The 119791-nt window shown below is 50.2% G+C and overlaps 2 protein-coding genes and 1 non-coding gene across 3 annotated transcripts; 1 reads left to right on the forward strand and 2 right to left on the reverse strand.

Moving 5' to 3' along the window:
- The first annotated feature begins 18931 nt into the window (after positions 1 to 18931).
- On the forward strand, positions 18932 to 26147 carry FBXO34 (F-box protein 34). Its single transcript, XM_060262773.1, is given in 3 exon segments — positions 18932 to 19154; positions 23378 to 23552; positions 23555 to 26147. Coding segments are annotated over 3 exon segments (2166 nt in total). The 5' UTR covers positions 18932 to 19077; the 3' UTR covers positions 25469 to 26147.
- A 23079-nt stretch (positions 26148 to 49226) lies between these two features.
- Positions 49227 to 96964, reverse strand: ATG14 (autophagy related 14). Its single transcript, XM_060261837.1, has 10 exons — positions 96715 to 96964; positions 77072 to 77134; positions 76261 to 76306; positions 73985 to 74066; positions 69527 to 69764; positions 62933 to 63162; positions 59345 to 59462; positions 57221 to 57311; positions 56488 to 56573; positions 49227 to 49561 (listed from the first exon to the last, which is right to left on the reverse strand). Exons 1-10 carry the CDS (start codon positions 96930 to 96932, stop codon positions 49255 to 49257), a joined length of 1479 nt encoding a protein of 492 aa, XP_060117820.1. The 5' UTR covers positions 96933 to 96964; the 3' UTR covers positions 49227 to 49254.
- Positions 68378 to 68444, reverse strand: TRNAR-UCG (transfer RNA arginine (anticodon UCG)). The gene has a single exon. It is a non-coding gene; the product is annotated as a tRNA-Arg (tRNA).
- Positions 96965 to 119791: the final 22827 nt, after the last annotated feature.

Here is a 119791-nt window from a genome sequence, read left to right on the forward strand (position 1 = left end):
CCTTGCGTTTGAGGGCAATATTGATTCCTGCCGTGGGCGTGGAATTCTAGCAGAAGCTCCTTTCCATATTAGGCCACACCTCCCCGATGTAGCCAATCCTCCAAGAGCTGACGAGGCTCTTTTTTGTAAGCTCCAAGAGGATTGGCTACATCGGGGAGGTGTGGCCTAATATGCAAAGGAGCTCCTTCTAGAATTCCTTACAGGGCTCTTCGTACAGGGTCTACTGGAAGCTCCAGGAGGATTGGCTACATCAGGGGTGTGTGGCCTAAATGCAAAGGAGGTCCTGCTAGAATTCCTTACAGGGCTCTCAGTACAGGGCCTACTGGAAGCTCCAGGAGGATTGGCTACATCAAGGGGTGTGTGGCCTAATATGCAAAGGAGGTCCTGCTAGAATTCCTTACAGGGCTCTCAGTACAGGGCCTACTGGAAGCTCCAGGAGGATTGGCTACATCAGTGGGGTGTGGCCTAATATGCAAAGGAGGTCCTGCTAGAATTCCTTACAGGGCTCTTCGTACAGGGCCTACTGGAAGCTCCAGGAGGATTGGCTACATCAGTGGGGTGTGGCCTAATATGCAAAGGAGGTCCTGCTAGAATTCCTTACAGGGCTCTTCGTACAGGGTCTACTGGAAGCTCCAGGGGGATTGGCTACATCAGGGGGGTGGGGCCTAATATGCAAAGGCGGTCCTGCTAGAATTCCTTACAGGGCTCTCAGTACAGGGCCTACTGGAAGCTCCAGGAGGATTGGCTACATCAGTGGGGTGTGGCCTAATATGTAAAGGAGGTCCTGCAAGAATTCCTTACAGGGCTCTTCGTACAGGGCCTACTGGAAGCTCCAGGAGGATTGGCTACATCAGGGGGTGGGGCCTAATATGCAAAGGCGGTCCTGCTAGACTTCCTTACAGGGCTCTCAGTACAGGGCCTACTGGAAGCTCCAGGAGGATTGGCTACATCAGGGGGGTGCGGCCTAATATGCAAAGGAGGTCCTGCTAGAATTCCTTACAGGGCTCTTCTTACAGGGCCTGCTGTAAGCTCCAGGAGGATTGGCTACATCAGGGGGGTGCGGCCTAATATGCAAAGGAGGTCCTGCTAGAATTCCTTACAGGGCTCTCAGTACAGGGCCTACTGTAAGCTCCAGGAGGATTGGCTACATCAGGGGGTGTGGCCTAATATGCAAAGGAGCTCCTGCTAGAATTCCACCCCGGTTTCCTGCAGTAATGAATCTACACCCAAGATTGGCTCAAAGAAGAACTTTTGTCATGTGCGTACTTTGGGGAGGCAAGGGAAGGTTTCTTATATTTTACCCTTGCATGTTTGTTTCCGTCATCTCTTTCTTCCGCACCTTTGTGGGTTTTAGGCTCTTGTCGATCTCACATCGCAAGCTTTGGCCGGTGAGATCTCATAAAGCGCGGTTGAGTCTGGTGTCATGCGCCATTTTTTGTTCCTGTCACTTACACCCTGCCTTTCTACAAAATAAATTAGCGCCTGGTGGCTTAGAGCAAATAAGAAATCATCCCTAAAACAGACTAATAAAAAACCGGGCCGCTTAAAGGCGACCGTTGGGTGATCTTGTAAGATTAATTAAAACCGCCGCAGCTGCAGAACAATAGATCTGTCAAAGAGCAGCCGTGAGAGAGATTTAATTCAGCAAAAGCTCATTAGCCTCCCACTGCCTTTGGAGACAGGTTCCTAAGCCCGATGTCTAGCCTTGTCAACATTTTTAATCCTAGGCGCTCGGGTACGAAGTTCTTCCCTCCCCTATTTTATTCGCACGACAGCCCTGTGAGGTAGGTTAGGCCGAAAGGGCCATTCGCCCGAGGCGCTCTCGGTGAGCTTCGCAAATGAGTAGAGATGGTGAGGGGCAAAGATGGTGAGGGGCCTGGAGACCAAGTCCTATGAGGAAACGTTGAAGGAGCTGGCATGTTTAGCCTGGAGAGGAGGCGGCTGAGAGGTGATAGGATCACCATCTTCAAGTACTTGAAGGGCTGTCACATAGTGGTATTGTGTTCAGTTTGGGCACCACGTTTTAAGAAGGATCTAGACAAGCTGGAACGGGTCCAGAGGAGGGCGACGAAGATGGTGAGGGGTCTGGAGACCAAGTCCTGTGAGGAAAGGTCGAAGGAGCTGGGATGTTTAGCCTGGAGAGGAGGCGGCTGAGAGGCGATATGATCACCATCTTCAAGTCCTATAGAGGATGGGGTGGAATTGTTTTCTGTGGCTCTGGAAGGTAGGACCAGAACCAGTGGGTTGAAATGAAATCAAAAGAGTTTCCAGCTCAACATGAGGAAGAACTTCCTGACCATTACAGCGATTCCTCAATAGAACAGGCTTCCTCGGGAGGTGGTGGGCTCTCCTTCCTTGGAGTTTTTCAACAGAGGCTAGAGGGCCCTCTGACAGCAATGAGGATCCTGTGAATTTAGGGGGAGGTGTTTGTGAATTTAGAGCAGTTCCTCAGTGGAACAGGCTTCCTCGGGAGGTGGTGGGCTCTCCTTCTTTGGAGGCTAGAGGGCCATCTGACAGCAATGAGAATCCTGTGAATTTAGGGGGAGGTGTTTTGGGTTTCCTTCATTGTGCAGGGAGTTGGACTAGATGACCCTGGAGGTCCCTTCCAACTCTCTGATTCCGTAAAGACGAGTGTGTTTGTGAGTGTGAATGAAGAGTCAAGCTTGTAGCCTCAGGAAGGGTATTCCAAAGTCTGGGAACAGAGCCCCACGTACCCACTAAAGTTGCCTCCGTGGCTGTGGAGGCAGCCTAAGATGTAAGATTTGCTATGGAATGTCAAGACAGTGTGCGAGTGCAATAAAAAAGGCCAACGCCATGCTGGGTATTATTAGGAAGGGAACTGAAAACAAATCAGCCAGTATCATAATGCCCCTGTATAAATCGATGGCGCGGTCTCATTTGGAATACTGTGTGCAATTCTGGTCGCCTCAGAAAAGATATTGGGAAAAGTGCAGAAAAGGGCACCTGGAATGATGAAAGCAGGGGGTGGGGAACCTCCGCCCCGAGGGCCATATGCGGCCCTTGAGGTCACTTGGTGTGGCCCTCGGGGATTGCTGGACCGAGCCAAGCCATGTAGGAGGCTCTCTGGGGCCTGGCCGGCCAGCGAGGATCGTGGGGCCCAGCCGCGCTGTGCAGCAGCCTCTCCAGAGACAGGCAGGGATCACAGGGCTCGGATGTACTGTGCGGCAGCCTCCCTGGGGCCTGGCTGGCCAGACGGAATTGCTGCAGGGCTGGGAAAGTTACTGCCACGGTTCAGTTTGCACTTGATTATCATAGAAGGTGTGGCCTAATATGCGAATGAGTATGTGGCCTAATATGCGAATATTAGGAGATGTGGTCTAATACGCTACTGAGTTCCTGCTGGGCTTTTTCTACAAAAAAGCCCAGGACCTATGCATTTGCCTAGGGCGGCGGGCCATGTGTCTGTGTTTGTGCCAGATTAAGCTCTCCCCACATGACTTCAAATAGAAAAACAGTTATTTGCATTAATTTGGCTGGCCCGAATCCTCCTCCCTCGGCGGAGCACGTTTTTTTAAGTGGGTAATTTTTTTGATGGCCCACGAATGATGTTCTAAATATCCCTATGTTCTCTTATATGTACTTTGGGTTGGAGGCAGTCCCTCAGGCGTGCTGATTCCTTTGGGCTTCAAAGGTCGTTGCTAGAATGTCTGAGTTGCACTGGGGAATAGATAGGCAGCATTGGGACCTTCTTTTGCCCCCTGTGTGACAACTGGGTTGAGTCCAATGAAGGGAGGCAAGCTTGCAAGAAATGGAGTATTTTTTTTTTAACAGCACCTTCCTTCAAGAGTTCCCCGAGCCCCTCTAATGGTTATCGAAAACATTTATTAGCTCCCTTTCTACCTTACAGGAACTCAGGGCGGCTTACTCTGTCAAATTCAGGCGTGTCGAATTCATTTGCTAATGGCCCTTTTGGCCTAACCCTACCCTCACAAGGCTGTTGTGAGAATAAAATAGGGGAAGGAAGAAATTTGTATGCTGAGCGCCCTGAATTAAATAAGGCCTTGCCGGCTTTGTCGGGCCAGGCCGTGTGTGCACCTATTTAAGATTCGGTAGCAGAGATATAAACTTTTTGAAGGGCGCAGACAAACATGGCTAAAGATTTAAAAGAAAACAACCCCCCCCCCCCCTTAAAATATGCTTAAAACATTAGCACTCGTTGGTCTTAAAGGTGCGGCTTTCTTTGTATTGCTTCCATGGGATCCAGGGAACTGGGCCAAGGAAGCTCTGGCTCTTTCCTTCCTTCCCCAAGGGACCAGGAGGGGAGCAGCCTCAACCAATGGAGAAAATAGAGGCTTTGGTCTGCAAGCTCCTGTGTGATTGAACTAGCCTGGCAAAGCAAGCTGAGATGCAGAAGGAAGCAAGAGAGAGGGAGAAGGAAGCAGGTGGCAGCCAGTTGCTCGGGGGGGCCTGAGAGGAGCTCTCTAGGAGCCTGATTTGGCCTCCAGGCTGCATGTTCGACACCCCTGTGTAAATAATAATAAAATTCATTTAAAACAGTAGTTAAAAACAATTGAAAACCACTGGTAGGCAGAAGAACTAGTCAAATGCCATCATGATTAAAACTGTCTTCAGCTGCCTCCTCAAGACTGACAGTGAGACGGCCAAGCACACTTCCTTGGGGAGGTTGTTCCACAACCATGGGGCTGCCACCGAAAAGGCCCCTCTCTCATGTACCCACCTTCCAGTCTTCTTTGGTTAATGGAACAGTCAAGGGGGATTCTCCCCGTGCTCTTAGTTTCTGGGCAGGAACATCTAGGGGAAGACAGTCCTTCAGATATCTCATAGCTACGTAGGACTTTAAAGGTTGGGCTCAACAGCTTGAATTGGGCTCAGGAGCAGATTCAAAGCCGGTGTAATTGTTGCAGTCATTGGGGTTATGGGCTTCTGGTAACTGGCCCTGACTGGCAGGCTAGCTGCAGCATTCTGCACTAGCTGCAGCTGCTGAACACTCTCCAGGTGTAGCCCCAAGTAGAGCAGATTGCAGTAGTCTAGTCTTGGTGTAACTAAGGCATGGATCAAAGCCATTGCTGAGGAGTCTGGGGCTCTCTAGATTTCTCATCTCCCTGCCACGTTTTGCTATGTTCATGGTCTCTGCAAAGGGACTGTTCAGGGAAAGGGAAATGCGGTGAAAATAACTTCCATTTGTCGATGTCTTTTGTCAAGACCAGGGGTGGCCAGCCTGTGGCTCAGGAGCCACATGTAGCTCTTGGAGAAGGCATTTGCCTCTTTAAATCACTTTGCCAAGCCAGCCAGCAGCTTGGAGAATGCATTTAAAGTTAAAGTTGCTTTCTTTCTACCTCCCCCTCCCTCCCTTTCTTTCTTTCTTTCTTTCTTTCTTTCTTTCTTTCTTTCTTTCTTTCTTTCTTTCTTTCTTTCTTTCTTTCTTTCTTTCTTTCTTTCTTTCTTTCTTTCTTTCTTTCTTTCTTTCTTTCTTTCTTTCCCTCTTTCCCTCTTTCCCTCTTTCCCTCTTTCCCTCTTTCCTCTTTCCCTCTTTCCCTCTTTCTCTCTTTCTCTCTTTCTCTCTCTCTCTTTCTCTCTCTCTCTCTTTCTCTCTCTCTCCCTCCCTCTCTCCCTTCCTTCCTTCCTTCCTTCCTTCCTTCCTTCCTTCCTTCCTTCCTTCCTTCCTTCCTTCCTTCCTTCCTTCCTTCCTTCCTTCCTCCCTCCCTCCCTCCCTCCCTCCCTCCCTCCCTCCTCTTCACCATCTGACGTTCATGTCTTGTGGCTCTCAAACATCCAGCATTTATTCTGTGTGGTTCTTACGTTAAGTAAGTTTGGCCTCCCCTGGTCTAGACCAATTTTAAAAGCAGCTGTAAGAATTTCAGCATCATTAAATGTTCCTTCCGGTTTTGTCCCCTAGATATCCTAGCTAGGCTCACTCTTGGCGAAACAGTTTGCAGTGTGGTTTTGAAGGTGTGTGTATTCTCCGTTCTTGATTTCCTGTTGAGGAATAATTGTCTCTGATCTCCACAGTGAAAAACAAGGACTTTTATTCTTTAAAACGCATATCCTTAGATTGAATAATTCTTTGTAATCTTTGTGGAGTGCCCTGTGGGTTTGAGAACGGACTCTTCTCACCAAACCGGGCTGGCCGACAGTCCAGCCTGCATTCTTTCGCTCCTCTGTAGGTTTTTCCAAGTTCTGCGGGGTGGGACCGGACTCCAGTGACTTCTCAGATTCTTGTCTGTGTGAGCTCGGGAGGGCTTGTAGCAGTAATGGTGATAAAACAACATCAGTCCCCAGCTTGATAGAATCACAGCTACAAAACAAGGCCAGGATAATTCGGAATGGGGAGAGAGAGGTGCCTTGGGCTCTCTGAAACACCCTTGGAGGATAAAAGCTTCAAAGTGTTGTCTGGATTCTCCTAGAACAGGGGTGGCCAAACTTATTTCATTTAAGAGCCACACAGAATAAACATGGGATGTTTGAGAGCCGCAAGACATGAACATCAGATGTTTGAGAGACATATGAACATATGAAGCTGCCTTCTACTGAATCAGACACTTGGTCCATCAACGCCAGTATTGTCTACTTGGACTGGCAGTGGCTCTCCAGGGTCTCAAGCTGAGGTTTTTTTCACACCTATTTGCCTGGACCCTTTTTTGGAGATGCCGGGGATTGAACCTGGGACCTTCTGCTTACCAAGCAGGTGCTCTACCACTGAGCCACTGTCCCTCCCCTGCTCTCCAGGGTCTCAAGCGGAGGTTTTTCACGCCTATTTGCCTGGACCCTTTTTAGTTGGAGATGCTGGGGATTGAACCTGGGACCTTCTGCTTACCAAGCAGGTGCTCTACCACTGAGCCACTGTCCCTCCCCTGCTCGCCAGAGTCTCAAGCGGAGGTTTTTCATGCTTATTTGCCTGGACCCTTTTTAGTTGGAGATGCCAGGGATTGAACCTGGGCCTTCTGCTTACCAAGCAGATGCTCTACCACTGAGCCACCATCTGGCAGCTTAAGACACAAGGGGTGGGGGGGGGGGGGGAGAAGAAGAAGATCTTGGATTTCTATCCCGCCCTATACTCTGAATCCCAGAGTCTCACAATCTCCTTTATCTCTCCCCCTCCCCACAACAGCCACCCTGTGAGGTGGGTGGGTCTGAGAGAGCTCTTGCAGCAGCGGCCCTTTCAAGGAAGACTCCTATGAGAGCTATGGCTAACCAAAGGCCATTCCAGCAGGTGGAGGAGTGGGGAATCAAACCCTCTTCTCCCAGATAAGAGTCTGCGCACTTAACTATGACACCAACCTGGCTCGGGAGGGAGGGAGGGAGGGAAGATAGCAACTTTAAATGCATTCTCCGAGCCACTGGCTGGCTTGGCTTGGAGAAGTGATTTCAAAGAGACAGATGCTTTCTCCCTGCTGGCCAATTAGGTGATTGGGGGTTCAAGAGCCACACAACATGTGTGAAAGAGCCACATGTGGCTTCTGAGCCAGTTTGGCCACCGCTGTCCTAGAATGTGGATAGGTGCACCATGCCGTAGATGGCCCAGGCTATAGCCCCATGTTGTCAGATGTGGAAACTAAGCAGGGTTGACACAGACAGTACGTGGATGGGACATTACCAAGGAAGCACAGAGGCAAGAAATAGAAGCATAGAGTTGGAAGGAACTTAACCACTACACCAAATGGGCTCTCTAAGCCACGTTAGGTCTCCGTTAGGGACCTAATTAGGGAGAACGGTGGGATGTAGAATCATGGAGTTGGAAGGGATCTCCAGGGTCAACTAGTCCAACCCCTGCACAATGCAGGAAACTCACAAATAACTATCCCTAAATTCACATAAGAACATAAGAGAAGCCATATTGGATCAGGCCAGTGGCCCCTCCAGTCCAACACTCTGTGTCACACTTAAGAACATAAGAGAAGCCATGTTGGATCAGGGCAATGGCCCCTCCAGTCCAACACTCTGTGTCACACATAAGAACATAAGAGAAGCCATGTTGGATTAGGCCAGTGGCCCATCAAGTCCAACACTCTGTGTCACATAAGGACATAAGAGAAGCCATGTTGGATCAGGCCAGTGGCCCATCCTGTCCAACACTCTGTGTCACATAAGAACATAAGAGAAGCCATGTTGGATCAGGCCAGTGGCCATCCAGTCCAACACTCTGTGTCACATAAGAACATAAGAGAAGCCATGTTGGATCAGGCCAACGGCCCATCCAGTCCAACACTCTGTGTCACATAAGAACATAAGAGAAGCCATGTTGGATCAGGCCAATGGCCCATCAGTCCATCACTCTGTGTCACATAAGAACATAAGAGAAGCCATTTTGGATCAGGCCAATGGCCCATCCAGTCCAACACTCTGTGTCACACAGTGGCCAAAATCCAGGAGCCATCAGGAGGTCCACCAGCGGTGCAAGACTCCAGAAGCCCTCCCACTGTTGTTCCCCCTCAGTGCCCTACTAAGTCTCCCTCTACCGCCGCGCTCTTTCTTTGCCCCCCAATTAAATAAAACTCAAGAGGTTCACGGGCTTAAGGGAACATTTGACTCAATGAACTAGTTTGCATCAGTACAGAGGCCTGCAGCTAATACTGCTAAGTAGCAATAAAATTTTTCCTGGCCTCTGTTTCTTTTTTCACCCGACAGTTTCTTTAATTAGTTTTCACTGGCGTTAATGTGCATTTACTGAAGAGAACTTAAAAAACGGCAGTAATAAAGGGTGATGAAACGAAGCGACCGACGAACAAATAAACAGCCGTTTGCGCTTGCTGCGTTTGAATTAAGCATTTGTAATTGCGATACGTTGGCTTCTCACCCTCCTCAGTAATTGTTCTGGAGATCAAATGGAGGAAGAGAGAGTCGCAGATGTTGCCCTGAGCATCTTGAAGGAAGGGCACGGTAAAGATAGAGCAGGGGTGGCCAACGGTAGCTCTCCAGATGTTTTTTGCCTACAACTCCCATCAGCCCCAGCCAGCATGGCCAATGGTTGGGGCTGATGGGAGTTGTAGGCAAAAAAACATCTGGAGAGCTACCGTTGGCCACCCCTGCTATAGAGCACTAAAAAAATAAACACCCTCTCTCCCTCCCTCTTCTCCCTCCCTCTCCCCTCTCCTCCTTCCTCCCTCTCTCTCCCTCCAACTCTCTCTCTCCCTCCCTCCCTCCCTCTCCCTCCCTCCAACCTCCCTCTCTCCCCCTCTCCTCCTTCCTTCCTCCCTCTCTCTCCCCTCCTCTCTCCCCCTCCCTCCCTCTCCCTCTCTCCCTCTCCCTCCCTCCAACTCTCTCCCCCCTCTCCTCCTTCCTCCCTCTCTCTCCCTCCCTTTCTCCCTCTCTCCCCCTCCCTCCCTCTCCCTCCCTCCAACTCTCCCCCTCCCTCTCTCCCCCCCTCTCCCCTCTCTCTCCCCCTCTTTTCCCTTAAATTCAGGTAGCCGGCTCCAAGTTGACTTGGCCTTTCATCCCTCTGAGGTCGGTCAAATGAGTCCCCAGCTTGCTGGGGGTGCGGAAGTGTACATGACTGGGGAAGGCAATGGCAAACCACCCCGTCAAAAGTCTGCCGTGAAAACATCGTGAAAGCAACGTCACCCCAGAGTCGGAAAACAACTGGTGCTTGCACAGGGGACCTTTTCTTTTCCTTAAATTCAGGTAGCCGGCTTGAGGTCGACTCAGGCCTTCCATCCTTCCGAGGTCGGTCAAATGAGTCCCCAGCTTGCTGGGGGTGCGGAAGTGTACATGACTGGGGAAGGCAATGGCAAACCACCCCGTAAAAAGTCTGCCGTGAAAATGTTGTGGAAGCAACGTCACCCCAAAGTCGGAAACGACTGGTGCTTCCACAGGGGACCTTTCCTTTTCCTTTCCTAAGTGTGCTGACGCTTACCTGGGAGAACCAGGTTTGATTCCCCGCTCCTCCACTTGCGCCTGCTGGAACGGCCAGCTCCCTTCCATGTGTTCTGATGCTGTGGCTCATAATTTGCTAATTAATTCCATAGCAGGAGATGGGTCTGAACATCACAGGGAGAGTAAAATGACGCCATGACTCACCTCTGTTTTCTCTGTGCTCCCCCCCCCCGCCCGCCCCATGATCATCTTGGCTGCAGCAGCTGGGATAAGCTTTCATTTCTTCGGTGCTTGTGCGGCTAGTTCGGCAGGCTTGATCTAGCAGCCGGCGGGGGGTAAAAAGGCAAGCCATTGCCCCTCCAGACTAGAGGCACATGGATTAGGCGAAAGAGAAGGCCCAGAATCACAAAACGATGTAAACGAGAGCGCGAAAGTCAGTTGAGCTGCCGATGCTCGCCTCACAAATCCCTTTGTAGTCACAAGTAAGAGAGGATGCTGGCCACTCCCTCATTTTGGTATGATGCCCATGAAGCTAATTGGCATCTTGTAATCCCCGGGCCAAAGGAGGCCCGTTTGAAATCTACCAGGGATCGGGCCTTCTCGGTAACGGCGCCTTGCTGGTGGAACCAGCTGCCGGAAGAGGTGAGGGCCCTGCGGGACCTTGGGCAGTTCCACAGGGCCTGCAAGACAGTCCTCTTCCGGCTGGCCTACAACTAACCGACACTGGGGATTTTGGATGGTGGTAGGGTGCATTCCGACAGACTGCTGGTTTTATGTGTTATGTTTTATTAGCTTTCTGTTTTAAACTGTTGCTAATTGATGTTTTAAAGCCAAACCTATGTTAGATTTTATATGCTGTAAGCCGCCCTGAGCCACTTCGGTGGGAAGGGCGGGATATAAATCGAAATATAAATAAATAAATAAATATCAGGCCAGACAGAAGAGCGGTTCATGCAGCAGAATCCATGGCTGCCGCCACTACGTTAGGTGGCTTCATAAATGAAATCAGCATATTTATTGGGAGGGAGGGGTGTTGTGCGAATCCCCGAGGCAGCGGAGGCAGCCAGTTTGGCGTTGTGGTTAAGTGCTTGGACGCTTATCTGGGGGAGCCGGGTTTGATGCCCCACTCCTGCACTTGCAGCTGCTGGAATGGCCTGGGGTCAGCCACAGCTCTGGCAGAGATGTCCTTGAAAGCGCAGCTTTTGGGAGAGTTCTCTCAGCCCCACCTACCCATTGTTGGGGAGGAAGGTAAAGGAGATTGTAAGCTGTTCTGAGACTCTGATTTGGAGAGAAGGGCGGGGTATAAATCTACAGTCGGATCCTGCTAGCAGTTCAGCATTAGGCTGGTTGCCCCATAGGCTCTGGAGCTGGCAGCCCGCTGGGACCCAAATCCTTGGCCTCAAATGCCTTTGATGTGTAGATGTGGTTTGCTAGAAACAGATGTTTAGATTGTAAGGATATTCTAGCATTGGAAAAAGTGCAGAAAAGGGCAACTAGAATGATTAAAGGTTTGGAACACTTTCCCTATGAAGAAAGGTTAAAACGCTTGGGGCTCTTTAGCTTGGAGAAATGTCGACTGCGGGATGACGTGAGAGAGGTTTACAAGATTATGCCTGGGATGGAGAAAGCAGAGAAGTCCTTTTCTCCCTTTCTCACAATACAAGAACTCGTGGGCATTCGATGAAATTGCTGAGCAGTCAGGTTAAAATGGATAAAAGGGAGTCCTTCTTCACCCAAAGGGTGATTAACATGTGGAATTCACTGCCACAGGAGGTGGCGGCGGCTACAAGAATAGCCAGCTTCAAGAGGGGATGGGATAAAAATATGGAGCGGAGGTCTATCAGTGGCTATTAGCCCCAGTGTGTATATATATATATATACATAAACACATACACACACCACACACACACACACACACATATATATAAAATTTGGCCACTGTGTGACACAGAGTGTTGGACTGGATGGGCCATTGGCCTGATCCAACATGGCTTCTCTTATGTTCTTATGTGTGACACAGAGTGTTGGACTGGGTGGGCCATTGGCCTGATCCAACATGGCTTCACTTATGTTCTTATGTGACACAGAGTGTTGGACTGGATGGGCCATTGGCCTGATCCAACATGGCTTCCCTTATGTTCTTATGTGACACAGAGTGTTGGACTGGATGGGCCACTGGCCTAATCCAACATGGCTTCGCTTATGTTCTTATGTGTGACACAGAGTGTTGGACTGGATGGGCCATTGGCCTGATCCAACATGGCTTCTCTTATGTTCTTATGTGTGACACAGAGTGTTGGACTGGATGGGCCATTGGCCTGATCCAACATGGCTTCACTTATGTTCTTATGTGACACAGAGTGTTGGACTGGATGGGCCATTGGCCTGATCCAACATGGCTTCCCTTATGTTCTTATGTGACACAGAGTGTTGGACTGGATGGGCCACTGGCCTAATCCAACATGGCTTCGCTTATGTTCTTATGTGACACAGAGTGTTGGACTGGATGGGCCACTGGCCTAATCCAACATGGCTTCTCTTATGTTCTTAAAATCTCTGCCTTCTGCAGCGCAGCGCCGCACTCTGCCACCCCCGGTGCAATCGTAGGAGCGACAAGGTTTGACCCTACCCGCTTTGACAGGGCCTGGGCTTCTTCTCAGTTCTTTGAAGAGCATGCTGGAGGAGGTTCGTTCCCCCGTCACTCCCGGTTCCAGAGGTGAGAGGTAGAAGCCCTGCTGCAGTCACCTTCCTTCCAATGCCGCTAATCTCATTTTTCCTCTTCTGCCACGAGAGCTAGAACCTCTAAAAGAGTTAATTAAAAGCTGGGGTTCCGTGCCCCAGGAGAGCGGAACGCATGCTGCCCTCCCTCTGCGCATTGCTGACCCAGCAGCTGCACTCATGTGCTTCAGCATATTATCGCTCCTCTAGAGACCATGGATCTGCATGCGTTTGCTGAAAGGCCGAGGGCTGCGAGGATGCTGTTGAAAAGCAGTGTTCAGAAGAAGAAGAGTTTGGCAGTGAAGCTGGAGAGCCTTTCCCTTTCTCTTGCTGTTGAGAGGGTGGAATTTGCTGCTTTGAAGAAGAAGAAGAAGAATTGCAGATTTATACCTCGCTGTTCTCTCTGAATCAGAGACTCAGAGCGGCTCACAATCTCCTTTCCCTTCTTCCCCCACAACAGACACCCTGTGAGGTGGGTGGGGCTGGAGAGGGCTCTCACAGCAGCTGCCCTTTCAAGGACAACCTCTGCCAGAGCTATGGCTGACCCAAGGCCATTCCAGCAGGTGCAAGGGGAGGAGTGGGGAATCAAACCCGGTTCTCCCAGGTAAGAGTCCGTTCACTTAACCACTACACCATACTATCTTTGCCCTTTGATGCCAGGGTTGCTTGCAATTGGGCCTCATTCTGGGCAGGAGCTCACAGGAGCAGCGTTCTGGAACCCCTAAATTTCATTGTGCTCTTTCTTTCTTAACCCCCCCCCCAAAAAATAATAATAATTGCTTCTGGGCTCCATTGTTCAATCCCCCTGTGAGAATTTTGCTGAACTCTAAGATCCAACATCCTTCCTGCTATTTTCCCCTACAAAAAATTGGGAAATAACCAAAACATATAAAGCAAGGCTGATGGAAATCTTCCTCATGCCTCTGTGGCCACCTAGGAGAAAGGAATTTGAAAAGTACGATGGGAGGAAGGTTTTATTCTAACTATGAGCCCACAGACCCGTACCCTGTATCAAAGCGCCATTCCTGCACCGTGGTGTTACAACATAGACAAATTGGCTTTTTTTCTTTTTTTTAAAAAAATATATGCATTTGTTTTTATAAAATACCAATATTTTTTAAATTTTTGTTTTTTGCTTTTTAACAAAATATAAACCCCTTATGTTCGAGGGATGGGGTGGGGGGAAAGTTAAGTGTACATAAGTATACCAAAATCGCCATTCAGCCTAATAGTACAAAAAAGAAAAAGGGTGTGTGTGTGTATATATATATATATATATATATATATATATATATATATATATATATATATGAGAGAGACCCCTTTTCTTTTTTGTACTATTAGGCTGAATGGTGCGCTCTATCTCTCCCTCCCCCCCCCCACAGAGGACTTTTTTTTTTTAAAATATAAGCAGGAACGCACAGGAACGCAGTTCTGGCTGGCTTGGTGCCAGGGGGCGTGGCCTATTATGCAAATGAGTTTCTGCTGGACTTTTTCTACAAAAAAGCCCCCTTTCTCTCTCTCTCCACACACACACACAGAGGACTTTTTTTTTTTTTAGCAGGAACGCACAGGAACACAGTTCTGGCTGGCTTGGTGTCAGGGCATGTGGCCTATTATGCAAATGAGTTCCTGCTGGGCTTTTTCTACAAAAGTTGTAACATAGAAGAAGCCATGTTGGATCAGGCCAATGGTCCATCCAATCCAACACTCTGTGTCACACAGTGGCCGAAAAAAATTATATATATAGCCACTGATGGACCTCTGCTCCATATTTTTATCTAACCCCCTCTTGAAGCTGGCTATGCTTGTAGCCGCCACCACCTCCTGTGGCAGTGAATTCCACATGTTAATCACCCTTTGGGTGAAGAAGGACTTCCTTTTATCCGTTTTAACCTTTCTGCTCAGCAATGTCATCAAATGCCCACGAGTTCTTGTCTTGTGAGAAAGGGAGAAAAGGACTTCTTTCTCTACTTTCTCCATCCCATGCATAATCTTGTAAACCTCTATCATGTCACCCCGCAGTCGACGTTTCTCCAAGCTAAAGAGCCCCAGGGTGGCTCTCCAGAGTCTTGTAAGCCCCCCCTTTCTCTCTCTCTCTCTCTGTATATATACACAGAGAGAGAGGGGGGGGGACTTTTTATATATCCCTCCATAAATATATCAGCAATAGCAAGTACGTGCATACTAAAGTCAGATAAGAATTACCCAGGGTAACAACTCTTTTACCCAGCCAAGAGGTGTCTTCTTGAATCTGAAAAAAGTAATAGGCAGTCCGTTGAACACATTGAAGCTGCCTTAGACTGAGTCAACCCTATAAGCTGCAGAGTCTTGTGAGCAAAAATTTTTACTTTGCGAGCTACTGGCATGGAAGTTGTGAGCTACTGCATAAATCTGCCGTGGGGCCATTTTTCCTGAGTGAAGACAAAAATGTGCGAGCCGGAGGCTAAAAAAAACCTGTGAGCTAGCTCACACCAACTCACCTTAGAGGGAACACTGGTGTAACCAATGTTCCCTATAAGCCGCAGAGTCTTGTGAGCAAAAATTTTTACTTTGCGAGCTACTGGCATGGAAGTTGTGAGCTACTCCATAAATCTGCCGTGGGGCCATTTTTCCTGAGCAAAGACAAAAACGTGCGAGCCGGAGGCTAAAAAAAACTGTGAGCTAGCTCACACCAGCTCACCTTAGAGGGAACACTGGTTGCCAGTTTGGTGTAGTGGTTAAGTGTGCGGACTCTTATCTGGGAGAACCAGGTTTGATTCCCCACTCCTCCACTTGCAGCTGCTGGAACGGCCTTGGGTCAGCCATAGCTCTGCCAGAGGTTGTCCTCGAAAGGGCAGCTGCTGGGAGAGCCCTCTCCAGCCCCACCCACCTCACAGGGTGTCCGTTGTGAGGGGAGAAGAGGAGATTGGAAGCCGCTCTGAGTCTCTGATTCAGGGAGAAGGGCGGGATATAAATCTGCAATTCTTCTTCTTCCTTGGATGCATTTATGAATGAAAAGGTGCACGAGAAATGATCCAGATTAACAAATGCAGCCACTCCCAAGGGACACGGTCATTTTTTTGCAGAACACTCGGCTGTCTTGTGGTTGTTACGTTCTGTGCCTCGCGCCTTACCGCTAGCAGGAATGTGCCGCTGTTTGTTGAGCAAAGCAGGAGGATAACACCCAATAACCATATGGAAAATGCTTGTATATTTGAGGGAAACAGATAAGTGGCGGATTCGTACGTGTTATCTTTGTGCAGCAGATGGGAGATCATATGTGGTATCTTAGAGCGGAAGTACACACCTATGGTTAGAATTTAAATTTTTCAAAAAAATAGCACTATCTTGCGGTCTGCATTCTTTGTTATCAGCAGCCCCCCCCCCCCCCCCCATGATAAACATTTTCAATCCCGGGCGGCTCACGCTCTCCATCCTGTTTTGCTGACAAGGAATGTATCGGCTATGGCGTTCCCGCTATTATAAGAGCCCCGTGGCGCAGAGTGCTAAAGCTGCAGTACTGCAGTCCTAAGCTCTGCTCACGACCTGAGTTCGATCCCTGGCAGAAGCTGGGTTTTCAGGTAGCCGGCTTGAGGTTGACTCAGCCTTCCATCCTTCCCAGGTCGGTAAAAGGAGCACCCAGCTCACTGGGGGGAAAGTGTAGAGGACTGGGGAAGGCAATGGCAAACCACCTCGTAAAAAGCCTGCCGTGAAATGAACATATGAACATATGAAGCTGCCTTATACTGAATCAGACCCTTGGTCCATCAAAGTCAGTATTGTCTTCTCAGACTGGCAGCGGCTCTCCAGGGTCTCAAGCTGAGGTTTTTCACACCTATTTGCCTGGACCCTTTTTGGGAGATGCCGGGGATTGAACCTGGGACCTTCTGCTTCCCAAGCAGATGCTCTACCACTGAGCCACCGTCCCTCCCCTTACGTTGTGAAAGCAACGTCACCCCAGAGTCGGAAATGACTGGTGCTTGCACAGGAGACTTTTCCTTTCCTTTCCTCCCGCTATTATGTGTGAAAATTAAAAGGAGCACCCAGCTTGCTGGGGGGAAACTGTAGATGACTGGGGAAGGCAATGACAAACCACCCCGTAAAAAGTCTGCCGTGAAAACGTTGTGAAAGCAACGTCACCCCAGTCGGAAACGACTGGTGCTTGCACAGGGGACTTTTCCTTTTCTCCCGCTATTATGCGTGAAAATTAGAGAAAGCTAGGACTTCTGGACTGACACAGATGTTGTCTGTATATTTTTTTGGCACTACTGGACTCAGAAAATTGCACATAACATACAAGATTGGCCCCCAGAAGAAAGATTTGAGATCCGAAATGGCTTGCTAAACGGACCGGTTCTCCGTTGGACCCTTTTTCATATATAACACTGGAATATAATATCGTGGCTTTGTGCCATATAAGGACAGTAGTAGCATTGTGGAAGTAATGAGGTTTTAACTTTCTGTATGACTGATATGTTTTGCATGGATGATAGATACCCTTTTTGTATTTTGATACTGTATACTCCTTACACAGTCAGAATTGTGCTTTGGCACGGAGAGTTCTATCTTTGTTGTGGCCCCATCCGACCATGAGCAGGTGACTCAGACGTAGTTGTGTGTTTCAGGAAAGAGCTGTTTGTCTTTGCGGCATTGATGGCTCGCGCTAGAACGTGGCTGCTATGCGCTTTGAACATATGAAGATATGAAGCTGCCTTCTACTGAATCAGACCCTCGGTCCATCAAAGTCAGTCTTGTCTTCTCAGACTGGCAGCGGCTCTCCAGGGTCTCAAGCTGAGGATTTTCACACCTATTTGCCTGGACCCTTTTTTGGAGATGCCAGGGATTGAACCTGGGACCTTCTGCTTCCCAAGCAGATGCTCTGCCACTGAGCTGCAGCCCCACTAAATAATTCTCCAGGGTCTCAGGCTGAGGTCTTTCCCATCACCTCCTTCCTGGTTCTTTTCAACTGGAGATGCCAGGGATTGAACCTGGGACCTTCTGCTTCCCAAGCAGATGCTCTGCCACTGAGCTACAGCCCCACTAAATAATTCTCCAGGGTCTCAGGCTGAGGTCTTTCCCATCACCTCCTTCCTGGTTCTTTTCAACTGGAGATGCCGGGGATTGAACCTGGGACCTTCTGCTTCCCAAGCAGATGCTCTACCACTGAGCCACCATCCCTCCCCTGGAAAGTCAGCTTTTATTAGCCTTCCCCATCAGCTGCAAATTGCGTTGTGGCTAGGAAGGCATCGATCCGTTGTCAGACAAGATGAGTTTTTATGAATACCGGCGTGGCCCTTGAACTCCCGTTTCCGGCAATTCCTCCCCCCCCCCCCCGCCAGGAGAGGCCCTTGAAAAAGCCAACAATTGTGGTGAGAGAGCAGAAGCGGCCTTCTTCCTGAAATTGCATCCTGGCTTTGGAATTTAGAGGTTTAGCACAGGGGTGTCAAACTCATTTGTTCTGAGGGCCGGATCTGACATAAACGAGACCTTGTGGGGCTGGGGCCATGAATGTCATACAGTGTATCGTACAGGCAGTGGACATATAAACTTTATAAAGGACACAGACAAAAAAAAGATTTTTTTTTAAAAAAACTAAAATATGCTTAAAAGATTAGCACTCTTGCAATATTTTGTTTATTAAGAACATAAGAGAAGCCATGTTGGATCAGGCAATGGCCCATCCAGTCCAACACTCTGTGTCACATAAGAGAAGCCATGTTGGATCAGGCCAATGGCCCATCCAGTCCATCACTCTGTGTCACATAGGAACATAAGAGAAGCCATGTTGGATCAGGCCAATGGCCCATCCAGCCCAACACTCTGTGTATCAGCCTACTTATATGGGAAGTCTAGGTTAAAATCCCCAGTCTACACACTCTCAGCCTATACCACCTCACTGGCTTGTTACTTATTCCTCATCGAAATAATTCACATTGCTTCCCTACTGAGAAAGACTGGATCATGAAGGCATGAAAAGGGAGAGGCAAAACCCATTGCACCCAGGAGAGTCCTAGCATAACAAGCCAACAAAACACATACACACATACACGCTTGCGGGCCTGATAGGAGCCCTTTAGAGGCCTGATCTGGCCCCGGGCCACATGTTTGACACCACTGGTTTAGTGCTTCTGAATGTGGAGGTTCCCTTTAATCTCCATGGCTACTAGCCCCTGATAGACTTCTCCTCTTCTTCTCCACCACTTCTTAAAAACACTTGGTGGGCACTATGATGCTCCTGGAGACCGTGTTGGTGAACCCTACTCTAGGACGCCTTTGTTCTTTCTTGGGGGGAAAGCATAACCAGCTGTCACGAGGGGAATGAAGTTAGGGAGCATTTTCCTGAATACGGGCTGTGTGACCAGGGGTGGTGCATCCTACGTGTCTCCCCGGCTCAACGTAACTAACAGCGCCTCTGCTTTCTCCCTCCCCCCCCCAGCGGTTTTTAGGGGCCAAAGACACAGTCGGACGCCGCGTGGGGCGAGACGAGCTGAGGAAGGATCCTGGCCTGCAGGGGGAGATGGACTGGCTGTGACGGGGCCTGCCTGCTGCACCCGGAGGCGGGGAGGAGGAGGGGGGCGACTGAGGATGAAGAGTTCCTGCCGAGCCGGCCTCCACAGGGAACTGCTGAATTCCACGTCCTCCGCCTTCCAACAGGTCAAACGGTAGGCGAGATTGGCAGAGCAGGGCATTGCGGCGTAGTAGACCTAGGAGGCGGCTGCACACACACAGGTTGCAGTCTTCAGCATCTCCAGTTACAGGGCCGGTGCGTGGGAGTAGGCCGACTAGGCAGCGGTCTCGGGTGCCACCTGGCCTAGGGCACCATGAGGCGCCCAGGCTCCTCGAGGTTTGGGAAGTCTGAGTGAAGGGGGGGTGGGGCTGCAAGCTGCCGCGGGTTCTGTCTTCGCCTAGACGCCCCAAGACTCGGAAGCCTGGGCAAAGGGGGGGGGGAACCAGTGACATCATCGGGGGGCACGCATGAATATGATACTGCGGTGGGGGTGGGCGGCAGAGTGCTATTCAGCCTGGGGCGCAGAAAAGCCTAGCCCCGGGCCTGCCAGTTAACGGCAGCGCAGGGAGGCGAGGAGGTTTTAAAGACCCTCTCCTGCCCCAAACCCTGGAGAGCTGGAGCTTCGTCGGTGGTGCAGGGGCTCCCTGACTTGGCATGCAGAAGGCTCCGGGTTCAATCCCAGTGTTTCCAGTTAGACGATCTAGTGAGAGGTGATGGGAAAGACCCCCACACCTGATCCCCAGGAGAGTCGCTTTTGGTCCGAGCAGCAGGGCTTTTTCCATAGCAGGAGCTCCTTTGCATATTAGGCCACACCCCTCTGATGTAGCCAATCCTCCAAGAGCTTACAGTAAGCCCTATACTGAGAGCCCTGTAAGCTCCAGGAGGATTGGCTACATCAGGGTGTGTGGCTTAAATCAGTGCTTTTTTTGTAGCAGGAACTCCTTTGCATATTAGGCCACCCTTCCCCCCTGATGTAGCCAATCCTCCAAGAGCTTACAGTAGGCCCTGTACGAAGAGCCCTGTAAGCTCCAGGAGGTATGGCTACATCAGGGTGTGTGGCCTAAATCAGTGCTTGTTTTGTAGCAGGAGCTCCTTTGCATATTAGGCCACCCCCCCCCAATGTAGCCAATCCTCCAAGAGCTTACAGTAGGCCCTGTACGAAGAGCCCTGTGAGCTCCAGAGATATGGCTACATCAGAGGTTGTGGCCTAAATCAGTGCTCTTTTTGTAGCAGGAGCTCCTTTGCATATTAGGCCACACCCCTCTGACATAGCCAGTCCTTCCAAGAGCTTACAGTAGGCCTGTAACTAAGAGCCCTGTAAGCTCTTGGAGGTTTGGCTACGTCAGAGGGGTGTGGTCTAATATGCAAAGGAGCTTCTGCTACAAAAAAAAGCCCTGCTGAGCAGACAATACTTACTTTGACGGACTGAGGCTCTGATTCAGCAGAAGGCGACTTCAAGTTCAGCAGGCTATGAGATGGGAATTCAAGGCTGCTTTATAATGAATCTGCATATTGGCCCAGCTAGACCATTCCTGTCTACTGTGACCATCCATGGTTTTCTGGGTCCTCCAGAGAGGACCAGGATTTGAACCCAGGATCTTCCGCATGCAAAGCTGCCGCTCTCTTGTCGTGCATGAAACATTTAACCTCTTTCCCCAAGCGAAGGGGTCCAGGGCACGCAAGGCGTGGTGCAGAATGGCCGATTTGGCTCACGGAGAGTCATATTGTCTCAGCATCCCTTACCTTAGAGGAGGGTGACGCACCTTTCACCGCAAGGTTTGTGGGAACTTTTAGCCACACACCAACCTTTGGAACAATGCTTTATTAATGTATTTATTTATTTATCACTTTAGATAAGTGGAGAGCCAGTTTGGTGTAGTGGTTAAGTGTGCAGACTCTTATCTGGGAGCACCGGGTTTGATTCCCCACTCCTCCACTTGCACCTGCTGGAATGGCCTTGGGTCAGCCATAGCTCTGGCAGAGGTTGTCCTTGAAAGGGCAGCTGCTGTGAGAGCCCTCTCCAGCCCCACCCACCTCACAGGGTGTCTGTTGTGGGGGAGGAAGGAAAGGAGATTGTGAGCCGCTCTGAGACTCTTCGGAGTGGAGGGCGGGATATAAATCCAATATCTTCTTCTTCTTCTTCTAGATTTCTACCCCGCCCTCTCCGCAAGCGGACTCCGGGCGGCTAACAGTCAATTTTTTTTTTTAAACAAAATTTAGATTACAATTTAAAACAATTAAAATACATTTCATGGCACTGCTCAAAACTTCAGTATAGGCGGGATCATAACTTACTTTCTTCTGACAGTGATCCTAATTCCTCATTATGGCCTCTGGAAGGGCATTCCACATGGTTGGTGCTGCCACTGAGAAGGCCTTAGCCCGTATAGAGCACAGTCTGGCCTCCTTGGTCTGGGGACAGAGAGTAGATTTTGTGTCCCTGAACACAGTGCTCTCTGAGGAACATATGGAGAAAGGCTTCATAGAGTTCTTCCACAAATATTCCCATGTATCCATCTGTATTTCTTTATTTACATTAATTGCCCACTTAATCATTTGAGATTTAACTGCTTCATCTTTCATCTTTAAGAGTAACATAGATTTTCAAATTAATTTTTCATTATCTCCAAGCAGAACTTTTCCCATTTCTGTTTGTTCTCGTCTTATTCCTTCAGTTTTGATATCATTATCCACCAAACTCTTTAATTGTTGCATTTGAACCAATCATATTTATTATTCAACTCTTCAGCAGTTTTCAGTTCTTTTTGCCACTTCGTATTTTTAATAATTGATTATATGACAACCACTTTTCTTCACCTATCTCAGCCATTATTTTTATTACTCAGCTGGCACTATCCATAACGGTTTTCTCTCATCCCCATATTTCTTGTATTTCATCCATGTATTTAGCAAATTATTTCTTATATAATGGTGAGAGAAAAAACTGTCCATCTTCTTTTTTCCATAATACAAATATGCGTGCCAGCCAAATTTATTTCCGTGACCTTCCAGCACTAAGACTTTTTGTTTAACAGCGTTATCCATTCTTTTATCCACACTAAACAAACTGCTTCCTGATATAATTTTAAATTTGTTAGTTGAAATCCACCTTTCTTTTTCATTTTGATCCTTGGTTTCTTCCCAGCCCACACAAATTTGAAATTTTTCTTCGCCATTTATCAAATTGTTTACTTTCTTTCACAATGGAAATAGTTTGAAACAAATACATTATTCTTGGTAGAATATTCATTTTAATTGCAGCTATTCTATCCAGAGAAAGAGCCTTCTCAAGGGTGAGGCCTTCTCCAATCAAGGGCCTTCTCAAGGGCGAGGTCCTTCTCTGAGCGAGGGCCTTCTCAAGGGTGAGGGCCTTCTCCGAGCAAGGGCCTTCTCAAGGACAAGGTCCTTCTTTGAGCGAGGGGCTTCTCAAGGGTGAGGGTCTTCTACGAGCAAGGGCCTTCTCAAAGACGAGGTCCTTCTCCGAGCGAGGGCCTTCTCAAGGGCAAGGGCCTTCTCTGGGCAAGGGCCTTCTCAAGGGTGAGGTCCTTCTCTGAGCGAGGGCCTTCTCAAGGACGAGGTCCTTCTCCGAGTGAGGGCCTTCTCAAGGGCAAGGGCCTTCTCAAGGGCGAGGGCCTTCTCAAGGGTGAGGGTCTTCTCCAAGCAAGGGCCTTCTCAAGGACAAGGTCCTTCTCCGAACGAGGGCCTTCTCCAGGGCAAGGGCCTTCTCTGAGCAAGAGTCTTCTCAAGGGCGAGGGCCTTCTCAAGGACGAGGGCCTTCTCAAGGGCAAGGGTCATCTCCTACCAATGGCCTTCTCTGAACAAGGGCCTTCTCAAGGGTGAGGGCCTTCTCACTAGTGGCCCCTGTTCTGTGAAGCCAGTTGCCTGAGGAGGCAGATGTCTTATGGGATCTCTCTAGATTCTGCAGGGCATCAAGGCTGCTCTTTCCAGGCAGCCTTGGGTGACTGTGATCCACCCTGCAGCTTCTGCTGTGTCTTCACCATCCACACATCCTATCCTGTTTAATAGCGGATAGATTTGAATGGGGATAGATTTTTAATCGTTTTATATTTAAAAAATCTATTTATTGTATCCTTCATATTGTTTTCATTGGGTGTGTTTTATATGCTGTTAGCTGTCCCGAATCCCACTCGGGAGAGGGAGCAATATATAAATTTGAGTCCATGTTTACAAATCCCCTTGAGGAAAATAAGGACAATGGGTTGTATCTTGCCACTCGCTTAGCAGACAGTGGCACGATCCTCCAGCTTAAGATTTCCTCTGCCTCATTGTTTGCACCAAAGGAGATCTCTTTGCAGTGGAATAATGTATGTGCGTTGTGTGAGTTAAAATGTCCCTCTCTATCGTTTTCTTTCCTAGAATATCTGGCATGCACTTAAAGCCATATCTCAAGCTTCAGAAGAAAGAGCGGCCTCTAGAAATAAGCCAGGACCCCCCACAAAGCACACCCATGAGCCAACAGCGGCTGGCCAATGAAGAAAAGCGCAGCAGTCCCAAGGCTGGCTTCTTAGCTAGCCCGCCTCTCCGCAAGCCACTGGGGAACCTTTCCGCCTGGGGAACCTTTCCGCCAACTCCCTCTGTGGCAGGAATGGTGGTCGAGTTCACGCCGAAGGGCGAAGCGGGAAGGAGAAGCGGAGCACTCTGCCCGCCACCATCCACCAGGGGGAGGACGGAGAGCCGTTGCTGGACATCTGGGCAGTTGTGAAACCGGGGAACACCAAGGAGAAGATTGCCTTCTTCGCAGCCCAGCAGTGCGCTGACAACCGGCTCTGCTCCATGAAGAACAAAAGCACTTGGGACATCGACGGGAGGGCGACCAAGCGGAGGAAAAAATCGCTCGACCTCAGGAAGGCCAAGATCCACCTGGAAAGGCCACGAGAGACTAGTGGGAGGTGCTACGAGCCGTTCGCCTGCGGCATTGAGCACTGCTCTGTCCATAATGTGAATGACGGCGGGGAGGGGGGTTTCCCCGGGAGGCCTTTATCCGTGATCGAGATGGTCGCTTTCCTGGAACAACGAGCGAGCGTTTTGCTTGCTGACTGCACCAAGAACTGCCCCGGTGCCCCAACCGTTACTAGGTGTCCCGGGCAAGCCAAAGTCTCACTTCCCTCATCCAGCCCCTTTTCCAACTTGGGAGGCCACGAGACTCCACCTGAAAAGGCAACCTGCGGGACCAGCAGCGACGGAGAGCAGCAGGCCGAGCCCGTGCGGGTGTTGGACATGGTGGCGAAGCTGGAATCGGAGTGCCTGAGACGGCAAAGTGAACGGGAAGCGGGAAGCCTCTCACGAAACAACAGCTTCCGGAGGAACGTTGGGCGGGTGCTGCTGGCAAGTGGAACACCGGCTGAGAATGAAGCCGGCAAGGAGCCTTCCGGGGTTCTTAATCAGGAAGAACGGGGCAAGGATGACAACGAGAGATCAAAGTGTGGCTCTACGGAGAAAGACAATTTCTGGGAAGTTCCGCCGCCTGTCCAGTTGTCATCATTTGTGGAGAATTCAAGTTCTCAGCTCGATCTGGGAACTCCATCACGATCTAAGGTTACGCTACAACTCCCTTCTACATATCCAGAAGCCGCTCAGGCGTGTCTACGTTCCTTACACGGGGAAAATGCAGCCCTTGCTTCTACACCTAAAGAACCAGGAGATGTTTCTAACCCAAATTCGCATCTCAGGACGAAAGAGTCCTTAAATATTAGCATCTCTGTCATAAAGATGGATAAACTGTGTAGAAAAGCTCACCCTTCTGACTCGAGCTTCGGGGAAGATTCTCTTCCGGGGAGGTTATTCCTACTGTTGTCTGAGCGCGAAACTCGCCGCAAGCATCTCCGTACAGGGGACGCTACTGCAGAAGAGCACCGAGTGGATGTTGACAGGAAGGGAGACCCTCCCACTGACACACCTTGTGTAATCAGCGGCGTCTCCGGGGAACCCGTGGAAGCCCTCTTGCAGGGCCCCGATGCTTGTCATTTAAAGAGGCAGCGATCGCATGACTTTCTGGAGACCCGCTTCAAGATCCAGCAGCTGCTGGAGCCCCAGCAGTACCTGGTCTTCCTCCCCCACCACATCCTTGTGAAGATCTTCGGCCTGCTGCCCACCAGGAGCCTGGTGGCCCTCAAATGCACTTGCGGCTATTTCAAATTCATCATTGAGTACTACAACATCCGGCCGGCCGATTCCCGCTGGGTGCGCGACCCCCGCTACCGGGAGGACCCGTGCAAGCAGTGCAAGAAGAAGTACGTCAAGGGGGATGTCTCGCTCTGCCGGTGGCACCCCAAGCCCTATTGCCAAGCTTTGCCCTATGGACCCGGCTACTGGATGTGTTGCCACCGGGCCCAGAAGAATGTCCCCGGGTGCAAACTAGGCCTCCACGACAATCATTGGGTCCCTGCGTGCCACAGCTTTAACCGGGCTATTCACAAGAAGCCCCGGGAAACGGAAGAGGAGTGTTAGCCCCCGATCCGGTGGCTTCTTTGGGAGGCCTCCGTTCCTGGACAGAAGGAGGATTTTTTCACGCCTTGTGCTGTTTACGCTGTACATAGTTTGTGGGTGGTTTTTCTCCCCCCCCCCCCTTTCCCATATCCTTTCCATGGGGCTTTGGAACTGCACATACTTTAAATCATGAGAGCCTTTTAGAGGAAAGAGAGCACCCGCCCCGGCCCACCTGTGTAAATAATATCCCAGAAATTCCCTTTTTGTCTGTGAGAATTGTCTTTCTCAGCAGCTGGCTAGCCAAGCCCCTCCCCCCAAAATCGCTACAACGCAGCGGCAGAGAGTGTTGCGGCTACTCAGTCCCCGTGTTTTAAAGTGGTCTCGTTCTTGGAAATCTGTATATCCTGTATAATATATACATATTATATATAAAATTATATATATATATTAAAAAGAAAAAAAAACGTTTCTGGAAAAAGAAACTCTAAATAGGTAAAGGTGAAAGAGATGGTTTAAACTGGACAACCTTAAAAACTAGCCTAGAACAAAATATTTGTTATATCTTAGGGGGGGGGGCCGTCAGAGGAAAGAAGAATGTTATCCTTTAGAAAAGATGTCGCGAAAAGCTCTTGCTGACGGCCCCCACTTATCTGGTTTTCCTTCTTTTTTTTTTTTACTTAAATAAAATGTGCATTCTCAATCTGCCATTACTCTTCGTGTTGTCTTCCCCCCTCTCCACCCCCAATGCGATAAAGTAGAATTCCAGGCTGCGCAGAAATGTAGCTCGGGAAGCAGTGTGTGTGACTGATGTGTTTCAGACTCTTGATTCAGAGAGCCAGTGGGGTTGTAGCGGTTAATAGTCATTAGTCTTTAGGGTGCTCCAGGACTCTTGTTCTCTTCTACTGATACAGACTAACACAGCTACCCATCTTGATCTAGCTACAAGTCCAGTTCTCTGAAACTACTACACTATGCTGGCTCTGGAAATCTACTCAGTCCTCAGGGCAAGCCGGACTCAAAGAACATAAGAGAAGCCATGTTGGATCGGGCCAATGACCCATCCAGTCCAACACTCTGTGTCACATAAGAACATGAGAGAAGCCATGTTGGATCAGGCCAGTGGCCCATCCAGTCCAACACTCTGTGTCACACATAAGAATGTAAGAGAAGCCACGTTGGATCAGGCCAATGACCCATCCAGTCCAACACTCTGTGTCACATAAGAACATAAGAGAAGCCGTATTGGATCAGGCCAATGGCCCATCCAGTCCAACACTCTGTGTCACATAAGAACATAAGAGAAGCCATGTTGGATCAGGCTAGTGGCCCATCCAGTCCAACACTCTGTGTCACATAAGAACATGAGAGAAGCCATGTTGGATCAGGCCAGTGGCCCATCCAGTCCAACACTCTGTGTCACATAAGAACATAAGAGAAGCCATGTTGGATCAGGCCAATGACCCATCCAGTCCAACACTCTGTGTCACATAAGAACATAAGAGAAGCCATGTTGGATCAGGCCAATGGCCCATCCTGTCCAACACTCTGGTCGTTTTCGCACTCACCTTAATCAGCAGCGACAACCCTCTTCACCGCGCAGGATCTGCACGGATTTCGCACTAATTGCCGCGGAGCACCCGGAAGAGCCGCAAAGTCCCGGCGCTTTTGCAGCGCAAACCGAAACCGCCAAAAAGCAGTTTCCGTTTGCGCCGCAAAAGCGCCGGGACTTTCCGGCTCTTCCGTGTGCTCCGCGGCAATTAGTGCGAAATCCGCGCGGATCCTGCGCGGTGAAGAGGGTCGTCGCTGCTGATTAAGGTGAGTGCGAAAACGACCACAGTGTCACACATAAGAACGCAAGAGAAGCCATGTTGGATCAGGCCAATAGCCCATTCAGTCCAACACTCTGTGTCACACATAAGAACATAAGAAAAGCTATATTGGATCAGGCCAATGGCCCATCCAGTCCAACACTCTGTGTCACACATAAGAATGCAAGAGAAGCCATGTTGGATCAGGCCAATGGCCCATTCAGTCCAACACTCTGTGTCACACATAAGAACATAAGAAAAGCTATGTTGGATCAGGCCAATGGCCCATCCAGTCCAACACTCTGTGTCACACATAAGAACGCAGGAGAAGCCATGTTGGATCAGGCCAATGGCCCATCCAGTCCAGCACTCTGTGTCACACAGTGGCCAAAAAAACCATGCGCCATCAGGAGGTCCACCAGTGGGGCCAGGACACTAGAAGCCCTCCCACTGCTGCTCCCCCCCCCAAGCACCAAGAATACTGAGCATCCCTTGCCCCAGACAGAGAGTTCCATCTATACCCTGTGGCTAACAGCCACTGATGGACCTCTGCTCCATATGGGGAGGGACAGTGGCTCAGTGGTAGAGCATCTGCTTGGTAAGCAGAAGGTCCCAGGTTCAGTCCCCAGCATCTCCAACTAAAAAAAAAGGGTCCAGGCAGATAGGCATGAAAAACCTCAGCTTGAGATTCTGGAGAGCCGCTGCCAGTCTGAGTAGACAATACTGACCGAGGGTCTGATTCAGTATAGAATCATAGAGTTGGAAGGGACCTCCAGGGTCATCTAGTCCAACCCCTTGCACAATGCAGGAAACTCACAAATACCTCCCCCTAAATTCACAGGATCTTCATAAGGCAGCTTCATATATTCATGTTTATCCAATCCTCTCTTAAAACTGTCTATGCTTGCAGCTACCACCACCTCCTGTGGCAGTGAATTCCATGTGTAACTCTTTAATGATTCTACCTTGTTGGAATTTGCTTCCCAACTACTGGCAGCTTCATTGAACAAATCTCTAAATTCGGCCACTCGAAAAGTTAGCATGCCCCCACCCACCCCGAACGTTCGATTGGATTCTGTACCCTGTCGTTCGCTCTGGAGCCTGGTCGCCTACCTAAGCTTGAGAAACCCGGACAGAGTGGTCTGCAGTTGGCTGAAGGCATATATTCAATGTCAGAAATGGGTTGACGTCAGCTTGAAGAAATCCCCTTGGGGCGGTAGTGGATCAAGTGCATTAAGTCAAGTGCGTTAAGGTGGTGGGCTCTCTTTCCTTGGAGGTTTTGAAACAGAGGACATAGGAAGCTGCCTTCTACTGAATCAGACCCTTGGTCCATCAAAGTCAGTATTGTCTACTCGACTGGCAGCGGCTCTCCAGGGTCTCAAGCTGAGGTTTTTCACACCTATTTGCCTGGACCCTTTTTTGGAGATGCCAGGGATTGAACCTGGGACCTTCTGCTTCCCAAGCAGATACTCTACCACTGAGCCACCGTCCCTCCCCAGGCTAGATCAGAGGTGTCAAATTCATTTGTTATGAGGGCCAGATCTGACATAAATGAGACCTTGTTGGGCCGGGCCATGTCGGGTTGGGCCGAGCCATGTCCGCCTGGGCCCTGTGTGTACCTATTTCAGATTAAGGAGCAGAGTTATAAAATTTATAAAGAACACAGACAAATACAAATATGTTTTTTTAAAAATGCTTAAAATGTTAGCACTTATTGGTCTTAAAGATGCTTTCTTTTCATTTCTTCCATGGGATCCAGGGGACTGGGCCAAGGAAGCTCTGGCTCTTTCCTTCCTCCCCCCAGGGGACTGGGAGGGGGAGCCTCAGCCAATAGAAGGAAGAGAAACTTGGCTCAGTAGCTCTGCTGTGCGATTGAGAGAGCCTGGCAAAGCAAGCTATTCCTCCCCCCTTCTTCCCCAAGGGACGAGCCTCAGCTAATGGAGAAAATAGAGGTTCTGCTCTGTAGCTCCTGTGCAATTGAGCAAGCCTTGTAAAGCAAGCTGTGATGCAGAAGGAAGCAAGAGAGAGGGAGAAGGAAGCAGATGACAGCCAGTTGCTCGGGGGCCTGATAGGAGCCCTCCGGGGGCCTGATTCAGCCCCCGAACTGCATGTTTGACACCCCTGGGCTAGATGGCCATCTGACGCCAATGAAGATCCTGTGAATTCAGGGGGAGGTGTTTGTGAGTTTCCTGCATTGTGCAAGGGGTTGGACTAGATGACCTTGGGGGTTCCTTCCAACTCCATGATTCTATGATTCTAAGTTGCGGCCAACTTTACAGCAACACTCATTAGGCTCTCAAGACATGTGAGACGCAGAGATGGTTTGCAGTTGATTTCCTCTGCACGTGCTTCTTTGGTGGTCTCCCATCCAAGTACTGTCCCCACTTAGCTTCCAAGACCTGACAGCAGAAAAGAACAAATGTCCAGTAGCTCCTTAAAGAGCCAGTTTGGTGTAGGTGAAGTGCGCGGGCTCTTATCTGGGAGAACCGGGTTTGATGCCCCACTCCTCCACCCGCAGCTGCTGGAATGGCCTTGGGTCAGCAGAGCTCTCTCAGTGCTGATCTTCCTCGTGGTCTCTGTGCAGGCCACACACTGGGTATTGCGCCTGTGCGGTAACTCTCTTCAGGAAATTTCTAGAGATAGTTTCTTTGGCGGGCTTTCTCTCAGGTCCCGGGAAGCAGGCACTGACGGCGCAGTTCACCTCACACTGGGTATTGCGCCTGCGCGGTACCTCTCTTCAGGAAATTTGTAGAGATAGTTTCTTTGGCGGGCTTTCTCTCAGGTCCCGGGAAGCAGGCACTGACGGCGCAGTTCACCTCACACTGGGTATTGCGCCTGTGCGGTACCTCTCTTCAGGAAATTTCTACAAATAGTTTCTTTGGTGGGCTTTCTCTCAGCTCCTGGGAAGCAGGCACTGACGGCGCAGTTCACCTCACACTGGGTATTGAGCCTGTGCGGTACCTCTCTTCAGGAAATTTCTAGAAATAGTTTCTTTGGTGGGCTTTCTCTCAGCTCCTGGGAAGCAGGCACTGACGGCGCAGTTCACCTCACACTGGGTATTGCGCCTTTGCGGTACCTCTCTTCAGGAAATTTCTAGAAATAGTTTCTTTGGTGGGCTTTCTCTCAGCTCCTGGGAAGCAGGCACTGACGGCGCAGTTCACCTCACACTGGGTATTGCGCCTGCGCGGTGCCTCTCTTCAGGAAATTTCTACAGATGATTTCTTTGGCGGGCTTCCTCTCAGCTCCCGGGAAGCAGACACTGATGGCACAGTTCACCTCACACTGGGTATTGCGCATGTGCGGTACCTCTCTTCAGGAAATTTCTAGAGATAGTTTCTTTGGCGGGCTTTCTCTCAGGTCCCGGGAAGCAGGCACTGACGGCGCAGTTCACCTCACACTGGGTATTGCGCCTGCGCGGTACCTCTCTTCAGGAAATTTGTAGAGATAGTTTCTTTGGCGGGCTTTCTCTCAGGTCCCGGGAAGCAGGCACTGACGGCGCAGTTCACCTCACACTGGGTATTGCGCCTGTGCGGTACCTCTCTTCAGGAAATTTCTACAAATAGTTTCTTTGGTGGGCTTTCTCTCAGCTCCTGGGAAGCAGGCACTGACGGCGCAGTTCACCTCACACTGGGTATTGAGCCTGTGCGGTACCTCTCTTCAGGAAATTTCTAGAAATAGTTTCTTTGGTGGGCTTTCTCTCAGCTCCTGGGAAGCAGGCACTGACGGCGCAGTTCACCTCACACTGGGTATTGTGCCTTTGCGGTACCTCTCTTCAGGAAATTTCTAGAAATAGTTTCTTTGGTGGGCTTTCTCTCAGCTCCTGGGAAGCAGGCACTGACGGCGCAGTTCACCTCACACTGGGTATTGCGCCTGCGCGGTGCCTCTCTTCAGGAAATTTCTACAGATGATTTCTTTGGCGGGCTTCCTCTCAGCTCCCGGGAAGCAGACACTGATGGCACAGTTCACCTCACACTGGGTATTGCGCATGTGCGGTACCTCTCTTCAGGAAATTTCTAGAAATAGTTTCTTTGGTGGGCTTTCTCTCAGCTCCCGGGAAGCAGGCACTGACGGCGCAGTTCATCTCAAATCAAATAGAAGATCTTGGAGTGGTCATCTGTGCAGCCGCACCCACCCACCCACCCAACCTTCCTGACGGCTGGGTTTCTCAGACGATTTGAAACTTTCAGAGCTCCCCGGCGGTGTAAGGAAGGAACTGAGGTGCGGGCAGGATTTCCCTCAGCTCCAGGCATGCGCCGTCAATGCCGGCTTCCCGGGACCTGAGAAAAAGCCCGCCAAAAAAATTATCTCTAGAAATTTCCTGAACAGAGGTACCATGCAGGCGCAGTACCCAGTGTGTGGCTGCTAAGATGACCACTCGATCATCAGTTACAGGTAAGCAACCTGTTTTCCTTGAAAGGGCAGCTTCTGGGAGAGCTCTCTCAGCCCTGCCCACCTCACAGGGTGTCTGTTGTGTGGGAAGAAAATAAAGGGGATTGTAAGTGGCTCTGAGTCTCTGATTCAGAGAGAAGGGTGGGGTATAAATCTACACGCAGGGGTGTCAAACTCATTTGTTATGTGGGCCGGATCTGACATATTTTATTTATTTTATTTATTTATTTAATGGACTTATATCCCGCCCTTCTCACCGAAGTGTCTCAGGGCGGCTCACAACACAATAATTCACATAATTCAGTTTAAAACATTTACAAGTACAGTTAAAACCACAATTGATAAAACAAGATAAAATAAAACCAGCGGTCTATAAAAGCATTTTGTTCCATCCAAGATGTTCTCCTCTGCAGTTAGGTGTTGTAGGCCTGCCGGAAGAGGGCTGTCTTGCAGGCCCTGCGGAACTGCCCTAGGGACCTTGTTGTGCCGGGCCATGTCGGGTTGGGTCAAGTCACGTCGGGCCGGTCCATGTGTGTACTTATTTAAGATTAGGTAGCAGAGATATAAATTTTATAAAGAACAAGGCCTTCTTGTGCATGAGACCTGAAAGAGCCACAAGAGGGCAGCTGGAAGAGTACAAGCTCTTTGCTTGAGGACCAGGAAGGCTCAAGATCAAATAGACGGGGAGTCTGACATACATTTCCCCTACCTTTTCCTTTGCAGTGGTGCTGGCCTTCGTTCATGTTTCCTTTGCAAGTACAGGTCTCCCTGGCTTAATCAGGCTGGAGAGGTCGTGGGCTCAATGGAAGAGCGTCTGCTGTGTGTGCAGAAGCTCCCAGGGGTGCTCCATGGCAACGGACACATGAAGCTGGCCCATTCCAAATCAGACACACACACACACCCCCGTCCACTGGAGTCAGTCTTCTCAAACCAGCAGTGGCTCCTCAGAGTCTCGGGCTGAGGTCTTTCCCATCACTTCTTGCCTGGTTCTCTGCACTGGAGATGCCCGAGATTGAACCCGGGACCTTCTGCATGCCGAGCAGAGGCTCCACCACCGAGCCACAGCCCTTCCATGGAACAGGTAGGAATTGAAAAACTTCGACCTGAGGACCTGGAGAGCTGCTGCCAGTCCGAATAGACCAGGGGTGGCCACACTGACTCAGGATCCACCTGCGGCTCTTTCACACATACTGTGTAGCTCTTGAAGCCCCCACTGTCCTGTTGGCCGGCTTGGAGAAGGCATTTGTCTCTCTCAATCCCTTTGCCAAGCCACGGACAATGCATTTAAAGTTGCTTTATTTCCCCTCTCCCTCCCTCCCCCCCATCTGTTTGCCTTCCTTCCTTCCCTCCCTCGCAGCTCTCAAACATCTGACATTCACGTTATCGTTACCGTTAGGTGGATCTGTACGTGGTTGACAGATCGCACCCGGAGAGTGCTTGTGAATGGTTCCTCATCCTCTTGGAGAGGAGTGACAAGTGGAGTGCCTCAAGGATCTGTCCTGGGACCTGTTTTGTTCAACATCTTTATCAATGATTTGGATGAAGGAATAGTAAAAAGGTAAAGGTAGTCCCCTGTGCAAGCACCAGTTTTTGACTCTGGGGTGACGTTGCTTTTATGTTTTCACAACAGACTTTTTACAGGGTGGTTTGCCATGGCCTCCCCCAGTAGAACATAAGAGAAGCCATGTTAGATCAGGCCAATGGCCCATCCAGTCCAACACTCTGTGTCACACAGTGGCAAAAAAAAATTATATATATATATACACACACACACTGTGGCTAATAGCCACTGATGGACCTCTGCTCCATATTTTTATCTAAATCCCTCTTGAAGGTGGCTATGCTTGTGGCCGCCACCACCTCCTGTGGCAGTGAATTCCACATGTTAATCACCCTTTGGGTGAAGAAGTACTTCCTTTTATCCGTTTTAACTACGGATAAAGTCATCTACGCTTTCCCCCCAGCAAGCTGGGGACTCATTTTACTGACCTCATTAGGATGGAAGGCTGAGTCAACCTGGAGCCGGCTACCTGAACCAGCTTTCGCTGGGATCGAACTCAGGTTGTGAACAGAGGGCTCCGACTGCAGTAGAGAGCCAGTTTGGTGTAGTGGTTGAGTGCGCGGACTCTTATCTGGGAGAACCGGGTTTGATTCCCCACTCCTCCACTTGCACCTGCTGGAATGGCCTTGGGTCAGCCATAGCTCTGGCAGAGGTTGTCCTTGAAAGGGCAGCTGCTGTGAGAGCCCTCTCCAGCCCCACCCACCTCACAGGGTGTCTGTTGTGGGGGAGGAAGGGAAAGGAGATTGTGAGCCGCTCTGAGACTCTTCGGAGTGGAGGGCGGGATATAAATCCAATATCTTCTTCAGTACTGCAGCTTTCCCACTCTGTGCCACGGGGCTCTATGAAGGAATAGAGGGAATGCTTATTAAATTTGCCAATGATACTAAATTGGGAGGGGTTGCAAATACAGTAGAAGACAGAAACAGGATACAGGAAGACCTTGAAAGGCTGGAAAACGGCTAAAATCAATAAAATGAATTTTAACAGGGATAAATGTAAAGTTCTGCATTTAGGTAGGAAAAATTCAATGCATGGTTATAGGATGGGAGAGACTTGTATTAGCAGTAGTATGTGTGAAAAGGCTCTAGGGGTCTTAGTGGATCATACGCTGAACATGAGTCAACAGTGTGATGCGGTGGCTAAAAAGGCAAATGCAATTTTGGGCTGTATCAACAAAAGTCTAGTGTCCAGATCGCGTGATGTGATGGTAACGCTTTACCCTGCTCTGGTAAGACCTCACCTGGAGTATTGTGTTCAGTTTTGGGCACCACATTTTAAGAAGGATATAGACAAGCTGGAACGGGTCCAGAGGAGAACGATGAAGATGGTGAGGGGTCTGGAGACCAAGTCCTATGAGGAAAGGTTGAAGGAGCTGGGCACGTTTAGCCTGGAGAGGAGGTGGCTGAGAGGTGATAGGATCAACATCTTCAAGTACTTGAAAGGGCTGTCATATAGAGGAGGGTGTGGAATTGTTTTCTGTGGCCCCAGAAGGCAGGACCAGAACCAAGGGGTTGAAATTAAAAGAGTTTCCAGCTCAACGTTAGGAAGAATTTTCTGTTAGAGCAGTTCCTCAGTGGAACAGGCTTGCTCGGGAGGTGGTGAGCTCTCCTTCCTTGGAGGTTTTTAAGCACAGGCTAGAGGGCCATCTGACAGCAATGAAGATCCTGTGAATTTAGGGGGAGGAATCTGTTGAGTTTAGAGTGGTTCCTCAGTGAAACAGGCTTCCTCGGGAGGTGGTGGGCTCTCCTTCCTTGGAGGTTTTTAAACAGAGGCTAGATGGCCATCTGACAGCAATGAAGATCCTGTGAATTTAGGGGGAGGTGTTTGTGAGTTTAGAGCGGTTCCTCAGTGGAACAGGCTTCCTCAGGAGGTGGTGAGCGCTCCTTCCCTGGAGGTTTTTAAACAGGCTAGAGGGCCATCTGACAGCGATGAGGATCCTGTGAATTTAGGGGGAGGAATCTGTGAGTTTCCTGCATTGTGCAGGGGGTTGGACTAGATGATCCTGGAGGTCCCTTCCGATTCTATGATTCTATGTCTTAGGGCTCTCAAACCTCTGCATTATAGTTTGGCTCCCACTGCTTGTCTGGACTTTTGGGCATGATGATGGGAGTCACCATATGCAGCCCAAACATGTCACCCTTTGAGTCTGCCTTTCTTATGTTTCCACTGGTCACCACGGCTACCATTATTACTAAGTATGTGACGGGTTCCCCCCCCCCCCCCCCGCCCCTTAAAATTGCTAAGGAAATATTGACTGGCTACAGAAGCCAGCATGACAGAATTACGGCTGCCATGTCTGTGTTGGGAAATACCTGGGGAGGGCGGGGTTTGGGGAGGGGAGGAGCCTCGGTCTGGTCCATTGCCATACAGCCCACCCTCCCAAAGCAGCCATTTTCTCCAGGGGGACTGATCAAAGCCAGTGTGAACATCAGCCTCGTTCATTACAGAGCCTCCCCAACCTTACAGTTTTAAGGGGAGATTTGCTGTGATTAGAGAACATAGAACAGCGTCCCTAAATAACTGAGCCGTTAAACTGAAGAAGGGATTGAAACGTTATCAAAATCTAGAGAGACGTAGAATCATAGAAATGGAAGGGGCCTCCAGGGTCATCGAGTCCAAACACCTGCACAGTGCAGGAAACTCACAACGACCTACCCCAAGTTCACAGGATCTCTATCGCTGTCAGATGGCCATCTAGCCTCTGTTGAAAAATCTCCAAGGAAGGAGAGCCCACCACCTCCGGAGGAGGAAGCCTGTTCCATTGAGGACCTGCTCTAACGGTCAGGAAGTTCTTCCTCATGTTGATCCGGAAACTCTTTTGATTTAATTTCAACCCATTGGTTCTGGTCCTACCTTCTGGGGCCACAGAAAACAATTCCACTCCATCCTCTAGATGACAGCCCTTCAAGTTTTAGAAGTTGGTGATCCTATCACCTCTCAGCTGCCTCCTCTCCGGGCTAAACATCCCCAGCTCCTTCAACCTTTCCTCATAGGACTTGGTCTCCAGACCCCTCACCATCGTCGTCACCCTCCTCTGGACCCGTTCCAGCTTGTCTATATCCTCCTTAAAATGTGGTGTCCAAAACAGAACACAAGACTCCAAGTGAGGTCTTACAAGAGCAAAGCTTTGTAAGAAAGCGGCTGCATTGAAGCTACGTTCCTCAGGAGCACCCACCTTGTGAATTTCAGCTGGACTATTTCCAAGTTTGGACTTCTATCTATTCATTTGGGGACGAGGTTTTTTTTTTTTTTGCCTCCATGGGATTTCTGTTACTTTAAAAGGCCCTAGCCCTGCCGGCCTCTATCGTTATTGTATTGCTTATTATGTGCTGTACACAATCCTCGTAATATATTTTTGCAAACTGAAAGACGGTGTATTACTTGGTGGCTTCGATCAGTCTACTAATTACACCGTGCCCTTCAAGCAGCACAATTTCTGCACGGGAGCAGATCTCTGCCAGCTGAAAATGAGTTGCAAAAGCGAGAGATCTCCAGGCCTCACCTGGAAGCTGGCAACCCTAAAACCCACCCCATCATCACTCTTCACGATACATCTCTGTGGTAGGTGCAGCAACAACAACAAACGAGGCACAAGTGTAGAAAAATTCAGAGAGGTTTCTCAAGGCAATCTCACCTACAAATGAACCTGTTGTGTGTGAATGTGTCTGTTTGTTTCTGTGTGTGTCTGTGTGTGTGTCTATGTGTCTGCCTGTGTGTCTGTGTCTGCCTGTGTCTGTTTCTCTGTGTGTGTGTGTGTCTGTCTCTGTGTCTGTCTGCCTGTGTGTGTGTCTATGTGTCGGTCTGTGTCTGTGTGTGTCTGTGCGTGTCTGCCTGTCTGTGTGTGTCTGTGCATGTGTGTGTGTCTGTTTCTGTGCGTGTCTGTGTGTGTCTGTGAGTCTGTCTGTGTCTGTCTTTGTGTGTGTCTGTTTCTCTGTGTGTCTGTCGGTTTCTGTGCGTGTGTCTGCCTGTGTGTGTGTCTATGTGTCGGTCTGTGTCTGTGTGTGTCTGTGCGTGTCTGTGCATGTGTGTGTGTGTCTGTTTCTGTGCGTATCTGTGTGTGTCTATGTGTCTGCCTGTGTGTCTATGTCTGTGTCTGTTTCTCTGTGTGTGTCTGTGTGTCTGTCTGTGTCTGTCTTTGTGTGTGTGTGTCGGTTTCTGTGCGTGTGTCTGCCTGTATGTGTGTCTATGTGTCGGTCTGTGTGTGTGTCTGTGTGTCTGCCTGTCTGTGTGCGTGTCTCTGTGTCTGTGTGTGTCTGTGCGTGTCTGCCTGTCTGTGTGTGTCTGTGCATGTGTGCGTGTCTGTTTCTGTGCGTGTCTCTGTGTGTCTATGTGTCTGTGTGTCGGTCTGTGTCTGTCTTTGTGTGTGTCTGTTTCTCTGTGTGTCTGTCGGTTTCTGTGCGTGTGTCTGCCTGTGTGTGTGTCTATGTGTCGGTCTGTGTCTGTGCGTGTCTGTGCATGTGTGTGTGTCTGTGTGTGTGCCTGTTTCTGTGCGTATCTGTGTGTGTCTATGTGTCTGCCTGTGTGTCTATGTGTCTGTTTCTCCGTGTGTGTCTGTCTTTGTGTGTGTCTGTCGGTTTCTGTGCGTGTGTCTGCCTGTGTGTGTGTCTATGTGTCGGTCTGTGTCTGTTTCTGTGTGTCTGCCTGTCTGTGTGCGTGTGTCTGTGTGTCTGCCTGTCTCTGTGTGTGTGTCTCTGTGCATGTGTGTGTCTCTGTGTGTGTGGTGATTGCCAAGTTGCAGCTGACTTTTGGTCACCCTGTTATGGTTTTCAAGGCTGGAGGAGGTGGCTTGGCCATTGCCTGCCTCTGTGTAGCAATCCTGCAGCTCCTTGGTGGGCTGCCTTCAGGCCAGCCTGAGCCATCCACGGGAGGGCAGAGAGAAAGGCGGCTGGGCGCTGCTTGCCTCTGCCTAGCAACCCTGAGCTTCCTTGGGGGTCTTCCATTAAAGTCAAGCCCTGGCTTCTGAGATCTGACAAAAATGGGCTAGCCGGAGCCCTCCAGGTTACGAGCCCCACTACAGGGTCACGGAACAACCACTGAGATGAAGAGCAGGTTTTTATAGCTCACTTCTCTACCTTAAGGAGTCAGAACAGTTCACAATCACCTGTCTCTTCCTTTCCCTGCAACAGACACCCTGTGAGGGGGGTGGGGCTGAGAGGGCTCTCCCAGCAGCTGCCCTTCCAAGGACAGAGTCTCAGAGCGGCCTGCAATCTCCTTTCCCTTCCTCCCTCACAACAGATACCCTGTGAGGTGGCTGGGGCTGAGAGGGCTCTCCCAGCAGCTTCCCTTTCAAGGACAGAGTCTCAGAGCGGCCTACAATCTCCTTTCCCTTCCTCCCCCACAACAGACACCCTGTGAGGTGGCTGGGGCTGAGAGGGCTCTCCCAGCAGCTGCCCTTCCAAGGACAGAGTCTCAAAGCGGCCTACAATCTCCTTTCCCTTCCTCCCCCACAACAGACACCCTGTGAGGAGGGTGGGGCTGGAGTGGGCTCTCACAGCAGCTGCCCTTCCAAGGACAGAGTCTCAGAGCGGCCTACAATCTCCTTTCCCTTCCTCCCCCACAACAGACACCCTGTGAGGTGGCTGGGGCTGAGAGGGCTCTCCCAGCAGCTGCCCTTCCAAGGACAGAGTCTCAAAGCGGCCTACAATCTCCTTTCCCTTCCTCCCCCACAACAGACACCCTGTGAGGAGGGTGGGGCTGGAGTGGGCTCTCACAGCAGCTGCCCTTCCAAGGACAGAGTCTCAGAGCGGCCTACAATCTCCTTTCCCTTCCTCCCCCACAACAGACACCCTGTGAGGTGGCTGGGGCTGAGAGGGCTCTCCCAGCAGCTGCCCTTCCAAGGACAGAGTCTCAAAGCGGCCTACAATCTCCTTTCCCTTTCTTCCTCACAACAGACACCCTGTGAGGTGGGTGGGCCTGAGAGGGCTCTCCCAGCAGCTGCCCTTTCAAGGACAGAGTCTCAGAGAGGCCTACAATCTCCTTTACCTTCCTCCCCACAACAGACACCCTGTGAGGTGGGTGGGACTGACAGGGCTCTCCAAGCAGCTTCCCTTTCAAGGACAGAATCTCCTTTCCCTTCCTCCCCCACAACAGACACCCTGTGAGGTGGGTGGGGCTGGAGAGGGCTCTCACAGCAGCTGCCCTTTCAAGGACAGAGTCTCAGAGAGGCCTACAATCTCCTTTACCTTCCTCCCCACAACAGACACCCTGTGAGGTGGCTGGGGCTGAGAGGGCTCTCCCAGCAGCTTCCCTTTCAAGGACAGAGTCTCAGAGCGGCCTACAATCTCCTTTCCCTTCCTCCCCCACAACAGACACCCTGTGAGGTGGCTGGGGCTGAGAGGGCTCTCCCAGCAGCTGCCCTTCCAAGGACAGAGTCTCAAAGCGGCCTACAATCTCCTTTCCCTTCCTCCCCCACAACAGACACCCTGTGAGGAGGGTGGGGCTGGAGTGGGCTCTCACAGCAGCTGCCCTTCCAAGGACAGAGTCTCAGAGCGGCCTACAATCTCCTTTCCCTTCCTCCCCCACAACAGACACCCTGTGAGGTGGCTGGGGCTGAGAGGGCTCTCACAGCAGCTGCCCTTTCAAGGACAGAGTCTCAGAGCGGCCTACAATCTCCTTTACCTTTCTCCCCCACAACAGACACCCTGTGAAGTGGGTGGGGCTGGAGAGGGCTCTCACAGCAGCTGCCCTTTTCAAGGACAGAGTCTCAGAGCAGCCTACAATCTCCTTTCTCTTCCTCACCCACAACAGACACCCTGTGGGGCTGAGAGGGCACTCCCAGCAGCTGCCCTTTCAAGGACAGAGTCTCAGAGCAGCTTACAATCTCCTTTATCTTTCTCCCCCACAACAATTACCCTGTGAGGTGGGTGGGGCTGAGAGGACTCTTCCAGAAGCTGCCCTTTCAAGGACAACTCCTACAAGAGCCATGGCTGACCCAAGGCCATTCCAGCACCTGCAGGTGGAAGAGTGGGGAATCAAACCCGGTCTTCCCAGGTAAGAGTCCGTACACTTCACCTCTGCACCAAGATGGCCCTCCTGTTGTTAGTCATTTAGGCACTACTGGACTATTGCTCTTTTCTGATGCTGCAGACTGACACAGCTACCCATCTCAGTCTATCTGCTACCTTGTCCTATGGATCTCAAAAGGCGAATCTGGGACTTTATACAGAACTAGTTTGGTGTAGTGGCTAAGTGTGCGGACTCTTATCCGGGAGAACCAGGTTGGATTCCCCACTCTTCCACTTGCACCTGCTGGCATGGCCTTGGGTCAGCCAGAGCTCTGGCAGAGGTTGTCCTTGAAAGGGCAGCTGCTGTGAGAGCCCTTTCAGCCCCACCGACCTGACAGGGTGTCTGTTGTGGGGGAGGAAGGGAAAGGAGATTGTGAGCCGCTCAGAGACTCTTCGGAGTGGAGGGCGGGATATAAATCCAGTATCTTCATCTACCTCACAGGGTGTCTGTTGTGGGGGAGGAAGGGAAAGGAGATTGTGAGCCACTCTGAGACTCTTCGGAGTGGAGGGCAGGATATAAATCCAATATCTTCATCTACCTCACAGGGTGTCTGTTGTGGGGGAGGAAGGTAAAGGAGATTGTGAGCCACTCTGAGTCTCTTCGGAGTGGAGGGTGGGATATAAATCCAGTATCTTCATCTACCCCACAGGGTGTCTGTTGTGGGGGAGGAAGGGAAAGGAGATTGTAGGCTGCTCTGAGACTCTGTCCTTGAAAGGGCAGCTGCTGGGAGAGTCCTCTCAGCCCCACTCACCTCACAGGGTGTCTGTTGTGGGTGAGGAAGGGAAAGGAGATTGTAGGCTGCTCTGAGACTTTGTCCTTGAAAAGGGCAGCTGCTGTGAGAGCCCTCTCAGTCCCACCCACCTCACAGGGTGTCTGTTATGAGGGGAGAAGATATGGGAGATTGTAGGCCGCTCTGAGCCTCTGTCCTTGAAAGGGCAGCTGCTGTGAGAGCCCTCTCAGCCCCACTCACCTCACATGGTGTCTCTTGTGGGGGAGGAAGGGAAAGGAGATTGTAGGACGCTCTCTGTCCTTGAAAGGGCAGCTGCTGTGAGAGCTCTCTCAGCCCCACTCACCTCACATGGTGTCTCTTGTGGGGGAGGAAGGGAAAGGAGATTGTAGGCCGCTCTCTGTCCTTGAAAGGGCAGCTGCTGTGAGAGCCCTCTCAGCCCCACTCACCTCACAGGGTGTCTGTTGTGGGGGGGAGAAGACATAGGAGATTGTGAGCTGCTCTGAGTCTCTGATTCAGGGAGAAGGGCAGGGTATACACCTGCGATTCTTCTTCTTATACAGGTCAAAACCCAAACTGATTAATTTGAGGGATGTTCACGACAACGTGTAGACACCCGGTGGTGGGAAATGCCATCCATTTGAAAAACGTACGCCGCCCACTTTAGAATTTTCAAGGCCAGAGATGGCTTGTCGTCGCCTGCCTCTACGCAGCAACCCTGGGCTTCCTCGGTGGTCTCCCACCCAGATACTAACCAGGAATGACACAACTCAGATGCCTGAGGTTGGACCACCCTAAGCCATCCAGGTGGAAAGTGCCATCCAGTCGCAGCTGACGTAGGGTGGCCTTGTAAGGTTTACAAGACAAGGACAGAAGTGGTTTGCCATCTGCTGTGTCTGCATAGCAACCCTGGACTTCATAGAATCCTAGAGTTGGAAGGGACCTCCAGGGTCGTCTAGCCAACCCCCTGCACAATGCAGGAAACCCAAACGCCTCCCCCTAAACTCACAGGATCTTCCTCGCTGTCAGATGGCCCTCTAGCCTCTGTTTCAAAACCTCCAAGGAAGGAGAGCCCACCACCTCCCGAGGAAGCCTGTTCCACTGAGGAACCGCTCTAATGATCAGGAAGTTCTTCCTAATGTTGAGCCCGAAACTCTTTTGTTTTCATTTCAACCCATTGGTTCTGGTCCTACCTTTCAGAGCCAAAGAAAACAATTCCACACCATCCTCTATAGGACAGCCCTTCAGGGACTTGAAGATGGTGATCCTATCACCTCTCAGCCGCCTCGTCTCCAGGCTAAACAGGCCCAGCTCCTTCAGCCTTTCCTCATAGGACTTGGTCTCCAGACCCCTCACCATCTTCGTCGCCCTCCTCTGGACCCGTTCCATCTTGTCTAGATCCTTCTTAAAACGTGGTGCCCAAAACTGAACACAATACCACTATAGGACAGCCCTTCAGGGACTTGAAGATGGTGATCCTATCACCTCTCAGCTGCCTCCTCTCCAGGCTAAACATCCCCAGCTCCTTCAACCTTTCCTTGGGAGTTTTCCATCCAAGTACTAGCCAGGGCCACCTGGCTTTCAGGAACCACCGCTCCTTTCTTCAGTGACTCACAAAAGCTCATTGCCTGCCACAAAAAGTTGATGAAAAATACTGAAATGATATTGTAAATATTGGATTTATATCCACGCCAAATCTCAGAGTGGCTCCGAAAGCAAGTTAAATGTAGTGGTGAAGTGCGCAGACTCTTATCTGGGAGAACCGGGTTTGATTCCCCACTCCTCCACTTGCACCTGCTGGAATGGCCTTGGGTCAGCCATAGCTCTTGCAGGAGTTGTCCTTGAAAGGGCACCTTCTGGGAGAGCTCTCTCAGCCCCACCCACCTCACAGGGTATCTGTTAGAATTATAGAATCATAAAGTTGGAAGGATCATCTAGTCCAACCCCTGCACAATGCAGGAAACTCATAAATACCTCCCCCTAAATTCACAGGATCGTCATTGCTGTCAGATGGCCATCCAGCCTGTTTAAAAACTTGTTTGGGGGGGAGAGGGGGAGATAAACGAGATTATGAGTCGCTCTGAGACGCTGAGATTTGGAGTGGAGGGTGGGATCTTTTATCATCTTTTACCTTACACGGTCTGGCTAATTTGGGCCACCCAAGAAAGAGATGACCAAAGGTGGTTTTCCCAGTACCTGCCTCTGCATAGCAACTCTGGGCTTCCTTGGGGGTCTCTCATCGAAGTACCAACCAGGACACCCCGCTTAGCTTCTGAGAAGGCAGAGAAAGAAGTCCTTTTCTCCCTTTCTCACAATACAAGAACACGTGGACATTCAATGAAATTGCTGAGCAGTCTGGTTAGAACGGGTAAAAGGAAGTACTTCTTCACCCAAAGGGTGATTAACATGTGGAATTCACTGCCACAGGAGGTGGTGGCGGCTACAAGCATAGACAGCTTCAAGAGGGGATTGGAGAAACATCTGGAGCAGAAGCTATCAGTGGCTATACCACAGGGTATTGATGGAACTATCTGTCTGGGGCAGTGATGCTCTGTATTCTTGGTTCTTGGGGGGAGGGCAACAGTGGGTGGGCTTCTAGTGTCCTGGCCCCACTGGTGGACCTCCTGATGGCACCTGGTTTTTTGGCCACTGTGTGACAGAGTGTTGGACTGGATGGGCCATTGGCCTGATCCAACATGGCTTCTCTTATGTTCTTAAGTGACACAGTGTTGGACTGGATGGGCCACTGGCCTGATCCAACATGGCATCTCTTATGTTCTTATATCTGGGGCAGTGATGCTCTCTATTATTGGTGCTTGGGGGGAGGCCAACAGTAGGTGGGCTTCTAGTGTCCTGGCCCCACTGATGGACCTCCTGATGGCACTTGTGTTCTTTGGCCACTGTGTGACACAGTGTTGGACTGGATGGGCCACTGGCCTGATCCAACATGGCTTCTCTTTATGTTCTTATGTGACACAGAGTGTTGCACTGGATGGGCCACTGGCCTGATCCAACTTGGCTTCTCTTATGTTCTGACAGGATTGGGTTAGCTTGGACTATCCAGGTCAAGGTGTCGTTAAAAACACTACACGTTTGTTACTTCTCTCGTCACATCTTAAAACAAGAGCAAGGCTCTTTTGAGAACCGATCGCTACATAATCCTCCTAGGATAAAGAAAAAAAAAAATCAAGCCAGCCAACCTTAGAAAAACTCCTGTTAAAGATTTATTGCAGCAGTACAATAAATTTTTAGAAAACATACGCGCGCACGTTGGCGTTACAACCCTACTAGTTCCGACAGTGGCACACCAGTTCCAACAGTGGCGCACCGCTGCCAAAAATCCTTTGAGAAAGGGCTTGGGGTAAATGGAAAAAGGAATCCCTCTTTCCGGAGACTGAAGCCCCTTGGTTTCACACACGCCACTAGGCCCCGAAACTGACAAATCGGCCTTCGTGACGTCACAATACGATCTTGCAGGAACATTCAACCAGACTCACTGCTGGCGGGAAGGACGCTCTCTCCCTCCCACGCGGAACAGATCCACTCTTCTCAATCGCACTGACGTTTTAGACACATGCTCCCAGATTTCCCCCCGATATATACACTATTAAAAACCTTTTCTTAAAAAAAAACAAAAAAACAAGTCAAACTACTGTTACAAAAAGAAAAACAATTCGAAAGGGGGCGACGCCCCAAAATTATTACAACTCCCAGGGCACCTCTGTAGGTTTCGAACAGATGCTACAGTATTGCAAGATACATCATTTGGGGGGTGGGTGGGGGCAGAAAGGAAGCCAGGAAAACCCAACGGTGATGAGGTTTGTGGCTTCACCGAGATTTGCCTCTCTCTTTGGGGAGAACCGGAAAAGGGTTTCTTGCGCGTGTGGAAGGGCGGTTTTAAGAGACGTGAGACATAAATAAACATAGTGACCAGGGAAGACATGAAGTAAGGGGAGGAAAAGGGGGAAAAACACAAGAATATTTACAAAGGGGAGGCTCCGGGTGCGTCTTGGCGGGGAGCTCAAAAATCAGTGAGGAGGAGCTTCCCTTGTTTCCTCCCAACAGCCATCGAGCCCCGAGTTCGAGTCACCCACCTTCCACACGACTCATAAAGTGCCTTTCACCGAGCAAACACCCCCCACGGTACGTTTGGGGGCCCAGGAAAGATTCACAGGAGAACCTCTCGCTTTGGGGCCCAAGACCCTTTTTCTTCCACCCAATCCCGGTTTCCTTCCGGACTTTTGCAAACCAGACGCGACCTCAACAGGAGTCCGCCCTGGCAAAAAGCAGGATCTCGCCGCCGGGGCTGCTCCGAAGGAGACCCTGCCGACTGAGAAACCTCCCCCCGATAGGTCGTAAATCAAAACGCAGAATGAGAAAGATCTTTGGTTTAAAGCAACAGAAACGCACAGAATGGAAGCCTTTCCCCGTCCCCCCCCCATTTCCGTTGGGGGGGGGGATACAGAAATGCTCTCATCTTCCCACAAGCGCTTCCATCCGCCTACCTAGTTGGAAAATGATGGAAAATGAGAAGGAGCCAATTCCAACTGTTTAGCGATGGCCGTGTGGTAGAGCCCCCCCCCCTAGGAAAGGAGGCGCCTCTTTCACTGCCCGTGACCCCCCCATGGCGAAAGCACCCTGCGCGTGCACGCAGAGGGCTTCATGAGAGGTGTTTGCGTGCCCTGCAGCGGAAGTAGAAATTTGCTTCCCACCCCCCCCACAACCCGAAGAGGAAAACGGAAAAGCGTCTCAAGAGCGCCCTCTTGTGTGGAGTTTTGTGAGCAAGGAGGAAAGAGAGAGCCGTGCCGGCGTTCAGCCGGCCATCCGCAGATGCCCGACTAATGGGTTGATGCGGATGCCGAGCTCCATCGTACAAAAGGAAGGGCAGGCCTCGGCCACGAGGGTCCAAGTGGTCGGTCCCCTTCCTTGGACCACAACGCAAAGCTGTTGTTCTTTGGGATCCGCAGAGAGGGAGGGTTTTCTGCTTGGATACAAACCCAGCGACCAACTCCAGCTTGCAGGGCTTTTTTTTTGTAGCAGGAACTTCCTTTGCCTATTAGGCCACACGCCCTGATGTAGCCAATCCTCCTGGAGCTTGCAGTAGGCCCTGTAAGGAATTCTAGCAGGACCTCCTTTGCATATTAGGCCACACCCCCTGATGTAGCCAATCCTCCTGGAGCTTACAGTAGGCCCTGTAAGGAATTCTAGCAGGACTCCTTTGCATATTAGGCCACACCCCCTGATGCAGCCAATCCTCCTGGAGCTTCCAGTAGGCCCTGTACTGAGAGCCCTGTAAGGAATTTTAGCAGGACCTCCTTTGCATATTAGGCCACACACCCCTGATGTAGCCAATCCTCCAACAGTTTACAGGGCTCTTCTTCACAGGGCGTACTGCAAGCTCCAGGAGGATTGGCTACATCAGGAGCATGTGGCCTAATAGGCAAAGGAGTTCCTGCTACAAAAAAAGCCCTGACTGTAGTAACGGCTATAGTTCCAGGCAGGGCTTATTTTGTAGCAGGAACTCCTTTGCCTATTAGGCCACGCGCACCTGATGTAGCCAATCCTCCTGGAGCTGGCGGTAGGCCCTGTACTGAGAGCCCTGTAAGGAATTGGAGGATTGGCTACATCAGGGGGTGTGGCCTAACACACAAAGGAGTTCCTGGTACAACAAAAAGCCCTATGTGATTCTCTTTTCACTACAGGTACCTACAGTCAGGGCTTCTTTTTTGAAGGAGCTCCTTTGCATATTAGGCCACACACCCCGGCTGTAGCCAATCCTCCAACAGTTTACAGGGCTCTTCTTCCAGGACCTACTGCAAGCTCCAGGAGGATTGGCTACATCAGGGGTGTGTGGCCTAATAGGCAAAGGAGTTCCTGCTACAAAAAAAAGCCCTGACTGTAGTAACGGCTATAGATCCAGGCAGGGCTTATTTTGTAGCAGGAACTCCTTTGCTTATTAGGCCACGCGCACCTGATGTAGCCAATCCTCCTGGAGCTTGCGGTAGGCCCTGTACTGAGAGCCCTGTAAGCAATTGGAGGATTGGCTACATCAGGGGGTGTGGCCTAACACACAAAGAAGTTCCTGGTACAACAAAAAGCCCTATGTGATTCTGTTTTCACTACAGGTACCTACAGTCAGGGCTTCTTTTTTGAAGCAGGAGCTCCTTTGCATATGAGGCCACACACCCCGGATGTACCCAATCCTCCAAGAGCTCACAGGGCTCTTCTTCCAGGGCCTACTGAAAGCTCCAGGAGGATTGGCTACAACAGGGGTGTGTGGCCTCATATGCAAAGGAGCTCCTGCTACAAAAATAAGCCCTGCTGGTATGGCTCCCACTTTCAGGAGGGTGCCTGCCTCCCCCCACCCCCCCCAAAATAAAAAAATTACTAAGATAGGCCACAGATCCATTCACCTCTGTGTGCATGCCGATGTCTGAACCATGTAATATGTCCCTCTCCTCCCTGTTTGGTGGGAATCGGGTGGAATTCTAGCAGGAGCTCCTTTGCATATTAGGCCACACCCCCTGATGTAGCTAACCCTCCAAGAGCTTATTAAAAAGAGCCTTGTGAGCTCCAGGAGGACTGGCTACGTCAGGGGTGGGTGTGGCCTAATATGCAAAGGAGGTCCTGCTAGAATTCCTTACAGGGCTCTAAGTACAGGGCCTACTGGAAGCTCCAGGAGGATTGGCTACATCAGGGGGTGTGGCCTAATATGCAAAGGAGGTCCTGCTAGAATTCCTTACAGGGCTCTCAGTACAGGGCCTACTGGAAGCTGCAGGAGGATTGGCTACATCAGGGGTGGGTGTGGCCTAATATGCAAAGGAGGTCCTGCTAGAATTCCTTACAGGGCTCTAAGTACAGGGCCTACTGGAAGCTCCAGGAGGATTGGCTGCATCAGGGGGGTGGGGCCTAATATGCAAAGGAGGTCCTGCTAGAATTCCTTACAGGGCTCTCAGTACAGGGCCTACTGGAAGCTCCAGGGGGATTGGCTGCATCAGGGGTGTGTGGCCTAATATGCAAAGGAGAGCTCCTGCTAGAATTCCACCCCTGATGGGAACGCCCGGTGCCAGGCATGTGGACTTTGACAGGCAGTGCCGACCCCGGGCACCTGGTGGAGGTGAATGGAAGTGCACTTCCTTCCCCGTTGGGGAACCCGCTCACCCTCGTGGAGCGCATGAACCAAACCATCTGCCTGACGCAAAGCTGGAATCTGCTGAAGAGGAGCGGGCAAAGAGGGACCTGTCGTCCAAAGGCAAAGCCAACCCTGCAACTGCAAACGTGCCGCTTGTCTGAAAAACACCAACAGCGGGCTGCAGAGCCGGAGGGGGTGGCGCAACAGGCAGGAAGCTGCCCGGCTGTGCTTTCAAGGGGACCGGATCCCTTGAATCTGTCCAGGTCCCTTGAATCTGACCGGATCTGTCCAAGGAGCAAAACGGCCCTCCTGCAATTGTCACCCCAAGGAGATGACTTTTCCGCAGGCAGGCAGAACTGCAAAAGAACTGCCGCTCCTTTCGAGCGGGACTGCTGCGGAAACAGCCGACTCCTGCAACGCAAGTGCTTTGCGGCCTGAGAGCAAACGCAAAACGTTTGGAACTCTGGGTAGCTCAATCTAAAAGACGGTTAAAGCCCACAAGGGAGCCTCCATGGCGTTCGCACACCCCAAAATTCCCGGCAGTGCCGACTGCTCCTTTTGGTTTTCCAGAAGCGCGGTTCTTTTCTGTATTCAAAATTATGGCAATGGAGATTAGAAACCACATTAAGAACGGGAAATCCACAAACTTCTCGCCTGCCAGTCGGTGTTGGAAATGCGCCTTTTGTGCTGTAAAACTCGTACAGACTTTAAAAAACAAAGTACCCTCCCCCCCCCCCAAAAAAACCCCGTTAGGAACTGATCAGGTGGGAACAGGCAACGGTACGCAAATGGGACTGTCCAGCCGCGTGCTCTTGGGGTTCCTTGTCTCTCTGATGACCGGCGGGTCGCTCACGCACCCCGAGTCTCTTTCTTCCTTCAGAAAAAATAAACTAAAAAAAAAAAAAAAATTAAAATAAAATCACGAACAGGATTTTCAGCGGTGAGACAGACGAGGCCCCCGAGGCGTTGAGCTTCGTCTCCGGCCTCCGAAACGCACGTCGAGAGAGGCTTCCGAAACGTCTGCCGTGAAAAGCGTCTCTTGGGTTTACGCCGTTGAAAAGTGACAGCCCCTCCTTTTTTTTTTTGCTCCAGGCACTACTTAAAACCGAACGGGTCGCCTTTTACTACGGCGATGGCAGGTTGCGGTGGGAAAAGTCCTCGCCCTGGGGAGGCCCGGCCCCTTTCCTAGCGGTGTCCGGTGTACGCCTTGAACCAGGAGGTCACGGAGGCCGCTGCCGAGGAGATCATGCCGCCGGCGCTGCTGCTGGCAACCGGCTGGGAGGCCTGGGTGCTCTGGCTCTGCAGCATCTCCACGGGCTGGGAGGGGATGTCGCAGAAGCGGGGGCTGGGCAGGTTCTCCCAGTCCGTCCCCAGGTCCGTCTCCTCGTCGCTGATGTGCTCGTCACCGCTCTCGTCCGTCTCACCGGCCCCGCTGGGGTCCACGAACTCCATGGAGTCCTCCAGGTCGGCACTGATCTCGAAGGGCCCGGACCTGGGAGCAGAAAGGGGGGATTCGATCAGACACCTTCCTGGCCAAAACCAGTGGGAATGCGAGCCTGTTGGCAACAGGAAGGGCTTTCCGGTCACAGCTGACTTTCTCCCAATACCAGAATTCTTGGCTGGGGCTCTTTAGCTAAAGGTTAAAGCACTTGGGGCCCCCCTTTAGCTAAAGGTTAAAGTGCTTGGGGCTCTTCAGCTAAAGGTTAAAGTGCTTGGGGCCCTTTAGCTAAAGGTTAAAGTGCTTGGGGCTCTTCAGCTAAAGGTTAAAGTGCTTGGGGCCCTTTAGCTAAAGGTTAAAGTGCTTGGGGCCCTTTAGCTAAAGGTTAAAGTGCTTGGGGCTCTTCAGCTAAAGGTTAAAATGCTTGGGGCTCTTCAGCTAAAGGTTAAAATGCTTGGGGCTCTTCAGCTAAAGGTTAAAGTGCTTGGGGCTCTTCAGCTAAAGGTTAAAATGCTTGGGGCTCTTCAGCTAAAGGTTAAAGTGCTTGGGGCCCTTTAGCTAAAGGTTAAAGTGCTTGGGGCTCTTCAGCTAAAGGTTAAAATGCTTGGGGCTCTTCAGCTAAAGGTTAAAATGCTTGGGGCTCTTCAACTAAAGGTTAAAGTGCTTGGGGCCCTTTAGCTAAAGGTTAAAGTGCTTGGGGCTCTTCAGCTAAAGGTTAAAATGCTTGGGGCCCTTTAGCTAAAGGTTAAAGTGCTTGGGGCCCTTTAGCTAAAGGTTAAAGTGCTTGGGGCCCTTTAGCTAAAGGTTAAAATGCTTGGGGCCCTTTAGCTAAAGGTTAAAGTGCTTGGGGCCCTTTAGCTAAAGGTTAAAGTGCTTGGGGCCCTTTAGCTAAAGGTTAAAGTGCTTGGGGCCCTTTAGCTAAAGGTTAAAGTGCTTGGGGCCCTTTAGCTAAAGGTTAAAATGCTTGGGGCTCTTCAGCTAAAGGTTAAAGTGCTTGAGGCCCTTTAGCTAAAGGTTAAAGTGCTTGGGGCCCTTTAGCTAAAGGTTAAAGTGCTTGGGGCCCTTTAGCTAAAGGTTAAAGTGCTTGGGGCCCTTTAGCTAAAGGTTAAAGTGCTTGGGGCCCTTTAGCTAAAGGTTAAAGTGCTTGGGGCCCTTTAGCTAAAGGTTAAAGTGCTTGGGGCCCTTTAGCTAAAGGTTAAAGTGCTTGGGGCCCTTTAGCTAAAGGTTAAAGTGCTTGGGGCCCTTTAGCTAAAGGTTAAAGTGCTTGGGGCCCTTTAGCTAAAGGTTAAAGTGCTTGGGGCCCTTTAGCTAAAGGTTAAAGTGCTTGGGGCTCTTCAGCTAAAGGTTAAAGTGCTTGGGGCCCTTTAGCTAAAGGTTAAAATGCTTGGGGCTCTTCAGCTAAAGGTTAAAGTGCTTGGGGCCCTTTAGCTAAAGGTTAAAGTGCTTGGGGCCCTTTAGCTAAAGGTTAAAGTGCTTGGGGCCCTTTAGCTAAAGGTTAAAGTGCTTGGGGCCCTTTAGCTAAAGGTTAAAGTGCTTGGGGCTCTTCAGCTAAAGGTTAAAATGCTTGGGGCCCTTTAGCTAAAGGTTAAAGTGCTTGGGGCCCTTTAGCTAAAGGTTAAAGTGCTTGGGGCTCTTCAGCTAAAGGTTAAAATGCTTGGGGCCCTTTAGCTAAAGGTTAAAGTGCTTGGGGCTCTTCAGCTAAAGGTTAAAGTGCTTGGGGCCCTTTAGCTAAAGGTTAAAGTGCTTGGGGCCCTTTAGCTAAAGGTTAAAGTGCTTGGGGCCCTTTAGCTAAAGGTTAAAATGCTTGGGGCTCTTCAGCTAAAGGTTAAAGTGCTTGAGGCCCTTTAGCTAAAGGTTAAAGTGCTTGGGGCCCTTTAGCTAAAGGTTAAAGTGCTTGGGGCCCTTTAGCTAAAGGTTAAAGTGCTTGGGGCCCTTTAGCTAAAGGTTAAAGTGCTTGGGGCCCTTTAGCTAAAGGTTAAAGTGCTTGGGGCCCTTTAGCTAAAGGTTAAAGTGCTTGGGGCCCTTTAGCTAAAGGTTAAAGTGCTTGGGGCCCTTTAGCTAAAGGTTAAAGTGCTTGGGGCCCTTTAGCTAAAGGTTAAAGTGCTTGGGGCCCTTTAGCTAAAGGTTAAAGTGCTTGGGGCCCTTTAGCTAAAGGTTAAAGTGCTTGGGGCTCTTCAGCTAAAGGTTAAAGTGCTTGGGGCCCTTCAGCTAAAGGTTAAAATGCTTGGGGCTCTTCAGCTAAAGGTTAAAGTGCTTGGGGCCCTTTAGCTAAAGGTTAAAGTGCTTGGGGCCTTTTAGCTAAAGGTTAAAGTGCTTGGGGCCCTTTAGCTAAAGGTTAAAGTGCTTGGGGCCCTTTAGCTAAAGGTTAAAGTGCTTGGGGCCCTTTAGCTAAAGGTTAAAGTGCTTGGGGCCCTTTAGCTAAAGGTTAAAGTGCTTGGGGCCCTTTAGCTAAAGGTTAAAGTGCTTGGGGCCCTTTAGCTAAAGGTTAAAGTGCTTGGGGCTCTTCAGCTAAAGGTTAAAATGCTTGGGGCTCTTCAGCTAAAGGTTAAAATGCTTGGGGCTCTTCAGCTAAAGCTTAAAGTGCTTGGGGCCCTTTAGCTAAAGGTTAAAGTGCTTGGGGCTCTTCAGCTAAAGGTTAAAATGCTTGGGGCCCTTTAGCTAAAGGTTAAAGTGCTTGGGGCTCTTCAGCTAAAGGTTAAAGTGCTTGGGGCCCTTTAGCTAAAGGTTAAAGTGCTTGGGGCCCTTTAGCTAAAGGTTAAAGTGCTTGGGGCTCTTCAGCTAAAGGTTAAAGTGCTTGGGGCCCTTTAGCTAAAGATTAAAGTGCTTGGGGCCCTTTAGCTAAAGGTTAAAGTGCTTGGGGCTCTTCAGCTAAAGGTTAAAGTGCTTGGGGCCCTTTAGCTAAAGGTTAAAATGCTTGGGGCCCTTTAGCTAAAGGTTAAAATGCTTGGGGCTCTTCAGCTAAAGGTTAAAGTGCTTGGGGCCCTTTAGCTAAAGGTTAAAGTGCTTGAGGCCCTTTAGCTAAAGGTTAAAGTGCTTGGGGCCCTTTAGCTAAAGGTTAAAATGCTTGGGGCCCTTTAGCTAAAGGTTAAAGTGCTTGGGGCCCTTTAGCTAAAGATTAAAGTGCTTGGGGCCCTTTAGCTAAAGGTTAAAGTGCTTGGGGCCCTTTAGCTAAAGGTTAAAGTGCTTGGAGCTCTTTAGCTAAAGGTTAAAGTGCTTGGGGCCCTTTAGCTAAAGGTTAAAGTGCTTGGGGCCCTTTAGCTAAAGGTTAAAGTGCTTGAGGCCCTTTAGCTAAAGGTTAAAGTGCTTGGGGCTCTTCAGCTAAAGGTTAAAGTGCTTGGGGCTCTTCAGCTAAAGGTTAAAGTGCTTGGGGCCCTTTAGCTAAAGGTTAAAGTGCTTGGGGCCCTTTAGCTAAAGGTTAAAGTGCTTGGGGCCCTTTAGCTAAAGGTTAAAGTGCTTGGGGATCTTCAGCTAAAGGTTAAAATGCTTGGGGCCCTTTAGCTAAAGGTTAAAGTGCTTGGAGCTCTTCAGCTAAAGGTTAAAGTGCTTGGGGCTCTTCAGCTAAAGGTTAAAGCCCTTGGGGCTCTCTAGCTTGGAGAGATGTCAACTGAGGGGTGACATGAGAGAGGTTTAGAAGAGTATGCATGGGAAAGAGAAGATAGAGAAAGAAATCCTTTTCTCCCTTTCTCACAACAGAAGAACTCATGGGCGCTCCATGAAATTGCTGAGCAGTCGGGTTAGGATGGAGAAAAGGAAGTCCTTCTTCACCCAGAGGGTGATTAACATGTGGAATTCACTGCCACAGGAGGTGGTGGCGGCTACAAGCATGGATGGCGTCAAGAGGGGATTGGAGCAGAGGTTCATCAGTGGCTATTAGCCACAAGGTCTAGACTGGGGTGGCCAAACTGTGGCTCGGGATCCACATGTGGCTCTTTCACACATATTGTGTGGCTCTCGAAGCCCCCACCACAGTTTGAAGAAGGCATTTGTCTCTTTAAATTACTAATCTAAGCCAACCCAGATGACTTGGAGAATGCATTTAAAGTTAAAGTTGCTTTCTTTCCACCTCTCCCCCTCACCACATCTTCCTTCTTTCCCTCCTGGCTCTCAAACATCTGATGTTTATTCTATATGGCTCTTATGTTAAGCAAGTTTGGCCACCCCTGGTCTAGACGGAACTCTCTGTCTGGGGCAGTGATGCTCTGTATTCTTGTTGCTTTGGGTGGAGGCAACAGTGGGAGCGCTTCTAGTGTCCTGGCCCCAGTGATGACCCCTGGGTTTTAGCCACTGTGTGATACAGAGTGTTGGACTGGATGGGCCATTGGCCTGATCCAACATGGCTCCTCTTATGTTCTTATGTGCAACACAGAGTGTTGGACTGGATGGGCCATTGGCCTGATCCAGCATGGCTTCTCTTATGTTCTTATGTGACACAGAGTGTTGGACCGGATGGCCCATTGGCCTGATCCAACATGGCTTCTCTTATGTTCTTATGTGACACAGAGTGATGGACTGGAGGGGCCACTGGCCTGATCCAACATGGCTTCTCTTATGTTCTTATGTGACACAGAGTGTTGGACCGGATGGCCCATTGGCCTGATCCAACATGGCTTCTCTTATGTTCTTAAGTGACACAGAGTGTTGGACTGGATGGCCCATTGGCCTGATCCAACATGGCTTCTCTTATGTTCTTATGTGACACAGAGTGATGGACTGGATGGGCCATTGGCCTGATCCAACATGGCTTCTCTTGTGTTCTTATGTGACACAGAGTGTTGGACTGGAGGGGCCATTGGCCTGATCCAACATGGCTTCTCTTATGTGACACAGAGTGTTGGACAGGATGGGCCATTGGCCTGATCCAACATGGCTTCTCTTGTGTTCTTATGTGACACAGAGTGTTGGACTGGATGGGCCATTGGCCTGATCCAGCATGGCTTCTCTTATGTTCTTATGACTTATGAGGACCCTGTAGGAGAGATGTTCAGAGGTGGTTTGCCATTGCCTGCTTCAGTGTGTGTGTGTGTGTGTGTGTGTGTGTGACCCTGGAATTCTTTGGTGGTCTCCTATCCAAGGACTAACCAAGGCCAACCCTGCTTAGTATTCAAGCTCTGATGAGATCGGTCTGTCCTGGGCCATCCTGACACAAGGATGGTCCGGCACAAATTAGCAAACCTGAGGGCTCTAGTTGAAAAATCTTGTAAGTGACTATTACCACTGGCCTATACAGAGGGAGGGCACATTTTGGATCTACTGAGTCCAAAAATGGAAATGACCCTGCTTAGTAACCTTGGACTTCCTTGGTGGTCTCCCATCCAAATACCAATTAAGGACAGACCTGCTTTGCTTCTGAGATGTGATGAGATGGAGCTAGCTTGGGCCATCTGGGTCAAGGCAAGAGACATTCAGAGGTGGTTTTGCCATGGCCTGCCTCTGCGTAGCAACCCTCGACTTCCTTGGTGGTCTCCCATACAATTACCAACCAGGGTCAACTGGGACTGACCCTGCTTAGCTTCTTAAGATATGATGAGATGGAGCTAGCTTGGGCCATCTGGGTCAAGGCAAGAGATGTTCAGAGCTGGTTTGTCATTTGCCTGCCTCTGCGTAGCAACCCTGAACTTCCATAGAGGCAACCTGCCCAAGTGCTAACCAGGGCCGAGCCTGCTTAGCTTCTGAGACCTGACAAGATCAAGCTGGCTTGGGCCATCCAGGTCAGGGCAAGAGATGAAAAGAAGTAATTTGCCACTGCCTGCCTCTGCGCAGCAACCCTGGACTTCCTTGGTGAATATAAGAGAAGCCATGTTGGATCAGGCCAATGGCCCATCCAGTCCAACACTCTTGTGTCACACATAAGAGAAGCCATGTTGGATCAGGCCAATGGCCCATTCAGTCCAGCACTCTGTGTCACACATAAGAACATAAGAGAAGCCATGTTGGATCAGGCCAATGGCCCATTCAGTCCAACACTCTGTATCACATAAGAACATAAGAGAAGCCATGCTGGATCAGGCCAATGGCCCATCCAGTCCGACACTCTGTGTCACACATAAGAACATAAGAGAAGCCATGCTGGATCAGGCCAATGGCCCATCTAGTCCAACACTCTGTGTCACACATAAGAACATAAGAGAAGCCATGTTGGATCAGGCCAATGGCCCATTCAGTCCAACACTCTGTGTCACACATAAGAACATAAGAGAAGCCATGCTGGATCAGGCCAATGGCCCATCCAGTCCGACACTCTGTGTCACACATAAGAACATAAGAGAAGCCATGCAGGATCAGGCCAAGGGCCCATCTAGTCCAACACTCTGTGTCACATAAGAACATAAGAGAAGCCATGCTGGATCAGGCCAAGGGCCCATCTAGTCCAACACTCTGTGTCACACATAAGAACATAAGAGAAGCCGTGTTGGATCAGGCCAATGGCCCATTCAGTCCAACACTCTGTGTCACACAGTGGCCAAAAAACCAGGTGCCATCAGGAGGTCCACCAGTGGGGCCAGGACACTAGAAGCTCTCCCACTGTCGCCCCTCCCAACCACCAAGAAAACAGAGCATCACTGCCCCAGACATAAGAACATAAGAGGAGCCATGTTGGATCAGGCCAGTGGCCCCACTAGTCCAACACTCTGTGTCATGCAGTGGCCAAAAAACCCCCAGGTGCCATCAGGAGGTCCATCAGTGGGGCCAGGACACTAGAAGCCCTCCCACTGTCGCCCCTCCCAAGCACCAAGAATACAGAGCATCACTTGCCCCAGACACAAGAACAGAAGAGAAGCCACGGATGGAACTCTAGTGGATGGTGGCCTCCCATCCAAATAGTAACCAGGGGCAACTCTGCTTAGCTTCTGAGAGCTGAGAGACTGGGCACGGGCCTGCCAGGAGAGGAGAGGAGAGAAACGAGCCCCGTGAGAGGAAACGGCAGCAGAGCGGGTTCTGTGCAGGAGACCAGAGAGAAGGCCGAGGAGAGCCACTCTCACCTTCCCAAGTTCTCCGTCTCGGGGCTGACCAGGTACATCAGGTTCCTGAGCGTGTGCAGAGGGTGCAGCAGGTCCAGGTTGACATGCTGCAACGGCAAGAGGAAGAACGAAAGAGTTAAACTTACACATGCATCTAAGGTTGCCAATCCCCAGGTGGGGGCAGAGGATCCCCTGGTTTGGAGGCCCTTCCCCCGCTCCAGGGTCATAAGATAGCAAGAGGGGGGGGGATGTCTGCTGGGCACTCCATTATTCCTTTTGGAGACCGATTTCCATTGGGTACAATGGAGAATTGACCTGCAAGTATACGAGGCTCTGGGGAAACTGCTTTTTGAGGTAGAGGCACCAGATTTTCGGCATAGCATCCGGTGCCTCTCCCAAAAACACCCTCCAAGTTTCAAAAGGATTGGACCAGGAGCTCTAATTCTATGAGCCCTAAAAGAAGGTGCCCCTATCCGTCATTATTTCCAGTGGAGGGGAGGCATTTAGGAGGTGTTCGGTCCCTTTAAATGTGATGGTCAGCACTCCCTTTGGAGGACCATTATGCTTGTCACACCCTTGCTCCTGGCTCCACCCCCAAAATCTCCTGGCTCCACCCCCAAAGTCTCCTGGCTCTACCCCCAAAGTCCCCAGGTATTTCTTGAACTGGACTAGGCAACCCTAATGTGCACGTATCCAAAGCCCCTTGAGAAGGAACCCCCTCGCCTCCCCACGGAGCAACGGACGGACGGCCTACCTGAGAAAAGCAAAGGTAAAGGATGTTGGCGTTCAGCTTCTTCACCGCCCACGTGAACTTCCGCCTGCTGAGATTCTCCCCACAGAACTCGCTGCAAGACAGATTGAGAGGCGGGGGCTGAGGAGGGAGGGAGGAAGGACTGGATCTTGAAGCCAATGGAGCTCCTTTTTCACAAAACTCCACCTCGGCGACACGACAGGACGAGATCGGGTGATCTCAAGATGGTCACACTGATGATGGAATCAGTCTCTGATTCCAGCGCCGGCGCTTTTGAGCTCCAGCATTTCCAGGGGAGGGTGACTCAAGGCTAGACTACTGTAATGCACTCTACGCGGCTCTGCCCTTGAAGGAAGCTTGGAAACTGCAGCTAATGCAGGACGCTACAGCTCGGCTCCTGTTTGCGGCTAGGCACATTATGCTTCTTACATCCGTTCTCCAGACCCTTTGCTGATGAGCTATCAGCACTGACCTTCCAGCTTTGGTTCGCTGTTTCTTTGAGAAAGCATGCTGACCTCTGCTTGGTCATACAAAGGGGGAAAGGAAGAATAAGAAGACGACTGCAGATTTATACCCTGCCCATCTCTCTGAATCAGAGACTCAGGAGCGGCTTACAATCTCCTATATCTTCTGCTGCAATGGCCTTGGGTTAGCCATAGCTCTGGCAGAGGTTGTCCTTGAAAGGGCAGCTGCTGGGAGAGCCCTTTCAGCCCCACCCACCTCACAGGGTGTCTGTTGTGGGGGAGGAAGGGAAAGGAGATTGTAGGCCGCTCTGAGACTCTGTCCTTGGAAGGGCAGCTGCTGTGAGAGCCCTCTCAGCCCCACCCACCTCACAGGGTGTCGGTTGTGGGGGAGAAGATATAGGAGATTGTGAGCCATTCTGTCTCTGATTCAGAGAGAAGGGCGGGGTATAAATCTGCAGTCTTCTTATCTGGAAGAACGGATTTGATTCCCCACTCCTCCATTCGCACCTGCTGGAATGGCCTTGGGTCAGCCATAGCTCTGGCAGAGGTTGTCCTTGAAAGGGCAGGTACTGTGAGAGCCCTCTCAGCCCCACCCACCTCACAGGGTGTCTGTTGTGGGGGGAGAAGATATAGGAGATTGTGAGCCACTCAGTCTCTGATTCAGAGAGAAGGGCGGGATATAAATCTGCAGTCGTCTTCTTCTTCATTGTTCGGCTTTTGGGATCCACAAGCTAGGACCACACCAAAAGTTGGAACATGAGAAGCCATGTTGGATCAGGCCAATGGTCCACCCAGTCCAACGCTCTGTGGCCAAAACCCGTGGGCGACAGGAAGAAGAATTCCAGATTTATACCCCGCACTTCTCTCTGAATCAGAGACTCAGAGCGGCTCACAATCTCCTTTTCCCTTCCTCCCCCACAACAGACACCCTGTGAGGTGGATGGGGCTGAGAGAGCTCTCACAGAAGCTGACCTTTCAAGGTCAACCTCTGCAACAGCTATGGCTGACCCAAGGCCATTCCAGCAGTTGCAAAGAGAAGGAGTGGGGAATCAAACCTGGTTCTCCCAGATAAGAATCCATGCACTTAACCACTACACCAAACTGGCTCTCTGGCTGGGACGCGTCCCGGGATCCTCCAGCGCCAGCTCTGGGGCCATTTTTCCTGCTGCATCCATTAGAAGAAGCAGAGTTGCAGATTTATACCCTGCCCTTCTCTCTGAATCAGAGTCTCAGAGGCTCACAATCCCCTTTCCCTTCCTCCCCCACAACAGACACCCTGTGAGGTGGGTGGGGCTGGAGAGGGCTCTCCCAGCAGCTGCCCTTCCAAGGACAGAGTCTCAGAGCGGCCTACAATCCCCTTTCCCTTCCTCCCCCACAACAGACACCCGGTGAGGTGGGTGGGGCTGAGAGAGCTCTCCCAGCAGCTGACCTTTCAAGGACAACCTCTGCCAGAACTGTGGCTGACCCAAAGCCATTCCAGCACTTCAAGTGGAGGAAGGGGGAATCAGACCCAGTTCTCGCAGATTAAGAATCCGCGCACTTCGCCATTACACCAAATTGGCTCTGAGGAAGCTGCACGCAGCCGTCTTTCCATACTCCGCGTCTGTGTACCGAACCATCCGCAGCCAGGCTGGCTTTCCCCTGGGGTGCCCGAGCCGCTTACCTGTTGTACAGCTTCTTGGGAAGGTTGACGTCGAGGATGTGGGAGAGGATGTTGACGAGCTGAGTCGCATAGCACAAGGCGGCGCTGATGGTGTGAGCCGGGTTGTTGTGCTCCATGTCTGAAATGGCAAGAAGAGGACCAGAGAACTCAAAAAAAAAAGGGGGGGGAGTGTGGAAAGAGCAAACGACCGTAGCTCCCTCTAAGGGTTAAAAAAAAAAACGATAAAGGAAAGGTCCCCTGTGCAAGCACCAGTCGTTTCCCACTCTGGGGTGATGCTGCTTTCACAACGTTTTCACGGCAGATTTTTGACGGGGTGGTTTGCCATTGCCTTCCCCAGTCATCTACACTTCCGCACCCCCAGCAAGCTGGGGACTCATTTGACTGACCTCGGAAGGATGGAAGGCTGAGTCAACCTGGAGCCGGCTACCTGAACCAGCTTCCGCTGGGATTGAACTCAGGTCGTGAGCAGAGGGCTCTGACTGCAGTACTGCAGCTTTACCGCTCTGTGCCATGGGGTTCTTTTACGAGTAATTAAAAAGGCAAAGGTAGTCCCCTGTGCAAGCACCAGTCGTTTTCAACTCTGGGGTGACGTTGCTTTCACAATGTTTTCACGGCAGACTTTTTACGGGGTGGTTTGCCATCGCCTTCCCCAGGCATCTCCACTTTCCCCCCAGCAAGCTGGGGACTCCTTTGACCCACCTCGGAAGGATGGAAGGCTGAATCGACCTCGAGCCGGCTACCTGAAACCGGCTTCCACTGGGATCGAACTCAGGTCGTGAGCAGAGGGCTCCAAATGCAGTAACTGCAGCTTTCCCACCCTGCGCCACGGGGCTCTTCCCTAAGGGCTAGAGCCGATTAAAGACAGCACTTCCTGACCCAAAGAGTCACGAGCGCGTGGAATTCACAGCTGCAGGAAGCGGTGGCAGTGACAAGCGAGGACAGTTTTGAGAGGGGATTGGATCAACATCTGGAGCAGAGGTCCATGAGTGGTTGTTAGCCGCCAAGTGTAGATGGAACTCTCTGTCTGGGGCAGTGATGCTCTCTATTCCCGGTGCTGGAGAGGGAGGGGCAACGGGGGCGAGCTTCTAGAGTTCTGGCCCTGCTGGTGGACCTCCTGATGGCACCTGGGCTTTGTTTCAGTTTCAGTTTATTTCAATTTATATCCCGCCCTTCCCACCGAAGTGGCTCAGGGCGGCTCACAACATACAAGATCTAACATAAATTTTAGATTTAAAATACATCAAGTTACAGCAGTTAAAACAGTAAAATAATAAAACGTATAAAACAAGCGATCGATCAGAATACTACACTACAACCTTCTACAGAGTTTCCAATGCCAGTTAGTTATAGGCCAGCCGCAAGAGGGCTGTCTTACAGGCCCTGCGGAACTGGCCAAGGTCCCGCAGGGCCCTCACCTCTTCCGGCAGCTGGTTCCACCAGTAAGGAGCCATTACAGAAAAGGCCCTGTTCCTGGTGGATTTCAGACGGGCCTCCTTTTGGCCAGTGGGTGACACAGTGGACTGGACGGTCCAACACGGCTTCTCTTACATTCTTATGTCTGGGGCAGTGATGCTTTGTATTCTTGGTGCTTGGAAGGGCAACAGCGGGAGGGCGTCTGAGGTTCTGGTCTCATTGGTGGACCTCCTGAGGGCCCCTGGGTTTTGGCCACTGTGTGACCCAGAGTGTTGGGGACTGGATGGGCCACTGGCCTGATCCACTGGCCTGGCTTCTTTTACATTCTTATAAAAGAATTGGAGAGCCAGTTTGGTGTAGTGGGTAAGTGTGTAGACTCTTATCTGGGAGAACCAGGTTCAATTCCCCACAGAATTGGTTTGCCATTGCCTACCTCTGCATAGCAACCCAGGACTTCCTCGGGGGTCTCCCATCCAAATACCAACCAGGGACAGACCTGCTCAGCTTCTAAGATGTGATGAGATGGAGCTAGCTTGGACCGTCCAGGTCAAGGCAAGAGATTTCAGAGGTGGTTTTGCCATTGCCTGCCTCTGCGTAGCAACCCTGGACTTCCATGGTGATCTCCCATCCGAGTACCCAACAAGGCTGACCCTGCTTAGCTTCTGAGATCTGAAGAGACTGGGATAACCAGCTCTGAGCAAAAAGGTGTTGGGAAGCACCATCAAGCCCCAGCCGACTTACGGTGACCCCGTGGGGCTTTCAACACAAGAGACAAACGGAGGTGCTTTGCCTCTCCATAGCAACCTGAAATTTCCCTGGAAGGTCTCCCTATCCAAGCCCTGACCAGAGCTGACCTTGTTTCGCTTTGGAGATCAAGAGAAGATCGGGATGGCCTGTTCTTAACCCCTGAAGCAGCTTTATACTGACTCAGACCCTGGGTCCATCAGTACTGTCCACTCAGACGGACGGTGCTCTCCAGGGTTCCCAGCTGAGGTCTTTCCCATCATCTCCTGCCCGGTCCTTTTAACCGGAGACGGCAGGGACTGAACCTGGGATCTCCTGCATGCCAAGCAGACGTTCTGCCACTGAGCTACAGCCCCACTTCATGACTCTTCATGGTCTCAGGCTGAGGTCTTTCCCATCACCTCCCGCCTGGTCCTTTTCAACTGGAGATGCCGGGGATTGAACCTGGGACCTTCTGCATGCCAAGCAGAGGCTCTACCACTGAGCCACCGCTCCTGTCTGTGTGCAGCATATTTTTGCAATGGTGATCCATGCTACGGTCACCTCGAGACTGGACTACTGCAACGCCCTCTACATGGGGCTGTCCTTGTGCCGAACTCGGCGGCTGCAGCTGGTGCAGAATGCAGCGGCTAGGCTGTTGCTGGGGCTCCCAAGGTGGGAGCACATACAGCCGGGGCTACGTGGACTGCACTGGCTGCCAGTGGCATACCGAGTTCGCTACAAAGTGCTGGTCATCACCTTTAAAGCCCTATATGGCCGAGGACCTACCTACCTGAGGGACCGTCTCTCCCCATATGAGCCCCAGAGAGCGCTGAGGTCAGCTGGAAAAAACCAGCTGAATGTCCCTGGGCCAAGGGAGGCCAGATTGAAGGCCACCCGGGATCGGGCCTTCTCTGTCGCAGCTCCACTGCTGTGGAATCAACTCCCTGAGGAGGTGCGGGCCCTACGATGCTTAGATCAATTCCGTAGGGCCTGTAAGACCCACCTTTTCAAGATGGCCTTCAACTAGTGACAAAGCTAGGAAATGCTGCTGGAAATGCTTTTAGTCACTGAATTCCACTGAAGACCCAATGTTTATAACGCCACATTGTTAAATGTTAATTTTAATAATCTATAATTTTGTTTTAACCATGTTTTTATAAGTATAACCGATGTACAGTGCATTTTATGTTGTGAGCCGCCCTGAGCCTGCTTCGGCGGGGAGGGCGGGATAGAAATAAAAAATTATTATTATTATTATTATTATTATTATTATTAGAGCTAGGAATTTGCTATTAAACTATTGGGGGGGGTGGAAACTCTGAGCCATGCATTCCAGTCCCTTCCCCTTCCTTGCAAAAGCCAATGATTCGTGAAAGGCCAGCTCACGAACAGACTTTGATCTCACAAGCAGCGCTCGGCTGTCTGAGCGCTGCCTTTGGGCGTTTTTACCTGGCCCTTGCGTGGTCTTCTTCTCTTCCACCCAGCTGTAGTAAGCGGAGTAGTCGCCGTTGCTGGGTAGGGTGATCCAAGGCCCCGTGATGCTGATGCTGGTGTCGCCGTTGTGATCGTCGCAGACCCAACGCCCGGACAGGTATGTCGTCCTCCGGGCTTCCGCGAGCTTGCTGACGGTGCTCGAGGTCATGGCACTGTCGCTCTCGGAGGAGACGTCCGCTGGGTCCCTGCGGGAGAGGCAAGAGGCTCTTGAGAAAAGGGAGGCGTGGCTTGGAAAGGGAGGCCTGGGCCGAAGAGAGCATCTGGGCTGCACAAGGAGTGCCGAGGCCAGCAAGAGATTCAAGAGTCATCCAAGGCTAGAAGAACATAAGAGAAGCCATGTTGGATCAGGCCAGTGGCCCCTCCAGTCCAACACTTCGTGTCACATAAGAACATAAGAGAAGCCATGTTGGATCAGGCCAATGGCCCATCCAGTCCAACACTCTGTGTCACATAAGAACATAAGAGAAGCCATGTTGGATCAGGCCAGTGGCCCATCCAGTCCAACACTCTGTGTCACATAAGAACATAAGAGAAGCCATGTTGGATCAGGCCAATGGCCCATCCAGTCCAACACTCTGTGTCACATAAGAACATAAGAGAAGCCATGTTGGATCAGGCCAGTGGCCCACCCAGTCCAACACTCTGTGTCACATAAGAACATAAGAGAAGCCATGTTGGATCAGGCCAATGGCCCACCCAGTCCAACACTCTGTGTCACATAAGAACATAAGAGAAGCCATGTTGGATCAGGCCAATGGCCCACCCAGTCCAACACTCTGTGTCACATAAGAACATAAGAGAAGCCTTGTTGGATCAGGCCAGTGGCCCATCCAGTCCAACACTCTGTGTCACATAAGAACATAAGAGAAGCCATGTTGGATCAGGCCAATGGCCCATCCAGTCCAACACTCTGTGTCAATTAAGAACATAACAGAAGCCATGTTGGATCAGGCCAATGGCCCACCCAGTCCAACACTCTGTGTCACATAAGAACATAAGAGAAGCCTTGTTGGATCAGGCCAGTGGCCCATCCAGTCCAACTTCTGTGTCACATAAGAACATAAGAGAAGCCATGTTAGATCAGGCCAATGCCCCATCCAGTCCAACACTCTGTGTCAATTAAGAACATAACAGAAGCCATGTTGGATCAGGCCAGTGGCCCCTCCAGTCCAACTTCTGTGTCACATAAGAACATAAGAGAAGCCATGTTGGATCAGGCCAATGGCCCATCCAGTCCAACACTCTGGGTCACATAAGAACATGAGAAGCCATGTTGGATCAGGCCAGTGGCCCATCCAGTCCAACACTCTGTGTCACACATAAGAACATAAGAGAAGTCATGCTGGATCAGGCCAATGCCCCATCCAGTCCAACACTCTGTGTCAATTAAGAACATAACAGAAGCCATGTTAGATCAGGCCAGTGGCCCCTCCAGTCCAACTTCTGTGTCACATAAGAACATAAGAGAAGCCATGTTGGATCAGGCCAATGGCCCATCCAGTCCAACACTCTGGGTCACATAAGAACATAAGAGAAGCCATGTTGGATCAGGCCAGTGGCCCATCCAGTCCAACACTCTGTGTCACACATAAGAACATAAGAGAAGTCATGTTGGATCAGGCCAATGCCCCATCCAGTCCAACACTCTGTGTCAATTAAGAACATAACAGAAGCCATGTTGGATCAGGCCAATGGCCCACCCAGTCCAACACTCTGTGTCACATAAGAACATAACAGAAGCCATGTTGGATCAGGCCAGTGGCCCCTCCAGTCCAACTTCTGTGTCACATAAGAACATAAGAGAAGCCATGTTAGATCAGGCCAATGCCCCATCCAGTCCAACACTCTGTGTCAATTAAGAACATAACAGAAGCCATGTTGGATCAGGCCAATGGCCCATCTGGTCCAACACTCTGTGTCACACAGTGGCCAAAAAAACCCAGGTGCCATCAGGAGGTCCACCAGTGGGGCCAGGACACTAGAAGCCCTCCCACTGCTGCCCCGCCCCCCCCAGCACCAAGAAGACAGAGCATTACTTGCTCCAGACACAGGAACATAAGAGGAATCCATGTTGGATCAGGCCAATGGCCCATCCAGTCCAACACTGTGTCACACAGTGGCCAAAAAACCCAAGTGCCATCGGGAGGTCCACCAGTTTGGTTAGAAGCCCTCCCACTGTGCCCCCGCCCCCCACCAAGCACCAAGAATACAGAGCATCACTGCCCCAGACAGAGAGTTCCAACAATATGGAATGCAGGAAGGGGAGGCACAGTGCCCCCCCTTCCCTCCAAGGCTCGCACCCGGACACCCCCTTGCTAGCCTCCATTTGTCAGGTATCTCCCTCAGGGCTTTTGACTCTCAAACTCTGAGACCCTGGAAATCTTGTTGGCTTCAAGGGGCTTCCTCTTCTGCTTTAAACTAACATGGCTCCCGACCTGAATCTACCCTCACAGGTAGAAGATCCAAGTGGGCAGCCGTGTTGGTCTGAAGCAGCTGGACAAGAACATCACTGGGAAAGGCATGTCCTTTTGTTTTACCTAGACTTTGCAGCAACAGCGATTAACAGATTTAGCCTGCTCTGCGGTCATCCCTCCTGAGTGAAGACAAAAATGTGTGAGCTGGAGGCTAAAAATCTGTGAGCTAGCTCATGCTAAACTCAGAGGGAAAGCTGGCGCAGTCCCTTTCAACGTGACGGCCAGAACTCCCTTTGGAGTTCAGTCACGCTTGTCACACCCTTGCTCCTGGCTCTACTGCCAACGTCTCCTGGCTCCACCCCAACGTCTCCTGGCTCCTCCCCAACGTCTCCTGGCTCCTCCCCAACATCTCCTGGCTCCTCCCCAACGTCTCCTGGCTCCACCGCCAATGTCTCCTGGCTCCACCGCCAATGTCTCCTGGCTCCACCCCCAACGTCTCCTGGCTTCACCCCAACGTCTCCTGGCTCCACCCCCAACGTCTCCTGGCTCCACCCCAACATCTCCTGGCTCCTCCCCAACGTCTTCTGGCTCCTCCCCAACGTCTCCTGGCTCCACCCCCAACGTCTCCTGGCTCCTCCCCAACGTCTCCTGGCTCCGCCCTCAAAGTCCCCAGATATTTTTTCGTTGGACTTGGCACCCCTACTTGGTGGGGAAAGTGTCGCGGCGCCCACAGGGGGAGAGTTAGGAAGGCACAGAAACTACCCACTGAATCTGGGTGTTTTTGCTTTTTTAAGGCAGAAGGCCAAGAATGGGAAACGAATTAGAATTCCAGAAAGTTACTGGGAAATTAAGCAAACAATGAAAGCACGGCGACACTCTGTGAACACGGTTCCCTCGAAGCTGCGGAGCCTTGTGAGCAAGAATTCTGCCTTGCGAGCTACTGGCATTCAAGTCGTGAGCCCCTGCATCCATCAGCGTGCTCTTGGGCCATCCTTCCTAAGACAAAAATGTGTGAGCCGGAGGCTAAAAAACGGAGCTAGTTCACGCTAACTCAGCTGAGAGGGACGCTGGACACAACCCAGCCCAAGTTGGTTGCGATCACGCAAGGCAAGACGTCTTGAGATTCCAGCCTTAGCGGGAAACATTCTGTGGGGGAGGGATGGTGGCTCAGCGGTAGAGCATCTGCTTGGGAAGCAGAAGGTCCCGGTTCAATCCCTGGCATCTCCAACTAAAAAGGGTCCAGGCAAGTAGGCATGAAAAACCTCCGCTTGAGACCCTGGAGAGCAGCGGAGGGATGGTGGCTCAGTGGTAGAGCATCTGCTTGGGAAGCAGAAGGTCCCGGTTGAATCCCCAGCATCTCCAACTAAAAAGGGTCCAGGCAAAAGGTGTGAAAAACCTCAGCTGGAGACACTGGAGAGCAGCGGAGGGACGGTGGCTCAGTGGTAGAGCATCTGCTTGGGAAGCAGAAGGTCCCAGGTTCAATCCCCGGCATCTCCAACTAAAAAGGGTCCAGGCAAAAGGTGTGAAAAACCTCAGCTGGAGACCCTGGAGAGCAGGGCAGGGACGGTGGCTCAGTGGTAGAGCATCTGCTTGGGAAGCAGAAGGTCCCAGGTTCAATCCCCGGCATCTCCAACTAAAAAGGGTCCAGGCAAAAGGTGTGAAAAACCTCAGCTGGAGACCCTGGAGAGCAGGGCAGGGACGGTGGCTCAGTGGTAGAGCATCTGCTTGGGAAGCAGAAGGTCCCAGGTTCAATCCCCGGCATCTCCAACTCAAAAGGGTCCAGGCAAGTAGGCGTGAAAGACCTCAGCTTGAGACCCTTGAGAGCCGCTGCCAGTCTGAGAAGACAAGACTGACTTTGATGGACCAAAGGTATGATTCAGTATAAGGCAGCTCTATATGTTCATGTTCATATGTCTGAGAGAAGGGCTACTATCGGACCAAACGGCCAACCGAGTGGAGACAGGGTTCCTGCGTGGAGCTAACCGAGGGCCCCGGTATCGGGAAAGGGCAACCTGGATGACTTGAGCTGGGCCGTAAAGGTTTGAGATGCGGGTCCTCAGCTCACTGGCGACCTGGGATGATCAAACTATAGGCACACAGTAAAACCACTAGGAAAACCCCAAGCAAACGTGCAAAGACAGTCAAGACCACAATATACATGATTCCATTTTCATCTCATTATTAAGAAAAATTTCGAAACCTATATTCATGAGACATTCCATATGAAAGCAGCTGCTCTGAGACTCCTTAGGGTAGAGAAAAGTGGGATATAAAAGAGAAGACGACAGCAGATTTATACCCCGCCCTTCTCTCTGAATCACGGTCTCAGAGCGACTCACAATTTCTATCTCCTCCCCCCACAACAGGCACCCTGTGAGGTGGGTGGGGCTGAGAGGGCTCTCCCAGCAGCTGCCCTTTCAGGGACAACCTCTGCCAGAGCTGTGGCTGACCCAAGGCCCTTCCAGCAGCTGCAAGTGGAGGAGGGGGGAATCAAACCCAAACTGGCTTTCTCCAAAAACCAACACCAAAAACCAACTCTTCCTCTTCTAATGTGGATTCCCCACTCCTCTTCCACCTGAAGCCTGCTGGGTGATCTTGTGCCAGTTTCGCAAATCTCTCTCAGCTCCACCTGCCTCACATTTGTGGGGAGAGGAAGAACAGGGAATTGTAAGCCACTTTGAGTCTCCTTCTGATACAGAAGGAAAAGGAAAGGTCCGCTGTGCAAGCACCAGTCGTTTCCGACTCTGGGGTGACGTTGCTTTCACTACATTTTCACGGCAGACTTTTTATGGGGTGGTTTGCCACTGCCTTCCCCAGTCATTTACACTTTCCCCCCAGCAAGCTGGGTACATATGAACATATGAAGCTGCCTTCTACTGAATCAGACCCTCGGTCCATCAAAGTCAGTATTGTCTTCTCAGGCTGGCAGCGGCTCTCCAGGGCCTCAAGCTGAGGTTTTTCACATCTATTTGCCTGGACCCTTTTTTGGAGATGCCAGGGATTGAACCTGGGACCTTCTGCTTCGAAAGCAGATGCTCTACCACTGAGCCACCGTCCCTCCCCTGACCAGCGGTGGCTCTCCAGGGCCTCAAGCTGAGGTTTTTCACATCTATTTGCCTGGACCCTTTTTTGGAGATGCCAGGGATTGAACCCGGGACCTTCTGCTTCCCAAGCAGATGCTCTACCACTGAGCCACCATTTTACCGACCTCGGAAGGATGGAAGGCTGAGTCAACCTCAAGCCGGCTATCTGAAATCCCAGCTTCTGACGGGGATCGAACTCAGAACATAAGAGAAGCCATGTTGGATCAGGCCAATGGCCCATCCAGTCCAACCCTCTGTGTCACACATAAGAACAGAAGAAAAGCCATGTTGGATCAGGCCAATGGCCCATCCAGTCCAACACTGTGTCACATAGTGGCCAAAAATACACACACACACACATACATATATATACACATATATATACTCACTGTGGCTAACAGCCACTGATGGACCTCTGCTCCATATTTTTATCCAAACCCCAATTGAAGCTGTCTATGCTTGTAGCCGCCGCCACCTCCTATGGCAGTGAATTCCACATGTTAATCACCCTTTTGGTGAAGAAGTAGTTCCTTTTATCCGTTTTAACCTGTCTGCTCAGCAATCTCATCGAATGCCCACGAGTTCTTGTATTGTGAGAAAGGGAGAAAAGGACTTCTTTCTCTACCTTCTCCATCCCATGCTTAATCTTGTCAACCTCTCATGTCACGACGCAGTCGACGTTTCTCCAAGCTAGAGCCCCAAGCGTTTGAACCTTTCTTCACAGGGAAAGTGTTCCAAACCTCTCCGCTCAGAGCAGAGAGTTCAGACTGCAGCACTGCAGCTTTAACACTGCGCCCCGGGGCTCTTTCTGATAGAGAAAGGCAGGTTCTAAAAACCAACCCTTCTTTGTTGCTTCTAAGTAAACGCTTTTAGGATTTGGGTGTGAAGTGGGTTAAGGAAGTGCGGCCCCCTGTCCTGATTCTTCCCCCACCCCACCCCGCCCCGTTCCGTGCACAAAGCACCCCTCTGGACCGCACCGCCTTTCCCTTCGTCCCTTCTGACCGAGAAAGCAGCCCGCTTCCCGGCAGTCCCGTTTCCCCGCCCTTCCCTACCTCGCGCCGATCTTCACCTCCTCGATGGGGAAGATGACGGAGGTCAGCTCGAGGACGTGGGCCTGGCGCAGGCGCCCCAGCTGCTCGTGCTGGCTCCTCAGGTCGCACAGCCTCCTCTCCACCAGGTCGCCCAGCTTGCGGTTGTGCCTCTGGATCTTCTCCTTCTTCTCCTGGTGCCGCTGGGCTCGGCGGTAAAGCTTCTGGTTCTCGTCCTTGATTCTGAGGAGACATTCGGCTTCTGCAGGGTGCCAAAGGCGAGAGGGAAGGAGCCAGAGTCAAGCCCAGCAGCGCCTCGGAGATAAACGAGATTTGGGAGGCTCCGAGCTTTCGAGAGCCAAAAGTCCCTTTGGTAGTTACAAACTAGAAGGGAGATCCTTCAGTCCTTAACATTCCAGTGTGGTCCTGAGCCAGAGAGCCCACGCAAGCCTGATCTCGTCAGATCTCGGGAGCTAAGCAGGGTGGACCCTGGCAAGTACTTCACTGGGAGACCTCCTTGGAATACCAGGCCTGGGACGCAGAGGCAGGCAATAGCAAGCCACCTCTCTGAACGTCCAAGCCCCACAAGGGGTTACCAGAAGTCAACCGTGACTTCCAGGCAAGGACTTGCGCATACACACACGCATCCCAGTTTGAAAGTGGGATCAGTCTGCAAAGAAAGCAGTCGGGATGTAGGGGTTCCAATGCAAAACGGAATCGGCGTGCTTAGCGTAGACGAGAGATACTTAGGGCAAAAAATTAGCATTTGTAGTGAGAGATGCTGAGATAACAGCTGGGCTGCAGTAGAACAGCTAGTGTGGAGTCAAGAAGCACCTTAGAGAGCAGCCAGACTTTCAGGGTATAGAATCACAGAGTTGGAAGGGACCTCAGGGTCATCTAGTCCAACCCCCTTCACAATGAAGGAAACTCACAAATCCCTTCCACTAAATTCACAGGATCTTCATCGCTGTCAGATGGCCCTCTAGCCTCTGTTTAAAAACCTCCGAGGAAGGAGAGCCCACCTCCTCCCAAGGAGGAAGCCTGTTCCACTGAGGAACCGCTCTAAACTCACAGATACCTCCCCCTAACTTCACAGAATCCTCATTGCTGTCAGATGGCCCTCTAGCCTCTGTTTAAAAACCTCTGAGGAAGGAGAGCCCACCACCTCCCGAGGAAGCCTCTTCCACTGAGGAACCACTCTAAACTCACAGATACCTCCCCCTAACTTCACAGAATCCTCATTGCTGTCAGATGGCCCTCTAGCCTCTGTTTAAAAACCTCCGAGGAAGGAGAGCCCACCACCTCCCGAGGAAGCCTGTTCCACTGAGGAACCACTCTAAACTCACAGATACCTCCCCCTAACTTCACAGAATCCTCATTGCTGTCAGATGGCCCTCTAGCCTCTGTTTAAAAACCTCCGGGGAAGGAGAGCCCACCACCTCCCGAGGAAGCCTGTTCCACTGAGGAACCACTCTAAACTCACAAATACCCCCCCCTAACTTCACAGAATCCTCATTGCTATCAGATGGTCCTCTAGCCTCTGTTTCAAAACCTCCAAGGAAGGAGAGCCCACCACCTCCCGAGGAAGCCTGTTCCACTGAGGAACTGCTCTAAACTCACAAACACCTCCCTCTAAATTCACAGGATCCTCATTGCTGTCAGATGGCCATCTAGCCTCTGTTTCAAAACCTCCAAGGAAGGAGAGCCCACCACCTCCCGAGGAAGCCTGTTCCACTGAGGAACCGCTCTAACGCTCAGGAAGTTCTTCCTCATGTTGAGCCGGAAACTCTTCTGATTTAATTTCAACCCCTTGGTTCTGGTCCTACCTTCTGGGGCCACAGAAAACAATTCCACACCCTCCTCTATAGGACAGCCCTTCAAGTACTTGAAGTTGGTGATGAGGTCACCTCTCAGCTGCCTGCTCTCCAGGCTAAACATCCCCAGTTCCTTCAACCTTTCTTCATAGGACTTGGTCTCCAGACCCCTCATGAACTCTGGAAAGTCAAAACTCCCTTTGAATGCACCCACTAAAACAGGGGTGTCAAACTCATCTGTTATGAGGGTCGGATCTGACATAAACGAGACCTCATCAGGCCGGGCCACGTGTGTCACAAATTGTAATGCCAGGTAGCAGAGACAGAAACTTTGTAAAGGACACAAACACAATTAAAGTTTTTTAAAAAAAAAAAACTTAAAAAACACGTTTAAAAGATCAGTAGGTTGTTCATGTGTTGTTCAGGTATATATCTATAAGTTGCAAAACTACTTTTGATTTATTGACATTCATTTACAGAAATCTCATGGTCAATGCCTTTGAGCCTAAGACCCAGGGGAAAACATGAAATGGCGGGGCATTGCGAACTTTTGGACATAAGTTGCTTTGTACGCTGGTCAGTCAATGGAGAAAAGAGAGGCTTCGCTCTGTAGCTCCTTTGCAACTGAGCAAACCTGGCAAAGCAAGCTGTGATGCAAAAAGGAGCAAGAGAGAAAGAGAGGGAAGCAGATGACAGTGAATTGCTCGCGGGCCTGATAGGAGCCCTCCAGGGGCTGCAAGTTTGACAACCCTGCACTAAAATATGCTCAGCCGCCACCCACCGGACTCTACAATGGAGTGGGAAATAGAGAAACGCAGATGATGCTGTTCTTCTGTAGCCCATCAGAACATGGACTGATATGATTCTGGGAACCCGCAGGGCTCTAGAGAACACAATGTGAAAGCTAGCTGGATCAGGGCACAGAAGCACAGGGGCCCGAAGAAGAAGATATTGGATTTATATTCCCCCCTCCACTCTGAATCTCAGAGTGGCTCACAATCTCCTTTATCTTCCTCCAGAGAGCCAGTTTGGTGTAGTGGTTAAGTGCGTGGACTCTTATCTGGGAGAATCAGGTTTGGTTCCCCACTCCTCCACTTGCACCTGCTGGAATGGCCTTGGGTCAGCCAGAGCTCTTGTAGGAGTTGTCCTTGAAAGGGCAGCTGCTGTTAGAGCCCTCTCAGCCCCACCCACCTCACAGGGTGTCTGTTGTGGGGGGGAGAAGATATAGGAGATTGTAAGCCGCTCTGAGTCTTTGATTCAGAGAGAAGGGTGAGGTATAAAACTGCAATTCTTCTTCTTCTTCTCCCCCCACAACAGACACCCTGTGAGGTGGGTGGGGCTGAGAGTACTCTCCCAGCAGCTGCCCTTTCAAGGACAACCTCTGCAAGAGCTATGGCTGACCCAAGGCCATTCCAGCAGGTGTGAGTGGAGGAGTGGGGAATCAAACCTGGTTCTCCCAGATAGTCTGCACACTCAACCACTACAGCAAACTGGCTCTCATTAGTGGTTGGAACCAAGTGTGCCTGATTGAGAGAATTTCTTAGTCCTTTCCCTTCCAAATCCTTTTGCATGCAGAGTCACAGCATCCAACAGTTCTGCGTTCTGAAGAGTCCTTAGTTCAAATCTCAACTTAACCATGCTGTCACTAGGTGCCCCGCTGCTAAAAGCAAACCGCTTGCTTCCACTGTTTCTTGATCTGTAGGGCAGTAGTAAGTAGTGCAGTAGTATAGCAGGAGCTCTTTTGCATATTAGGCCACGCCCTTACACAATTGCCATAAGAATTGCAGAGAGAATGCAGGTAAAGACTCGGAGTTGTGGAAGAAGACTGCAGACTTATACCCCGCCCTTTTCTCTGAATCAGAGACTCAGAGCAGCTCACAATCTTCTTTATCTTCCTCCCCAAAACAGACAGCCTGTGAGGTGGGTGGGGCTGAGAGGGCTATCACAGCAGCTGCCCTTTCAAGGACAACCTCTGCCAGAGCTATGGCTGACCCAAGGCTGTTCCAGCAGCTGCAAGGGGAGGAGTGGGGAATCAAACCCGGTCCTCCCAGATAAGCGTCCGCACACTTCACCACTACAGCAAACTGGCACTTAGTGCAGGGCCTCCTGTAAGTTCCAGGAGGATTGGCTGCGTCAGGGGTGTGTGGCCTAATATGCAAAGGAGCTCCTGCTACAAGGAGGGGGCAGAGCTTCAGCCAATAGAAAGAAGAGGGGCTTGGCTCAGTAGCTCTGCTGTGTGATTGAGAGCGCCTGGGAAAAGCAAGTTCTCCCTCCCCCCCCCCACTTCCTCCCCAAAGGAGGAGCCTTAGTCAATGGAAGAAGACAACATTCAATTTATATTCCGCCCTCCACTCCAAGTCTCAGAGCGGCTCACAATCTCTTTGATCTTCCTCCCCCACAACAGACACCCTTTGAAGTGGGTGGGGCTGAGAGAGCTCTGACAAAACCTGCCATTTCAAGGACAACTCCTGCCAGAGCTATGGCTGACCCAAGGCCCTTCCAGCAGGTGCAAGTGGAGGAGTGGGGAATCAAACCCGGTTCTCCCAGAAAAGAGTCTGCACACTTCACCACTACACCAGACTGGCTCTCCACGAAGAAGATGATGATACCAGATTTATATCCCACGGCGAGACCGGGTGCCTCTGCTGTCGCAAAGGATGCCACTTACGTCTGACCGCCTCTTCGTTTTCTTTGCAAACGGTTTGCTTCAGCTGCTCGATTCTCATCTTGCAAGACATGATTTTCCATCTCTGTAAGAAAACAGCGAAACTGCCTAAGGCTCCCTGCTGTCTTCCGTACGGCGTCCAAAAAGAAAGAAAGAAAAGCCGCAACCTGCCTTGGAACGCCAAGCAACAAATGGCTGCCGGTGCCAAATGGGGATCTGAATCTAGTTCTCGTTCCAACCACTGCACCACCATTGCCGCCTCACAGTGTTCTTGCAGGGATCAATTTCATCGCTGTTCAAATACTGATTGCCTTCATTTGTACCCCCCCTTTCTCCACAACAGAGACCCAAAGTAGCTTACCCTGTTCTCCTTGTCTCCATTTTATCCTCACAACAGCCCTGCAGGGTAGGGTACATCAGGGTGTTTTTTTGTAGCAGAAACTCCTCTGCATATTAGGCCACGCCCCCTGATGTAGCCAATCCTCCAAGAGCTTACAGGGCTCTTCTTACAGGGCCTACTGTAAGCTCTTGGAGGATTGGCTACATCCGGGGGTGTGGTCTGATATGCAAAGGAGGTCCTGCTAGAATTCCTTACAAGGCTCTCAGTACAAGGCCTACTGGAAGCTCCAGGAGGATTGGCTACATCAGGGGTGTGTGGCCTAATATGCAAAGGAGGTCCTGCTAGAATTCCTTCCAGGGCTCTCAGTACAGGGCCTACTGGAAGCTCCAGAAGGATTGGCTACATCAGGGGGGTGGGGCCTAATATGCAAAGGAGGTCCTGCTAGAATTCCTTCCAGGGCTCTCAGTACAGGGCCTACTGGAAGCTCCAGGAAGATTGACTGCATCAGTGGTGTGTGGCCTAATATGCAAAGGAGGTCTTGCTAGAATTCCTTACAGGGCTCTTCATACAGGGCCTACTGGAAGCTCCAGGAGGATTGGCTGCATCAGGGGTGTGTGGCCTAATATGCAAAGGAGGTCCTGCTAGAATTCCTTACAGGGCTCTTCTTACAGGGCCTACTGGAAGCTCTTGGAAGATTGGCTACATCAGGGTGTGTGGTCTGATATGCAAATACAGGGCTTTTTATAGCAGGAGCTCCTTTGCATTTTAGGCCACGCCCCCGAGGTAGCAAATCTTCCTGGAGCTTACGGGGCTCTTCTTACAGGGCCTACTATAAGCTCCAGGATGATTGTCTACATCAGGGGTGTGGTCTGATATGCAAATACAAGGCTTTTTATAGCAGGAACTCCTTTGCATATTAGGCCATGCCTTCTGATGTAGCCAATCCTCCCAGAGTTTACAGCCGCCCTGAGCCTGCCTTGGCGGGGAGGGCGGGGTATAAATAAAATTTTATTATTATTATTATTACAGGGCTCTTCTTACAGGGCCTTCTATAAGTTCCAGGAGGATTGGCTACGGCAGGGGGGGGTGGCCCAATAGCCAGTTTATTTATTGTAATTAGGCATTGGCTGCCACAAATCTACAAAAATCTCAAGAAAAAAGGAAAGTAAACTAGAAGTTAAAACATAAAAAGTATCATGTAAGATATAACAATGGCTGCAATAAGATGACAATAACAATAACGATGTGGACATAAATTTAAAAGTTATCCCTTCGCACTGCCACCTTGGCACGTATTTTCTTTGCTGCAAGGGCAAAGACTGAAACTTTCGGGGAGATATAAGCATCAATATCAGATAAAAGAAATACTATATTTTTTCCTCCACTGAATAAGCACTTAGGCCAGACAGAATTTCACCTAAAAATTTAGCCTTTGGAGTGGAACAGAACAAACAGAAAAGTAAATAGTGAGGTAAATCCTCAATTGCATAAGAATAGCATATGCATAAACGCTAGGCCACTTGAGTTTGGTTAAAACGACCTTCCATGACTGCTGCTGGCACTGACTGGAATCGTAAGGAGGTAAAGTTCGCTCCAAGAACATGATTAGAAGCGTTAACCAAGTATGGTGATCTTGTGTGTGGCCCAATATGCAAAGGAGTTCCTGCTACAAAAAACACCCTGGGGTACATAGGCCAAGAGAGTCTGACCGGCCCACAGTAACCCAGCGAGCTTCCACGGGACAGGCGTGTGTATTTCAGCTCTGGTTTTAAATGTTTTAATGGCACATCTTCTATTTGGTGTTAATGGTTTTTAAAAGGTATTTCAATTGTGTATGGCAAGGGCGGGCCGGATCTGACATAAACGAGACCTTGTCGGGCCGGGCCAAGTGCGTCTCGTGAACCGGGATTGGCCGAAGGAAGGCTTCACGGAAACTCACCAACTGGTCGCTGGTGATCCACTTCCTTTCCATAGCTTTTAACAACCTGCAGGCAATGAAAACACAAACGGTGCATTAGCTGGGAGCCAGAAAGGCGAGTTGGGTCCTGTGGACCTGATCTGTTAACTCCATGCACTTCCTGGTGGCACAAAGAGCCCTCCTGACGGAGAGAACATATTTTGCGTCTGGGCAAAGTGCTGCTGTTGAAGGAACGGGTCTGAGAGATCCAGCTGGATGCGCTTAGCAAACATCGAGCCTCAGGGGTCGTTTTGTAGAAAAATAGGTGGAGGAGCTCATTAGCGTAACTCATTAGCATATGCTGCCCCCCCCTCCCCGACAGGCCAAAAGCAACCCGACACAAGAAAGGAGAGCCCTGGGCAAGCAAGGCCTGTTTGGGCTGGCTAGACATCCAGCCAGCCCAAGCAGGCCTTGCTTGCCTGGGGCTCTCCTGGGCTGCCCCCCAGTCAAAAGGCCAGCAAGCCACTGGTAAACCAAAGTCACATAAAATGGAGAAAGGGTGGTGCGGGCTTCTCCAGGGGTTAATGAAGGCTGCTGGGGGTGTGGCAAAGCCCCTGGTGGCTGGTTGGCTGGCTGCCCGCTCTCCTAACCCAGGGACTGTTATGCAGCTGCACCGACTCTTCAATGGACAAAGTAGATGGGGAGGAGGAGGAAGGGGAACCCTCAGGAAGGTTCAGGCGCTGCGCTCCTGTGAGCTCCTGCTGAATCTGAGGCCTGTCGAGCATGAAAAAAAAGACTGCGCCACATTTGCTGAAACCGGCCTAAAAGGCACCGAAAACAAAATAGGACTTACTGGGCTTGGAACTCGTTCTGCTTGCTTTTAAGGTGCTTTAGTCTCTCTTTCTTTTCGGAGAACCTGGAAGAGAATAAGGTACAAGTTGAAGGGAGTGCAGAAAAACAAGATTCATCCCGACCCGGAATGCCAGATCTCACAAAGCATAAGAACACCAGAAGAGCCCTGCTGGTTCAAGCCAGCCCAATAGTCCATCAAGACCACCATCCTGTCTCACACAGTGTCCAACCACAGTGGCCTTGGAGGGCCAACAACAGGGCAGAGAGGCCAAGGCCTTCCCCTGAGGTCATCAGAAGAGCCCTGCTGGATCAGACCAGTGGTCCATCTAGTCCAGCCTCCTGTCTCACACAGTGGCCAATCTGGAGTGACAAAAACAGGGCAGAGAGGCTGAGACCTTCCTAAGAACATCAGAAGAGCCCTGCTGGATCAGACCAGTGGTCCATCTAGTCCAGCATCCTGTCTCACACAGTGGCCAGCCAGTTCCTCTGGAGGGCCAACAACAGGGCAGAGAGGCCGAGGCCTTCATTAGAACATCAGAAGAGCCCCGCTGGATCAGATCAGTGGTCCATCTAGTCCAGCATCCTGTCTCACACAGTGGCCAGCCAGTTCCTCTGGAGGGCCAACAACAGGGCAGAGAGGCCGAGGCCTTCATTAGAACATCAGAAGAGCCCCGCTGGATCAGATCAGTGGTCCATCTAGTCCAGCATCCTGTCTCACACAGTGGCCAGCCAGTTCCTCTGGATGGCCAGCAGCAGGGCACAGAGGCCAAGGCCTTCATAAGAACATCAGAAGAGCCCTGCTGGATCAGACCAGTGGTCCATCTAGCTCACCATCCTCCTCACAAAGTGGCCAACCAGTTCCTCTGGGAGGCCAACAGGGCAGAGAGGCTGAGGCCTTCATAAGAACATCAGAAGAGCCCTGCTGGATCAGACCAGTGGCCCATCTAGTCCAGCATCCTCCTCACACAGTGGCCAATCAGTTCCTCTGGAGGGCCAACAACAGGGCAGAGAGGCTGAGGCCTTCATTAGAAAACATCAGAAGAGCCCTGCTGGATCAGACCGGTGGTCCATCAAGTCCAGCCTCCTGTCTCACACAGTGGCCAACCAGTTCCTCTGGAGAGCCAACGAAAGGGCAGAGAGGCAGAGGCCTTCGTTAGAACACAAGAAGAGCCCTGCTGGATCAGACCAGGAGGGGTCCATCTAGTCCAGCCTCCTGTCTCACACAGTGGCCAGTTAGTTCCTCTGGAGAGCCAACAACAGGGCATAGAGGAAATCTCAATGTGATGAAGGAAATTAGACAGATGCGGGCCGAAAGGCTTAAGAGAGCTTACCGAACGGTAATTTGGCCATGCAACAGTGGAATATGAAAGGGAAAAAATTATCACTTGGCTTTTCTTTCCTGTCCTACCAGGCATGTTTTCGATTGCTTAAACTCACTTCTATAATACATTACAGAAGACAAACCGTATTTAAAAAGAACACGGAAAGCGACAACATCGTGTACTCTTTGCGTTGTCATGGTTTGCAGCAACGCTCGCCAAGCTGCGAGAAACAGACTGAATGAAAACACGAAAGGCTGCTGCAGACCCATCTAACAAAGGAGTGTGGATGACACGCCTCTGCATGATTTGCTGTTCTGGTTTCGCCTCCCTTTGCACCAATATACAAAACAATATATGGAGTGATGGTTTGAACGATATATGAAAACCACACGACACTAAGCGATATGGTATTATAATAATAATAATAATAATAATAATAATAATAATAATAATAATAATAATACTAATAATAGTCCCACGCTGTACATCTCAGCCCAGTGTCGGGTGGTTTTCATAACTTTGTCTCCCTTCAATCACCCTTCACAGGGGATGGGTAATTTCTGCTGGGTTCCTGGTTCCAATTGGACTACATGAACCAAACCCGCCTGAGGCACAGCCAAATTACTGGTCTTCATGGGAGGCTGCCTGCTGCATCTCTGTGCGAGTCCCAGCCCTGAGCTGCCTCCAGGAGACTCATTCAGAACTGTTAGGTTTGAGTCCAGTAAGTACCCCGAAGACCTACGAGCAAGACGCTGGCAGACTCAAATCTAACCGTTCTACTGCGGAACGACGCAGCTACCCTCTGAATCCATTCAGAACAGTGACTCATGCAGGAGCACAACAGGACGGGCTCCTTTTAGGATGGGCAACTCTCACTGCGATCCGTTGCAAGTGTAACCCCTCAGGGCTATTAGGGAAAGGTGCACCTATGTTTTGACTTCAGTGACAGGAGCTTGACTTGGCTTTCGGACAGCATTCCAGGGGGATGAAATCACAAACACAAGCCTTGAAATGAGACGAGAAGTGGTCATCAATCAATAGCGCACACGTGAGGTCACCCTGATGCCAACTGCTGAGTAGAGTCGTTTACCCGGTTCTGAATCTTAAGACAGCTTTGCGGTTCAGCGTCATGATTCAGCCCCGAGACCTCTCCCTTGGGGACTGCCCGATTGCTGTGTCTTGTCTGGCTGAACAGAACGGGGACTCTGCAGATTTCGTTGAAGGTGGCCGGATTGGAAAAATGTGTCTTAACAGCCCTTGCACCAGTTCGGTGCAGTGGTTAAGCGCGTGGGCTCTTCTCTGGGAGAACTGGGTTTGATTCCCACTCGTCCAGTCGCAGCTGCTGGAATGGCCTTGGGTCAGCCATAGCTCGGGGAGAGGTTGTCCTTGAAAGGGCAGCTTCTGGGAGAGCTCTCTCAGCCCCACCTACCTCACAGGGTGTCTGTTGTGGGGGAAAAAAGATAAAGGAGATTGTGAGTCGCTCTGAGACTCTGATTCAGAGAGAAGGGCGGGGTATAAATCTGCAGTCTTCTTCTTCCACTTGCAGCTGCTGGAATGGCCTTGAGTCAGCCATAGCTCTTACAGAGCTGTCCGTGAAAGAGCAGCTTCTGGGAGAGCTCTCTCAGCCCCACCTACTGCACAGGGTCTCTGTTGTGTGTGTGTGTGTGTGGGGGGAAGTAAAGGAGATTGTAAGTCGCTCTGAGACTCAGAGTGAAGGGTGGGGTATAAATTCAGTAGCATCTTCCTCTCTTTCCTGGAGAAAAGGAAGTCCTTCTTCACCCTAAGGGTGACTAACATGTGGAATTCACTGCCACAGGAGGTGGTGGTGGCTACAAGCATAGCCAGCTTCAAAAGGGGGTTAGATAAATATATGGAGCAGAGGTCCATCAGTGGCTATTAGCCACAGTGTGTGTGTGTATAATTTTTTTGGCCACTGTGTGACACAGAGTGTTGGACTGGATGGGCCACTGGCCTGATCCAACATGGCTTCTCTTATGTTCTTAAGTGTGACACAGAGTGTTGGACTGGATGGGCCACTGGCCTGATCCTACATGGCTTCTGTTATGTTCTTATGTGACACAGAGTGTTGGACTGGATGGGCCACTGGCCTGATCCAACATGGCTTCTCTTATGTTCTTATGTGACACAGAGTGTTGGACTGGATAGGCCACTGGCCTGATCCAACATGGCTTCTCTTCTGTGACACAGAGTGTTGGACTGGATGGGCCACTGGCCTGATCCAACATGGCTTCTCTTCTGTGACACAGAGTGTTGGATTGGATGGGCCACTGGCCTGATCCAACATGGCTTGTCTTATGTTCTTAAGTGACACAGAGTGCTGGACTGGAGGGGCCACTGGCCTGATCCAACATGGCTTCTCTTATGTTCTTAACTTGTTTTTCTTGGACTGTCTGAGGACATTTCGGAGCTCAGATTTGAACCGGAGTCTTTCCTACCTTAACCAGCAAAGTTACACCAGTTCTTAGCTTTGTCAGTTCCTGAAACTAACCCTCTCCACCTCCCGACGCCTTTCCCGTGACTGCAATGCCAAAACACATGGCAGAGATCGAGGGCAGGAGAGGTCAACCCTGTTTGCATTGCCGGCATGAATTCCTGCCACGCCTGGGTTCAATGATGGCAATTAAACCTTGACTGAGCTCATACTTCTGGAACACGGGCAGTTGGACTGAATCATATGGACAGTTGCACTGGGCATCAGTCCAGCAGGAAATAAATGTGTGATTCAGGAGACGTTCCATGATAGATAGTCCCCTTCAATCCTATTTTTAAGCAGCCCTAAAGACCTATGAAGCTTGAAGTTAGGAACCACAACTGGGGCTTCTGCTAAAAATCGCAACAGTGGGATGAACTTGAGGAATCTCTCACACCCCTGGCTTCCCTTTAATTGACACTTGGCTCTCTCAACATTCTATCCCCTCTCTCAACATTCTACCCTGCTGGGCATATTCAGTTCTCATCAGGCTGGGTATTTTTTAAAGGTTTCTTTTAAAAAGGAGAGGAGGCGGCTGAGAGGTGATAGGATCACCATCTTCAAGTAGCTGAAGGGCTGTCCTATGAAGGATGGTGTGGAGTTGTTTTCTGGGGCCCTGGAAGGTAGGACCAGAACCAATGGGTTGAAATTAAATCAAAAGAGTTTCCAGCTCAACATGAGGAAGAACTTCCTGACCGTTAGAGCAGTTCCTCAGTGGAACAGGCTTCCTCGGGAGGTGGTGGGCTCTCTTTCCTTGTAGGTTCTTAAACAGAGGCTAGATGGCCATCTGACAGCAATGAAGATCCTGTGAATTTAGGGGGAGGAGTTTGTGAGTTTAGAGCGGTTCCTCAGTGGAACAGGCTTCCTCGGGAGGTGGTGGGCTCTCCTTCCTTGGAGGTTTTGAAACAGAGGCAAGAGGGCCATCTGACAGCAATGAGGATCCTGTGAATTTAGGGGGAGGTATTTGTGAGTTTAGAGCAGTTCCTGAGGGGAACAGGCTTCCTCGGGAGGTGGTGGGCTCTCCTTCCTTGGAGGTTTTTAAACAGAGGTTAGATGACCATCTGACAGCAATGAGGATCCTGTGAATTTAGGGGGAGGTATTTGTGAATTTCCTGCATTGTGCAGGGGGTTGGACTAGATGACCCCGCAGGTCACTTCAAGCTCCAAGATTCTATATCCCAATGTTCTCCCTAATAAGGTCCCTAATTCAGACCTAACATGGCTTAAAGAGCCACTTTGGTGTAGTGGTTAAGTGTGTGGACTCTTATCTGGGAGAACCGGGTTTGATTCCCCACTCCTCCACTTGCAGCTGCTGGAATGACCTTGGGTCAGCCATAGCTTTAGTAGGAGTTGTACTTGAAAGGGCAGCTTCTGTCAGAGCTCTCTCAGCCCCACCCACCTCACAGGGTGTCTGCTGTGAGGGGGGGGAGGAAAAGGAGATTGTGACTGCTCTGAGACTCTTGAGATTCAAAGTATAGGGTGCGATATAAATCCAATATCATCATCATCTTCTCACATTGCTCCCCTCCCCTTTATCTTTGCAACAACAAGCTTGTGAATTGGGTTAGGCTGAGATGCTGTAGCAGGATCAAGGTCACACAGAGAGCATCCACGGCAGAGTTGGGATTCGAACCCAACTGTCCCAGTTCCTAGACCACCACTTTATTTACTTGCTTTTTATTTACTTGATTTACAGCCCACCTTCTACCCCAACGGGGGCCAAAATGGCTTACATTATTCTCCTCTCCTCTGTTTTAACCTCACAACAGCCCTGTGAGGGAGGTCAGGCTGAGGGTGGCCCGAGCTTCACCCAGCAAGCTTCCGTGGCACAAGCAGGGGTTCAAAGCTAGATCTCTCAGACCGTAAGAACATAAGAGAAGACATGTTGGATCAGGCCAATGGCCAATCCAGTCCAATACTCCGTGTCACACCGTGGCCAAAAAACCCAGGTGCCATCAGGAGGTCCATCAGTGCGGCCAGGACACTAGAAGCCCGCCCACTGTGCTCCCAAGCACCAAGAATACAGAGCATCACTGCCCCAGAAATAAGAACATAAGAGAAGCCATGTTGAATTAGGTCAATGGCCCATCCAGTCCAATACTCTGTGTCACATGGTGGCCAAAAAACCCAAGTGGCCATCACCAGTGGAGGTCCACCAGTGGAGCTAGAAGCCCTTCCACTGTGCCCCACCCAAGCATCAAGAATACAGAGCACCACTGCCTCAGACATAAGAACATACGAGAAGCCATGTTGGATCAGGCCAATGGCCCATCCGGTCCAACACTCTGTGTCACACAGTGACCAAAAAACCCAGGTGCCATCAGGAGGTCCACCAGTGGGGCCAGGACACTAGAAGCCCTCCCACTGTTGTCCCCTCCAAGAACAAAGAACACAGAGCATCACTGCCCCAGACAGAGAGTTCCATCAATACCCTGTGGCTAATTGCCACGGATAATAAAAATATAATAATTATAAATTTTTATTTATACCCCGCCCTCCCCGCCTAGGCAGGCTCAGGGCGGCTTACGAAGGCATGATATAGAAATATCATGTTATGACAATAAAACAAAATAGTGCAGTCAATAAACAGGATAATACAATACAATATATAAATTAAACATTAAAAGAATTAATAATTAAACATTAAAATAATGGACCTCTAATGCAATGCTTTAACCACAACACCACGCTCGCTGCTACGCTACCCACGGTTTTGTGGCTTTCATCAGCCACGCGGTGTCCCGCCACTATTAGCTACGGTGGTTTCAAAATATTAAGACTGCAATCCTACACATGTCAACTTGGCGGTAAGCTCCGTTAGAGCCATGAGACTTGCTTCTAGAGTAAACAGCTCCAGTTACAAGGACCTCGGGCGGCAGGGTTAGAAGTCACCCTCCGCCTGAAGTCTTGGAATGTCACCACCGGTCACCGGAGCAGTGTGGAAAAACACTGGCCTGAACGAACCAAGGGACTTGCCCAATATAAGGCAGCTTCAGTACAGGCAAATGGAAATACTTTTTTACTCAATGAGTAAGATAGCAACGACTGGGAGCGCAGATAGCTTTAAAAGGACGCTGGACATCCATGGGCAAGTCCATCAATGGCTACCAGGCATGGTGAGTAAAGAGAACCAAATACAGCAGAAGAATCACAGTAAAAAACCCAGAAATGTAAAAGCAAAGCTGCGATCGTAAATAACTGGTACTCTTGGTACAACTGAATGAAGGCAGTCTCCGTAAAAGACACAAATTCCAACAATGTAATAAAGACGACGACGACATTGGATTTATATTCCGCCCTCCACTCAAGAGTCTCAGAGCAGCTCACAATCTCCTTTATCTCCCTCCCAACAACAGACACCCTGTGAGGTGGGTGGGGCTGAGAGGACTTGCACAGCAGCTGCCCTTTCAAGGACAAAGTCTCAGAGCCGCCTACAATCTCCTTTCCCTTCCTCCCCCACAACAGACACCCTGTGAAGAGGGTGGGGCTGAGAGGGCTCTCCCAAAAACTGCCCTTCCAAGGACAGAGTCCCAGAGCGGCCTACAATCTCCTTTCCCTTCCTCCCTCACAACAGGCACCCTGTGAGGTGGGTGGGACTGAGAGGGCTCTCCCAGCAGCTGCCCTTTCAAGGACAACTTCTGCCAGAGCTGTGGCTGACCCAAGGCCATTCCAGCAGCTGCAGGTGGAGGAGTGGGGAATCAAACCCAGTTCTCCCAGATAAGAGTTGGCACACTTAACTACTACACCAAACTGGCTCTCTCAAGAGCGTACAATATCTTTCAACAACATAATAGTGCACAATATCAATGTATTCTGGATATCAGACGTGTTTTGGGATAATTCCATGAAACTTCACGTGACTCAATTTCACTCAGGGTGATCTATCTACGCTTATGAGACTTCAGTTCATAAGAACATAAGAACATAAGAGAAGCCATGTTGGATCAGGCCAACGGCCCATCAAGTCCAACACTCTGTGTCACACAGTGGCAAAAAATGTTATATACACACATACACTGTGGCTAATAGCCACTGATGGACCTGTGCTCCATACACTGTGGCTAATAGCCACTGATGGACCTGTGCTCCATACACTGTGGCTAATAGCCACTGATGGACCTGTGCTCCATATTTTTATCTAAACCCCTCTTGAAGGTGGCTATACTTGTGGCCGCCACCACCTCCTGTGGCAGTGAATTCCACATGTTAATCACCCTTTGGGTGAAGAAGTACTTCCTTTTATCCGTCTTAACCTGTCTGCTCAGCAATTTCATCGAATGCCCACGAGTTCTTGTATTGTGAGAAAGGGAGAAAAGTACTTCTTTCTCTACTTTCTCCATTCCATGCATTATCTTGTAAACCTCTATCATGTCACCCCGCAGTCGACGTTTCTCCAAGCTAAAGAGTCCCAAGCGTTTCAACCTTTCTTCATAGGGAAAGTGCTCCAGCCGTTTAATCATTCTAGTTGCCCTTCTCTGCACCTTCTCTAAAGCTATAATATCCTTTTTGAGGTGCGGCGACCAGAACTGCACACAGTACTCCAAATGAGACCGCACCATCGATTTATACAGGGGCATTATGATACTGGCTGATTTGTTTTCAATTCCCTTCCTAATAATTCCCAGCATGGCATTGGCCTTTTTTATTGCAAACGCACACTGTCTTGACACTTTCAGTGAGTTATCTATCATGACCCCAAGATCTCTCTCTTGATCAGTCTCTGCCAGTTCACACCCCATCAACTTGTATTTGTAGCTGGGATTCTTAGCCCCAATGTGCATTACTTTGCACTTGGCCACATTGAACCGCATCTGCCACGTTGACGCCCACTCACCCAGCCTCAACAGATCCCTTTGGAGTTCCTCACAATCCTCTCTGGTTCTCACCACCCTGAACAATTTAGTGTCATCCGCAAACTTGGCCACTTCACTGCTCACTCCGAACTCTAAATCATTTATGAACAAGTTAAAAAGCATGGGACCCAGTACCGAGCCCTGCGGCACCCCACTGCTTACCGTCCTCCACTGCGAAGACTGCCCATTTATACTCACTCTCTGCTTCCTATTACTCAGCCAGTTTTTGGTCCACAAGAGGACCTGTCCTTTTACTCCATGATTCTCAAGCTTTCTAAGTAGCCTTTGATGAGGAACTTTATCAAAAGCTTTCTGGAAGTCAAGGTAAACAACATCTATCGGGTCTCCTTTGTCCACATGTTTGTTCACCCCCTCAAAGAAATGCAACAGGTTAGTGAGGCAAGATCTTCCCTTGCAGAACCCATGCTGAGTCTTCCTCAATAACCCGTGTTCATCAATGTGCCTACTCATTCTGTCCTTGATAATGGTTTCTACCAACTTTCCCGGTATTGAAGTCAGACTGACTGGCCTGTAGTTTCCCGGATCTCCTCTGGAACCTTTTTTAAAGATGGGGGTGACATTTGCTACCTTCCAGTCCTCAGGAATGGAGGCAGATTTCAATGAAAGATTACAGATTTTTGTTAGAAGATCCACAAGTTCAACTTTGAGTTCCTTCAGAACTCTCGGATGTATGCCATCCGGACCCGGTGACTTATTAGTTTTTAATTTGTCTATCAGTTGTAGGACCTCCTCATTTGTCACCTCAATCTGACTCAGGTCTTTCAACACCCCTTCCAAAATTAGTGGTTCTGGGGCGGGCAAAAAGTTCTCGTCTTCTACAGTGAAGACGGAGGCAAAAAATTCATTTAGCTTTTCAGCCATTTCCCTATCCTCCTTCAGTAATCCTTTTACCCCTTGGTCATCCAAGGGCCCCACTGCCTCCCTGGCTGGTTTCCTACTTCTAATATATTTGAAGAAAGTTTTATTGTTGGTCTTTATGTTTTTTGCAATATGCTCCTCATAGTCCCTTTTTGCCTGCCTGATCACAGTCTTGCATTTGATTTGCCACAGCCTGTGTTCCCTTTTACTAATCTCACTTGGACTGGTTTTCCACCGCTTAAAGGAGTCCTTCTTACCTTTTACAGCTTCCATTACTTTATTTGTTAACCACGCAGGCCTTTTCTTATGCCTGTTTGTGCCTTTCCTAACTTGTGGTATGTATTTTATCTGAGCTTCTAGGATTATAGTTTTAAATAGCGTCCAAGCTTTCTCAAGGGTTTTGACCGTATGTACCTTTCCTTTCAGTTTCTTCCTCACATGCCTCCTCATCTCAGTGTATTTACCCCTTTTAAAGTTAAACGTGGTTATGGTGGTCTTTTTGGACAACTCCCTATTTATACAAACGGTGAAATCAATAACATTATGGTCACTGCTCCCAAGCGGCGCAATCACTTTTACATCTCTCACCAAGTCTTGGGCATTACTTAGGACCAAATCCAGGATCGCCCCACCCCTGGTAGGTTCTGAGACCATCTGCTCCATAGCACAGTCATTGAGAGCATCAAGAAACTCAATCTCTTTCTCTCGACCAGAACACATATTGACCCAATCAATCTGCGGGTAGTTAAAATCACCTATTACAACACAGTTTTTACGTTTAGCCGCTATCTTTAAGCCTTCCATCATATTATAATCGTCCTCTCTCTTTTGATTTGGTGGGCGATAACAAACTCCCATAGTTAAATTTCCTTTTGGGCCCTCTATTTCAACCCAAAGCATTTCTAAAAGTGAATCTAATTCTCTGATCTCAGCCTTACTGGACCGTATATCCTCTCTGACATACAGAGCCACCCCACCTCCAACCCTTCCCTCCCTATCCTTCCGATATAGCTTATATCCAGGAATCACCGTGTCCCACTGATTCTCCTCATTCCACCAAGTTTCTGAAATTCCCACAATGTCTATGTTTTCTCCCAGCACTAAACATTCCAATTCACCAATTTTACTTTGAACACTTCTAGCATTTGCATACAAACATCTATAATTTCCCAGGCGAGCTAGGCCCGCCACCTTCCTCCTGCCGCCTCGAGACACTGGCAGACAGTCCATATTGTTTGTCACCTTCACAGTGGACAACTCCGGTCCGTTACCCGGTAGAAAAATAGCAGCTAACCCTTCATCTCTTTGAGACGAGTCCTCCCGAACCAGAGACATTTCATCTCCTGTCGGCTTTCCCCCAAGATTTAGTTTAAAAACTGCTCTGCCACCTTTTTGATTTTAAGCGCCAGCAGCCTGGTTCCATCCGGGGACAAGTGGAGACCGTCTCTTTTGTACAGCTCCCGCTTGTTCCAGAAAGCATCCCAGTGCCTAACAAACTTAAACCCTTCCTCCTTACACCATCGTCTCATCCACACATTGAGACTTCTAATTTGTGCCTGTCTCTCCTGCCCTGCACGTGGAACAGGTAGCACTTCCGAGAAGGCTACCTTGGAGGTCCTGGCCTTAAGTCTCCCGCCTAGCAGCCTAAATTTTTCCTCCAGGACCTCACGACTGCATTTCCCCACATCGTTGGTGCCAACATGTACCACGACCACAGGCTCCTCCCCAGCACTGTCTATCAGTCTATCTACTACACGCGTAATGTCCGCTACCTTCGCACCAGGCAGGCAAGTCACCATACGGTCAGTACGCGGTTTCGCCACCCGGCTGTCTACTTGCCTAATGATCGAATCACCAACTACCAATACCCCCCCTCTCCCCCTGCTCAGGGATGGTTCCTTGGCGCGAAAGGATTCCCGCTCACCGACCGAAGAAGAGGTCCCTTCTGAGGGCGCATTCCCCTTATCCTCAGCACGGTGCCCTGTTCCCTCTCGACCCTCACGCTCTCTGGCAGCAACGGGGCTGCTACGTTCAGAGCGGGGCTCATCTAATACGCCCCCGAGAGTCTTCCCCAAGTGCCTAACTGACCGTCTCTGCTTCTCCAGGGCAGTCACCTCGGCCTCAAGGGTACGAACTCGTTCCCTGAGGACCAGGAGCTCCTTGCATCGAGCACACACCCAAGACTTCTGTCCTTTGGGCAGATAGTCATACATGTGACACTCAGTGCAAAACACTGGAAAGCCCCCAACCCCCTGCTGGCATTCTATCTTCATTGTATATATATATATATTAAAATATACAGTCCTCTTTAAATGCTGTTTAAGTGGCTCCCCTTCTGGCGGGTCAACTTACCTAAACTTACCTTATTGGGAACTTACCTTATTTGGAGAACAAGGAAGCCAGGGATCTGGGTTCCTGCTCCTTAGAGAGCCCCTAGGCGAAGAGCCACAGGCCAAGAGCCCTTTAGCTCTCGCCCTTCGGCTCGCGCCAAAGGCTCGCGCCTTTGGCAAGGCGCAGCTTAAAATGCAAAGAGGTGGAGCAGGGCACTCCTCAGCAATCACTCTCAATCAGCAGCAATCACTCTCAATCTCTTTCACCCTTAAGGCAGTCAACCAAACAAAGAGCCGTCAACCAAACAAAGAGCAGTTCCCCAGCTATCACACCTTAGAATTTTAGGCAGCCCCACAAACCTTAGAATGTAGTCCTTCAAAACTCAGAAATTCTCAGCAATTTCTCCAGCTGTCTCAGCTATCAGAGCTGCTCTGCTCCTCCCAGACCTCTGTGAGATGACAATACATCTGGCATCAGCTCTTCTATGGTCGCAGACTGAATTTTACCTCAGAGCAGGGGTGGCCAAACGGTGGCTCAGGAGCCACATGTGGCTCTTTCACACACATCGCGTGGCTCTTGAAGCCCCCAACAACCTGCTGCCTGGCTTGGAGAAAGCATGGGCCTACCTCTCACATCAACATACACGAAGCTACCATATGCCGAATCAGACCAGCAGCCCCTCCAGGTAGGTACTGTCTACTCAGACTGGCAGCAGCTCTCCAGGGTCTCAGGCAGAGGTCTTTCCCCTCACCTCCTGCCTGGTCCTTTCAACTTGAGATGCCAGGGAATTGAACCTGGGACCTACTAAACGGCAGGCAGATTCTCTACCACTGAGCCACGGCCCCTCCTCACAGTAATATTCAGAAAGTACATGAAGCTGCCTTGCACTGAATCAGACCATCAGCTGCTCAAGGACAGTCTTGTCTACTCCAACTGGTAAGAACACAAGAGAAGCCATGTTGGATCACGCCAATGGCCCATCCAGTTCAACACTCTGTGTCACATAAGAACATAAAAGAAGCCATGCTGGATCAGGCCAGTGGCTCATCCAGTCCAACACTCTGTGTCACATAAGAACATAAGAGAAGCCATGTTGGGTCACGCCAGTGGCCCATCCAGTTCAACACTCTGTGTCACATAAGAACATAAGAGAAGCCATGCTGGATCAGGCCAGTGGCTCATCCAGTCCAACACTCTGTGTCACATAAGAACATAAGAGAAGCCATGCTGGATCAGGTCAATGGCCCATCCAGTTCAACACTCTGTGTCACACAGTGGCCAAAAACCCAGGTGCCATTAGAAGGTCCATCAGTGTGGCCAGAACACTAGAAGTCCTCCCACTGTTGCCCCCCCTCAAGCACCAAGAATACAGAGCATCACTGCCCCAGAGTTCTATCTACACTCTGTGGCTTAGCCACTGATGGGATCTCTGCTCCATATGTTTATCCAGTCCCCTCTTGAAGTTGTCTATGCTGGCAGCTGTCACCACCTCCTGTGACAGTGAATTCCATGTGTTAATCACCCTTTGGGTGAAAAAGTACTTCCTTTTATCAATTCTAACCCAACTGCTCAGCAATTTCATTGAGCGCCCACGAGTTCTCGTATTGTGAGAAGGGGAGAATAGTCTTTCTCCACCTTCTCTATCCCGCGCATAATCTTGTAAACCTCTATCATGTCAAACCCGCAATCGACGTTTCTCCAAGCTAAAGAGCCCCAAGCGTTTTAACCTTTCTTCATAAGGAAAATGTTCCAACCCTTTAATTATTCTAGTTGCCCTTTTTCTGCACTTTTTCCAATGATATATCTTTTTTGAGGTGCGGTAACCAGAATCGTACACAGTACTCCAAACAGCAGCTCTCCAGAATAACATGCAGAGGTCTTTCACATCTCCTACTACCTGGTCCTTTTAAGTGGAGATGCCAGGGACTGAATTTAGGACCTCCACATCACAGGCAAGCAGTTCCCATGTCCTTCAAGGGTGGGAGGATGGGGAAGATGCCCGACTTGGAATAAAACTCCAAAAGATATAGAAGCCTTATCTGCAAATCTCAGAGACAGTATGTGCTCAACCAGCTCTTTACCCCTCATCTGGAACATTTCCATTCCAGCTGAGAAACGGATAGGGACCGTCTTTCCCCATATGAACCCCAGAGAGCACTGAGGTCAGTCGGGAAAAATCTAATGACCATCCCTGGGCCGAAGGAGATTAAATATCAGAATACTAGAGCACGGGCATTTTCAATCGCGGCCCCTACCCTATGGAACCGACTCCCCGAGGAGGTGCGGGCCCTGCGGAACCTTGATCAGTTCCGCAGGGCCTGCAAGACCGCCCTTTTTAAACTTGCATACTTGGACTGCTAAGAAGATCGGTAATTAAGGATCCGCCAATGCGGGTTGAAGATCTATACCGCTGAATAACTGTACTTATTGGATTGGTTTTAATGTTATTAAGTTTAATGTTTTAATGTTAAATCTAAAGGCTTCTATCTACTATTGTATGTTTTTATAAAATGTTGTTAGCCGCCCTGAGCCTGCCGAGGTGGGGAGGGCGGGATATAAATAAAATTTATTATTATTATTATAGCCGCCCTGAGCCACTTCGGTGGGAAGGGCGGGATATAAATCGAAATATAAATAAATAAATACCCCAAGTAGCTACTTTGCCCCACTCCACAGGATGAATTTTCGCTGTAGTTTGATACGTTAGCCTGCCCTGCCTGCAAAAACGTATAAAAGAAGAAGATATTGGATTTATATCCTGCCCTCCACTCCAAAGAGTCTCAGAGCGGCTCACAATCTCCTTTACCTTCCTCCCCCACAACAGACACCCTGTGAGGTGGGTGGGGCTGGAGAGGACTCTCACAGCAGCTGCCCTTCCCAGGACAGAGTCTCAGAGCGGCCTACAATCTCCTTTCCCTTCCTCCCCCACAACAGACACCCTGTGAGGTGGGTGGGGCTGAGAGGGCTCTCACAGCAGCTGCTCTTTCAAAGACAGAGGGGCTCACAATCTCCTTTACCTTCCTCCCCCACAACAGACCCCCTGTGAGGTGGGTGGGGCTGGAGAGGGCTCTCACAGCAGCTGCCCTTTCAAGGACAACCTCTGCCAGAGCTCTGGCTGACCCAAGGCCATTCCAGCAGGTGCAAGGGGAGGAGTGGGGAATCAAACCCGGTTCTCCCAGACAAGAGTCCGCACACTTAACCACTACACCAAACTGGCTCCACCGTAGTTCCAGCATAAAAACCTTCATTAAATGAAGCTACAGCAGTGGAAAAAGAGCAAGACTCCAGGAGAACCTTCAAGACTAACAAAAATTTGTGCCGAGGAGGAGCTTTTGCAAGACGCTGGTCACTTCTTCTGATAGTGAAGATGAGTAGCTGAGTTTGTCTGTAGCGGTAGAAAAGATCAAGAGTCCAGTAGCACCTTAAAGACTAACAGAATTTGCGGCAGGGGATGAGATTTTATGAGCCACTGCTCACTTCTTCAAGTATCAGTATCTGAAGAAGTGAGCTGTGACTCCCAAAAGCTGATACCCTGCCACAGATTTTGTTAAGTCTTTAAGGTGCTACTGGGAGCCCTGTGGTGCAGAGCGGTAAAGCTGCAGTACTGTAGTCCTAAGCTCCGCTCACGACCTTGAGTTCGATCCTGGTGAAAGCTGGGTTCAGGTAGCCGACTCAAGGTTGACTCAGCCTTCCGAGGTCGATCAAATGAGTCCCCAGCTTGCTGGGGGGAAAGCGTAGAGGACTGGGGAAGGCAATGGCAAGCCACCTTGTAAAAAGTCTGCTGTGAAAATGTTGTGAAAGCAGTGTTACCCCAGAGTCAGAAACGACTGGTGCTTGCACGGGGGGATTTTACCTTTAAGGTGCTATTGGACCCTTGATCTTTCCTGCTGCTACAGAAAAATACTGCTACCCATCTTTTGTCTTTTCGACTTTGCTTTTCCCAACAGAAAACAGGGGAGGGTCTTCAAACAACTTGCCAAGAATAGACAATATTACATAAACCCAAATCCCAAGAGAGGGAAAACAAACTTTGGATGTCACTGAAGCCCTGCCTTCCCCATCTTCTCACAACAGCCCTATGAGGTAGGTGGGGCTCCAAAGAAATCCCAAGACCGCCCTCCCCCGGGAGGAGAGTGAGGGTCACGAGCACCGGCTTCCCAGCCCAGCCCTCCTCAGCAGCACCACTTCCAAGGGAAAAGAGGCAGGTGCCACGAAGTGGGCCGTAGCTAGTATTCCCTCTGAGTTAGAGCGAGCGAGCTGACAGTTCCTTTAGCCTCCAACTCACACGTTTTTGCCTTAGCTCCGGAAAAATGGCCCCAGAGCAAACTAATTGATGCCACAGCTCACAACTTTAATGCCAGCAGCTCACAAAGTAGGATTTAGCTCACAAGGCTCTGCAGCTTTCTACGACCCTGGAGTAAATGGATGCTTTGGAGCAGGGGAGACCAAACTTGCTTAACGTAAGAGCCACACATAATAAATGTCCGATGTTTGAGAGCCACAAGATACAAACATTAGATGTTTGAGAACCATAAGATACGAACATTAGATGTTTGAGAGCCGTAAGAGAGAGAGAGGAAGGAAGGAAGGAACAGATTGGGAGGGAGAGGTGGAAAGAAAGAAACTTTAAATGCATTTTCTAGGCCACCAGCTGAGGTGTTGGGAGCTTTGAAAGTCACACAATATGTGTGGAAGAGCCACAGTTTGGCCATGCCTGCCTTGGAGGATAGACTCTGTGGCATTGTATCCCACTGTGCCCCCCCCCATGCCTGCCTTAGAGGATAGACTCTGTGGCATTGTACCCCACTGCGCCCCCCCCCCCATGCCTGCCTTAGAGGATAGACTCTGTGGCATTGTACCCCACTGCGCCCCCACCATGCCTGCCTTGGAGGATAGACTCTGTGGCATTGTATCCCACTGCTCCCCCCCATGCCTGCCTTGGAGGATAGACTCTGTGGCATTGTATCCCACTGCGCCCCCCCATGCCTGCCTTGGAGGATAGACTCTGTGGCATTGTATCCCACTGCGCCCCCCCATGCCTGCCTTGGAGGATAGACTCTGTGGCATTGTATCCCACTGCGCCCCCCATGCCTGCCTTGGAGGATAGACTCTGTGGCATTGTACCCCACTGCGCCCCCCCATGCCTGCCTTGGAGGATAGACTCTGTGGCATTGTATCCCACTGCGCGCCCCCCATGCCTGCCTTGGAGGATAGACTCTGTGGCATTGTACCCCACTGCGCCCCCCCATGCCTGCCTTGGAGGATAGACTCTGTGGCATTGTATCCCACTGCGCCCCCCCATGCCTTCTTTGGAGGATAGACTGTGGCATTGTATCCCACTGAGCCCCCGCCCCATGCCTGCCTTGGAGGATAGACTCTGTGGCATTGTACCCCACTGAGGTCCCTGTCTTCCCTAGGCTCCATCCCCAAATCTTTAGAAACTTACCAACCTGGATCTGGCAACCCTACGCCCCCCCAACCTCTACTAGTGGCCAGGGGGGACCCTCTGTAGCAGGGGTGGCCACACTGAGGGTCAGGAGCCACATGTGGGTCTTTTACAGGTATTATGTGGCTCTTGAAGTTCCCAACAAGAAGAAGAAGACTGCAGATTTATACCCCGCCCTTCTCTCTGAATCAGAGACTCTCAGAGCAGCTTACAATCTCCTATATCTTCTCCCCCCCCCCCACCCCCCGCCACAACAGACACCCTGTGAGGCGGGTGCAGCTGAGAGGGTTCTCACAGTAGCTGCCCTTTCAATGACATCTCCTGTGATAGTTCTGGCTAACCCAAGGCTATTCCAGCAGGTGCATGCGGAGAAGTGGGAAATCAAATCTGGTTCTCCCAGACAAGAGTCCGCACACTTAACCACTACACCAAACTGGCTCTCTACACCAAGCAACTCATCAGCTGGCTTGGAATAGGCATTTGTCTCTTTAAATCATTTCTCCAAGCCAATTCAATTGGGGGCTTGGAGAATACATTTAAAGTTGCTTTCTTTCCCTATCTCCCTCCTGTTTACTTTGCTTTCCTGCCTGCGTGTGTTGTGGCTCTCAAACATCTGACATTTATTTGATGTGGCTCTTACACAGGGGTGGCCAAACGTGATTAACATAAGAGGCATAGAAAATAAACATCAGGTATTTGAGAGCCACAAGACATGGATATCAGATGTTTGAGGGGAGAGAGGGAGGGAGGAAGATGTGGTGAAGGGGAAGAGGTGGAAAGAAAGCAACTGTTGGATCAGGCCAATGGCCCATCCAGTCCAACACTGTCACAGTGGCCAAAAAACGAGGGGCCAACAGGAGGTCCACCAGTGGGGGCAGGACACTAGAAGCCCTCCCACTGCACCACCCTGCCCAGGCACCGAGAATACAGAGCATCACTTGCCCCAAACAGAGAGTTCCATCTAGACCAAGGGTGGCCAAACTTGCTTAATGTAAGAGCCACATAGAATAAACTTCAGAAGTTTGAGAGGCACAAGACATGGATGTCAGATGTTTGAGAGCCGGAAGAGAGAGAAGGAAGATGTGATGAAGGGGGAGAGGTGGAAAGAAAGCAACTTTAACTCTTACAATACCTTCTCCAAGCCACCGACTGACTTAGCTTGGAGAAGTGATTTAAAGAGACAAACACCTTCTCCAAGCCAGCCGCTGATGGGGCGGTGGGGGCTTTGAGAGCCACACCATATGTGTGAAAGAACCACATGCGGCTCCCGAGCTGCAGTTTGGACCTGGTCTAAAATTAAGCAAGTTTGGCCACCCATGGTCTAAAATGAAGAAAGTCTGGCCACTCCTGGTCCAAAATGAAGAAAGTTTGGCCAGCCCTGGTCCAAAAGGGAGCACGTTTGGCCAGCCCTGGTCTAAAATTGAGCAAGTTTGGCCAGCCCTGGTCTAAAATTGAGCAAGTTTGGCCAGCCGTGGTCTAAAATTGGGCAAGTTTGGCCGGCCCTGGTCTAAAATTGGGCAAGTTTGGCCGGCCCTGGTCTAAAATTGGGCAAGTTTGGCCACCCCTGGTCTAAAATTAAGCAAGTTTGGCCACCCCTGGTCTAAAATTGGGCAAGTTTGGCCACCCCTGGTCTAAAATTAAGCAAGTTTGGCAAGCCCTGGTCTAAAATTAAGCTAGTTTGGCCACCCCTGGTCCACAATGAAGCAAATTTGGCCAGCCCTGGTTCACAATGAAGCAAATTTGGCCAGCCCTGGTCCAAAATGAAGCAAGTTTGGCCACCCCTGGTCCAAAATTGAGCAAGTTTGGCCAGTCCTGGTCCAAAATTGAGCAAGTTTGGCCAGTCCTGGTCCAAAATTGAGCAAGTTTGGCCAGTCCTGGTCCAAAATTGAGCAAGTTTGGCCAGCCCTGGTCTAAAATTGGGCAAGTTTGGCCAGCCCTGGTCCAAAATGAAGCAAGTTTGGCCAGCCCTGGTCCAAAATTGAGCAAGTTTGGCCAGCCCTGGTCCAAAATTGAGCAAGTTTGGCCAGCCCTGGTCCAAAATTGAGCAAGTTTGGCCAGCCCTGGTCTAAAATTGGGCAAGTTTGGCCAGCCCTGGTCTAAAATTGAGCAAGTTTGGCCAGCCCTGGTCTAATATTGGGCAAGTTTGGCCAGCCCTGGTCTAAAATTAAGCAAGTTTGGCCACCCCTGGTCTAAAATTAAGCAAGTTTGGGCAGCCCTGCCCTGTAGTCTGAAGATACCCCCCAGCTGGTTTCGGGGAGGACAGCAAGAGAGCCTCTGAGCACACGCAGAGTGCCCCTGGCAGCAGCCCAGCTCCCCACCCACCGCTCGGAGTCGCGCCCGTCGAAGAAGACGAAGTCCCCTCCTCGGACGCACTTGGCGCACGTCAGGCGGCGGCGGGTGGAGTTGCAGAGCGGGCAGCGCTCCACGGCCACGTACAGGCCCTCCGCGCCGGCCTCGGCCGCCGCCTCAGCCGCTCCGCCGCCCGCCCGGCACCACCCGGAGGCCGGGCCCGGCCAACCGCCGCCCCTGGGAGACGCCATGTTGCCGACGGGCTCGCGGCGGCCAGCGGTCACGTGGGGACTTTGTTTTCAAGCCGGGGCATGCCGGGAAGGGACCGGGGGGGGGGGGGGGAGAAAGAGAGGCCGAGACGGAGGCGGGGCTTCGGGGAAGAGGATGGAGGCGTGGTTGCGTCACAGGCCACGCCCAGGCCAGGTTCTTCCTCGGGGATGGGAGGAGCGTTGTGCCTGTGACGTCACCCAAAGGCAAACCGGTGGGGTTTTTTTTTTCTGAATGGAAGGCTTCGGGAAAGCGGAGGGCTGGAGTGACGTGACAGGGTTGCCAACCTCCAGGGGGGACCTGGAATCTTCCGGAATTAAGAATTCTTCTCCAGACTGCAGAAATCAGCTTCTATGGAGCAAATGGATGCTTTGGAGCAGGGCTTTTTTTGAGCCATCCCCACGCCAAGCCAGCCAGAACTGCGTTCCTGCTCAAAGAAAGGAAGGACGGGCGGAAGGCAGGCAGGCAGGCAAATAGACGGGGGAGGGAGAAGTGGAAAGAAAGCAACTTTAACTTTGAATGCATTCTCCGAGCCAAGTCAGCCAAGTGCCTTCTCCAAGCTAGCCAGTGGGGGCTTCAAGAGCCACACAATATGTGCGAAAGAGCCACACGTGGCTCCTGAGCCACAGTTTGGCCACCCTTGGAATAGACTATCAGCAACAACAGGGGGGCCAGGAAAGGGGTTGGTGGTCCCTGGGGCACCCCCGGGGTTTCACGCTGGGGTCACCTGCTCAAAGAAACCTGGCGCCATCTTCCATACCACTGTCCATCAGGCATCAACCGAGACTTGGCACTGTGGGCACTACCATGGGTGATTGTCTTGAACTAATCCAGCGGCCACGTGGGTTGAGGAGGAGATGATGTGCATAGAGCAGGGGTGGCCAAACTTGCTTAATATAAGAGCCACATAGAATAAATGTCAGATGTTTCGTTCAACATCTTTATAAATTATTTGGATGAAGGACTAGAGGGGATGCTGATTAAGTTTGCTGATGATACTAAATTGGGAGGGGTGGCAAACACAGTAGAAGACAGAAACAGGATACAGGATGACCTTGACAGGCTGGAAAACTGGGCTAAAGCCAATAAAATGAATTTTAACAGGGATAAATGTAAAGTTCTGCATTTAGGGAGGAAAAATCCAATGCATAGTTATCAGATGGGGGAGACTTGTCTTAGCAGTAGTATGCTCGAAAAGGATCTAGGGGTCTTAGTGGACCATACACTGAACATGAGCCAACAGTGTGATGCGGTGGCTAAAAAGGCAAATGCAATTTTGGGCAGTATCAACAGAAGTATAGCGTCCAGATCACATGAAGTGATGGTATCGCTGTACTCTGCTCTGGTAAGACCTCACCTGGAGTCTTGTGTTCTGTTTTGGGCACCACATTTTAAGAAGGATATAGACAAGCTGGAGCGGGTCCAGAGGAGGGCGACGAAGATGGTGAGGGGTTTGGAGACCAAGTCCTATAAGGAAAGGTTGAAGGAGCTGGGCATTTTAGCCTGGAGAGGAGGCGGCTGAGAGGTGATAGGATCACCATCTTCAAGTACTCGAAGGGCTGTCATATAGAGGATGGTGTGGAATTGTTTTCTGTGGCCCCAGAAGGTAGGACCAGAACGAATGGGTTGAAATTAAATCAAAAGAGTTTCTGGCTCAACATTAGGAAGAACTTCCTGACTGTTAGAGCGGTTCCTCAGTGGAACAGACTCCCTTGGGAGGTGGTGGGCTCTCCTTCCTTGGAGGTTTTTAAACAGAGGCTGGATGGCCATCTGACAGCAATGGAGATCCTGTGAATTTAGGGGGAGGTATCTGTGAGTTTAGAGTGGTTCCTCAGGGGAACAGGCTTCCTCCAGAGGTGGTGGGCTCTCCTTCCTTGGAGGTTCTTAAACAGAGGCTAGAGGGCCATCTGACAGCAATGAAGATCCTGTGAATTTAGGGGGAGGTGTTTGTGAGTTTCCTCCATTGTGCAGGGGGCTGGACTAGATGACCCTGGAGGTCCCTTCCAACTCTTATGATTCTATGTTTGAGACACGAAGGTCAGAAGTTTGAGAAAATGAAGGAAAGAACGTGGGGAGGGGGAAAGAAAGCAACTTTAACTTTAAATGTGTTCTCCAAATCGCTACCTGGTTTGGCTTGGAGAAGCAATTTAAAGAGGCAATTCTTTCTCCAAGTTGGCTGTCGGTGCGGTGAGGGCGTCGAGAGCCACGCAATATGTGTGAAAGTGTCACATGAGGCTCTTGAGCTGCAGTTTGGCCACACCTGGCATAGACTGTCCTCTAATCTCCTCTCAGAGGTGCGTCAGCCACACTCCTTAGGGTGCCATCCGAAACACCTGTTTTGATCACACCTTAGGAAACGGCTTGCTGCCGAGTCGGACTCTTGGTCTACCAAGATCAGCCTTCTTTTTCTCAAATTGGCAAGTCGCCTCAGTGCTTCGTTCTCGTGGCCCCTTCTTCCATGCCCAGGGAAATGCTGGTTGCCCCTTTGGGGTCAGGCAGCAATTTTTCTCCAGGCCAGTTTGGGCAGGGATCCTTAAGGGTTTTGCCACCTTCTGGCCATGGAGCGGGGGTCACTGGGGATGTAGGTCAAGTTCCTGCCTTGTGCAGGATTTGTGAACCTCCCACACTGTGCAGGGGGTGGGACTAGATGACCAACGAGGTCCCTCTTCCAACTCTATGATTCTGAGTACAGCAGGGCATAAGAGAAGCCATGTTGGATCAGGCCAGTGGCCCATCCACTCCAACACTCTGTGTTACACTTAAGAACATAAGAGAAGCCATGTTGGATTAAGCCCATGGCCCATCCAGTCCAACACTCTGTGTCACACTTAAGAACATAAGAGAAGCCATGTTGGATTAGGCCAATGGCCCATTCAGTCCAACTCTCTGTGTCACATAAGGACTAAGAGAATCCATGTTGGGGGTGGGACTAGATGACCAATGAGGTACTCCTTCCAACTCTATGATTCTGAGTCCAGCAGGGCGTAAGAGAAGCCATGTTGGATCAGGCCAGTGGCCCATCCAGTTCAACACTCTGTGTCACACATAAGAACATAAGAGAAGCCATGTTGGATCAGGTCAATGGCCCATCCTGTCCAACACTCAGTGTCACATAAGAGAAGCCATGTTGGTGGGACTAGATGACCAACGAGGTACCCCTTCCAACTCTATGATTTTGAGTCCAGCAGGGCGTAAAAGAAGCCATGTTGGATCAGGCCAGTGTCCCATCCAGTCCAATACTCTGTGTCACACATAAGAGAAGCCATGTTGGATCAGGTCAATGGCCCATCCTGTCCAACACTCAGTGTCACATAAGAGAAGCCATGTTGGTGGGACTAGATGACCAACGAGGTACCCCTTCCAACTCTATGATTTTGAGTCCAGCAGGGCGTAAAAGAAGCCATGTTGGATCAGGCCAGTGTCCCATCCAGTCCAACACTCTGTGTCACACATAAGAGAAGCCATGTTGGCTCAGGCCTATGGCCCATCCAGTCCAACACTCTGTGTCACATAAGAACATAAGAGAAGCCATGTTGGATCGGGTCAATGGCTCATCCAGTCCAACACTGTGTCACGTAAGAACATAAGAGAAGCCATGTTGGATCAGGTCAATGGCTCATCCAGTCCAATACTCTGTGTCACACTTAAGAACATAAGAGAAGCCATGTTGGATCAGGCCAATGGCCCATCCAGTCCAACACTCTGTGTCACATAAGAACATAAGAGAAGCCATGTTGGATCAGGCCAGTGGCCCATCCAGTCCAACACTCTGTGTCACACATAAAAACATAAGAGAAGCCATGTTGGATTAGGCCAATGGCCCATCCAGTCCAACACTCTGTGTCACATAAGAACATAAGAGAAGCCATGTTGGGGGTGGGACTAGATGACCAACGAGGTACCCCTTCCAACTCTATGATTCTGAGTCCAGCAGGGCGTAAAAGAAGCCATGTTGGATCAGGCCAGTGGCCCATCCAGTCCAACACTCTGCAGCAATTCTGCTGATGTGCAAATGTTTCCAAGAAAACTCATTGGTCCAAAGCAAAAGAGGGACGCAGAGCGTCTCTAGCAGCAATTTCACATCGGCTACAGCTCAGTATGTGGCTTCTTGCGTCCCTCTTTTTTGAAAATTGTTTAAAGAATCTATATAATTGAATCAATATTGGTCCCAGGTCTGATGAAGACTGGAAAGAAACAAGTACTTAATCGATTGGCTTGTCACCACACTACTTTGGGACTTGAATATACACGTTTTGGACATTGGGACTGGTTTCTACATACTTCTTAGTAAATTGGTCACTCGCTTGCATTTTTTGTTGTGTTATCCCCAGGTGGGGGCTGGCGATCTCCGGCTAGTAGTCCAACTGTCCTGGGGAGAGAGATCCGTTCCCAGAGCAAATGGCCACTTGGGGAAGGTGGCCTCTCTCCACACCCCACCCTCCTCAGGACCCCCCCTCCCCTCGAAATCTCCAGCTATTCCTGATCCCCAGCTGGCTACCCTACGCATGGGGGGCGAGGAGAGACGGGGCGGTGGGGCTCCCTCCCTGCCTTTCTCTCTCTCTCTCTCCCCCTCTCCAAGCGCTCTGATGGGGACCCTTCCAGTGGGAGGAGGGGCAGCTGCAGAGGCAGCCCTGAAATGCGGCAGCAGAAACGGCGAAGACCCTCCAGGAAAGGCCGGCGGAGGGGCTCTCTCTCTCTCTCTCCCCCAGGCTCTGCCCGCACATGGGGAGATGAAGGGAAGGGGGCGTGGCCACGGAAACGGGGGCCAATCGCCTGCCTGGCTGGGCTTGGATCGGCGACGTTCGACGGCTGTTCGGAACGGGGCGGCAGAGGCGCAGCGGGTCCGCGAGGGGGCGCACGGAGCCAGCCGACCGCTGGGTGCCCCGACGGTGCCCCGTGAAAGCAGCGGCACGGTCTCCTCGGGAGGAAAGAGATGGGCTACCCGGGGAAGGGCGCTGGGCAGGGGCTCTCCTGCTGGGGGGGGGGGGGGCTGCTGCACTTTTCGGGAGCTCCTTCGCCTTCCCCCGCCGCCCCCCGACGGCTCCCTCCCTCCTCGCCCTGGTTGGGCTCTTGCTGCACCCACAGCCCTGGGCAGGGAGGGGGTTGGGGTTGCCAACCTCCAGGGGAGCCCAGGAGCGCTCCTGCAATTCCAGAATTGCGGGGGTGACATGATAGAAGTTGACAAGATTCTGCATGGGATGGAGAAAGTAGAGAAAGAAGTCTTTTTCTCCCTTTCCCACAATACAGGAACTCCTGGGTATTTAATGAAATCGCTGAGCAGTCGGGTTAAAACGGATAAAAGGAAGTCCTTCTTCACCCAAAGGGTGACTAACACGTGGAACTCACTGCCACAGGAGGTGGCGGCGGCTACAAGCATAGACAGCTTTGTGTAAAAACAATTTTTATTATTCTACAACATATTATATCACTATTTCACTTACTTCTCTCAAATATAAGTCAATATGTTGCATCACATTTCCGCCTCCCCTCCTCCCTTTCAAGACTTCCCCAGTGTTACTTACAATATAAAAGCAATAAAGGTAATTTAACATTTTTTTAAAAAACTGTTTAAAAATAAAAAAGGAACTTATACTTCTTTATGGTTATTACCTCATTCGATTAATGATCCAATATATTACTAAATTAAGTCATATTATCTATCTTATTATAATCTTTTAAGAAAGAGCAAAATATTTTCTCATACTCTCATTTTAACTATCATTGTTGTCTCAGTAAATTAAAAATAGCTGATAAACAAATTATCCATTATCAAATATCACCAAGTGTCAAATATTATCAAATATCACCCAAGGGGTGGGGCGATCCTGGATTTGGTCCTAAGTAATGCCCAAGACTTGATGAGAGATGTAAAAGTGATTGCGCCGCTTGGGAGCAGTGACCATAATGTTATTGATTTCACCGTTTGTATAAATAGGGAGTTGTCCAAAAAGACCGCCACAACCACGTTTAACTTTAAAAGGGGTAAATACACTGAGATGAGGAGGCATGTGAGGAGGAAACTGAAAGGAAAGGTACATACGGTCAAAACCCTTGGGGAAGCTTGGACGCTATTTAAAACTATAATCCTAGAAGCTCAGATAAAATACATACCACAAGTTAGGAAAGGCACAAACAGCCATAAGAAAAGGCCTGCGTGGTTAACAAACAAAGTAATGGAAGCTGTAAAAGGTAAGAAGGACTCCTTTAAGCGGTGGAAAACCAGTCCAAGTGAGATTAGTAAAAGGGAACACAGGCTGTGGCAAATCAAATGCAAGACTGTGATCAGGCAGGCAAAAAGGGACTATGAGGAGCATATTGCAAAAAACATAAAGACCAACAATAAAACTTTCTTCAAATATATTAGAAGTAGGAAACCAGCCAGGGAGGCAGTGGGGCCCTTGGATGACCATGGGGTAAAAGGATTACTGAAGGAGGATAGGGAAATGGATGAGAAGCTAAATGAATTTTTTGCCTCCGTCTTCACTGTGGAAGACGAGAACTTTTTGCCCGCCCCAGAACCACTAATTTTGGAAGGGGTGTTGAAAGACCTGAGTCAGATTGAGGTGACAAAAGAGGAGGTCCTACAACTGATAGACAAATTAAAAACTAATAAGTCACCGGGTCCGGATGGCATACATCCGAGAGTTCTGAAAGAACTCAAAGTTGAACTTGTGGATCTTCTAACAAAAATCTGTAATCTTTCATTGAAATCTGCCTCCGTTCCTGAGGACTGGAAGGTAGCAAATGTCACCCCCATCTTTAAAAAGGGTTCCAGAGGAGATCCGGGAAATTACAGGCCAGTCAGTCTGACTTCAATACCGGGAAAGTTAGTAGAAACCATTATCAAGGACAGAATGAGTAGGCACATTGATGAACACGGGTTATTGAGGAAGACTCAGCATGGGTTCTACAAGGGAAGATCTTGCCTCACTAACCTGTTACATTTCTTTGAGGGGGTGAACAAACATGTGGACAAAGGCGACCCGATAGATGTTGTTTACCTTGACTTCCAGAAAGCTTTTGATAAAGTTCCTCATCAAAGGCTCCTTAGAAAACTTGAGAGTCATGGAGTAAAAGGACAAGTCCTCTTGTGGATCAAAAACTGGCTTAGTAATAGGAAGCAGAGAGTCAGTATAAATAGGCAGTCTTCACAGTGGAGGACGGTAAGCAGTGGGGTGCCGCAGGGCTCGGTACTGGGTCCCATGTTCTTTAACTTGTTCATAAATGATTTAGAGTTGGGAGTGAGCAGTGAAGTGGCCAAGTTTGCGGATGACACTAAATTGTTCAGGGTGGTGAGAACCAGAGAGGATTGTGAGGAACTCCAAAGAGATCTGTTGAGGCTGGGACTGGGTGAGTGGGCGTCAACGTGGCAGATGCGGTTCAATGTGGCCAAGTGCAAAGTAATGCACATTGGGGCCAAGAATCCCAGCTACAAATACAAGTTGATGGGGTGTGAACTGGCAGAGACTGACCAAGAGAGAGATCTTGGGGTCGTGGTAGATAACTCACTGAAAATGTCAAGACAGTTTGCGTCTGCAATAAAAAAGGCCAACGCCATGCTGGGAATTATTAGGAAGGGAATTGAAAACAAATCAGCTAGTATCATAATGCCCCTGTATAAATCGATGGTGCGGTCTCATTTGGAGTACTGTGTGCAGTTCTGGTCGCCGCACCTCAAAAAGGATATTATAACATTGGAGAAAGTCCAGAGAAGGGCAACTAGAATGATTAAAGGGCTGGAGCACTTTCCCTATGAAGAAAGGTTGAAACGCTTGGGACTCTTTAGCTTGGAGAAACGTCGACTGCGGGGTGACATGATAGAAGTTTACAAGATAATGCATGGGATGGAGAAAGTAGAGAAAGAAGTACTTTTCTCCCTTTCTCACAATACAAGAACTCATGGGCATTCGATGAAATTGCTGAGCAGAAAGGTTAAAACGGATAAAAGGAAGTACTTCTTCACCCAAAGGGTGATTAACATGTGGAATTCACTGCCACAGGAGGTGGTGGCGGCCACAAGTATAGCCACCTTCAAGAAGGGTTTAGATAAATATATGGAGCACAGGTCCATCAGTGGCTATTAGCCACAGTGTATGTGTGTATATAAAATTTTTTGCCACTGTGTGACACAGAGTGTTGGACTTGATGGGCCGTTGGCCTGATCCAACATGGCTTCTCTTATGTTCTTATGTTAGTGTCCTTTCACTCTCCAATGTTCTTCCACATAGTTCTGAAACTTTCGCCATTCATTATTAAATTTTTCCATATCAAGTTCCTTTAGTGTTCTTGTTAATTTGTCCATTTCACTCCAGTGCATAGTTTTCATAACCAAGACCCATTTTTCTGGAATTTTATTTTGCTTCCACAACTGCGCATACAATGTCCGTGCAGCTGAAAGAATGTACCAAAGTAATGTTCTGTCTTGCTTTGGAAAATTTTCTATTTGTAATCCCAACAAAAAGATTTCTGGTGCCTTCTTCACTAGAGAGCCAGTTTGGTGTAGTGGTTAAGTGTGTGGACTCTTATCTGGGAGAACCGGGTTTGATTCCCCACTCCTCCACTTGCACCTGCTGGAATGGCCTTGGGTTAGCCATAGCCCTGGCAGAGGTTGTCCTTGAAAGGGCAGCTGCTGTAAGAGCTCTCTTAGCCCCACGCACCTCACAGGGTATCTGTTGTGGGGGAGGAAGGTAAAAGAGATTGTGAGCCGCTCTGAGACTCTTCGGAGTGGAGGGCGGGATATAAATCCAATATCTTCATCTTCTTTGTATCCCAAAATCTTTGACATTTCTTGCTGGATCATTTGCCAATATTGTACAGCCCTTTCACAAGTCCACCACATATGGTAGAAGGACCCTTCAAGTTTTTTACATTTCCAACATTGATCAGACATCTGATTATTTGTTTTTGACAGGTTTTTTTGGTGTCATATACCATCTATACAACATTTTGTAACAATTTTCTTTTATGTTATTACATGTCGATACTTTCATAGAGTTCTTCCAAAAATATTGAACATGAACATATGAAGCTGCCTTATACTGAATCAGACCCTTGGTCCATCAAAGTCAGTATTGTCTTCTCAGACTGGCAGCGGCTCTCCAGGGTCTCAAGCTTATTCCCATAGTTCCATCTGAATTTCCTTGTTTATATTAATTGCCCATTTTATCGTTTGAGATTTTACCACTTCTTCCTCTGTAGACCATGTCAGTAACAGTTTGTATACTCTTGAGATCAATCTTACGTCCTCACCAAACAGCCTTTTCTCCGTTTCTGTTTGTTCTTGTCTTATTCCTTCATTCCTAATATCCTGCTTCAGCAGACTTTGAATTTGTAACCATTGAAACCAATTAAATTTATAATCCGATTCTTCCACTGATTTTAATTCTGCTTTGCCTCCTTGTATTTTTAACAATGGCTTATATGGTAACCATTTCTCTTCCTCAATAGCCGAATATAACTTTATTACTTCTGTTGGCACAATCCGCAATGGTTTCCTCTCATCTCCATATTTTTGGTATTTCAACCAAGTTTTAAGCAAACTACTTCTTACATAATGATGCGAGAAAAAACCATCCATTTTACTTTTCCCATAGCACAAATATGCATGCCAACCAAAAACCTTTCCGTGGCCTTCTAATGTTAATAATTTTCTGTTTAATAACACTATCCAATCCTTAATCCATACCAAACAAACTGCATCGTGATATAGTCTTAAATCCGGTACTTGGAAGCCTCCCCTTTCTTTAGCGTCTGTCAGGATCTTCATCTTAATTCTTGGTTTCCTACCAGCCCATATAAATTCCAAAAGTTTCCTCTGCCATTCATGAAATTGTTCATCTTCTTTCACTATTGGTATCGTTTGAAACAAGAACATTATTCTTGGTAATACATTCATTTTTATTGCCGATATTCTACCCAGGATAGACAAATTCAACTTATTCCATTTTTGTAAGTCCACCTCAAGTTTCTGCCAAAGCTTTTCATAGTAGTTTTTAAGTCAATACTCTTTGTTGTAATTTCTACTCCTAAATACTTTACTTTAGAGGCCACTTCACAGTTTCTAAATTTTGTAGTTCCATTTGCTTAGATTTTGACATATTTTTACACAAAATTTTTGTTTTCTCTTTATTTACATAAATGCCTGCCAGATCACCATATTCTTTTATTTTTTGGAGCAACAACGGTGTAACTTGAGTTGGGTTTTCATTTATAAATATTACATCATCTGCAAACGCTCTGTATTTGTAAGAAGCATAGACAGCTTTAAGAGGGGATTGGCTAAAAATACGGAGCAGAGGTCCATCAGTGGCTATTAGCCACAGTGTATATATATATATATGTGTGTGTGTGTGTGTATGTGTGACACAGAGTGTTGGACTGGGTGGGCCATTGGCCTGATCCAACATGGCTTCTCTTATGTTCTTATGTGTGGCACAGAGTGTTGGACTGGATGGGCCACTGGCCTGATCCAGCATGGCTTCTCTTATGTTCTTATGTGTGACACAGAGTGTTGGACTGGATGGGCCATTGGCCTGATCCAACATGGCTTCTCTTATGTTCTTATGTGATACAGAGTGTTGGACTGGATGGGCCATTGGCCTGATCCAACATGGCTTCTCTTATGTTCTTAAGTGTGACACAGAGTGTTGGACTGTATGGGCCATTGGCCTGATCCAACATGGCTCCTCTTATGTTCTTAGAAGAGTTGCAGGCGGCAGAGCTCAGCACCCCGTGGAAGGGGGGGCCATTCTGACCTCACACTGTGGCGTTGCACACTCCCCCCCCCCCCGTGGTCCCTGCCCTTCCTGCAGCCTCCCCCCCTGCAAACCTCCTGGGGGCAGCTGGGAAGGGGGCAGGACAAGGTTTGGAACATTCTCATGCTAGAAAAAATAACAGATTGTATCCCGCATTCAAACGCAGACAATGATATCTTGAAATTCACAGAGCAATGGTTTTCTTTTATTGAGTTCACTACAGCAGGGGTAGCCAACAGCAGCTCTCCAGATGTTTTTTGCCTACAACTCCTGTCAGCCCCAGCCAGCATGGCTGACGGCAGTTGTAGGCAAAAAACATCTGGAGAGCTACCGTTGGCCACCCCTGCATTACAGCAAATGATATTCAACCACACAAACCAGAATATCTTGATCTTCTGTACTTATAAGTTTTTAATATTTTTGTAATATTTTTCTTCAGTTTTGTTTTTGGTTTCTTTTCTCTTTTACTAGTACTTTTTTATTTCTCTCTTTTTCTACCTTCCTTTTCTTTTACTATGTTAGTCGTGGATCACACCTAATAGTAATTACTCGATAGTAATTTTTGGAATAATCTGTAATAGTTTGCGTAAGAATTATTTAGGCCGTTAAGAACTCTTCGCAATGCTTACTTAATCACTTAACGATAACAGGGGTTCATTTAGATTGATTGTATTTTGATGTAGGAATTAGTGCCTTAACTTTAATCTTGTTTTCATCTTGATCTCTCTCTCCATGGATAGAAAACGGTCGACATATCTAGACACATCTATATCACTTAACATTCTTACTAGCTATTTTAGGAGAGCCAGTTTGGTGTAGTAGTGAAGTGTGCGGACTCTTATCTGGGAGAACCGGGTTTGATTCCCCACTCCTCCACTTGCACCTGCTAGCATGGCCTTCGGTCAGCCATAGCTCTGGCAGAGGTTGTCCTTGAAAGGGCAGCTGCTGTGAGAGCCTTCTCCAGCCCCACCCACCTCACAGGGTGTCTGATGTGAGGGAGGGAGATAAAGGAGATTGTAGGCCTCTCTGAGTGTCCATGGAAGGGCAGCTGCTGGGAGAGCCCTCTCCAGACCCACCAGCCTCATAGGGTGTCTGTTGTGGGAGAGGAAGGGAAAGGGGATTGTAGGCTGCTCTGAGACTCTGTCCTTGGAAGGGCAGCTGCTGTGAGAGTCCTCTCAGCCCCACCCACCTCATAGGGTGTCTGTTGTGGGGGAGGAAGGGAAAGGGGATTGTAGGCCGCACTGAGACTCTGTCCTTGAAAGGGCAGCTACTGTCAGAGCCCTCTCAGCCCCACCCACCTCACAGGGTGTCTGTTGGGGAGGAAGGGAAAGGAGATTGTAGGCCGCTCTGAGACACTCTCCTTGAAAGGGCAGCTGCTGGGAGAGCCCTCTCAGCTCCACCCACCTCACAGGGCTGTGGGTGTCTGTTGTGGGGGAGGAAGGGAAAAGGGATTGTTGGCCGCTCTGAGACTTTGTCCTTGAAAGGGCAGCTGCTGGCAGAGCCTAATCCAGCCCTACCCACCTCACAGGGTGTCTGTTGTGGGGGAGGAAGGGAAAGGAGATTGTAGGCCGCTCTGAGACTCTTCAGAGTGGAGGGCGGGATATAAATCCAATATCTTTTTCTTCTTTATTGTATGTAAGTATTTATGCAAGACTACCCTCTTTCAGCTGGCCTATGTAGATTGTATACTAGTTAAGATCGGAAGAATCGCACTGCTACAGGACCAACCCTAAATCAGACTTTTCCCTGCAGCCACTGTGGCCGGACCTGCCTGTCCCGCATTGGTCTTGTCAGCCACCAGCGAGCCTGCAGCAAACGTGGACTATTGCACCCTTCTTAAATCTTCGTTCGCGAAGTCAAGCCGAGAGAGAGAGAGAAGATCGGAAATTTTGAAAATATAGCACCGAGTACGATCGTATGAAATTGTCGGTTTTAATTAGATGGTTTTAAGGAAATTGTATAAGGTTGTCGATTATTGGTTTATTATGTAATATTTGTATTTTATATTATGGTGTTTTATGTATTTTATATTAGGCATTTTATATTATGTTGCGAGGCACCCTGAGCCTGTTTCGGCGGGGAGGGCGGGATATACCGTAAATTAAATATTATTATGCTTTTTTATAACCTGATTCCATAAGATTAATTAATTGCATATGAGTATTAATATTGATATTAGGGTTGCCAAGTCCAATTCAAGAAATATCTGGGGACTTTGGGGGTGGAGCCAGGAGACTTTAGGGGTGGAGCCAGGAGACATTGGGGGCGGAGCCAGAAGCAAGGGTGTGACAAGCATAATTGAACTCCAAAGGGAATTCTGGCCATCACATTTAAAGGGACAGCACACCTTTTAGAATGCCTTCCTTCCATAGAAAATAATGAAGGATAGGGGCACCTTCTTTTGGGGCTCATAGAATTGGACCCCCTAGTCCAATCCTTTTGAAACTTGGGAGGTATTTTGGGCAGAGGCACTAGATGCTATACAGAAAATTTGGCACATCTACCTCAAAAAACAGCCCCTCCAGAGCCCCTGACACCCGCGGGTCAATTCCCCCTATGGGAATCGTTCCTGGAGGTGCATAATAGCTGTGGGGGTGGAGCTTCCCCCGCTGGCCAGCTGGCTGGGGGAGGGGGGAAGCCTGTAAAACCAGGGAATCCCCCGCTGGGACCTGGGGATTGGGAAGCCTAAATTGATATTAACTTGTATATTTTCAAAATTCAATAAAATATATAAATGAGGAAGGGGGCAGGAGTCGGAGGCAAGAAACCAAAAGCCCCCCCCCAGAGGCAGCCCAGGCCGGAGCCCTCAAAGGCAACAGCGGTGCAAAAAAGGCCGTCCAAAAGAAGGCCGGAAGGGCAGGCGACGCCAACAGCGCGTTTTCCCCCCATCTCGCCCCACTTCGGCACGTGGCCCGGGGAGGTGGGGGGGGGGAGGGAAGGGGGCGGGAGAAGTGGCGCGGGGACCAATCGCCTGCCTGCCTGGGCTTGGATGGGCCGCCCTCGACGGCGGACGGTCGGTCGGAGCCCTCGGACGGCAGAGGCGCAGCGGGGCCACGAGGGGGCGCACGGAGCCGGGAGCCGGCCCGGCGGTGCTGCGCGCAAGGGAGAGCCTCTGCCTGGCGGTAGGGTCTCCTTGGGAGGAGAGAGAGAGACGGGCAACCTCTTGGGGGGCGCGCGGGGCAGGGGCGCTCCTGCTGGGCCGGGGGCTCCTGCACTTCCCCGGACTCTGGCGCCTTCACCTCCTCCCCACCTCCCCCGACGGTTCCCTCCTGTTCCACCGCCCTCCTTGCAATTTGGGGCCAGCCTGATCCGAAAGGGCATGGGGCTCTTGAGCGCCTGGGCTTGGGCTCTCTGTGGCCGGCGCAGCCCTGGGCGGGGGACGTGGGCTTGCCAGCCTCCAGGGGGGGCCGGGAGGAGTGCCCCCCCAGTCCCAAGGCGGCAGAGGTCATCAGCTCTCCTGGAGCACGTGGCAGCTGGGACGGGTGGTCTCCCCGACGGGCTGGGCTTCCACTTCCCGCAAATCTCCAGGGTTTCCCCAAGCGGGAGATTGTAGGCGGCTCTGAGACTCTGTCTTTGGAAGGGCAGCTGCTGTGAGAGCTCCCTCAGCCCCACCCACCTCACAGAGTGTCTGTTGTGGGGGAGGAAGAGAAAGGAGATTGTAGGCCACTCTGAGACTCTGTCCTTGGAAGGGCAGCTGCTGGGAGAGCCCTCTCAGCCCCACCCCCCTCACAGGGTGTCTGTTGTGGGGGGAGGAAGGGAAAGGAGATTGTGAGCCGCTCTGAGACTCTGTGCTTGAAAGGGCAGCTGCTGGGAGAGCCCTCTCAGCCCCACCCACCTCACAGGGTGTCTGTTGTGGGGGGAGGAAGGGAAAGGAGATTGTGAGCCGCTCTGAGACTCTTCGGAGTGGAGGGCGGGATATAAATCCAATATCTTCATCTTCCTCACAGGGTGTCTGTTGTGGGGGAGGAAGGGAAAGGAGATTGTGAGCTGCTCTGAGACTCTTTGGAGTGGAGGGCGGGATATAAATCCAATATCTTCATCTACCTTACAGGGTGCCTGTTGTGGGGGGAGGAAGGGAAAGGAGATTGTGAGCCACTCTGAGACTCTTCGGAGTGGAGGGCGGGATATAAATCCAATATCTTCATCTTTTTCTTCTCCCTCCCTCCGTCCCTGTCTTGCGGCTCTCAAACATCTGAAGTTTATTCTGTGTGGCTCTTACATTAGGCAAGTTTGGCTGCTCTTTCTTTATACAATAAATAGCTCCAGTATGGCCTTCCCAGAAGCATATTTACGCCGGCCCTCTCTCGACGTCTCTTGCTGCTTCTTGACAGCATTAATCATTCCCTTTCTACTTTGCATTCCGTCCCCCCCCCCCCCGCCCCCCAAAAAAGGATCATCCAATTTGAATCTCAGCGTCTCTTGGGAGCTCGTGTCACCACTAGGGGGCACTGCGTCATCTAATTACACCAGTAAAGTCCAAGGCCTTTTGGCGAAGCCACCCCTGATGTTCTTAAATGGATTTTAAACATTAATATAATAGCTATTTAGTTAAGAAAAAGGGCAGGCGGGGGGGCATCGGGGAAGAGAGCCCCCAGCCAGCGGGTTAGATGGAGACGGCATGAAGGCTGCGGAGGGGTTCCGAGCGGCGAGCTGAAATTTATTTCAATATCGAGGAGAATTCCAATTGCCGTGGAGGCTCGGGGACGGTAATGCGAGGAAAAGCTCATTTTGATAAACGCCGACGCAATGACCCTCATGATTTGCAGACTTATTTCCGTAGCTAATGGAGGGTTACTAATTTCACACTGTCAGGAAGAAGCTTCCTCATTTACTTACAAGCCCTCCTGCGGCCCCGAATGGAAAAGCGTGAGTACCTTTGGAGGGCGGCTGCCTCTGCTGGGATTGCCAATGCGAAAAGGAGTTCAAGGCATCTTTCTTTCCCTTTTTTGTAATGCTTCATGGGAGCCTAGAGTTGGAAGGGACCTCCAGGGTCATCTAGTCTGACCCCCTGCACAATGCAGGAAACTCACAGACAGCTCCCCCTAAATTCACAGGATTTTCATTGCTGTCAGATGGCCATCTAGCCTCTGTTTAAGAACCTCCAAGGAAGGAGAGCCCACCACCTCCCGAGGAAGCCTGTTCCACTGAGGAACCGCTCTAAACTCACAGATACCTCCCCCTAAGTTCACAGGATCTTCATTGCTGTCAGATGGCCCCATAGCCTCTGTTTAAGAACCTCCAAGGAAGGAGAGCCCACCACCTCCCGAGGAAGCCTGTTCCACTGAGGAACCGCTCTAAACTCACAAACACCTCCCCCTAAATTCACAGGATCCTCATTACTGTCAGATGGCCATCTAGCCTCTGTTTAAAAACCTCCAAGGAAGGAGAGCCCACCACCTCCCGAGGAAGCCTGTTCCACTGAGGAACCGCTCTAAACTCACAAACACCTCCCCCTAAATTCACAGGATCCTCATTACTGTCAGATGGCCATCTAGCCTCTGTTTAAAAACCTCCAAGGAAGGAGAGCCCACCCCGTAAGAGCATAAGAGAAACCATGTTGGATCAGGCCAATGGCCCATCCAGCCCAACACTTTGAGTCACACAGTGGCCCAAACCCAGGTACCATCAGTGGGGCTAGGACACTAGAAGTCCTCACACTGTTGTCCCTCCTAAGCACCCAGAATACAGAGCATCACTGCCCCAGATAGAGCGTTCCAACAATACGCTGTGGCTAATAGCCACTGATGGACCTTTGGTCCAGATGTTTATCCAAAGGCTTCAAGGGTTTCACAAACAGCAGAGGTTGCTGGGGAATTACCAAAGAAGCCCAGGGTTGCTACGCAGAGGCAGCCGATGGCCAACCACCTCTGAACATCTGACTTGACCTGGATGGCTCAGGCTAGCCCGGTCTTCTAGGATCTTGGAAGCTAAGTAGGGTCAGCTTTGGCTAATATTTGGATGGGAGGCCTCCACCAAGAAAGCCCAGCGTTGCGACGCATCAGCGGGCAATGGCGAAACCACCATTGTTTCTGGGCCAGTCATTGGCGTGCCAACCTCCAGGTGGGACCTGGGGATGTGCAGAGACCAATTCCTCTGGGAGAAAAAGACAGCTTTGGAGAGTGGATTCGATGGCACAGTACCCCACTGAGCTCCTACCCCTTTCTAAATCCTGCCCTGCTTAGGATCCACCTCCAAATATCCAGGTATTTCCCGACCCAGAGCAGACAGCCCTATAGAATTCTCCTTCACACCCTCAAATCCCAAATCCCTAACAAGCATGGCAGAACATAAGAACATAAGAGAAGCCGCGTTGGATCAGGCCAGTGGCCCATCCAGTCCAACACTCTGTGTCACACAGTGGCCAATATATGTGTGTGTGTGTACACACACAAACAGACACACACACATATATATACTGTGGCAAATAGCCACTGATGGACCTCTGCTCCATATTTTTATCCAATCCCCTCTTGAAGATGGCTATGCTTGTAGCTGCCGCCACGTCCTGTGGCAGTGAATTCCACGTGTTAATCACCCTTTGGGTGAAGAAGGACTTCCTTTTATCCGTTCTAACCCGACTGCTCAGCAATTTCAGTGAGTGTCCAGGAGTTCTTGTATTGTGAGAAAGGGAGAAAAGGACTTCTTTCTCTACTTTCTCCATCCCATGCATTATCTTGTAAACCTCTATCATGTCACCCCGCAGTCGACGTTTCTCCAAGCTAAAAAGCCCCAAGCGTTTCAACCTTTCTTCATAGGGAAGGTGCAGAAAGAAGGGATTCAGTCCAGTCCTCTCTGATATGAACATACGAAGCTGCCTTCTACTGAATCAGGCCCTCAGTCCATCAAAGTCAGACCGGCAGTGGCTCTCCAGGCCTCAAGCGGAGGTTTTTCACGCCTACTTGCCTGGACCCTTTTTAGTTGGAGATGCCGGCGATTGAACCTGGGACCTTCTGCTTACCAAGCAGATGCTCTGCCACTGAGCCACCGTCCTGGCTTGTTAACTTGGGGGGATTTCTTTAGTTATCTATGAGACGATGGGCAGTCATGGGAGTCCCCTCTTGCAGGCTGAAATGGTACCACCCAGATATGGCTCAGCCACCTCGTGTACAAGCTGGTGAGAAGCTGGCTCACAAATACAGGTAAGGAAAAACCTAAACCACCTGGAGAGCAGGAGAATGGAGCGCTCGTGATGTGCTGTCACATTGCTTCTCACTTACAGTGACCCTTTGAATTACTGTCCACCAAATGTCCTACTCTAAACAGCCTTACTTAGGTCTTGCAAACAGAGGGCCACGACTTCCTTTTATTATTATTTTTTGGCGTGTGTGCGCTTTTATGCGCGCGCGCGTGTGTGCACGTGCAGGTGCACCTGGACGTTGTGGCGACCTCTGCTCGCTGACCCCTACTGGGAACCTGGGGGATGGCTTTTTTTGTAGCAAGAACTCCTTTCCCTATGAGGCCGCACCCCCCTGATGTAGCCTATCCTTCTGGAGCTTACAGTAGGCCCTGTACTAAAAGCCTGTAAGCTCTTGGAGGATTGGCTACGTCAGGGGTGTGTGGCCTCATAGGCAAAGGAGTTCCTGCTACAAGAAAAGCCCGGAGGAGGTGAGGGCCCTGTGGAATCTCGGACAGTTCCGCAGGGCCTGTAAGACAATCCTCTTCCGACTGGCATACAACTGACCGATATCTGAATATCTAAATTCATGAACATCTGAACATTGGAATACTTGAAGAACCGACTTTTAGGGAAGATGTAGCATGGTATATTGATAAATGTTTTTATGTATTTTATTGTATTAATTATTAATGTATTTTAAGCTGATTTATTATTAGAGTTTTATGTTGTAAGCCGCCCTGAGCCCGCTTTGGTGGGGTAGGGTGGGATATAAATCGAAATAAATAAATAAATAATAAATATTCAGAGAGGGGGCTGAATAAAGCCTGCTCCTGCCTCCCAGCTCTGGTATTCCAAGGAGGTCTCCCATCCAAGTACTTCCCAGGGTTGACCCTCCTTAGCTTCTGAGATCTGATGAGATTGGGATTGCCTGGGCCATCTAAGTCAGGACTGGGGCCGCGTCTTCTATGACTGAGTCCATCCATCTCCTGTTGGCACTTCCTCTTTTACTGTTTTAAACTTTTCCAAGAATTGACCTCTTTTCCAGTCTGTCTTCTCAGGAGGTGCTGGAAATAGGGGGGGGGGGGGGGGGAATAGGGCGTCCCCCACTTGGTCATTTTAGCTTCAGGCTTGAGAATTCTAGAATCCATTTCTTGTCTCTTTGGGGGCGGGGTGGGGGTTTGGAGGACAACCTCTAAAGGGCTGCATCTAACCCAAGGGCTTTCCATTTATTTAAATGCAGTTCTGGCTCCAGCCGCTAGGGGCGCAGGGAAGCCCAAGTACAGTAAAAACCTCCCTTCATATCTGGACTTCCCTTTCTCCAAGACTGAAGCAAACTTAAGTCCTTTTAGCTCTTGCATCTCAAAATTAAGAAATAGCAGCCTTCTGCCGCCCACGATTCGTGAATCAATGAGCTTCTAAGGGTAGGAGAGGAAAGGAAGCAAACTTCCCTAACGGATCGCGCTAAACACATCAGCTAATCCAGCAATGCAGTATACGCAGGGGTGGCCAACGGTAGCTCTCCAGATGTTTTTTTTTTGCCTGCAACTCCCATCAGCCCCAGCCAGCATGGCCAATGGCTGGGGCTGATGGGAGTTGAAGGCAAAAAAAATCTGGAGAGCTACCATTGGCCACCCCTGCAGTATAGGGTTGCCACATCCAACTCAAATATCTGGAGACTCTGGGAATGGAGCCAAGAGACTTTGGGGGTGGAGCCAGGGTGTGACAAGGGAGTTCTGGCCATCACATTTAAAGGGACTGCGCACCTTTTAAATGCCTTTGGAAATAATTAAGGATAGGGGCACCTTCTTTTGAACTGGACCCCTTGGTCCAATCTTTTTGAAACTTAGGGGGTGTTTCAGGAGAGGCACCAGATCTTATGCTGAAAATATGGTGCCTCTACCTCAAAAAACAGCTCCTCAGAGCTCCAGATACCCACAGATTGATTCTCCATTATACCCTAGAGCAGGGGTGTCGAACATGTGGCCTGGGGGCTGAATCAGGCCCCCAGAGTGCTCCTATCAGGCTCCAGAACAACTGGCTGTCCTCTGCTTCCTTCTCCCTCTCTCTTGCTTCCTTCTGCATCACAGCTTGCTTTGTAAGGCTTGCTCAGTTACACAGGAGCTACAGAGAAAAGCCTCTGTTTTCTCCATTGATTGAGGCCCCTCCCTCATGGAGAAAGGGGTGGGGGGAGGGAGAGCTTGCTTTGCCAGGCTCTCAATTTCACAGCAGAGCTACTGAGCCAAGCCTCTCTTCCTTCTATTGGCTGAGGCTCCTCCCCTCCTCGTCCCCTGGGGAACGAAGGAAGGAAAGAGCCAGGTATTCCTTTGCCCAGTTCCCTGGATCCCGTGGGAGAATACAAAGAAAGCCCCTTTAAGACCAATGAGTGCTAATGTTTTAAGCATGTCTTTTTAAAAAAATCTTGGTGTTTGTCTGTGCCTTTATAAAGTTTCTATCTCTTCTACCTGGCATTACATTTTATGACATCCCAACAAGGTCTCATTTATGTTAGATCCATCCCTCATAACAAATTTCAACACTCCTTCCCTTGAGGGAACATTTTGTCTGGGGCGGTGATGCTCTGTATCCTTGGTGCTTGGGTGGCGGGGCAACAGTGGGCTTCTGGAGTTCTGACCCTGCTAGTGGACCTCCTGAGGGCACCTGGGTTCTGGCCACTGTGTGACACAGAGGGTTGGACTGGATGGGCCATTTCCAGGCCTCGGATTTAGTGGGAGCTCACAGGAGTGCAGCTCCTGAACCTTTCTGAGAGTTCCACCTCATTCTGAAGAAGATGATTGGATTTATATCCCGCCCTCCACTCCGAAGAGTCTCAGAGCGGCTCACAATCTCCTTTCCCTTCCTCCCCCACAACAGACACCCTGTGAGGTAGATGAAGATATTGGATTTATATCCCGCCCTCCACTCCGAAGAGTCCTCAGAGCGGCTCACAATCTCCTTTCCCTTCCTCCCCCACAACAGACACCCTGTGAGGTAGATGAAGATATTGGATTTATATCCCGCCCTCCACTCCGAAGAGTCTCAGAGCGGCCTACAATCTCCTTTCCCTTCCTCCCCCACAACAGACACCCTGTGAGGTAGATGAAGATATTGGATTTATATCCCGCCCTCCACTCCGAAGAGTCTCAGAGCGGCTCACAATCTCCTTTCCCTTCCTCCCCCACAACAGACACCCTGTGAGGTAGATGAAGATATTGGATTTATATCCCCGCCCTCCACTCCGAAGAGTCTCAGAGCGGCCTACAATCTCCTTTCCCTTCCTCCCCCACAACAGACACCCTGTGAGGTAGATGAAGATATTGGATTTATATCCCGCCCTCCACTCCGAAGAGTCTCAGAGCGGCTCACAATCTCCTTTCCCTTCCTCCCCCACAACAGACACCCTGTGAGGTAGATGAAGATATTGGATTTATATCCCGCCCTCCACTCCGAAGAGTCTCAGAGCGGCTCACAATCTCCTTTCCCTTCCTCCCCCACAACAGACACCCTGTGAGGTAGATGAAGATATTGGATTTATATCCCGCCCTCCACTCCGAAGAGTCCTCAGAGCGGCCTACAATCTCCTTTCCCTTCCTCCCCCACAACAGACACCCTGTGAGGTAGATGAAGATATTGGATTTATATCCCGCCCTCCACTCCGAAGAGTCTCAGAGCGGCTCACAATCTCCTTTACCTTCCTCCCCCACAACAGACACCCTGTGAGGTAGATGAAGATATTGGATTTATATCCCGCCCTCCACTCCGAAGAGTCTCAGAGCGGCCTACAATCTCCTTTCCCTTCCTCCCCCACAACAGACACCCTGTGAGGTAGATGAAGATATTGGATTTATATCCCGCCCTCCACTCCGAAGAGTCTCAGAGCGGCTCACAATCTCCTTTCCCTTCCTCCCCCACAACAGACACCCTGTGAGATGGTTGGGGCTGGAGAGGGCTCTCACAGCAGCTGCCCTTTCAAGGACAACCTCTGCCCGAGCTATGGCTGGCCCAAGGCCATGCCAGCAGGTGCAAGCGGAGGAGTGGGGAATCAAACCCGGTTCTCCCAGATAAGAGTCCGCACACTTAACCACTGCACCAAACTGGCTCTGAGAGTTCCACCTCCTTATCCGTTGAATAGTAGGTGCAGCTGCATAACAATCCCTGGATGAGCTCCACCACCTATTTTTCTCCAAAATGACCCCTGGCTATTTCTATACATTCCCTATCCCATGCATAACCTTGTAAACCCCTATAATGTCACCCTTCAATCATTGTTTCTCCAAGCTAAAGAGCTCTAGCCTCTTTAACCTTTCTTCACGGGGAAAGGGTTCCATCCCCTTCAGGGGTTGTTTTGTAGAAAAATAGGTGGTGGTGCTCATTTGCATAACTCATTAGCATATGCCGCCCCCCCCTGCCAAAAGCAACCCGATGCAAGAAAGGAGAGCCCCGGGAGAATGAGGCCTACTTGGGCTGGCTAGAGATCCAGCCAGCTAAAGCAGGCCTTGCTTGCCTGGGGCTCTCCTGGGCCGCCTGCCCCCCCCCCCCCTGTCAAAAGGCCAGCAAGCCACCTGCCGCCCAAAATCACATAAGTGGTGAAAGGGTGGTGTGGGCTTCTCCAGGGGTTAATGAGGGCTGCTGGGGGCATGGCAAAGCCCCAGGGGGCTGGCTGGCTGCCCGCCCGCCTGCTCTCCTAATCCAGGAATTGTTATGCAGCTGCACCTACTATTCAATGGACCATGTAGGTGGGGAGGAAGAGGGGAACCCTCAGAAAGGTTCAGGAGCTGTGCCCCTGTGCGCTCCTGCTGAATCTGAGGCCTGATCCCCTTAATAATTTCAGTTGCCCTTTTCTGCACCTTTTCGTAAATGTATACAGTAAAAGCCATAGAGGTGAGGCAGATGCCTAGAATGTCACATGAGGCCATGACATCACTTCCAGGTATGAGCCACAAATTACCTTGGAGTTGTGCAATGCCAATGTTTA

Source organism: Heteronotia binoei, chromosome 21 (assembly GCF_032191835.1).
Source record: "Heteronotia binoei isolate CCM8104 ecotype False Entrance Well chromosome 21, APGP_CSIRO_Hbin_v1, whole genome shotgun sequence".
NCBI lineage: Eukaryota > Metazoa > Chordata > Lepidosauria > Squamata > Gekkonidae > Heteronotia > Heteronotia binoei.

Coding starts and splice junctions, on each gene's coding strand:
- ATG14 (XM_060261837.1), bottom strand. CDS start 96,932: ATGGCGTCTCCCAGGGGCGGCGGTTGGCCGGGCCCGGCCTCCGGGTGG. Junction 74,067..76,260: donor GGATCACCAGCGACCAGTTG/GTGAGTTTCCGT, acceptor GTTTTCTTACAG/AGATGGAAAATCATGTCTTG. Junction 63,163..69,526: donor GAGGTGAAGATCGGCGCGAG/GTAGGGAAGGGC, acceptor CCTCTCCCGCAG/GGACCCAGCGGACGTCTCCT.